The 130,760-nt window shown below is 40.8% G+C and overlaps 5 protein-coding genes and 4 long non-coding RNA genes across 9 annotated transcripts; 4 read left to right on the top strand and 5 right to left on the bottom strand.

Moving 5' to 3' along the window:
- Positions 1 to 23,733: 23,733 nt before the first annotated feature.
- Positions 23,734 to 37,357, bottom strand: macir (macrophage immunometabolism regulator). Its single transcript, XM_051938394.1, has 2 exons — positions 37,204 to 37,357; positions 23,734 to 26,698 (listed from the first exon to the last, which is right to left on the bottom strand). The coding sequence occupies exon 2, from the start codon at positions 26,689 to 26,691 to the stop codon at positions 26,038 to 26,040; it is 654 nt and encodes a 217-aa protein (XP_051794354.1). The 5' UTR covers positions 26,692 to 26,698; positions 37,204 to 37,357; the 3' UTR covers positions 23,734 to 26,037.
- Positions 37,358 to 38,546: 1,189 nt separating this feature from the next.
- LOC110946501 (uncharacterized) lies at positions 38,547 to 41,051 on the bottom strand. Its single transcript, XM_051938387.1, has 3 exons — positions 40,158 to 41,051; positions 39,870 to 39,984; positions 38,547 to 39,735 (listed from the first exon to the last, which is right to left on the bottom strand). Exons 1-3 carry the CDS (start codon positions 40,482 to 40,484, stop codon positions 38,651 to 38,653), a joined length of 1,527 nt encoding a protein of 508 aa, XP_051794347.1. The 5' UTR covers positions 40,485 to 41,051; the 3' UTR covers positions 38,547 to 38,650.
- Positions 40,577 to 46,027, bottom strand: LOC127530953 (uncharacterized). Its single transcript, XM_051938960.1, has 7 exons — positions 45,801 to 46,027; positions 43,427 to 44,275; positions 42,930 to 43,355; positions 42,787 to 42,846; positions 42,625 to 42,717; positions 41,351 to 42,431; positions 40,577 to 41,195 (listed from the first exon to the last, which is right to left on the bottom strand). The coding sequence occupies exons 6-7, from the start codon at positions 42,337 to 42,339 to the stop codon at positions 40,577 to 40,579; spliced, it is 1,608 nt and encodes a 535-aa protein (XP_051794920.1). The 5' UTR covers positions 42,340 to 42,431; positions 42,625 to 42,717; positions 42,787 to 42,846; positions 42,930 to 43,355; positions 43,427 to 44,275; positions 45,801 to 46,027.
- A 7,972-nt stretch (positions 46,028 to 53,999) lies between these two features.
- LOC127530815 (uncharacterized) lies at positions 54,000 to 59,988 on the top strand. The gene is made up of 3 exons (XR_007937485.1): positions 54,000 to 54,582; positions 59,483 to 59,545; positions 59,649 to 59,988. It is a non-coding gene; the product is annotated as an uncharacterized LOC127530815 (long non-coding RNA).
- LOC127530819 (uncharacterized) lies at positions 55,490 to 58,126 on the top strand. The gene is made up of 3 exons (XR_007937489.1): positions 55,490 to 55,714; positions 57,544 to 57,652; positions 57,813 to 58,126. It is a non-coding gene; the product is annotated as an uncharacterized LOC127530819 (long non-coding RNA).
- On the bottom strand, positions 59,984 to 61,454 carry LOC127530820 (uncharacterized). Its single transcript, XR_007937490.1, has 2 exons — positions 60,490 to 61,454; positions 59,984 to 60,406 (listed from the first exon to the last, which is right to left on the bottom strand). It is a non-coding gene; the product is annotated as an uncharacterized LOC127530820 (long non-coding RNA).
- Positions 61,455 to 74,472: 13,018 nt separating this feature from the next.
- On the top strand, positions 74,473 to 78,626 carry reep5 (receptor accessory protein 5). Its single transcript, XM_022221010.2, has 5 exons — positions 74,473 to 74,706; positions 74,937 to 75,030; positions 76,772 to 76,910; positions 77,458 to 77,626; positions 78,312 to 78,626. The coding sequence occupies exons 1-5, from the start codon at positions 74,589 to 74,591 to the stop codon at positions 78,359 to 78,361; spliced, it is 570 nt and encodes a 189-aa protein (XP_022076702.1). The 5' UTR covers positions 74,473 to 74,588; the 3' UTR covers positions 78,362 to 78,626.
- A 7,510-nt stretch (positions 78,627 to 86,136) lies between these two features.
- chd1 (chromodomain helicase DNA binding protein 1) lies at positions 86,137 to 130,349 on the bottom strand. Its single transcript, XM_051938364.1, has 36 exons — positions 129,981 to 130,349; positions 127,994 to 128,109; positions 127,560 to 127,767; positions 126,542 to 126,658; positions 125,629 to 125,825; positions 123,816 to 124,090; positions 118,084 to 118,309; positions 114,482 to 114,582; positions 114,212 to 114,390; positions 113,904 to 114,028; positions 113,294 to 113,510; positions 112,500 to 112,589; positions 112,177 to 112,367; positions 110,733 to 110,921; positions 108,740 to 108,902; positions 106,212 to 106,364; positions 105,799 to 105,870; positions 105,554 to 105,703; positions 101,868 to 102,016; positions 101,629 to 101,725; positions 99,468 to 99,563; positions 99,196 to 99,372; positions 96,667 to 96,827; positions 96,543 to 96,584; positions 96,336 to 96,469; positions 92,619 to 92,757; positions 91,171 to 91,321; positions 90,596 to 90,718; positions 90,322 to 90,465; positions 89,907 to 90,212; positions 89,666 to 89,785; positions 89,251 to 89,429; positions 88,755 to 88,854; positions 88,625 to 88,676; positions 88,285 to 88,537; positions 86,137 to 87,700 (listed from the first exon to the last, which is right to left on the bottom strand). Exons 2-36 carry the CDS (start codon positions 128,044 to 128,046, stop codon positions 87,418 to 87,420), a joined length of 5,412 nt encoding a protein of 1,803 aa, XP_051794324.1. The 5' UTR covers positions 128,047 to 128,109; positions 129,981 to 130,349; the 3' UTR covers positions 86,137 to 87,417.
- Positions 119,382 to 127,952, top strand: LOC127530818 (uncharacterized). Its single transcript, XR_007937488.1, has 2 exons — positions 119,382 to 119,694; positions 127,625 to 127,952. It is a non-coding gene; the product is annotated as an uncharacterized LOC127530818 (long non-coding RNA).
- Positions 130,350 to 130,760: the final 411 nt, after the last annotated feature.

Below are 130,760 nucleotides of genomic sequence, written 5' to 3'. Positions count from 1 at the left end.
CAGTAAATGACAACGTAGAATGGTCTTGGCCCTGCCATTGTCAGTCTGTCAAAAGACAGCTGCACAAAAATGTCAAGGCAAAAAATTGTATTACTTCAAGCGTTTTGCAAGTAATATGAGCAATCATCTCCTGTCATGGGCTTAGTTTACAGCTTGAACTAGCAGGATTTTTTTCATTCTTGGTAAATAGATAATGTGAAAATATTTGTAATTTATGCTTCCCTCTTTCTGACAACCACATCAGGTTCTGACAGTGACTGACCAGGTGTACTGAACATCTACTTTATTTATTTTTTATTATTGTTTTTAATGTTAGCACATCTTCTGGATTCAACCAAGTGTCACACCACTGAAGCCTATGAGGATGGACTCTACTAGAGTCTGCATAATTACCCATACATGTGTATTTAGTTCAGTGCATTTCACTCCTATCAATGATGGTGGACTCCATCCAGTGTGGCCATTCCGAACTGGGTGATGTGGTTAGATGCCACTCCAAACAAACTGGTTTATTTGAAGTATACTGAATCCATTCCCTCTGCATCAGTACTATCATTGTGTCAATGCAGTGCATGCAATGACGACTGTTGAAAGACGGATACTTAAACTGATACACAAGAACTACCATTTATTTATTATTTTTATGAGTCAGCTAGGAATTTCACAGAGAGGCTGTTGTGTACAAAGGTATGATATGTGAAATCAGTCAAGGGTGTTAATGAGGCTTTTAATGGGCTGATCCTGACTGTATATTTACAGGCATTTTGAAAACATTGAGTGAATGCATCTGTATAAGTAACATACATCAGGTTATATATATATTTAAAAAAAAAATACCCAGTAGACTGTCTTTAGTCCTGCTAATTCTAAATCTGATTCAGAATATCAAAATAGTCTATACTGTAGATGAGTGAATGTCTGACTGTGAAAAATATCTGACACAAAATCATTAAGGGCATTTAAAATAACATGTTTTTTTCTTTTTTTAACTTTCAGAAAGTGCCTCACCATGCATTTTTCAAAAGCAGTGCAAAAGTCGTAGTGTCTGCTACAAACATGATATTGTTGAAAAAGGTCAATCGGACTCTCTACGGAAGGAAAATGATGACTTAGGATCTGAAGATGAAGAAAAATACAACAATGCCCCACCCAAGGAGAAACGATTTAAACAAGACTTTCATGTGAAGTCATTTCAAAATCAAAAGAATATCTATACCAAAACAACAGAGGACAACGAGAAAGGAGTCAAAATAGTAACGTCAGTGTCTGTCAGTGATACGGAGGATTCATCACCAAAGATCATGTTTCATCACACACATGAACCCCTATCTGAAAATCCAAACTGCTCATCAACACCAGTTGCTAATACTCTGAAAATTAACTGCACTGGATCACACGTGAAACTTGAAATCCAAGAAATTCTACAACTTAATATGTCTCATGTGAAGACCACCTTTGTTTTCATGAATGAAAATGGGAGTAGCGCTGAGATGGTTTTTAAGAGCAAATGTGAGAGTACATGGATGCCAAACAATGAATCACCTGAGCAGCCATCCCAAAATGTGACCAATCACAAAGGAAATCAAAACACAAATTATAGATTTACCTTTGACAGCATTAGTGAGAAAACACATGCTTATAGTGAGACAAAATCTGTCAACTCATCAAACAATACAAACTGCTGTCAATGCTGCAGTAACCACAAACAACAAATATCAGAAGATTTCATGTTTGCAAATCATCCATCAAGTCCACCACCACAGTTAAATAACAAAACTCAAGGGAATGGGGAAAATGTTTGCAAAAGTTTCAGTAGTGGTCAGTTCTGGGACATTCCTCCACCCCCTGAGTTTGAAGACATTAAATATATCACTGTAGAGGACCTGACACGTGACTTGGCTTTCTGCAGGATTGGCAACTGTAGTCCTGCTGATAAAAAGCAAAGGGCATTTCACTCGACCCACACTGAAGAATCCAGACGCACATTTTTTGCGAATGCACATAAAAGAGCAGATCTGGTAACTTCTTTCGATCGCTTATCAGAATTGGACAACTATGAACCTTTGTTCATGAGACCCTCCCTGTCTACCAACAGATCCAGCCTTACCAAAGACTTCATTAACTGCCAGAAGAGAAAATCTGTGCTTAGAAACAACAGTATTGCCACTGTTGAACACAGAAAATGTTTGCTACCAAAGAAAAGACGACAAACATTTCCTGGAATGTCACAGGGTCCAGGATTCATGCAAGAAGATCTTCTGCTTCCCCACAATGATTCTTTGTCCTCTTTGATCATGTGTTCATTTCCCCTCAAAACTGAGAGGTTAAGAAGGATTCACCAAGATCATGAGAGATTTTCTGCATTTGGAATAGGAAATCATATTTCTTCGCAAACCACGAACAGTTGTGAAACTGTCTCAGAAATCCCAGGCCATCATGATGGAAAACAACCAGTGCTTAGTCCATTTTATGTGACCAGCTCTGAGGATAATCCGGATGATATGCTCATTGTCAACGAACAATGCCAAGAGCAACAGTACTTACACTTAAAACAGAGAATTTGTAAAGGCATAGAAAGTCTAGATCCTGATGGTTGTGAATATACAGTGGCTCAAAGTGAAGTAGTAGACAGCGGATTTGACCAAGAAATAGGAGAAGCAGAAAATCACAGCATAGAGTCCCTTAAGGAGGAGCAAAGTCAACGAGCCCTTGCTATTCAAGTCATCCCTCCATCCTGCAGTGGCTCAGAGGAACAAATGATCCAGAATCATTCAGATAGATCAGTTCAGAACAGCAAGGTTGAAATTACAAGCCAAAAACACTCAGGCTTCTGTATGTCCCACCTGAAGGACTTCACTGTACATTCATTAAACACAAATGAGGACTGTGATTTCAGAAGTGAAAAAATAGGATGTACTTGCCTTTCTCTGCCACGGATGATTGAGGAGACAAATGATCTGCTACTGGACACTGGAACAGTTAGTACAGAGGATTCAAACAGATCTGCAGTCACCCCATCATGTCCTGATAAAGGCTCAACAGACACAGGATTTCAGGCAAAGGAGCTGCTCAGTAAAATTGAAAGCACAGATAAACAGACTGCTCCCACATGTAAGTTATAATTATGTTTGTGAAATGTTTTCAAGTCAATATTGTAATATAATTTTCAAATCAATATTTATAGAAATCTCTTTCATTTTGACTTTTCCTGACTATTTCCAGCTTTCTTAGAGGCCAAGGAGCATCTGAAACCTCATACAGACCTAGAAAGCAGTAGCTCTGATCACTGGGCCAAGAGACGAAAGCTCTTCAAGGAGAGCAGGCAGTGGAGCTCTGCTGGAGGAAGCTCCATTACCAGCGATATCACCGAGGAATCAGGTGACTTCAGAGCCGAAACTCACCACTCATTATCATATCATGTGACTGTCAGGGTAATATGTTACAAAGTCAGGTACAAGTGAGTATCCATCCATCCTCTATACAACACATTATCCTCACTAGGGTCGCGAGAAGCCAAATTAAGTTTATAAAGCGACAAGACGGGGAAAATAACAAGTGCGTGTGCCCTCTGTATTAAAAACAAAAAATAAAGTACCAGGTCAGCTGACTCAGGCGAAGGCAGGGGACACCCTGGACAAGTCGCCAGCCTGTCACAGGGCTACATATAGAGACAAACAAGTGCACTCACATTCACAACTACGGGCAATTTAGAGTGATCAATTAACCATATTTTTGGACTGTGGAAGGAAGCCAGAATACCCGGAGAAAACCCACGCATGCACAGGGAGAAAATGCAAAGTCCATGCAGAAAGATCCCAGGAAAGCTGGGACGCAAACCAGGGATCTTCTCACTGCAAGGCGGAAGTACTAACCACTACCCCACTGTGCAGTGGTGTAGTGAATTTAAAACAACATAGTGACTATGTTGTTTTAAATTCATTATTTTTCCTACAGTGCTGTAACCCATTTAGTTTTTATTGTTGTATGAGCATTATATTGTCTGAAGAAAACTGTGCTGAAACACTTGCAGACAAGCTTTAACTTTGTCACATAGGATTATGAATAGAGGTGAACGTGTCTCAACTCCTGTTAAACAGGGTAAGCTCTGTTATGGACTAGCTGTGCAGCAATAACACAAAGTGTTAGTGTCAGAGACTGTCAGACTGTGGAATTCAGCAAATGCTGTTAATGTTGATAATGTAAATGGCACTGGTGTTTATTTTCTAAGAAAAGCCAAAGAAAATGAATGAGAATAGAATGACATCACTGTGTAAAGACACATTTACATTATAATTTTTAAGGAGAAGAGGAATGTGAAGTGACTTCCATAATGCTCATCTCAGCGTACTCATATGATGTGATAAAAATTGAGAATATTAATTTTTAACAAATGCACAGTTGTGAACAGGTTCGGTGGCAATGTTAATCTGTTTTTCCTTGACAGCTCAGTAACTATTACTGTCAAATCCTGTACCCACAGGAAATCAGCAATTTATCAAAATCATTATGTGTCATTATCTGCCTTATATGTGCTTTAACGTACTATGTATGTGTATACTGTATATCTTCTAGTATCAGAGGACACTCACTCTGTGGAGCTGACAGTTCAAGCCAATGAAGACAGGGGCTTTTATGCAGAGACATTCCACTCTTCAGCATGGATTTACCAAGGAGATGATGTAGGATCAGGGGCCATTCATTCCAGCCAGACAACCAGAACTCAAGTGGTCTCAAGTAAGCAAGAGACTTTGTGATTTTGTGTGTCACATGTGTCAACTTTATTCAGCTTGGCCATGGAGATTTAGTGCTGGATGTTTTTCTTTTTTTTTCTCTGATACTGATTCTAATCTGAGTTGAGGTTCTTCAAGAAGTGGTTTGAAGTCCATACAAGGACATTATTTAATTAATGTTTAATATTGTACATAAACTAAGTAAATGAATGCATATGCATCTCCCTGCACTAAATTAAAGTTCTTCTCTCCCAGTTCAAGAGAGGACTGTCAAGATCAGGAAGGGGACAGGAGAGTATCCTTGGGGTTTTCGGATACAATACTCCAAACCTATTGTTGTTACAGAGGTTGACACAAGTAAGTGATTTCCTAATTCGCAGTGCTGACTTGACAGAGTGTTAGGGTCTCTGAACTGAATAAATTTCAGGTTTAATTTTTTTTAATTGTTGGAATTCAGGTTTTTTATAATTACCAAGGCTGGCACTACCCCATATGCTTTTGTTAAAATCTTCTAAACTCCTCTGAAAAATTAGATAAATTGTTTACCTAACATGAAACTTAGTTTTTCATCTTCAGATTTACTTTTTACTGTGACATGCAACTAGCCTAGCTGCACTAGACCCAGCTCTTAAGACACAAGGGTCTAGGAACGCTAAAAGGTTGTCTTTCAAATCACTCTGCAGCAATTGGGTAGGTATACAACCAATCAGCACAATGAATAGGCTGACGTAGTTCCTAGAGTGCCGGATTGTGGCTAAGTCCCATTAGCTTCCCAACCAGTGGAGCCAACTGGTATATTAAGGATTTGCCATATCCCGTCGGCATAAGTCCAAATACGTCTTTCTTCTCAATGAAACACTTCAGTGCCGTCCTTTGTTTATCTTTCAAGTTGAATTTTAGCTTCAAATCTTTAAGGGCTGTGGCCAAAGCCGAGTCGAAAGATAACTGTTTATTGTGCGCTGGTTGTTTCTGTCAGAATCGTCGCGCCTCTGTCGTCACTTAGTTACGCCCGCCTTCTGACTCTACACTTCATGGTGATTCGTCCGGCAATTTTTAGGAGCATTCAACCTCGAGCCTTATGGAGGGTAACTAGACCCACCCTGGCAGAGAATTAAATTCGTTGCCGTGGGTTGTCTAGCGCGGCTAGGTTAACATGCAACATCTTTAGGAGCACATTTGGCACTGCAGTTATTGTAACTTAGTTTTTACTTAGTTTTGCTTATGTCTATCTAATTACTTTGCTCTCCGTGCATGACATTAACACAAATGCAGCTGGATGCAGATGGTGTGCTACCTGCAAACAAAAAGGTGTATATGAAAAAATGTATTAATGTATACGATATGGAGTATTCAGGATCTGTAAATTGACACTTTAATCCATGTTTATACCAGTTAAGCAGTTCAAGGTTGGGACAGACTAACAAATGCTGGCCGATATCCTGACACCAGTGGTCAATTTAAGGCTTCCATTTCACCTGAGCTCAAAGTCTTGAAGTAGAAAATCTGATCAAACATACAGATAGAATGTAAACTCTGCAAACAGAGAAGTCATGTTGCTAGTTAGAGGTTGCCAACCACTGCTTTTCACTGAGGATTGTGTTAGTTTGTCTTTTTTGTTGTTGTCCTTTGGTGTAGTCAGTGCAGGTCTATGTGTTTGCTCTATAAAGTAAAGGTTTCATTTCGGTTTCAGATGGAGCTGCTGAGGAAGCAGGGTTGATGGTAGGAGACTATGTCCTTGCTGTCAATGGAATTGATGTTACCAGCATTCCTCATTCTGAAGCTGCTGATTTGGCCAGGAAAGGTAAACTTGATGGGTGTATTGATGATAACAATACTGCACACTTGTGGCCTTGTTCCGCAAAGTATTTTTTATGTAGAGTAGACGTGTGAAATAGATCTTAATCGTAACATTCTTTATATTGTAGGTCCAGATGTCCTAACATTGACCATTGGGTCAGATATTGCTTGTGGTCCTAACACCCCAAGGCCAGCATGTCGTGGTTACCTTCACAAGCGTACCCAATCTGGCCTGATTAAAGGCTGGAGAAAGAGGTGGTTTGTGCTCACACATGACTGCTACCTTTATTACTACAGACACAAACGGGTGAGCAGGAGGAGATCATGTATTCTAGTTGCTGAAATTATCAGCCTACTCCGGAACTAAAAAGGTCTCTTTTTGACATTACTTCATGTTCATTAAAGGATGAAGGCAAGAGGCAAGCTTTATCAGCAATAAAGTTAGAAGGAGCTGAGGTGGGACTGGATATTTCCTTGGGAAAACCATCTGTGTTTAAGTGCCGTCCTCAGTCTGGTAATCGAGTGTACTTCCTCTGCGCCACTTCCAACCAGGAAATGAAAAGGTATGGCACAGATCAGAACTGTTTAAACCAAATACAGTTTAAATATGTTTTCATGTTATGTTTTTTTGTCTTTTAAATTCTAAAAAAAAAATCTCTCAAACTTAAAAAAAAAACTTTATTTCCACCTGATGTACAGTTGTTTTTGATGCCATCTTTGGAAAGACATGATCATCATGGTGGTTATGTTAAGAGCAAGTAACTAAATAAAGGAAGCTTTTATTGGTTTAGTAGTCATGGGTGGCTTGGTTAGCATTAGTTGTGCTCCACTTCTCCCACACAATCCTTACAGCTGTGCTCTTTTCAAACAGTAGTGACTACTTTTAAAGCTCTCATTGGCCATTTTTTGTTTATTGAAGCTACACACACACACACACACAAATAATATTCTGGCAACAACTGGTGGTAGGTAGCTCAAGTGGTGTGGTTGACATGTTTTTGGTTTGAAACCAGATACCGTCTCTTACGACTGTTGCTTTGGGGTTTTTTTTGTTGTTGTTGTTTTTATGTTACTTGATGCAAATAAGTGTGACAAATGAAAACATTTATAACAATAGTTCTAATAAACAGAGCAGGTTACAGTAGGCTATGTGTTTGAGTGTGCTCAAACACCATTGCTATTACAGTCTTGGATTGCTGCTTAATGTTGCAACTGAAATGGCAGTGTATTTGCAACACCCTCCTTTCGTCCACTAATAAATAACTTCAGCATGAGTGGTCACTTATGCTGAAAACCGCCATCACCCCAACATTGCATTCATATAGAAATTTCTGTTGCTCATAGCCATGTAGCCTTCTGTACTATTGAATTTTATCAATAGTGTGTCACAGAACTGATCAGAGACTCAAGCGCAAATCAAGAGAGAGACACGGCAGACCGACATAAAAAAACAATGGATTTATTTACAATAATATTTCCAAAAATTTACACAGGATGTATAGGAATACAGGGGAACTGATGCAACAGGGTGAACTCAAAGATGACTACTGGACAGGATGAATAACTATACAAGCATATGACAAACACTACAAAAACATTAAAAATGGCTTGGATACCCAGATAGCTCAGCTGGCTGAGCAGGTGACCCATAAAACAGGGGCTATAGTTCCCCGATACAGCGGTCATGGGTTCAAGTCCAGCCCATGGCCATTTACCGCATTCTTCTACTGTATTATCTGTCTCTCTCTCCACTAATAAAGGCCAAAAATATAACTTTAAAAAAACAGACTGAGCTTAACAAACTCAATCAGGTAGACAAGCACTCTGAACGTACTCTGACCCAGAGAGAGGGTGAGACAAACTTAACTGACTGCCGGATGAGGGAATGCAGGTGGATGAGGTGTGTGGCGTGGCAGGAATGGTGTCTCGGCCGGTGCAGGGGTCAGGCAGTATTTTTTCAAAGGTATCCAGAGATGACAAGGTTATCTGTAGAAGGTGAACTGAGGGAAGGAAATGAAGGTAATGGAGAGGCTGCCACTGAGCAGAGCTAGAGGTGGAGGCCATGACACAGTGGTATGATTCAAGTGTATTTATGGGGTGCACATAATGTTTATACTTCTGATATCTTTATGACTTCAGGTGGCTGGATGCAATGGAGAAAGCTATTCATCCCATTACACAGGTAACTTGTAAATCTGAATAAATTAAATAGGCCTTGTAAAACAACTTCATGTAGTTGTAACTGTAATATATGTGGAATAGTATGATGTGTCAAGTTGTTCATCACACTTGCTTATTCCTGTCATATTTAGTTCTTAGGTCAACACTAATGTTCTTAATGAATTCCCATGTTTCAGAACCACGTTTGGGTGGACGTCACCAGACACAATTCTAATCTACCCCCGCTTGCTGTGAAAAACCCAGACTGCCTAGGATTACTTCATAAAATGAATAAAAGCAAGGAGACATGGGTACAGCACTACTGCATTCTGAAAGATGGGTGCCTCTACCTGTACAGCGGTATCCGTGCAACACATGCACATGGTATGAGTCTGTCATGTTTTAAATGTTGACATGCAACATGGCACTCACAACTGGTGCTAAAGATTGTTGAGGGGGCTACTGTTTTGGGGCTGTCAATTAATTGAATGTTATCATAAGAATGTATTTGCAGGGCACAGACAGTGAATTTGAGTTATATGATATAGGTATTGTATTATAGGTATAACAATAGTAGTTTTGGATGGATAAAACACATGTTTTAATCAATTTTAATGGCTGTACCAACCTAAAAGTGAAGTTGTATTTAAAATCTCCTGTGATGGAGCCCCTGGTTACCAAAATTAAGTTAAAATAAAATTATCTGCATACATTGTCACAGGGAAAATAATGAACTGCCAACATATAGTTCACTTATAGTTAACATGTTTAGCAAGTTAACTATAAATCATGTGACAATCCAAGGTTTTCTACTCAATAAAATTGCAAGTATTTACTCAGAGTAAATGAGCTTAGGAAGAAGGAATCGGCATAAAAAATATGATACTTCAAAAAACAATTTAATTAATTTAATTAATTAATAAATTATTTTATTAATTTTATGTTAATTGTTTATTTTGCTTAATTTGGGTGATACTATAAAAAAAAACCTTTTCTATAAAATAAGTCAGGAATTGGTTCTTTAAGTTGCATTAGTTGATTTTTAGTTTATTTGAATGGCCACTTGAAGTATGTGATGAAGAATTTGGTCAAGATGAGAAAACAAGATCTTAGAAGAGGATTTCATGTGAATTGAGTTAAAGTATTTTTTTCCCCATTCCACAGATAATGATGGGTTTGGTGAAATAAACGAGTTATATATTGATATGTATACGTTATCATCTGTGTCTTCAGGTGGGATCTACCTTCAGGGTTACATAGTACGAGAGCAGCCCTATGGATCCAAGAAATCCATCCTTGAGCTGAAACCTCCATCTGATGAGTTCAAGACTTTCTATCTGTGTGCTGAAAATCCTAATGAGAACAAACGGTGAGGAGCTGACTCTTTGGTGCAAGGCTTCATGGCATTTGGGGATACTGTGCATTTCAAGACAACAGCCAGTCAGTGGTTCACAAGCATACTCTGTACATTTTGCTGAGGTTGATCTTTGAATAATCTTTTTAACATTTTGTTTTTTTTTACCATCATCATGAAATCCTCCAGAACATGCTATTTTGCTTTCAGGCAGAGTACATCATTATATAGCCTGATGTAACTGCATCAGTGCACTGGTACAGTGAGCTGTGGTTAAATATCCATCCATTATCTATACATGCTTAATCATCATTAGGACTGGAGTCTATAGCAGCTGACTCAGGGCAAAGGCAGGAGACACCCTGGTCAGGTCACCAGTCTATTACAGAGCTACACACTGAAACAAACAATTGCATTTATACCTACAGACAATTTTGAATCACCAATTAACCTTAGCATGTTTTTGGATTGTTGGAGGAAGCTGGAGAATCTGCAGAAAACCCACACATGAGAGAAAGATCCCATGTCCAGGCCTGGAATGCAAACTGGAGATCTTCTAGCTGCAAAGCGACATTGCTAACCACTGATCTATTGTGCAATTTGCCACCTGTCATATTTAGCTTACATTTGTGGTTAAATGTGTCTTTGCCAATGAAGGATACAACTTATTTGACCTGAACTGTTGCGGTCCATTTAAGTTTCAGAGACACTTGATTTTCTGCTCATCACATCTGCCTGAGTTGGAGAAAATTCAGTTTTAAAAATCTGGTTTGATTGTTTGCCGTGGCAGATGAGCGGACCGTGTGTTTCACAACAGAAGTGGAGGAGAACCGGGATCCTGGACTGATGAGAGCCGTGTATTGTGCCCTGTACCTGGAGTGTGTGTGTGTACATGAACTGTGAGCCTCTGGCCGGGTCTTTTGTTCTTCCCCTTCCTTTGTATGGATTCCTGTGTCGATCTGCAAGAAACCTTCTTCTACTGGGGATTCTTCCTGTCTCTGTAAAGGTAGAACGGGACCTCAGTGATTGTGGCGAGCCAACCCAAAAAAACACTGAGATTTAGAAAGAGACTGTGATTCATTTAAGGGAAAAAAAGACTGATTTATTGAGGACTGTGGTTGATATCTCATGTCTGAAGAGCTGAAAAATTGTGTTTTTTAATTTTTCTACAACTCTTTTTTTTAAAATTCAATACAACACAATTAAAACCTTATCTTTGATGTGTGTGAGGTTCTTTACTTGGTCACTCACTACATTTTGATAACACTCCCTTTCTCCTGTAGCGACCTAAAACTTCTGACTACTGGTCCACAAGGCAATTGATGCATTGATGGAATAAATATCTGTATCTCCCAGTCTTTTACCGTTAACAGTTAGAGCTGAGGCAGATTACAGAAACTTGGCGAGCCAGCCAGGAGAAAGTGGAGTGTTATTGAGTGACATGAGTAAAGAGTAAAATGGATATAGTGAAAGATGAAAAGATAAATGTTCGTAACTCAGTTATTGTTTATGGGTTAACTCAAACTGTAATTGATGAGGAGCTTGAGAGCCACTTAAAACGCTATGGCTCCATTAACAGAGTGCCAGTTATTGATGATCCAGAATCAGAGTATCATCTCTGCTCCATTGTGGAATTTGCAAATAGCTCTGCAATACAAACATTTAGACCCCTACTGCCTAAAGACTATCTCAGCTCAGCAGATGCAAACGTCACCTTTAAAGTGCGCTCCTTAGATAGTGTTTACACTAGCACTGCTAGTAGCAGCGCCACCAAGGGGTATCTTGAAGAACTGCAAGCCATTGCAAATAAGTGTGGAAAGTCATTTAAAAGTGTACTCCAAGCAGAACTGATGAAGATAAGTACAGGAAAGGGCGTTAATCTCCCTGCTGACACTGCACCAGTCGAAGACTCTCAAATAAACACCTCTGATGCAACTGGTCAAGAGATTGTGAATATTCAAGTGTCACCACAGGTCATGCAGCAGCCTTCTCTCCTGCTTGGCTCTGTCTCACAGACTATCGGAGAGTCAGAGCTCTCAGATAGTCAGGAGCTTACCAACTGTGTTCCCACCGTCTCCTTCACCTAGGCGTGGTCACTGTGGTTTGAGAGGTGATGTCCAAGCAGCATCAACACCAGCTTTGCAAAGGCTTGAGGCTGCTGCTCAGAGCCCACAGGTAACGTCCTTACCTACCAGTGTGAATGGTCAGTCGCAGCCTGTTGTGTTGACAGCCACTCCATCACCAAGCATGGCTGCTAACATGAACGCTCGACATCCAGCGTCCCTGTCCATCAAAACCAGTAGTAATGATGACAGTGCTACAATCACACGTTCACTACTTACCATGAATGATGTTAATCCTCCTGCTGTACAACGAGTCGTTGTTGAACATGTCATGCGAGCTAATGAAGCTATGTCTCCCATGCACTCTTCATTCCGCCTCAGACCCTTCTCTGGCAAGTCTCCCCGTCCAAACAGCGAACTTGATTATGATACCTGGAGAGCAAATGTTGATTTGTTCTTAACAGATCGATCCATGTCTGACCTGCACAGAACCCGCAAGATCTTAGACAGCCTATTGCCTCCAGCTACTGACGTCATCAACATGTCAGCCCTCAAGCCTTGCCATCAATGTACCTTCAGCTGCTTGATTCAGTCTATGGCTCTGTGGAGGACGGAGATGAGCTGTTGGCCAAGTTCATGGGGACACTGCAGAACAATGATGAGAAGCCATCTGATTATCTGAACCGCTTGCAAGTTGCTCTGAGTGCCGCAGTCAGACGTGGTGGCATCGCAGAGCGTGAACGAAACCACTACCTCCTGAAGCAGTTCTGTCGAGGCTGCTGGAATGATGGATTGATCGCTGATCTCCAGCTGGAGCGGAAAACAAATGCACCGCCCTCCTTTGCTGAACTAGTGCTCCTCGTCAGGACAGAAGAAGACAAACAGGCAGGTAAACACAATCGCATGAAAAAACACCTTGGGCTGCACAAACCAAGTCCTGCTGTCCCAAAGTTCAGAGCTGCAGCACAGCAGTTAGCAGCATGCAGTTGTGCCACACCTGAGAGAGACGCGACTGATGTTGAAGTCTTAAAGAAACAGCTTGATGATATACAGTACAAGCGCAGGTTGCTGCCTTGCAGACTACGACTCCACGTAAAACCAAAGTCAACTGTCCTGACACGACTGAAATCAGCACATTGAAAAGACAGGTTGCTGACGTTCAAGCACAAGTAGCTGATATGAAGAAAGCAGCTCATGGAACTAAAAGTGAGCACCAAGAAGCAACAGAGATTAAAGCATTGAAACATAAGCTTGCTCTTCTCCAAGCACAGGTGACTCCAGCCCAAGTCCAGAGCCAACAGATGTTATCGCCTGCATTCTCAAGAGACTCCTCCATCACAGCTCGACACCAGTCACCTAACAAGAGAGTGAACACACAGTCCAGCTCAGGGTCGACAGCAAACAGTAGGCCCCGTCCATTCTACTGCTTCCACTGCGGTGAAGACGCTCACCTGGCGGTCAACTGTGAGAGTGAACCCAATCCTCTTCTGGTCGATGAAAAGAGACAGCTGCTGAAAGAGAGACAAAGACAATGGGATCGGCAAAATGGCAGCACTGGCATGCAGCAGTTAAACTACTAGAAGCCCCTGTTGCAGGGCAAACAGGGACTGAAAGATCAACCAAGCGCCCTAGAAGGACAAGGCGAGTGGCTAGCAAGTGTGGTAATACTAACACCTCCTCTACCATACTACCGCCTAAGCTGATTGGAACAAAATGCACTGCTGAAGTCATCACTGAAGGCCATAAAGCTAACTGTCTGCTAGATACGGGGTCTCAGGTGACAACCATCCCACTGTCATTTTTCCAGACCCACCTGCCCCATCATTCCTTGAAATCCTTGGATGAACTTTTGGACGTAGAGCTGCAAGTAGAGGGAGCCAATGGAGAGGCTGTGCCTTACCTTGGGTACGTAGAACTCAACCTAATGTTTCCAGAGGAAGTTTTGGGCAAAGAGACTGAAGTCCCTACATTGGTGCTGGTTGTCCCTGATGTGAGCAGTGTGCCTCAAATCCTCATTGGCACCAACTCATTAGACGTCCTCTACTCCAGCTATGTTGAAGAGCACGATCGCCACCCTCAGTCATCCCTTCCTGGCTACAGAGTGGTTTTGAAAATCCTTGAAGTACAGAAAAAGCAGCCAGGTACTGGAGCTCTGGGGCTGATCAAAGCATGGAACAACACCCGCCAAGTGGTGCCAGCGGGCAGCACCATCGCTGTGGAAGGGCAGGTTCACATGAGTGATGCTCACAAGGATAAGTGGGTTGTCGTGGAGGCTGCATCTGTGTCGTCTCTTCCTAGCGGACTGCTGGTGGCTAGCTCCCTGTGCACCTTACCTGTCAAGCGCCCTTGCTCAATGTCAATCCTGCTGAGGAATGAGACCCAACACGACATCACCATCCCGGCGCCGAGTACTTTTCAGCGACTGATGGAGAGATGTGTGGGCGATCTCAACCGCAAAGAGGCGCTAGTTTTCATCAACGATGTCATAGTCTTCTCTGATACTCTGGAGCAACATGAGTCAAGATTACTGCAGATCCTCAACCGACTTAAAGAGTACGGTTTGAAGTTGTCATTTGAAAAATGTGTTTTTCCAAACCTCGGTTAAGTACCTTGGCCATATTGTGTACGAGCATGGAGTCGAGACAGACCCACATAAGATTGAGGCCTTAAAGACCTGGCCAGTACCAGAGAACCTCAAACAGCTGCGCTCCTTCCTGGGTTTCTCGGGGTACTACCGACAGTTTGTGAGGAACTACTCAAAGATCATCAAACCTCTAAATGACCTCACAGCTGGGTACCCACCTCTCAGGAAACACAGTCAAGGAAAAGGGAAAACTCACCTGTACTTCCATCCAAAAGAGTCCTTTGGGAAGAGGTGGACCCCAGAATGTCAGAGAGCATTTGAAGAGATCATTGACAAGCTCACCACCGCACCTGTCTTGGGATTTGCTAACCCCAGCCTCCCGTACCTCCTTCACACTGACGCAAGCACGACAGGGCTTGGTGCGGCTTTGTACCAAGAACAAGACGGACAGATGAGGGCTATAGCTTTTGCGAGCAGAGGACTGACGAAGAGTGAAGCGAAATACCCTGCTCATAAGTTGGAGTTCCTCGCACTAAAGTGGGCGGTCACAGCTATGTTTAGTGATTACTTGTACGGTACCAACTTCACTGTTGTTACTGACAGTAACCCCTTAACTTACATCCTGACTTCTGCAAAGTTGGATGCCACGAGCTACAGGTGGTTGTCAGCACTATCGATATACAACTTCAAGCTCCAGTATAGAGCGGGAACCCAGAATCAGGATCCAGACGGACTTTCTCGTCGACCACATGGAGAGCTCCAGGATGATGCTGTGTCCAGAAAAGAGCGTGAGAGAATTAAACAGTTCACTCTATATTATCTGAAGGAGCAGGAGACTCCAAATGTTGTTCTTCCAGATGCGGTGAAAGCCATATGTGAGAAGCATGACGTTGAGTGGTCTCACAAAAACTCCACGTCCATCAGTCACACTTGTTGAGTCCCTCGCCGTCAATTCCGATGCTCTGCCCAGTGGTTTCCAGCAGGAAGATAATCATGGACTCCCTGTCATTGGTCATTGGACTGAAGAGGAGATGGGAGCAAAGCAGCGAGCCGATCCTGATCTCAGAGTGGTCATTGAGCACAAAGAGTCTGGAGACATGCCCTCACCTGCCCTGAGACACGAACTTCCAGATCTTGTTTTGTGCCTCCGAGAATGGAAACGTCTAGTGCTGAAAGGTGGAGTGTTGTACAGAGCACGACAAGAAAATGGACGAGTCACACACCAGCTGGTTCTACCAACCGAACTCAGAGCCACAGCATTGAAAGGCCTACATGATGATCTAGGTCATCTAGGCATAGAGCGGACCCTCGACCTCGTGAGGTCACGCTTCTATTGGCCTAAAATGTCCGCCTGTGTAGAGCAGAAGATCAAGATGTGTGAACGTGCGCCGGAAGACTCCGGCCGAAAGGGCAGTCCCTCTGTGTAATATCAAGGCCAACAGGCCCTTGGAGCTGGTCTGCATGGACTTCCTGTCGGTGGAGCCCGACCGGAGCAACACGAAGGATATATTGGTGCTGACGGACCATTTCACTAAATACGCAGTAGCGATACCAACACGGAACCAAAAAGCCTCGACGGTGGCTAAGTGCTTGTGGGAAAACTTCCTTGTGCATTATGGGTTTCCAGAAAAGCTTCTGAGTGACCAGGGCCCAGATTTCAAATCTCGTACCATAAAAGAACTGTGCTCCATTGCTGGCATCCAGAAGGTCAGGACTACCCCTTATCACCCCAGAGGGAATTCAGTGGAGCGATTCAATAGGACCCTCCTCCAGATGTTGGGCACTCTAGAAAACAAGGACAAATCTCACTGGAAAGAATTTGTCAAGCCTCTGGTGCATGCGTGTAACTGCACGCAGAATGACGTGACCGGATTCAGCCCCTATGAACTCATGTTCGGCAGACAACCACGGCTTCCAGTTGATTTGGCATTCGGTCTACCCTCCAGCTGTGAACCCAAGTCACACTCCCAGTACGTGCATGACTTAAAGGGCCGCCTAAAGGAAAGCTACCGAGTTGCCATAGAGAACGCCTCAAAGACAGCTGAGTGCAACAAGCAACGGTTTGACAGGAGAGTCGTTGAGTCCACTCTAGAGACAGGAGATCGTGTCCTTGTGAGGAGCGTTTGGCTAAGAGGGAAACACAAGTTGGTCGACAAATGGGAACCAGACGTGCACGTGGTGGTCAAGCGAGCTGGCGACCTACCTGTGTATACCGTCAAGCCTGAGGGAAAGGATGGACCGCTTCGCACCTTACACCGTGACCTTTTGCTGCCGTGTGGATTTTTACCTGTTGCTGAGCCTGAGCAACCTCCGAAGCAGACTATCAGACTATCTAGAACAAGGAGACAGTCGAGAATGGAAGTCACAGCCGAGTCTGAGGTGGGAGATGACAATTCAGAGTCAGAAGACATCGACTACCACTACTACTTACCCGGAGAGACACTGAACACTGACTTCATCGAGACACGGCTTTTGACCCGGCCAGAGATGACACCTGCAAGGGAGAGACACTTTGGAGAGACAAAACAACCAATCCAGACTTCAGTTGGTAGACTTCCTGCTCCTGTCGACCTGGAAGGAATAAAAGAGACATTGAGCATGGAGAAACAGGACAGAGGGACGGGATGTGCACCTGCAAGAGGAACCGTACAGTGGATAGCTGTGGAGATCATTTCATCTAAACCAGAGGAGCCTCCAGCTCCCGGGGATGCAAATGAGCCAAGCTCTGACAGATCAAACTGTTCTGGATTGAAAGGAAGCTCAGCAGTTGTGGATCCGGAAGCTGAGGTCATCTCAGGGCACAGGGAAATTAATGACCCCAAAGTGAGGAGAGCTCTATTTGGGAAATCTCAGGATACTCCCCCTGATGTTTCAAGGGAAGAGGATGAGACCTTACCTGTCCAGCCGAGCATGTTGGAGACTGCCCCAGAACCAAACATCATGGATGAAAGTCTTCCTGTTTTCTCAGGCCTGTCATTCAGTGACAGCAGCAAGGCTGAAGGATGCTCTGTCCACAAACCATATGAGGACGTGTCAGTGGACAGAACCAATGAAGAAACAGCAGTTGGGATGCCTGGGAGAAGAACTTCTCCAGTCATCATGGGAGAGGGTGAGAGTGACAGTGTTCCCAGACGTTCTCAGAGGCACAGAGAACAGCCTGAACGACTGCAGCATGCTCAATTGGGAAATCCCTTGGTGTCTATAGTCCAGTCACTCTTCCAAGGCCTCAACCTTGCCTTTGCCGATGCCCTACAGAACCATGGCTATGCAGATACTCCCCAAAGAACCCCAAGGCCACTTCATAGTAATATGGGTGTAATGGGACATACACACCTTTAGGAGGGGAGGGTGTAACCCAGGTTACCAGGCCTTGTTGACAGTCCAGTTCGCCAGTTAATTAATTAGACCAATAACTTAATAAATTCATATTTTCCCCATGTGACAGATAAGTTACAGTCTTGCATAAAATGAATAAATAGGATTTATGGTTAAAAATCATAAATATGTTAATAAATAGATTAAAAAAGATGAACACACACAAGTTCATTTATTTGTTTAAAAAAAAGAGTATTTTATTTCATTTTAAGTGTGGCGAACGTGCCTTTCTCAAAGTGTAAAAGATTCAGGTGACATGAGGAGTTCGTGTGATAGTGTAACCAATCAGACGCCACAAGGCCGTATGTGCTTGGGTGCTTCCGTTTTTTTCTCTCTCTCTGCCGGATCGTCTCTGAGGCAGCGGTGTGCTAGCTTCCTGCTGCAGATTACGCCGATTTTTGTCTGAGAGAGCCAGATATTCCAAGTCTAAGTCACTTTTATTGTTAGAGCAGAGAGTGGAGCCTTTCCTGTTTGCCGTGGCAGATGAGCGGACCGTGTGTTTCACAACAGAAGCGGAGGAGAACCGGGATCCTGGACTGATGAGAGCCGTGTATTGTGCCCTGTACCTGGAGAGTGTGTGTGTACATGAACTGTGAGCCTCTGGCCGGGTCTTTTGTTCTTCCCCTTCCTTTGTATGGATTCCTGTGTCGATCTGCCACAAATCTTCTTCTACTGGGGATTCTTCCTGTCTCTGTAAAGGTAGAACAGGACCTCAGTGGTTGTGGCGAGCCAACCCAAAAAAACACTGAGATTTAGACAGAGACTGTGATTCATTTAAGGGAAAAAAAGACTGATTTATTGAGGACTGTGGTTGATATCTCATGTCTGAAGAGCTGAAAAATTGTGTTTTTTAATTTTTCTACAACTCTTTTTTTTTATTCAATACAACACACTTAAAACCTTATCTTTGATGTGTGTGAGGTTCTTTACTTGGTCACTCACTGCATTTTGATAACACTCCCTTTCTCCTGTAGCGACCTAAAACTTCTGACTACTGGTCCACAAGGCAATTGATGCATTGATGGAATAAATATCTGTATCTCCCAGTCTTTTACCGTTAACAGTTAGAGCTGAGGCAGGTTACATTTATCAATAGGCGCTCCCTCAAGTCCTTCTGATAATTTTCTGCTAGCCTACATACTACAGTATTATATATTTTTTTAAAAAGACAGTAATAATCGTACTAGTAAAATAAAATTCCTGAAATTATGACTTTTTAGTTTTGGTGTGCCACCCCAAGATTTTAAGTGGCCCCACCTGGCCACCCCTATGAAAAAATTCTGCAGACGCCACTGAAAGCAGCAGGGAGACAGTAGCAGTAAAGATAGAGACACTTTCCCCAACTCCTTCATTCACACAACCTTGTTTTCTCTCTTTGACAACACATTTTCTCTCTCATACACATACATTCATTCACACACTCTCACTCTCTGTGTCTCTGTCTCTCTCTCGATTTCTGTCTCTCTCTACACATTGCTGTGATTGATATTATTGATATTATTATTTTATTATTACAATATTGTGTTATTATTTTATTATTATTATTGTTCAGTTACAGTTATAGATAAAATGGGACTTATTGACTCACTCACACAAATACTCTGTCACGCTGCTTCTCTATTTAAAAAAATAAATATTTCGCATTTTGGCATACAACGGGATGGAATCTGAATCATATTTCTCACATTTTAAAAGGTTCTTGTTACAAGTAAGGATTTGAAGGGCCCCCCTAGCTAAATTCGCCTTGGGCCCCCAAATTGCTAAATCCCCCACTGTTTATATTGTAGATTCTCAATGAAGGCATCAAAACTATGAATGAACACATATGGAATTATGTAGTACAAAAAACTGTGAAATAAATGAAAACATGTTTTATATTTTAGATTGTTCAAAATAGCCACCCTTTGCTTTGATTACTGTTTTGCATACCCTCAACATTCTCTCAATGAGCTTCATGAAAGACCTACATTTTTAAGTGTTATGATGGTCTGTCTTTCTTCTATTGTTAATTGTCATTTCCTTGTCATTTTTATATCAACACACTACTTTCTGGTAAGATACTGTTGAAATAATGCTGTCAAGAGTGTGGTGCAACGGTGTGTTCCAACAATACTTTTATGCAGAGAGATGGGATTGTAAGTACTCAAGAAAAGTTGGACACATGTAGGATTTGGTAGAACCACTTTTCCAGGCGTGATCAACCTCCATTGCTGTAGAACAGCTTTAAGTTGGTAACTCATTTCTTGTTCCCCGAAAAAGGCCTTTTTGTATAATTCTGAAATGTAAATTATTGTTCAGTTTTGGGGAACCTTACCTTTTTTTAACCTCTGGCAGTTCACCACGTACCTTGTACTATTTCAAGCTATTCATTGGACTTGAATTACCTGAATTTCAGTTTTTAAAAAATGGAAAAATTGGGGCATTCTAAAATTTATGACTACCATTCAAGTTTGGGATCAGTTAGAAATGTCCTTATTTTTGATAGAAAAACAATTATTTTTCAATGAAGATAACATTAAATTGATCAGAAATATAGTCTAGACATTGTTAATGTGGTAAATGACTATTCTGGCTGGAAACAGCTGATTTTTAATGGAAAATCTACATCAGGGTACAGATGTACCAGCAACCATCACTCGTGAAAAAATGACCTTGTGCTAAGTACAGGCTGTGCTCAGCGCAAGGTCATTTTTTATTCAAGATTTCATCCGTCGGAAATGATATGTCAACTGAACAGCCTTGGTGGAGTATTGTGCTCTCTGAGTGCTTTTCTAGTTTGAGATCTTTCTTTTTTGATAAAACTGTAGTAGTAAAGTATGTTTATATTTTTAAAGGTATGATGTAAAAGAAAATCTTGATTTGATATCTGCACAGAAAGTTAAAAATGATATTATAATTTTTTTCAACAGTGTTCCTTAGTGGGAAGAGGTACTATGCAGCAAGTAAAAATCAACTCCACCAGTTTAAGACACTAAGAACAGATAGATCATGCTGATGTTTCTCATGTTCTTTACAGATGGATCACAGCTATCAAAGCTTCAATAAAGAAGTGGTTGCCTTTACACCAGGCCCTTCAGGATTACATGAATCGACCACGAGAAGAGACCAGAATGTGAGGCAGTGTTCTCTGTAAAGACTACCAGCAGTGGGACTCACCCTGTGGACCACTGGATGAACCTCCAATTGAGTCCCGAGTCATACTTGACCACATTGTGGGAACACTTTATGTGTTGCCCTATTAGTCTCAAAGATCATCCAGCATCATGAAGTGCTTCAGTTCAGACTCTGTCTTTCTCAGTGAGTTCCCGAGGCTTCACAATTTTGAACAGGAGTGAGGAATATCGAAGTGAATTCATGTTTATACCCAAATTTGAGCCAGCACACTGAAATTCTCTGAGAAGTCAGAAATTAATGAAGCATAACATACAACCACTAAAACAATTTCTTTTGTTTCAGGAATGCAAGCAAATAACTGTAATTTGCCATCTCAATCAAAAAAAAATGTTTCTGCTTTTTTGTAAAACAGTAAAATTAATATGAAATTTGAAATTCAGAATTTGATATCATTTTGATTGAAGAGCTTGTGCATACTGGTCGATTAATTATTACAAAAACAAAAAAAATACTTCGGTTATCAGCAATACTGTTCATTTATGGCAGCAGTGGTAAACACCTTACACTGTGTGGCGGTCTAATAAATTTGTTAAGCACTATATACACACGTGGACAAAATTGTTGGTACCCCTCAGTTAAAGAAGGAAAAACCCACAATTCTCACTGAAATCACTTGAAACTCACAAAAGTAACAATAAATAAAAATTTATTGAAAATTAAATAATCAAAAACAGCCATTACTTTTGAATTGTTGATTAACATAATTATTTAAAAAAACAAACTAATAAAACAGGCCTGGACAAAAATGATGGTACCTCTATAAAAGATTGAAAACTATTTGACCAGAGTGACATGATTAACTCAGGTGTGTCATTTAATTGACATCACAGGTGTTTCCAAACTCATAATCAGTCAGTCTGCCTATTTAAAGGGAGACAAGTAGTCACCCTGCTGTTTGGTGAAAAGGTGTGTACCACACTGAACATGGACAACAGAAAGCGAAGGAGAGAATTGTCCCAGGACATCCGAAAAAAAATGATAGACAAACATCTTAAAGGTAAAGGCTATAAGACCATCTCTAAACAGCTTGAAGTTCCTGTGACAACAGTGGCTCATATTATTCAGAAGTTCAAGACCCACGGGACAGTAGCCAACCTCCCTGGACGTGGCCGCAAGAGGAAAATTGATGACAAATTGAAGAGACGGATCGTTTGAATTGTATCCAAAGAGCCCAGAGCAACCTCCAAAGAAATTAAAGGTGAACTCCAAGGCCAAGGTACATCAGTGTCAGATCGCACCATTCGTCGTTGTTTGAGCCAAAGTGGACTTCATGGGAGACGACCAAGGAGGACACCACTGCTGAAAAAAACTCATAAAAAAGCGAGACTGGAATTTGCAAAAATGCATGTTGACAAGCCACAAAGCTTCTGGGAGAATGTCCTTTGGACAGATGAGACCAAACTGGAGCTTTTTGGTAAGGCACATCAACTCTATGTTCATAGACTCAAAAACCAAGCATACGAAGAAAAGAACACTGTCCCTACGGTGAAACATGGAGGAGGCTCAGTAATGTTTTGGGGCTGCTTTGCTGCATCTGGCACAGGGTGTCTTGAAAGTGTGCAAGGTACGATGAAATCTGAAGACTATCAAGGCATTCTGGAGAGAAATGTGCTGCCTAGTGTCAGAAAGCTTGGTCTCAGTCGCAGGTCATGGGTCTTCCAACAGGACAACGATCCAAAACACACAGCCAAAAACACCCAAGAATGGCTGAGAGAAAAGCGTTGGACTATTCTAAAGTGGCCTTCTATGAGCCCAGATCTGAATCCCATTGAACATATGTGGAAGGAGCTGAAACATGCCATTTGGAGAAGACACCCATCAAACCTGAGACAACTGGAGCTGTTTGCTCATGAGGAGTGGGCCAAAATACCTGTTGACAGCTGCAGAACGCTCATTGACAAATACAGAAATCGTTTAATTGCAGTGATTGCCTCAAAAGGTTGTGCAACAAAATATTAAGTTATGGGTACCATCATTTTTGTCCAGCCCTATTTCATTAGTTTGTTTTTTTAAATAATTATGTTAATCAACAATTCAAAAGTGATGGCTGATTTTGATTATTTAATTTTCAATAAATTTTTATTTATTGTTACTTTTGTGAGTTTCAAGTGATTTCAGTGAGAATTGTGGGTTTTTCCTTCTTTAACTGAGGGGTACCAACAATTTTGTCCACGTGTGTATATATATATAGGGATATATATATATATATATATATATATATATATATATATATATATATATATATATGTGTATGTATGTGTGTGTGTGTGTGTGTGTGATATACATAACTATTTCTGTTTTGTTTTTGTCAGAGGTACATCATTTCACAACATCATAGTGATGCATGTGTTGATCCATGACCTATGTATTTTTCTGATCTTTTGTTTTTTAAATACATTTGGGAATCTAATCTTAGAAATGTATTAGATTTTTGCCTTTATACAATGTTGTAATTATGACATTCATTTAAGTATAAATAATTTTATCTCAAGGTCATGCTTTTCACATTGATTTTAATATATACAAACAAAGTGTACTGAGTTATAGACCAACTATAACATTTTTTACATTATATATTCAAAACACAGAGACATACCTATGTGTGGGTTTTATAATTTAAACATTTCTAACTCTGGTAACTAACTCCTGGTAAAAGAAACAGTGGTTTTGCTAACCATTTTCCACCTATAGATGTGACCTGAGAAGACTGAGGTGAATGGGCTCACAGACTTCACCAGTTTTACAGATTGTTTCATTGTCAGTAATAAAACAATTTGATAGATCCCACTGTCACATAAATTTTAAACACAGAGACTTGTTACAGGTTGATTATATAAACAGAATTTTCTACGGCTTTAGTGCAACAGTCAACACAAGGTTCTGAGACAAAGATCACAATTTTCTTTCAATGCAGCACAAGAAAAAGACAGAAAAAAACTTAAGAGACAACAGACTTTTTCAGAGCCCTGTAAAGTGTTCACATGGCTTAATTATGTACAATATTGCAGTGTTTCCTGTGGATGCCTAATTGGTGTTATTATGGTGATGATATCAAGGTGCACTGATATTTCTAGACATAGTCTGTAGTAGATGTCCAACAGTGCGATCAGATTTGGAAAACATGTTTTCTGCAGTAGAAGAATTGGAAACATATCCATTACCCGCTACAGGGGAAACAGACACACTCATTAAAAAGACACATCTCAGCATACTGTTGTGCACGCATAATCAATGCACAACGCTGATGCTGCACCAGTATGGTTTTTCAAGGTCAACATAGACCAACCAAATTTCCCAACAAAACCCAATAAATAGATGGAAAAAGATTGAAGTGATACACCACTTAATGTGGACTCTCTCGTGTGGTGAGTTGAGTGCATAGGAACACAACCACTCGCCATTTCTAGTGGGGCTGGGCCCGAATATCTGACTATTCAGTCGTTACAGTGGTATCTGAATATTAATTTTGAGATCTGAATACTCGGATCACCCTCATCCCTGTCAGACCATCAGAATATTCGGCTTGTCCCTTCGTTTTGTTTCATTTCTTCCCCACCACCCTCCCGTCCTCTTGTTGGATGAGCCACTGAATATTCAGATAAACGTTATTAATTGGGCCGGCATATCCAGAGCCCAGAAATTGCTATTCGGACCACCCCTAATTTTTAAAAAGATACTGCAAGTGCTAGTGCAGCACAGTATACTAATACTAGAGTAGCACTGCGATTAACTTGCCAAAGACATCGTTCCACAGCAAGTGTATTCAACAGATGCACAAAGGGAAAAATTATATAGGCAGATATCACTTTAAGATCAGGATTTTGGTATGACATTAGCATGGGTGGATTCTGGAGTTTCCACCAATGCTCTTCTTCCAACCTGTAAACTGGTGACTACAGTTAATTATGTGAATTTAATTCAATTAAAGTTGTCATTCTCTGAGCATGCAAAAGCTACATCTTAAAGAATCACATTTTTAAACTTGTTAGCGTCTGTATCGTGTTTTTATAAGTTACAAGACATTATGAGTGAATTAAGCAGTCGCTGCTATTACTTTCCCTTCCAATTACAATCACTGTGGGCATGGCTAAGAAAGGGATGTGGCTTTGGTGGTCACTAAAAATAGTGATGAGTGAAACATCAGGAATGAAAACTGTCATTAAACTAAGCAATACACCAAAAATTCCCATAGATGCTAAGAAAAACAACTTTACATTTACTGTCAACAAACAGCTTTTGAATGGAGTAGCACCTCTTACCTTATAGTAAATAAGAGGTTTAAAAGCATTCTATTAATAACTGACATAAATTAAACAATATATATAAATAAATTTAGAACATAAGTAAGCATTATCTTGTTATTTTGTCAGTTATATACAGTCCCATTGTCTTTGAAAAAAATAATCACTAAACAACACCACTAACAACTCCCCACAGTAAAACTATTACTGGACTGATACCAATGGTACATTTTAAAGCTGATACAGTATGTGATATGTGCTTCTGTCAGCTGGAAGCCGATATATAACAGTGCGTATCTGACCTGAGTAAACATACAACACTGTGAATAAGTATGTTCACCAGTTATTGCTAAGTTTATATAATTCACATTTTTAACCTCAACAACCTCACATTATGCTTACAGTACAAGGTAAACCCTTAAAGTAAGAATAGAACAGGATTATAAGATGGTCCTCTTAAAGGACTCTTCTAATCCGAGTCATAAGAAAGCAAGATGGAAATAGCACCTAAATTCCCAAGATGGTGGAAGCTGACTAAAAAATTCCTTCCACTGTGCTTTTATGTCTTGTTTCTTGTAAACACGCGCTCCCCTCGTAGGGTGAGGTGTTGTAGTTGGTACTGTAACACTTCAGTGTCTGATGACTCTTTGATACTTATTTTGTCCAGGTTAAGGTAGTCAAGAGATTTTGACTGGGCCCCTTTTCCTTTAAGCAGACAAAGGGGTAGTGGGGCATGCATACCCCGCCTAGGTTCAGCTTGGGCCAGAGACCTGAGGAAGGTGTCACTTGAACTTGGCATACGTTTTCGTCTCCGCCTATTGGCAGCAGGAATGTCATAGGGTTGGTAGTAAAGACCTCTGGCTTTGAAGATTCGTGAAGACCGGTGGATTCCTAAGTCCACAGACTTAGGGACGGTGTTCTGAATCGAAGTGGACATGGCCTCCGATGCAGAGCTCTTCCCTGGAGTTCCTTCTGACCACTTGTGAGCCAGTTTTAGCAGCTCCTCACCAGTGGTGAAACCCACCAAATAGTTTGAGTCCATGTGTAGGATCTGGTATCCTGCCACAGTGCCTCTGATGGGGGAACATGGGGTGCTTGAACAGCGAGGTCGCTCTACTTCTGGTTTCAGTGTGGTTTTAATTTCAGCTGCAGGAAGAATGGAGACCTGTGCCCTGGGAACTCCGCTGATATCCATTTCCATCCTTACTGACATGTTCTGACTGATGAAAGGTGAAGAAAAAAACATAATCAGAGTCAGACTTGAATCTGAAAGCAGAACACTTAGACTAAACACAAACACGCAGGGGCCATGTGCACTAAACATCCTAAGATCCATGCCTTTGATTGCAATGGAGTCAGTTGTAGAGATAGATAGATAGATAGATAGATAGATAGATAGATAGATAGATAGATAGATAGATAGATAGATAGATAGATAGATAGATAGATACTTTATTTATCCCCATAGGGAAATTGTTGTATCCGACAGCTCATATAAAACACCTAACAAAACACATAAAAACATCGTCACATGTAAAAACATAAAAACATAAAAAGGGCAACTGAGTTGAAAGTGGGGGAGCTATAAGGAGTTATGTATTCTGATGGCTGAGGGGATGAAGGATCGCCTGAAGCGCTCCGTCCTGCAGCGCATTGAAAGCAGACGGTCGCTGCGGCTGCTCTTTTGTCCAGAGACGGTACTGTACAAAGGATGGGTGGGATTTGTCAGGATGCTCTGCATCTTGCCCCTCATGCATCTCTCAACTACTGTCCCCACATCGTCCAGACCTCTCCCGACCACTAAACCAGCTCTCTTAATAAGCTTGTCCAGCCGCCTCCTGTCCTTGTCCATCTGGTTGCCACCCCAGCAGACAGCAGCGTACTCTCCACCACTGATTTGTAGAACATGTGCAGCATGTCACTGCACACATTGAATGAGCGCAGCCTGCACAGGAAGTGAAGCCGACTCTGTCCCTTCTTGTAGATGGCAGTTGTGTTGAAGGACCAGTCCAGCTTTTCATCCAGGTGGACACCCAGGTACCTATAACTAGACACCACCTCAGTGTCAGCACCATCTATGTTAACAGGCAGGGGGCGAGATTTGGATTTACGGGGGTCAATGATCATCTCCTTTGTCTTGACGGTGTTAAGGAGGAGGTGGTTTTCTACACTCTACTGACTGAAAGCCCTCACCAGCTCCCTGTATTCCCCTTCGCCATCCTTCCTGATACATGCCTGCCGTGTCATCAGAGTACTGTGGATTGCAACCAGAGCCCTGCTTTATAATTATAAAAACTTTGGAAAATGAAGTACATCAAATTTTGTCTTTGCTGTGTATCATTGACGTACATACAACAATGACTGAATCAGTTCAATACTAAAGAAATCCTGAAAAAGTCTTTTCAGGCAGGATATGAAGTGTCTTTCAATTCAAGTACCAATACATGCATGCAATGAGTTACACTGTGTATTGAAAATTAAGCCTCACTTTTTAACCTCAGTTTAATCCATTTTCATTCTATCAAACAATTTATACAATGATCATGACAATACATTTACCACTGTCTTGCCCACAAAAGTACATCAGATTACCATTTAATATATGGAAAGACATGGAAATTTCCCCTGAGAAAAATCCTACTATAAAAGATGCATGTAGGTAATCACAGATTACCTGACAGGATGGCCACAGTTTGTCAGGCTGGGGGAACTGTGTTTCTGGGACATTAATGAGTAGTACTGGGGCTCCACAAGGAACAGTCCTGGCTCCATTCCTGTTCACTCTGTATACATCTGACTTTAAATACAGCACTGAGTCCTACCACATTCAGAAATACTCTGATCACACTGCTATCGTGGCATGTATCAGAAATGGACATGAAGCTGAATACAGAGATCTGATAAGTACCTTCAGTGATTGGAGTCACAAAAACTACCTGCTACTCAACGCCTCAAAGACAAAGGAAATGATCATAGATTTCCACAGATCCAAACCCCCTCTTCAGCCAGTGAACACTTGTGGCGTGGACATCGAGATGGTGACATCATATAAATATTTAGGTGTCCACCTTGATAATAAGTTGGATTGGTCTACAAACGTAGACTTCATCTACAAAAAGGGCCAGAGCTGACTTTATTGCCTAAGAAGACTTCGATCACTAGACATCTGCATTAAGATGCTGCAGATTTTTTATCAGTCTGTGGTAGCAGGTGTCCTGTTTCATGCTGCAGTCTGCTGAGGAGGCAGTATAAAAAACAAGGATGCAAGGCGTCGGAACAAACTGATTAAAAAAGCTGGCTCTGTGGTTGAAATCACAATGAACACATTGGAGGATGAGGTGGAGAGACGGGCAATGAGCAAGATGGAGGCCATTCTTACAAACATGGATCATCCACTTCACATCTGCCTCAATGAACAACGTAACATCAGTGGACGGCTCCTATCCCTGCGCTGCAAGGCCGAAAGATTTAGAAAATCTTTCATACCATCAGCAGTCAGGCTATTCAATTCAAAATTAAACAGATAAGAACCCTGACAACTGAATTTCCCTTTGGGGATGAATAAAGTGATTCTATTCTATTCTATGTACTTGTTCATAGTTACATGATGCTAATCATCTAAAGACTTAATGCAGAGTTAATTCCCAAGAAATTACACAAAACTACATGACAAACCTTCTCCACCTAAGACAGTGAGTTAAGCAAGGTATGTTGAGTCAAACTCAGAGTTTTCAATTTATTCATTACTAAAACCACCGAATGAAGCGGTAAAGTTAAAAGTATTCCACTCTGTATACGTTGTGTTGCCATGGAATTTGACATGTAATAAACTACAATCCCCTGCACTGCACTGAGACACTGTGACCAAGTCGTGGTCCATCTAATTCCTACATACAGGCACAAATTGAAAGTCTGTTGTGAGAACATCAAAGCAGTGGACCAGTGAGACTGTGGAGGATCTTCAGGTGTGAAATTGCAGAGGACAGTGACAATTGCTAAAAAGTTGCAAGACTTTTTAGCAATTCAGCTTTCAGAACATGTTTCAACATTGTAACTGACAATATTTATTCCAAAATTAATTTTTTAACACTCCAACCCATTTACACAAGCTGACATACCATGGTGGGAAATTAGCAGTCGCCATATATTGGTTTAACATGAAGTGGTTGGTAGACTTAAGACACAAAATAAAAATTTACTATGGGATGAATCACATTTGAACATATCCGTCAGTGGCTTAAAAAGCAAATTTCACTTCCTGGCACACATGTATTCACACACATGCTTGTCACGTGAATTAACAAGAAAAGCATTCACAGCGCGCAGTACTCCACCAAGACTGTTCATTCCCTGACCTTGTGCTGAACACAGGTGTGTGTTACGCATGTGTACGGATACTGAATCACGTGACGTAAACATGTAGCGGGCGGCGGGAATTGATGGGACTCAAACACCCCCAAAATTTAATCAGTTGTTACTTGTATCATTTTCGATACCTCCACAGTAGCGGATTTAAAGTAGGATTGCAATCATGTGATCGTCAGCAGGCCGCTGAGGTCCGTTCATTTGTTGCCATGGTTACCATGCCGCTATCAGACGCCATGCCACTACCTCAATGAGAAATCCTTAACAAATCTGACAATCCAGACCTTAAGTTGCATCACTGCCAAAATCGAGTCACATGGTCCTTGTGTCATTTCTGACCTTCCCTGAAGATTTCATCCAAATCCATTTGGCCGTTTTAGAGTAATGTTGCTCACATGATTCATGTCCGCCGATCGTCACATAACTCTGCCGTGTTCCTTTGCGGAGAAATTAATCTAACTTGCCTTTATTCTTTCAGTGCTCCAACAGATGTGGATGCAACAGTTTCCATCACGGTGATTTATCTGGTCTGGGGTCCGCTACTTTCAGCCATTCTAATAAGTTTCGTGGTAGAAAAGTGTTTATCAATCGATTTTTTTTTTGTCTTCCACCACTGCATTCTGTGTCTCAGTTCACCTTGAAGCACTTTGCTAATCAGCTGTCTCCAGGGTTCCCAGATATCTTCACACTTAGAATTGGACAATGAGCCTCAGTATTAAACAAGTCTGAAGGTGAAACTTTTAAAGGTTCAATAAGGTCCAACGTTAATGGTTCTGCTATCCATACTTGAGCAAGTAAGAAGAACATTATGTTGTACAGTCTATCTCACCATAACACATGTGTCTGTGACGCATTTTCACTCTCCAAATCTGAAACAGGGTTTTTGGATCTGCTGTGTGAAGGGTGGAGCAGCTCTCTGTCACTCACTTGCAGTACACTGATGATGGAGGAAAGAAGTAAATAATAATATTCAAATGTATTTTTACATTTCACTACAGTTAATGAAGAAAATGTTTGTTGCCACAATAGTAACATGTTGTTTGCATGTTAGAGGTGAAACATGATCAATCTGTTGAAACATTCAAAATGTTCAGTACATGCAGATGGAGATGGAGAAATTTTGACTGCCGAGCTCATACTTCATTCCTCACAAACCGGGTATGTTATGTCTACAACTACCTGTTCACAGAGTTAACCAAATTATATGAATATGGGTTAATAACTAAAAGTATTTACAAGCCGCTTGTATTAGCTGCAGATGTGTTCAAAAAATCAGTTTGACATTTAGAGCATCATCTGAACTGTCATTCGTGTTTCATAGCACAGAACAGCAGGATTTAGTCATTTGCCGGCTGCAGACAAACTCGGTTTCACTATATTTTCATCCTTTGTCTAACTGAATGTTGGTGTTAGATTTCAGCTCTGCTTTCAATGCAATCATCTCGGGATGATACACACGTGGACAAAATTGTTGGTACCCCTCAGTTAAAGAAGAAAAAACCCACAATTCTCACTGAAATCACTTGAAACTCACAAAAGTAACAATAAATAAAAATTTATTGAAAATTAAATAATCAAAAACAGCCATTACTTTTGAATTGTTGATTAACATAATTATTTAAAAAAAACAAACTAATGAAACAGGCCTGGACAAAAATGATGGTACCTCTATAAAAGATTGAAAACTATTTGACCAGAGTGACATGATTAACTCAGGTGTGTCATTTAATTGACATCACAGGTGTTTCCAAACTCATAATCAGTCAGTCTGCCTATTTAAAAGGAGACAAGTAGTCACCCTGCTGTTTGGTGAAAAGGTGTGTACCACACTGAACATGGACAACAGAAAGCGAAAGAGAGAATTGTCCCAGGACATCCGAAAAAAAAATTATAGACAAACATCTTAAAGGTAAAGGCTATAAGACCATCTCTAAACAGCTTGAAGTTCCTGTGACAACAGTGGCTCATATTATTCAGAAGTTCAAGACCCACGGGACAGTAGCCAACCTCCCTGGATGTGGCCGCAAGAGGAAAATTGATGACAAATTGAAGAGATGGATCGTTCGAATTGTATCCAAAGAGCCCAGAGCAACCTCCAAAGAAATTACAGGTGAACTCCAAGGCCAAGGTACATCAGTGTCAGATCGCACCATTCGTCGTTGTTTGTGCCAAAGTGGACTTCATGGGAGACGACCAAGGAGGACACCACTGCTGAAAAAAACTCATAAAAAAGCCAGACTGGAATTTGCAAAAATGCATGTTCACAAGCCACAAAGCTTCTGGGAGAATGTCCTTTGGACAGATGAGACCAAACTGGAGCTTTTTGGTAAGGCACATCAACTCTATGTTCATAGACTCAAAAACCAAGCATACGAAGAAAAGAACACTGTCCCTACGGTGAAACATGGAGGAGGCTCAGTAATGTTTTGGGGCTGCTTTGCTGCATCTGGCACAGGGTGTCTTGAAAGTGTGCAAGGTACGATGAAATCTGAAGACTATCAAGGCATTCTGGAGAGAAATGTGCTGCCTAGTGTCAGAAAGCTTGGTCTCAGTCGCAGGTCATGGGTCTTCCAACAGGACAACGATCCAAAACACACAGCCAAAAACACCCAAGAATGGCTGAGAGAAAAGCGTTGGACTATTCTAAAGTGGCCTTCTATGAGCCCAGATCTGAATCCCATTGAACATATGTGGAAGGAGCTGAAACATGCCATTTGGAGAAGACACCCATCAAACCTGAGACAACTGGAGCTGTTTGCTCATGAGGAGTGGGCCAAAATACCTGTTGACAGCTGCAGAACGCTCACTGACAAATACAGAAATCGTTTAATTGCAGTGATTGCCTCAAAAGGTTGTGCAACAAAATATTAAGTTATGGGTACCATCATTTTTGTCCAGCCCTATTTCATTAGTTTGTTTTTTTAAATAATTATGTTAATCAACAATTCAAAAGTGATGGCTGTTTTTGATTATTTAATTTTCAATAAATTTTTATTGATTGTTACTTTTGTGAGTTTCAAGTGATTTCAGTGAGAATTGTGGGTTTTTCCTTCTTTAACTGAGGGGTACCAACAATTTTGTCCACGTGTGTATATTAGCACTTTCGTTGCAGCAAGAAGATCCCGGTGGCCTGGGATCTTTCTGCATGGAGTTTGCATGTTCTCCCTGTGCATGTGCGGGTTTTCTCCGGGCACTTCGGCTCCTCCCACAGTCCAAAAATATGCTGAGGTTAATTGATTACTCTAAATTGACCGTAGGTGTGAATGTGAGTGTGATTGTCTGTCTGTATATGTAGCCCTGCGACAGACTGGCGACCTGTCCAGGGTGTCCCCTGCCTTCGCCCGAGTCAGCTGGGATAGGCTCCAGCACCCCCCGCGACCCTAGTGAGGATAAAGCGGTGTATAGAGAATGGATGGATGAAAAGATAGATGTGGACCAAAATGAAATAGTAGTATCTGGCAATTGCTACCACAACTCAAAGAAACATGACAAATATGTCTGACTCTTTAAAGTAGCACCTCAAAATCTGTATTATGGGTGCACAGCCAGACATGAATATCATTCAAAGCAAAACAGTTTTTTTGGGATGCCTTTGCCAATCAGTAAAAAGTAATTATTGACTTTTTAAGTCTTTAAACATAATTTGTTAAATAATTCTTTATTTTCAATGCAGATGCACTCTTCTACAAACTTGCTTCAATCATTGTAGAGCCATTGATTTTTTGTAAATAATTATTCAAGTCATCTGATGAAAATACCTGTATACCCGTAACACCCGAGCAGACACAATAATTGCATATATTTACACTTACATTACAAGTAGGCAGAGAATGAATCTCTATAACTACAAAATACACAGCCATGAGAGATCATTTAAATGCATGAACAATGAAGTTACCCTAAAAAATGTTGTGTCTTTGCTCCTGTGCTGTGTGACACACAGCTCAGTCCAGTGACGGGAATGTTTTTCCCGGGTTCCAGGACAAGAGGGAGATTTGCACGGAAAGACAGAAATTTGTAATTAAATATTGCTGAAAAACTAAATACTGCAATCTCAGGTTTGTTTGTTTTCCCCCAATACTCTGCATCCCTAATTTGGAGCGTAACTGATTAAAAACCAAACTTGATTTTTTTTACACTTACAGAGATTCATTCTCTGCCTACTTGTAATATGTGTCACTTCAAATTAATTAATAAGTGAATCATTTAATTAATGCAGTTAAGAACATAATGAAAGTTAGAGGGGTCAATAGGGGCCAATAGCAAGTTAATGCGGCCATGGAGGGAGGAAAGCTTGAGATTCAAAGCTATACTCATCGCAAAGTAAATCAAATAATAAAACAATCAATCGCTTTTGTGAAGATAACTGTGCTATATATAGAAGCTGTGGATTGAAGCACGTGTTCTGTTATGTAATAACAGTATCATATCAGCGCTCGATTTAGAGGGTCGCCAGGTCGCCATTTGCGACTAAAAGGTAGTGTCTACAGATACGGACCCGTACCCCGAGCCTGTGGCCTACGGATACGGCACTTTCCCTTCTCATAAATATTAATGAGCCGGCTGATGAACGCGCTTCGTGATTGGCTGGTAATCCGACGGACATGAATATTAATAAGCCGGCTACGCTGATGAAGGCGCTTCCGTGATTCGAGGTGAATCTGCTTGCAGAGCCTGTCATGTCAGTCATCTTTGTGTATTAACAGTGTACTAAAGTCCATTCATTCCATATCAAGTTCCAATAAAATTACAAGAAATATTTTACAATCAGTGTGCTGGGGTCATCGTTGTCTGTGGAAAAGTCCGACATCACTATCTGACTTTTTCACGGACAGCAATTAAAAATAACAAAACTTTTTATTCACGTGACCCTGTTCTAATAAAGCACAAACAGCAAACAAAACAAATGGCGGAACTAACAGCCAGCAAACTACAAATATTTTTTTTACCTTCAAAAGTAGCGACAGACTATAACATATTAACAACTTAAACAAAACCCTGAAGTATTTTCTGCGTCTGTCAACACAGACACTGCACGTCAGTCACTTTAATGTTAGCGGACTCTGTTGAATGGCTAATTTACATCACCACAAACAAATCTCACAATATCACAGTAAATCGAGTTTGTGTTTTTTTTAAATTCATGCCGAATTAAAGAGCTGCTCCTCACCATTCCCGAGTGTTTGTTTTATATTCGACATCCTTAATTTTATCTTGTAAATTAGCGTCCGAAATTAAATGGGAACATTTGCAATGGAGTTCGTCAGCCGCTTCCACCACTGAACGCGGTAAACTAATTAATAGGAACTGGACTTCAAACAATTTAGACACGGCGTCTAAAAGCGTAAAAACTACATTGTCTAAAGTGTGAGAGGAGACGGTGTATTTTTGGTTAAATTATACAATGTTCGCCGTCAAAGTCATTCATATAAACTGCCTGTAATGTGCAGCAATAACCGGCGCCAGCTCTTCAGTGACCTTAACGGGTCCGTACCTCTAGTACAGATGCTACGGGTACGGGTCCGTACCTCTAGCATCAACCCGACTAAAAACCGATTTTGGCGACCAAAAATGACAAAAAAAACACGCTGGTTAGGGTCCCAAATATTTTGATTTGGGCTACTGACCTCCAAATCCAAGTTTCAGGGATGTTTCCGCGGATCCGCGGATTTCCGCCGATTTGATTTCAAATTTGAACACTTTATTGTCGCTAATGTTAACGTCGTTAACATCTCGCGGGAGTCCGTGAGACTCCGTCGGATCCAGAACCAGCCCAGAATGAGGTGGCGGCATCCGGAGGACAGCACCAACTGAGTCTGAGCACCGCGAACGGAAAGCACCAAGCCACCGGAGCTGTCATTTTTAACTCGGCGGGTCCGCCGGCTGCTCTCCCCGGTCACAGATTGCTCAGACTCCCCGGCTGGCTAGCTATCCCCCGCTAGCTACTTGGCAAACACTTGCCGCTCCTCGCCGCTCATCTGCCCGGGACAAACCGCACCTGTTCCGGCTGTCAACGTCCCAGTCGCCCGCTAGGAGCTCCGGACAATGCGCTGCTCATTCGTGGGCGACTTTTCACGGCCGTGGGGGGTTTTAAGGCACACTTTGCCCAACAACCAGTGATAGCTCGCCGGCTCCAGCTAACAAGTTGACGTGGAGGAGGAACTGGAGGGAATTACTGTTTTTCTTTATTTTCATTGTAAATATTTAATGTTAGTTGACAGAAGCACTTTGGGCTCAAAGCCTACGATAAGATAAGATAGGTTTTATTTGTCACATGCACAGTTATACATAGTATAATGGCTAATGGTTTCAGTATTTGTTTTCAGGCAAAGTGACAAATTTTTTATTGCTTTGATCTTAAATATGCAAATTTGCTGTTTTCTCATTGTCATGTAAGGTTGTTAATGTAAAAATTAGCTCACAGAAGCACTGTCTGCTTTAAGCCTTATAGTTAGGTTTTTTTAAACAAAATATCCAATGTTTGTTGGTTTCACAGATATGGATTTGTTTTTGTTTATTTGAGTTGAGTTTATTTGAAATATAAATATGTTGTTCCAAAGATTTTGCTAGACAGAAGAAGCACTTGGCACTCTTTGAAGCTGGAAAAATGAATTGTTTCTTTTTTTTAACTTTTGAAGTAAACAATAGATTTGCATATTTATACATTCTTAATTTGTTTAATTATAGAAAAGGAGATTTTAAGGGTTTGTGTGTACCAATTACACCTTATCTGAAGCAAATCATATCAAACACTGAGGAGATAAATTCAAATTCACTAGCTGGTAACATTTACGTGCATTTAATTGTCTACTTGACTCAGCAGTAGTGCTTAGGTGTACCCTCGTAGTGGTGCATAGTAATAGCACATCAAATGGCTGTGAACATAATTTACATCAATTCTTGTATTCCGATGTTGCCGACGCTGCTATTTGGTTTGGTAAATTAAGTGCGCCCCCTCAAGAGAAAAATTCACCAGCCCATAATACTAGCAGCACTGGGAGCGGCTAGAAGTAGCTGCAGTAGGGCCGGCCAGTATCTCCATCCTGAGCCGGAAAAGCAACATGGCTGTTGGAGCAAACGGCAGGCCGGTTTATTCTGTCTCCTGCTGAATGGGACCAAGTACAACACCCCGCTGCCAGGAGCAAAAGCAACATAGCCAATACAACACATTATTGTAATCTTTCTATCTTCCATTTCAAACGCGACGTAACAATTATTTTTTAAACACGAAGTCATCATGAACACAGCCTTTTATATGGATAGGAGAAGCTTGGTAGTCGATGCGAAATCTTAGACAAAATTTCCTGGTTTGCCAACCATGACAAAACTGACTTAAAATAAAACGTATTTAAATACAAACCTGTTTGACTGCAGACAATCCAAATTCCACCTTCCCGTCCGTCTGAATGTCCACTGCCTTCCACTATCTCATATCTGTCTTCTTCTTCTTCTGTTTCTTCTTCTTCCTCCTCCTCCTCCCCCTCCTTCTACTACTGCTCCCATAGACATAATAAAGGGTAGACGCCGCTCGGGGTGCTGCGCAGCGAGAAATACGGCTGCCATCTTGGTCCGGTCACCCGCTCCACTCAGCGCTGTTTGACAGCGCATTTAATCCATCTTAACTCTGAATATTAAACTGATTTTCACGCCTTTTTTATTTTTATTTTTTTGCTGCAAATGTCATACATGTAGCTATGATACAGGACAAATGGTTCGGCGTATTTTAATATTCATAGCGGGAATAATAGATAATAATAATAATAGGTAATAGAATATTCTGATATTAAGCTCGACTGTAGACAGGTATTTTGCAAACACTGTAAACACACACATTAATATATGTTAGAGAAGCAGATAATGGCAGTAAAGTCAATTATTTTAATAATTTGAAGAGACAATATATGATTATGCTATATATACATATATAAACAAAATACTGACTAATGAACACATATTTCTATATAAAACTATATATATATATATATATATATATATATATAAGCATTTTCTGATATATCTTTTTAAATATATATGTATGAATTATATTGATAGTCTATATATGATTTATATAATAATTTTCTCTGATATATTGATTATATTAATACTCCACATATGATTTATATATATTCTGTTTTCTGATATATTGATTATATGGAGGGCTGCTCAGTAGCGTAGTGGTTAGCACTTTCGCCTTGCACCCGAAGGCCAGCCATGTATACCTGTAGAGGGTGATCAGCCGTGCGTGGGATCGAGTCCTGCCAGGGGCAGCCTTGATTTACAGTTAAATTATATTTGAGCTATATTTTTAAAGTTGTAACTGAAAAGTTTGCATCATTACTGTTTTTTTTAACTGTGTAACCATTTTTAAGTGTTGTTACATTTTTTAGCAGTTCAGAGTTGTGACCCAATTTTAAATGGAAAATTTATTGAATTATTATTTTTCTAAAATAATAAGACATTTTTATAAGGCTCAAATAACTTGTTTTTAAAATGTACTACAGAACATATGTATATATATATATATGTGTGTGTGTGTGTGTGTGTGTGTGTGTGTGTGTGTGTGTGTGTATGTATATATATATATAAAGGCCACTGTAAAGAATAAAGGCATGTGAGATTCATTTCAATTGAATATTTATTAATAAAAGAGATAAAACAATTTTCTTTACAAATAATGACAAAAACAAAATGAGTAAAATGCACTGTACAAAACATAAACATAAAAATATACTGATAGAGGAAAAACAAAACTAGAACTAATATAAAGTAACTCCAGTTATTTACAGTTTTATGTACAAATGAAAAGTCTACTTCTGCTTTTCCTTCTCATTCACCCATCTGTCCCTCTCAACCTCATAGAAGGCAGACCTCTGGAACTCCCTCCATGTCAGCTCTTTGGTCATACCCTGGCTCCTGTACACAGAAAACACTTTGGAGGGACAGTATATATATTTTCCAGGCACCCCAGGAAACCCGGTGTGAATGTGAGGACTGCCTGGGCCCTGCTTCAAGGGAATGTGGCAGAACCTGCAGCAGCGTCCAGTGGGAGTTTTTGCCTCTACTTTCTTCTTTTCTCTCTCACTTTTCACCCTCTTCCATTCATCTCCTCTGTCCCTAGCACCTTCCAACTCCCTCTCAAAGAAGGGGGAAGCAGAAAACTCTTCAAAGGTCATCCTTGGGTTGGTCAGGCCTTCACTGGAGTACTTTTGATGCACTTTTGTAGAACAATAAAAGTACTTCACTGTGGCACTCTGATAAAAAAAGTGGATGGTTGATCCATCTCCAAGATAACGGGACTTTGGTTGCCCACAGGCCAAGCAGGTCCTCGTTCTCTTCTTCTCCTTGGTCTCCTGTTGTGGTGGCTGTAGAGGCTGTTGTTGTTGCTTCTGCTGCTTTAGTGCTTCCTGCACTATTTGCTCAACAGCTGCCCATGTCAGTGTTTCATGGCCTGACTGTACTGTTGGAGGGCTGAGGACTGGAGGAGGAAGAGTAGTCACAGGCACACTGGTGGTCTTGCTGCCTGTGGTTAGAGTGTGCCAGAGCTGCTGTGTGGAGGTCACCTGCTCTGAGCTGGTGTTAAAGGCAGAGTGGGTGTTTTTCAACTTGGCCAGATGTTTCACATATCGAGAGATATGTTGCCATGTTGTCGGGTGGACAAGGCTGTTTGGGTCAGTGCAAGTACTCTGAACCATGAATGCATATTCTGCATCCACCCTCCTCAGCATGTCCTTGGTGCCACGGCGCTTCACTAGCAGACCATCAATAGCAACTCTCATAGGCTGTGTCCACCGAGGATGATCCAGAACATGAATCAGACCACCAGCTTTAACAGGTCCTGTTCGAGTGGCCCGGGGAGAAGCAGTAATGGGGAGAGGGTCAACCGCTGGAAGATCTGTGATTGCAAGTAAAAGAAAAATATTATATGTATCAGTGTTGGGGTATCATAAAGAATAATGCAATATGTTTTTAAAGATAATTGTTTTGTCTTTTTATTATCAATGCACTTGGCCATACTAGCCTTATTACCTGACTCTGTCTTGTGAGGTGACACTGGTCTCATGAGGGTGAAGGGCTGGGGGACAGAGACCAGCTGAGCTCCAAGAACTGGAACAGGTTTCTCCAGGATCTCACCACTCATCTCCTTGAAACACAGCATAAAACATATACAATATGGTTAGGAGTTATTATCACTTTTAACAGAAAAAAGTAACACTTTACAGGTGCTTGACGGTGCAATTTTGGCTGCCAAAACATACAGTTTTATGGTCCAAAAGCAGTTTGAACAAAGGGGTGACGTGATGCTATTTTAGTTACCTGACAGGACACATCCATGTCAGCTTCAGGTTGATGTTCTTCAGCCTGAATCAATGGCTGTGGCACTGCCTCACCAACTCCAACTTCACTTTTATCCCAGTTGAAAACAAGGGGGCGACATCCAGGCTCCACATACCGCAGTCCAAATCTCTCCCCTGTGTCCCGCTGAGATGTTGTCAGAGCTGGGTACTTCTGCTGTCCAGTGACCCGTAGGCAGGAGCTGTTCAGATCAGCAATAAGCTGAGGATCAAAAACAGAGGGCAGGTTCACTCCCGGCTGTTTAAGGTCCACCAGCCTCTGGTAGTTCCAGCGAACCACTCCTGTCATGGCCTGTGCCTGGAAGAGCTCATTGGAGACCCGAGTACCAGTCACCCACTGTGCTTGGTGAGAGTGAAAACCCTCCTGCTGAGAGGTCCCTCTCACTGGGATCCACACAGGCACAGCAGCATGACATGGTTGAGCTGCACAGTGCCTCCATACCTGTACAGAACCCCCTCTCCCACCTCAGGGTCACTCAGGCAGCCTCTCAGAATGTGGACCCGCTGAATTCTCCACACCTTCAGCATAGAGGGCTTAAACAAAAGCTCATTGTTGGCATCTACTGAGAGATAAAAATGATGCAGGACATCCTCCACTCTCTGCAGCAGCTCCTGGGGCTGTGGCACTTTTGTCCTGCAGTGCTCATGAATGTGCTGTTTGGTGGGATTTGGTGGTGTGATCCCACAGAAGGTGTAAGCCTCTTTCAGCTTCTTGAGGTCATCTTGGTCCACAACCACAAAGGCAGCCGAGAGGTACTGGCAGAATCGACTGAAGGCAGAATGGTGCTCTGACACACACTCCCTAGTGAAGCAACGCATGCAGTGAAACAAGTCCAACTTAGCGTTTATGTCTTTGTTGAACTTGAGTCTGGCTGCGGAGATGTTGACCAGTTCACCAGAGGTTGCTTCTGCTACAATAGCAGCTGTGGTCTTCCAGCTGTCCCACAGAAGATGCTCCTGTTCTGCTGGATTTGGAACCCTGAAGGCTGCACAGCAGTCCCTGTAAAATCAAAAATATTTTTTCCTTGCTTCAGCTTTTGTTACAGTGAAATTAACTTTAATATATTATTAATTGTGTTTAAAAATAATTTTGATTTGTATTTGCAACAATAAAACTCTAATGAAATGTTATAATGTGTTCAGTGTGATAAATACCTGTCCACCCACTGGAAGGCTGCCTTCTCCAGTCCAGCAGCAGTGTAGCGTCGAGCCAGCCCTTCATACAGGGGACCAAGAGAATTCTCAGACTCGGACTGCAGCATGACCCAGCTGAGAATGGTCCAATGCTCACTCATCACAGCATAAGATGACATTGTGCCAGATGAAAGTACCACCTTCCTCGCTACTTTCCGAGTGTGGTCTGACCTCAGCAGCTTCCCAAATGTGCCCTGCAGGAGCAGATTTAGGAGCTGCTCCTGCCGCTGGTACTCCTGGACCAGGCAGTCCACCAAATAGTGGGAAGAAATGGACACTCCAGCCCAGCCGTCAGCATCGTCATATCCCCTGAATGGAGCAGGCTCTTCTCTCTGCCTTAGATGACCTGTGATGGTTCTCTGCCTGTAGACTCCAGCCTCAGCATCCCAAATGTTCTGCACACTGAGAAGATAAGCCAGATATGCCCGCTCATACTTGAGATGCAGTCCCTCTATCAACTGCTTGGTCATGTCCTCAGGTGACCTCCCACTTCTCCACAGCTCGTCCATCACCGACTTGCAAATGGCCTTCTTGTGGGTCATGAAAGCTGGCACAATCATGCTGCATCGCTTTGGCAGTTTCTCCAGCCACTGGGGCTTGTCAGCATGCCAGTACTTTTTACAGACTTTGCAGGTAAGTCTGGAAGCAAAAATATAGTACTGACCGCTGATGCCAACGATGACTCTTGGTCGTCCCACTCCTGAAGAAACTACCTGAGGATTAGTGCAGCCGGAAAGACAGGGCAGGATGTAATTATTCCTCAGCCTCTCCATAATTTGATTTTCTGGCTTCCAAATAAAAAATGGGTGAAGCTGAAAATGTTTGGGAGATGGGAGGTCTGAGACTGTGTCTATGAGCTCAGGTTGAGGAGGATGACGCCACAAAGGAAAGGGAACATGTCCTGGGGTAGAACCGGGCCACAGTCCTAGTGTTTGGAGCTCTGTCCTCATCCAGATCTTTTGTTGGTGAGAGCACCTCCACTGGACAATGTCATGGTCCACTAAAGCCTGGGCACGATGAACTGTGTGTGGGACATTAGAGGCTGCAAGGAGAATGAAAAAATATTGTTTATATTATTGTGTATAATAAGTCTTGCATTTTATCACTTATAATTTGAATAAAGCATTTGCCACTTATGGTATATTACCACAACAACTATATGTATTATATAAATAGATTTATTCATTGCATCTAAAATCATACAAAACGATGACAATAAATTCCATTGGCCTTACATGATGTTGAAGCAGGTGGCTGTTCCCCAATGCCCAGCTGTGTTGCAATGGCCAGTAGTTGAGGAGGAACTGGAAGAGGAGGCTTCAATGCAACTGAGAAAGACAAAAAGTGCATATAAACTCCATCATATAAAATTACTTAACACACATTAAGGGACTGACCTGTGCTGCTGTCAGCTGCCGTGGAAACAGGTTGAGCTGGATCAACATTCTGACCTGCTACTAAGAGAAGACGATTAATTGAATGAATGAGAAAAGTGCATAATAATAAAGAAAGAAAAACAAAAAAAAAAACTGTTACTGACCCGTGCTTGTATCAACTGTCCTCTGAACCGTGCTAACAGGAGGAACTGGAGCAGCAGTCTGTTTCCCTGATTCTAAGAAAACCAGATTGGTGTTAAACTATTAATATTGTTTTAATGTGCTAATTTAATGGCAAAATGTCTGCTCCAAAGATAAACATCATTATAAATGAAGACATGCCACTAATGCATACATCTAAGATGCAGGAACAAAACATGCAATAACACTTACCATTTTTGTTGACATTTTATGTCCTTAATATATAAGAGAAGAACAATAGAACACATGCATCAAAACACGCCAGTACATGGCCAAACAAAATCACTGAACGGCAGGATTCAGAACAGAATCCATTGGTGAGCGACGTGGTGAACCTGTGACTGAGGACACAGGCTGTGGACTGTGACTGCTGACTGTCTCTGATAGTCCTGAGAACAGAAAGAAGTTTTAAATAAAAGCATATGACAAGGCCTTCACAAGACTTACTCTCTCCTCTTACCCATGTATTTGGATGGAGAGAGCTTCAACATGTCCTGCTCTAGCTCTTCATCCTCTTCCATCACGACAGATAAAGAGTCAGAGAAGACAATCGGTATTACACACCCGAAGGCTAACTAAATATGCTTGAACAGAGTTGTACATTACTCAGAGAGTCAGCCACTGCACTTGGGGTCTCTGGAGGTGGGGACTGCTGTTGACTCTGCTGTTTCAGGAGGTACTGCTGCAGGTTGTACATTTTACTATTTTTTACACACTTGGCCCTCAAGATAAAGTCAGCATATCCATCACTCCTGCGCTCCCAGATCTTCTGCCAGGTGTCCTTGGCTCTGACCCCAAAGCCCACAACATTGTCCCCTTCAGACAGCACCGGTTCTGCTGGCTTCCTGGACTTTAAATATTCCTGAAGGTCCCTGATGTCTTTAAAGGAGCCAGCATAATCCAAGAAGGACAGGAGGCTGTCCTTACTGTGACCCTCAGGATTAAAAGTCCCCTCACTCTCCTCCTGCTCTACTTTGTTGAGCAGGTAGATTGTGTAGCCAACATCATTTTCAAGGAGCCAGCGGAAGGTTTGTCCTTTATATTTTCCAAACTGAAGGATATATTCTCCCATTACCTCCAGTTTGTCTGTTCTGTCGCCTCCTCGGCTTATAACTGTTGCCAAGGCTTTGGCCCTCACAGCCTCTTGGCTCTGTGCAGGGAAGGTGGGGGATGGTCTCCTCTTTAGCTCCATTGCCGCCACTGAAGGGTCCTGTCTTAGATGGCCAGAGGGACCCCTCCTGAAGGAGACTGTCACTCTCCCGGGATAGAAGCTGAAGCCTCTCCTCATATTTTACTATACAGAATCACACTGAAAATTATACCAAAATATCAGTGTCATTAGAGCAACTAAAAAAAATCTTTACGTATGAAAAAACAAAAACATTTAAAATACACTGTGGATGCTATAAATATATAATAACAAGCCATGTAATATTTATTAAAATATCTTAACAGTAAAATCAAACAGGAGTATTCTTTTCACAGAAACAGAAGACAGAGCTGTTACCAAATCAAAAATAACTCAACTTGAATCTGTCACTGTTTTCTCTTTGGATCTTATTGTAAAACAATGTGCATGCAAGGGGCCCTTTGCATTTTTACTTTAAGTTAGCAGCTGTAGATTTCTGTTTAACTTTATTTCTTTCCACCATTAACTCAGGCTGCTAGGCAGTGTTTGTCTCCGTAATGGCGACACCTTGTTTGGCACAGTAGCTTTACCCGATTCATGATTAAACTTAATGATGAGTCAATTACAACGTCATTAAGATTGTCAGTTTAGCTAAGATTCTTTTATAACTTCATATTTAACATGTACCTTAATTGATGCAAACAACCGTTGAAACAAAAGTGATGAAGAGTGTTGCTGTCGATGTCCTGGGACGCTCTCTCTGTGATGAATGAAACTGTAAAGAACAGCTTTTCTTAACTTTACACAAGGTAGAGAGTGAGAGTGGCGACATGACGGGTCCAAAAAATTTTGGTCACGTGATCTATCGGAGCCATTTTGTTTCCTATTCATGAACGCCGGTTATGCCTGTTAACGTTGTTTACAACGCAGAGAGTAATTCTAGGACTTTTTTGGCTTCATAAATACCTGAAAAATGACGGGCTGTTGTGTCTTTGGGTGCACAAATCGATCGGAGAAGGGATTACACATGTTTAGATTTCCCAGGAGTAGTGAAAGAATGAAACTGTGGGAAAATAAAGTCCAGAGAGTGGGATGGAAACCGACTTCATCATGATTTTTGTGCCAGGTTAGTCCCATGTATGTACTTTCATGTTACGATGTATGGGTGAATGACAGATAGAAAAGTTTGAAGTGATTTTAGGCAGTTGTGGTTATTTTGACTTTGACCATTTTCATGCATGGAGATGCATGAAATACGGGGTAACCCGTTAAACTTCAGCGGCCCATCTGAGCTTCGACAACAGCCTCCCTGTTCATTCACATGATTTCCAATTCAACAGACAGCTGACAGTTTTCTGTTTCCTATTTTCTGTTTTCCGTCCAACCTGCAGTCACTTATCAGCCTCATATGACCCGAACAGGCTCCGTGTTGTTCACCTGTTTCTGGGCTGTTAGCCGCCGTTAGCATGAGGATGCTGTTAGCCATATGCTTACAGCTGCAGCACCGTACAGGCGGACGGGAAAACGTATTTTACTAAATTGACCGAAGCTGCAAGCTCGATGATAGAAACATTATACACCCATGGAAAGCTTAGATTCTCATGAATCCGCCGGTATAAACCACTTTCAGATGTGATTATCACAGCGGGTAATATAAACACATTTGTCCAACAAACAGCAAATAAACGTAAACAGCACAACTCACCTTTGAAGGCTCAAAACTAGTCACAGATGAAAATATTCCACAAAACGGCCATAATCCAACCTTGGACATCCAGACAAAACAAGCCAGTAAATTATTTTGTCCAAAACATGTCTTGAAATCAGTAAACAATCCATAGTTTTCGTGAATGTGCACCTCGCGCTGCGCGTCCCATATTGAGTGAATGGAAACAAAATGGCTTCAAATCCCCAGTTGTCGCCACTCTCATTATAGAGGCACTCTAACACAAGGGAAGAAACAGCGCCCCCAATTTTACGCTGGTGGCCGCAAAGTGTATTGCACCCGTACTGTAAGAACTTACCATTGGAAATAAATGGGGAAAGTTAAGAAAGTAAGCTTAAATTAAAGCTGCAAGCAGCGATGGACGGGTCCTCGCATCCACGCTGGTCGGTGAATCCACGCACGTCCACCAGGTGGCGCTGTGACTGAGAGTGTATGTCGGCCTCTGAATCGCATCTGGACCAGAGTCCAATCATACATGTAAAATTTCAGCCAGACTGTAGCATGTTCAGAGCAGTTATAGAGCATTTCCTGTCTATCCACCAGGTGGCGCTGTAACTCAGAGTGTATTTCACACAGTGGATGTGATGAGGGTTGGACTCTGATCACTCATGAAAAGTTTCAGGCTGATTTGATCATGTAGAGGCCAGTTATACAGCATTTATTGTCCCTCCAACAGGTGGCGCTGCAACTGAGAGTGTCTGTTGGCCTGTCGATGTGATCAGGATTGGATTGTGATCACACATGGAAAGTTTGAGGCAGATTGGTGCATGCAGAGGAGAGTTATACAGCAGTTGTTGTTTCATGGCAAAGCATCAAAACTCTAATGGTCGCCATGGCCACGCCATTTGGCTTCTGGTTAAACTTTTGATAACTTTTCCAAACCAAGTCCTGCTGTGTGGACTGACAAAATTTCAGGTCTCCTGGAATTATCCCCGAGGAGGTATTAACTCTCAAAAATGAGAAAAATCATCAAAAATCTCACAATTAATCCAAGATGGCCGACTTCCTGTTGGGTGTAGGACATGGCTCCAAGAGGCTTTTTTGTGCGTCCTGATGTGCTCTATAAGCCTCCCAAATTTCATGGATGTAGGTGAAACATGCTGGGGGGGCTGTTTGTTAAAAATACTGTAGGGGGCGCTATAGCATGTGCAGTGCCGAGATGCATACAGTGTTGTTCCTTGGGTCAATGGTGATGTGTGTGGTAATTTTTGTGAGCATTGGAGTATTCCTAACCTGTCAGAAAGGGCTTTGTTTTTCATGGCGATATTTGGTTGCTACGGCAACAGCGTTGCATGAAATGTCACACCCTTCACAGTGTGTGATTGTCAAGAGGTGAAGACTCGACTGACCAATTTCCAGCATGATATCACCAAGTTTGGGGCCATTGTACCTGAAAATATAAGGCCTTAAACTTACTATTACCAACAGGTGGCGCTATGACTTTTTCAAAATTTATGAGTGTGGATGTGTTCAGACTGGACCTGGTATCCAGCATGTGAAGTCTGAGGCAGATAGGATGTTGTTCAGCTGAGATATGAATCGTTAAATTTTCATGGCGAAACATCGAAATTGGTTTGGCCGCCACAGACACGCCCTTTGATGACAAGTCACCATTTTCACTGGGATGCATCATCAATGTGTTTAGGCTGTTGCTACTGCATTTGAAGTGAATATGATCAACCGGGTAACAATAGGGCATGAAAGTGTAAAAGATGTCTATTTCCTGAAACCACAAGGTGGCGCTATGACTGTCAATGAATATCCCTATGTGGATGACATCAGGACAGGACTGTCATCATACATGTAAAGTTTCAGGCAGATTGGAGCATGTTGAGAAGAATTAGACACCAATTCCTGTTTCATGGCGAAGGATCAGTTGTTTGAGGCTCCGCCATGGCCACACCTTTTGGCTTCTGGTTGAGTTTTTGATAACTTTTCATCAGAAAGGTCTGGTGAATGTACTGGCCAAATTTCAGTTCTCTCAGACTTATCCACTAGGAGCTATAAATTTTGACAAATGTACAGCAAATTCAAGATGGCCGACTTCCTGTTGGGTTTAGGGTGTGGCTGTGATTGACTTTTTGGTGTGTCCTGATGTGGTGCATATGCCCACCAAATATTGTAGCTGTAAATAAAACATTGTGGAAGTTGGCCTAATGACCACTTTTTCAATTTTGCAGGTGGCGCTATAGAGCCATTTTTCCACACATATGCGCAACTCCCATAAAATATCAAATTTTTCGCCAGTCCTGATGTGCACGCCAAATTTCACGCGTTTTGGTTCATGATAAGGCCGCCAAAAAGGCAAGTCATTTCCCGAGGAGCGATTAAGTTTGAAAAATTTACAGCAAATTGAAGATGGCCGACTTCCTGTTGGGTTTAGGGCGTGGCTGTAATTGACTTTTTGGTGTGTCCAGATGTTCTGCATATGCCCACCAAATATTGTAGCTGTACATGAAACATTGTGGCAGTTGGCCTAATGACTACTTTTTCAAGTTTGCAGGTGGCGCTATAGAGCCATTTTGCCACGCACATGCGCAACTCCCATAAAATATCAAATTTTTCGCCAGTCCTGATGTGCATGCCAAATTTCACGCGTTTTGGAGTATGATAAGGCCGCCAAAAAGCCAATTTACTTTACGGGAGAAAAAAAAAAAAAAAAAAATAATAATAATAATAATAAACCCCAGGGTTTCAAAAGGGTCCTTGGCACCGCTGGTGCCTTGGACAGTCGGTGCCCTGGCACCGCCTGTCCTTCGCACCCTCGGTGCTCGGACCCTAATAATAAACCCTAGGGTTTCAATAGGGTCCTTGGCACCGCTGGTGCCTTGGACAGTCGGTGCCCTGGCACCGCCTGTCCTTCGCACCCTCGGTGCTCGGACCCTAATAATAAACCCTAGGGTTTCAATAGGGTCCTTGGCACCGCTGGTGCCTTGGACAGTCGGTGCCCTGGCACCGCCTGTCCTTCGCACCCTCGGTGCTCGGACCCTAATAATAATAATAATAATAAACCCTAGGGTTTCAATAGGGTCCTTGGCACCGCTGGTGCCTTGGACAGTCGGTGCCCTGGCACCGCCTGTCCTTCGCACCCTCGGTGCTCGGACCCTAATTATAATAATAATAATAATAAACCCTAGGGTTTCAATAGGGTCCTTGGCACCGCTGGTGCCTTGGACAGTCGGTGCCCTGGCACCGCCTGTCCTTCGCACCCTCGGTGCTCGGACCCTAACTATACGCGACCCGGTCTGGTTCGAATCCCGGGGTGGGCCTGGGATCTTTCTGCATGGAGTTTGCATGTTCTCCCTGAGCATGCGTGGGTTTTCTCCGGGCACTCCGGCTTCCTCCCACAGTCCAAAAATATGCTGAGGTTAACTGAGTACTCTTAATTGCCCGTAGGTGTGAATGCGAGTGTGATTGTTCGTCTGTATATGTAGCCCTGCTACAGACTGGCGACCTGTCCAGGGTGTCCCCTGCCTTCGCCGGAGTCAGCTGGGATAGGCTCCAGCACCCCCCCCCCCCCCCCCCCCCCCCCCGCGACCCTAGTGAGGATAAAGCGGTGTATAGAGGATGGATGGATGATTATATTGATACTCCATACATGATTTATATATGTAGTATGATTTTCTCTGCTATATAACTTATATATGTATATATATATATATATATATATATATATATATATATGTGAATGATGTTGATACTCCATCTATGATTTATATATATTCATTTTCTCTGATATATAACTTCTATCTATTGTTTTATATAGAAATATGTGTTCATTAGTCAGTATTTTGTTTAATATATTGTCTCTTCAAATTATTAAAATTGACTTTACTGCCATTATCTGCTTCTCTAACATATATTAGTGTGTGTGTGTGTTTACAGTGTTTGCAAAATACCTGTCTCCAGTCGAGCTTAATATCAGAATATTCTATTACCTAGTAGAACTCATAAAATAAATTGTGGGTGCCCCAAGGGTCAATTTTAGGTCCAATTCTTTTTAATGTATATATGCTTCCCCTTGGAGACGTCATCAGGAGACACGGCATCAGCTTCCACAGTTACGCAGATGATACACAGCTGTACATCGCCGTGTCTCCTGAAGACACAGGGCCAATTGATGCTCTTTTTAAGTGTATTTTAGATATTAATTCATGGATGGCAGAGAATTTCCTACAGCTCAACCAGGACAAAACAGAGGTCTTAGTCATTGGTCCTGAAGGCAAGAGAGAGAAACTTTTACCAAAACTACAAGATTTTAAACCAACACAATGTGTAAAGAACCTGGGCGTCATTTTTGACTCTGAGCTGAATTTTATTCCACATATTAAAAATGTAACAAAAATAGGTTTATATCATCTTAAGAATATAGCCAGAGTCCGCCCATTTCTCTCTCAAGCTAACACGGAGGTGCTGATGCATGCTTTTATCTCCTGTCGTTTAGACTATTGTAATGCCCTGCTCTCTGGTCTCCCCAAAAAGACCATCTCTAGTCTGCAGTTATTACAGAACTCAGCCGCACGTGTGCTGACGAAGACCAGAGGGCGGGCTCACATTACACCGATTTTAAAATCGCTGCATTGGCTCCCCGTGTGCTTCAGGATCGATTTTAAGGTTCTTTTATTAGTTTTTAAATGTCTTAATGGTCTTGGGCCCTCTTATTTATCTGACCTGCTTTTATCATATCAACCCTCGCGGGTCCTGAGGTCCTCCGGCACTGGACTTTTAATTATTCCTAGAGTCAATACAAAAACCCACGGGGAGGCTGCTTTCAGCCATTATGGCCCTCGACTATGGAATAGCCTGCCGGACAGCATCAGGACTGCAGAGACTGTTGATGTTTTTAAAAGGAGGCTCAAGACTCACCTTTTTGGTTTGGCTTTTAACTAATTTCTTTTAAACTTTTAATTCTTCTATTGTGTTATTTTTACTTCTTATATTCTTATAGCTCTTCTGCATTTTATCAGTATTATATCTTAAAACCTTATTATTATTATTGTTTATTATTTACTATTTATTTTTTATTACTATTTATTATTTATTTATTTGTCTATTTTATCTCTACATTTTTAACTTTCTTAAAGCTTTTAATTTTTATGCATTATACCTTCTTTTTTTTTTTACGTTAGTCTTTTAGATTTTAGCTTCAGTGTTTCCTCATGGGAGGCCTCCACACTGGGATGTATGCCCGGTCTGCCCGCGGGGGGCGTTGCCCTGGAGGCCTCCTGGGCCCGCGGGGCTGGGGCGGCTCTGCATTCAGTGCGGGGTATGCCCCTGCCCATCGGCGTCTGGGTGGTCTCTGTGGCGGCGCTCTCTGTGGGCTGTGACGCATATCGGTGTGGAGGGCTCCCATAGGTGTTTCCCCACATGGTTCCTCAGTGCCCTGCCGTGTCTCAGCACCGTGTTATGTGTATGTGTGTGTGTGTGTGTTTTGTGAGTGTGTGTGTGAGCGCATGTGTATATACATTGTATGTTGTGTATGTGTATATATATATATATTTATATATATATATATATATATGTGTGTATATGTATGTATGTATATATATATATATATATATATATGTGTGTGTGTGTGTGTGTGTGTATATATGTATATATATTGTTGGTTACACTATGTTTTTTATTCTCTCTGTTGTTTTATTCTTTTATTTTGTGAAGCCCTTTGTGTTGCATTTTAAATGGATGAAAGGTGCTATATAAATAAAGTTTGATTTGATTTGATTTGAGTATTATTGTTATTATTATCTATTATTTCCGCTATGAATAGTAAAATACGCCGAACCATTTGTCCTGTATCAAAGCTACATGTATGACGTTTACAGCAAAAAAATAAAAATAGAAAATGCGTGAAAATCAGTTTATTATTCAGAGTTAAGATGAATTAAATGCGCTGTCAAACAGCGCTGAGTGGAGCGGGTGACCGGACCAAGATGGCGGCCCCACCGCTCGTCAGCCCCAATAGGCAGTAGCAATCGATGCGGCGTCTACTCTTTGGCTCAGTCCCAAACCGCCCCCTACACACTCCCCGGCTGAATCCCAAACCGCACCCTACACACTATCCCTACACACTACCCCTCCGTTTGCGCGTTCCCGTGGAGGGTCCTCCATATTAAGGGCCGTCCCAAACTGCATAGTGCGGAGGGATAGTGGACTGTTCAGCCCTTAAATAGCGAGTCTGCATCGATGCTCACTCTGGACAACTTTTTCAGGAAGTGCAACGTCGAAATGGAGGAGGAAACAAACATATTGATGTGAGTTCCACATGCGTCCATTATTTCTCCCACGCCTTTATCACACTGACAGAACATCACAAAAAGAGTGGTGTAAAAAGATAAATCAAAAGAAATAAATCTTCTTCTCTGCTGACGTTTGATTTAATTGTGCACCCCCTGACACCTTAAAATTTGAACACAACTGACAGAATTCATTTATTCATTTGTTGGATTTGAAATGCCAGATAATAGGATTGGAAAACATGTGAGTGAAAAAAAAGTGGGATGCTTTCGTCTTCTGGAAGCAGCAGCGATCCTTGTTAGCTGCAACCTGTGCCACAGCGCTACAGCCATGCACAGTAGGCGTCTTTCTGTTACCATGGCAATGACGTCTTCCGTTTTCCGGTGAGGCGACAGGGCATCCCATTCCTGACGATCGTATTTATACCCTTCCCCTTCAGTAATAGGTGCCCTCCACAGCTGCGAGTGTGACTTCTTTTGGAGTGACACTCGGTAGTGGAGGGGGAGTGTGTAGGGGGCGGTTTGGGATTCAGCCTCCCTCCACTACCGAGTGTCACTCCAAAAGAAGTCACACTCGCAGCTGTGGAGGGCACTTTAATTGAAGGGGGAGGGTATAAATACGATCGTCAGGAATGGGACGCCCTGTCGCCTCACCGGAAAACAGAAGACGTCATCGCCATGGTAACACAAAGACGCCTACTGTGCATGGCTGTAGCGCTGTGGCACAGGTTGCAACTAACAAGGATAGTTGCTGCTTCCAGAAGACGAAAGCGTCCCACTTTTGTTTTTACTCACATGTTTTCCAATCCTATTATCTGGCATTTCAAATCCAACAAATGAATGAATAAATGAATTCTGTCAGTTGTGTTCAAATTTTAAGGTGTCAGGGGGAGCACAATTAAATCAAAAGTCAGCAGAGAAGAAGATTTGTTTCTTTTGTTTTATCTTTTTACACCACTCTTTTTGTGATGTTCTATCAGTGTGAAAAAGGCGTGGGAGAAATAATGGACGCATGTGGAACTTACAGTGCCTTGTGAAAGTATTCGGCCCCCTTGAACTTTTCAACCTTTCGCCACATTTCAGGCTTCAAACATAAAGATATAAAATTTTTATTTTTTGTCAAGAATCAACAACAAGTGGGACACAATTGTGAAGTGGAACAAAATTTATTGGATATTTTAAACTTTTTGAACAAATAAAAACCTGAAAAGTGGGGCGTGCAATATTATTCGGCCCCCTTGCATTAATACTTTGTAGCGCCACCTTTTGCTGCAATTACAGCTGCAAGTCGCTTGGGGTATGTCTCTATCAGTTTTGCACATGGAGAGACTGAAATTCTTGCCCATTCTTCCTTGCAAAACAGCTCGAGCTCAGTGAGGTTGGATGGAGAGCGTTTGTGAACAGCAGTCTTCAGGGGCCTATTTCACGAAGCAGGTTTTACAAACTCTGAGTTTCTTCTACAACTCTGAGTTGATCTACTCTGAGATAGAAAACTCTGAGTTTTCGGTTTCACAACAGCTGATATGAGTTGGGTTAATCAACTCGGAGTAGTTTGACCCGGGCTGAATCCCAAACCGCCCCCTACACACTATCCCTACACACTACCCCTCCGTTTGCGCGTTCCCGTGGAGGGTCCTCCATATTAAGGGCCGTCCCAAACCGCGTAGTGCGGAGGGAGAGTGGACTGTTCAGCCCTTAAATAGCGAGTCTGCATCGATGCTCACTCCGGACAACTTTTTCAGGAAGTGCAATGTCGAAATGGAGGAGGAAACAAACATATTGATGTGAGTTCCACATGCGTTCTTTATTTCTCCCACGCTTTTTTCACACTGACAGAACATCACAAAGAGTGGTGTAAAAAGATAAATCAAAAGAAGCAAATCTTCTTCTCTGCTGACGTTTGATTTAATTGTGCCCCCCCTGACACCTTAAAATTTGAACACAGCTGACAGAATTGATTTATTCATTTGTTGGATTTGAAATGCCAGATAATAGGATTGGAAAAAATGTGAGTGAAAAAAAGTGGGACGCTTTCGTCTTCTGGAAGCAGCAGCGATCCTTGTTAGTTGCAACCTGTGCCACAGCGCTACAGCCATGCACAGTAGGCGTCTTTCTGTTACCATGGCAATGACGTCTTCCGTTTTCCGGTGAGGCGACAGGGTGTCCCATTCCTGACGATCGCATTTATACCCTCCCCCTTCAATAATAGGTGCCCGCCACAGCTGCGAGTGTGACTTCTTTTGGAGTGACACTCGGTAGTGGAGGGGGAGTGTGTAGGGCGCGGTTTGGGATTCAGCCCCGGAGTTACGCGCGTGCACCGCAAGTCTGAAAAGACAGCATCAATGGAACCCCGATTCGACGAGTCACCATGGAAACGGGGAAGCGAAAGGCTGCGTTTTTGAACTGGAAGTTTTTAACGCGCTCATATGGCGAGTTTGAACACGTTTTTAGAAAGAAGTGCAACACCGCTGCAGCTGCAAAAGAGAGAGAGACGGCGTAGAGAACACTGCTGCCCGTATCAATGCGTAAGTTTAAATGTAGTCCTTTGTAATCATAATAATATTACAGGGAATAACTGTCTGAATGGCAGCCTTGTAAGTTATTTAATTTAGGTGAAATCCCGACGGGGCAGCAGCTTAAGATGAAATATAAAAACACTGTTCAAACAGGTCAGACCTCGGCATTATTTCATGGAGGTACTTCCTGTTGATCATGTTTTACATTGTAAAGTAGCCTAAATATTAAATGGCTGTTTGACTGTGCAGTTGTTTTATCCACACATAGCCTAAATGTCTGCATCCATATCATGTCCTGCTAAATAATTGAGCCTATTTAAACTAACATAGACTTCTGCTCAGCCAACAGAAAGAAAGCAGATGCCTGTAAAACGGTGGTATAAAATGTCATGGATGCATATATGTATATATATATATATATATATATATATATATATATATATACACATATGGCATGCCGTTTTGGAAATTATATATATAATGAAACTTGATATATATATAATGAAACTTGATATATATATATAATGAAAGTCGATATATATATATACAATGAAAGTTGATATATATATATAATGAAACTTGATATATATATAATGAAAGTCGATATATATATAATGAAACTTGATATATATATATATATAATGAAAGTCGATATATATATAATGAAACTTGATATATATATATAATGAAACTTGATATATATATAATGAAAGTTGATATATATATATCGACTTTCATTATATATATATATATATATATATATATATATATCAACTTTCATTATATATATATCAACTTTCATTATATATATATATATATATATATATCGACTTTCATTATATATATATCAACTTTCATTATATATATATCAACTTTCATTATATATATATATATATATATATATATATATATATATCGACTTTCATTATATATATATCAACTTTCATTATATATATATCAAATCTTTTTTTCCTACCGAGCCCCGGAAGGGACATGTCCGTATGGCGAAGCGACAATGAAGGACACTCACCCGGACGAGAATTTTATTGAGTTTTATTTTGAAATCGGCCTGAAATACACAGACATTCAAGCAATGCGATGCGCTAAGAGTCTGCCATGCAGACCAGCGATCCTGATAATGGTAAGTTTTATTTCTCCAACATCCTGCTGTTATCCTACTATGAATACGCTAGCTACAACAGTCCCACATCAGTATTATGAACGTTCCGCCAGCTAACGCGGTCCAGACACCGGATCACTGATTAGAGGTTGGCGTTGAACTATGGGAGACGCCAGTGTGTCGTCATTTGCTATGGTCACGTGGTACAAGACTGCTACTGGTTGGCAAGAACCGGCAGTAACATAACGGCTTGCTACGAGAACGGTATCGGGTTTGAAACAAATACGTAAAGTTATCGCTTTTCATGAATGAAATTGCTCATGTATTTACCACAGTGGTAATAGCGTGTGTAGTTGTTGGTTGTACGAAGCGTTTTGAGAAGGGATCAGGCTTGAAATTTCACCGAATACCGATGTCAGGAGAGAGAAGATGGCGGTGGCTTCAGCCATCAACAGGAAAAATTGTACCCCAGTAAGCAGCAGAGATCGTGTTTGTGGCTCCCACTTTTCTTCAGGTAAACTATTCAACAGTTTAGCATGTTTAGTATGTCTAACTTTGAGCGTATTTACCAAAAGATATTGATTTAGTGTCGCATCCTTCGGGTGAAGCGATCTCTACACTTTTGGTTTGGTTCAGTGTTGTCATGTGTTACCGATCGCTTTTTAGGCGATGAAAGTATACTAAAGTCGAATGAAGCATATTCAATAACATCTCCTTAAGCCAGCAGCCTCCTATTTGTAACCATATTTGTTTCTGTATGCGTCTAGCGATCGTTTTTTAGAATTGTCCTATTTTCGATCACCAATGCTGTGCGTCTGTTACTGTTACATAGAAGCCATACTGGAGACAAAAAATACAGCAACTTCTTGACGTTTCTTTGACATCTTGTTGAAGATTAACAGAAGATATATTATTTTTAATTCATAACTATATATTTTTGGGTGGGTGAACTGCCCAACGGTGTCAATCAATTAAAAATAAATGTCGGTGAAGGAAATGTCCGGCCAGAATGAAGGATCGTCAACCCGCCCAGTCTTCAAATTGTAGGGATCTGACAAGGTTTTACTGTTTCCCTGATGTCTCAGCTTACTCACGTATATTTGTCGGGCCTCAGGTGATAAGGATTGAGCATAATCGGACAATTTCACGAAAGGATAGTTCGCATTGCTATCATCAGCCATTGTTCCTCTGGTTCCTCTTGCCAACCAGCGCCGTAATCACGTGACTTCGTGACGTCACTATTTGTAAACACTGGCGTCTCCCATTGTTTGCCAGCCAGTTAGCCGCTGGTAAGCTAACAAGCTATGAAACAACTCCTTATAAAACCGGAGGAAAGCAGCAGCAATATTTCAGTCCAAGACCTGTATTCAGAACCTCCCACGCTGTTACACAATGACCCATTAATCATATTACTGAACTATATGGTTATCATTGAAATTTTCCTTGAAGAACCAGTGAACTCTTTGCGAACACATTTTAATTTATGTGTTGATTATGTTTCGTATCAGTAATATAAGTCTAAAAAACTGATTCAAATGATCAAGTTAACACAATGAAGTAAAGAGTACTGGTAATCTGCAGCTATTTTCATAATTTCAAGGTAAAATTCTGATGTGTGATTTTCTAGCTTTGCAGATGTGGAAATCCAATGCACTGATTTCTTATACACAGATGCTTTTGGTGTTTTTTGTTGTAAAATAAAACAAGGCATTTATCACTGTTGGAAATTATTACAGGTATTATTTGTAACACTTTCTAACATTGTATGGACAAAGCAATAAATCAGTTAATGGATAAAATCATTTGTATTACAGATGCTATCAACAGCATGTCTTGTTCATTTTATTTAGTTGTCGGCCTTGGATGATGAGGTCCAGTTACCAGGAGCACTAGTCTGCAGCTTACTGGTTCTGTCCTGCAGCTCCTCCATGCTGTCCTCCTCTCTACAGACCAAATCAAGTAAGATCTGTTTAGACTATGCAGACATCAACATGATCAGTATGTTATCTTTTGACCCATCCTAAAATCACAAAATAGAACATTTACTTTAAGTTAACTGTGTTTATGAAAATAGAAAATAATTACTGACAACTAGTACTTTTTGGATGCTTTTATGCAGGAAAAGGGAACCAGGAAGCTGCTGTGGATCCTCTGCAGTATCTGGAGAGGTCAGAGGAACGGTTCTTGGAACAGATCGGAAGACACCAAGACGTGACCTCTGCCATGCTCCAGAACATCCAGAAGATGAATGAAAACCTTGGTTGCACTGATGGGACGCATGGTGTCGGTGCTGGAGCAACTGTCCCAGAATTAAACTGCATTGTTGACTATTGGCTTTTCTAGAAAATAAATCTTTTTTAGTACTTCACCTGTTTTGTATTTTACCCATGCACTTTGGGTGAATAAACAGAAATTTGTGATGAGAGATGCAAATTTTGTCTATAATCTACAGAGACTTTATTCAGTGTTCAGTGCACACTTTTGTTACACACATTTTGACAGATAAGCAGTTGTGCTTTTCAAGCAGATTTTAGTCAGAAACATCAGTAGCATATGTTGTTGTTTTTTTACTGTTACACCAATCTAGGTAGATAAACTCCACTACTGCAGCAGATATATTATTGAAATGTGCTTCTATTATGTGTCTACATACACTGCTCACAAATAGTTATTCAACTTTTGGGTGAAATTGATGGAAAATATAAAAAGTGCATGCTGTAGTGATATAAAAGTAGGGTATTTAACTAGAAACATGAAATAGTGATTTCCTCATCTCAAAAAATTTGATTGAATCAAAAGCTAACAACAGTGGAGGGTATGTCACAATAAAAATGTCTCAGTTTGGACAGAACAGCAGCCTTCAGCTGAAATCCAGTACAATTGTGTCCCACCAGTGGCGTGATCATGGATGTGTCCAGGCAGCAGCTGCCCTCTGCCTCGTAATTAGCCTTAAGACCAGCTATAAAGATAAACATAGATATTATCATTATCATCAACATATGGTGCATGTGTTTAACCTTTAAGCTATGTAGGGATGCAAATGTAGTCGAAGCTAAGTAGCTAAGCTAATGCTAACACGTTCAGTGTTCAGAATCAAAACATCTCTAAAAATTACCTGTTTTCTCAAACGTAGTCACCGTTCCCTGTGACAACCATGAAGACAGATAGATAATCACAGAAGAGCTCATCTGAAGAGCAAATGTCCAATAAGGTTCCTGTTTTTGTTTGCCATGTCCTTCCAGGGCTCAGTAGGAAAAAGTCTGAATATATGGAATGAAACTTTGAATAGATGGAATGAAAATCTGAACATTCTATATTCCGACTTTCATTCCATATATATATATCTCAACTTTCATTATATATATATATCGACTTTCATTATATATATATCAAGTTTCATTATATATATATCGACTTTCATTATATATATATCAAGTTTCATTATATATATATATCAATTTCATTATATATATATCAAGTTTCATTATATATATATCGACTTTCATTATATATATATCAACTTTCATTATATATATATCAGGTTTCATTATATATATATCGACTTTCATTATATATTTATATATATATATCGACTTTCATTATATATATATCAAGTTTCATTATATATATATCGACTTTCATTATATATATAATTTCCTAAACGGCATGCCATATATATATATATATATACACACATATATATATACACCTTGTAATTGTAAGTAGGCAACACTCCAAAGATTTATCCAAATGGTAGTTTAAGTTTACTGAAACATGTCACTGATCTAGGATGAAGAGGATGAAACTGTGTCTGCTGCCTTTACAGAGGGGGATCCAGACAGGCATATAGAGGTATGTTACTGATATTTCTCTTCTCATTCAGATTTTGGGTGGAATATAGAGTGTGACATTTAGCCTACACTGAAGTGTTGCACATTCTCATCCTTTTTAACAGAGCATGGCTGGACAGCAGCAGGATGGTCCCTCATCTTCCACTGCACAGACTGACACAGTGAGATGGATGTTCAGGAAACACCAGAGGTTCATTCTGTGGAATTCATGTGCAACTGTATAACTGAATGTCCTCTATGTATTCCCAGTTATCAGTAAAACGGATTTACAAACTGCATTTGCTGAGAAAAATCCAAAAAACAGATTAGGAGGGCAGATCTGGAAATTGAAAGACTGGAGCACAAGTTAGAGGTGGTGATGGTCACAGGTGAATTATGTTAACTACTGGAACATGAACTGAACTATCTGTTTTATTTGTAGGAAATAAAGAAGAGCAAATGAAATGTGTATCATGTCTTTATTTGCTGTGGTGGTGATGATGGTGACTTAAACTCTAAAGTGATTATTGCATACGGTGTCTCTGACTGCTCTGCTGTCCTGGATAGCTGCAGGTGGATGGGCTCATCATCTGGGTCTTCAGTTTGTAGGGCAGGGTGTTGCTCTCCTCTAATAGTGGTAATATTATGAAGAACAACACATGCGACAGTAATATCACAGGTCCTCTCAGGGGTCACCCTGAGGAGACGTAGGCTCTGGAAACGGGCTTTCAGCAGGCCTATGGTCATCTCCACCCGGGCTCTGGTCCTGCAGTGAGCCCGGTTGAAGTTCTGTTGGGGGCCTGGTTCAGGGTCAGGGTATGAGGTCATCAGCCTGGGTTGGCATGGTAACCCCTGTCACCCAGCAGAAGGCCATCAAACTCTCCTGTAATGTATAGTGGATACATCAGAGTATAACAAAGGAGGGAGACAAGAGAATTATATTGTGAAAATCTTTAGGCTGCTGACCACGCTGCAGTCTGTTGCTCAGGTTAGACTCTCCATAAATCCTGGAGTCATGAACAGACCCAGACCACTTGGCCTCCACATTAGAATGATGTGTGCAGCATCACATATGATCTGGACAGTGCAGAGAATGACAGATGTTGAACTATGATGCAGTCTTTAACATTTAGAAACAGTAGTCAGTCTACCTGTAGCCTACCTGCACATTTATGCTGTGAATGGACTTCCTATTCATGATGCGAGGGAACTGTGATGGGGAAGTATGTGCATCTATGCAGCCAATCACACAGAAAACTTTTCTGACTGTCCTGCATACAATTGTCTTACTGTAGTACTCTGCATCTCCGACATCATATAAAAACTTTCATTTGAAAAGAACCGCAGCGCAACACACAATATCTGCTGGATGTGAGAGCATGACTGCGGCTGGTAATGTAAATGTAAGGATGGATTAGGTTGTTTATGTAGATTATGGACTTGAAACGATTATGAAACGGTACCGCTCAAACCGATAATTGTCCGGAAATGCGAGAACATTTATGCTCGGTCTGATAACAATCTACCGACGAATATTTAATTATCTGTGCAGTAATGCTGCTCCTTTATCCACTGGATCGTTAATAAAAGCTGTTCTACGCCAAAACTCGCCCGCTTACTGACTGAATGAATGAGGAAATGAAACATCGTGTGTGGCTGAAAGAGGGCGGAGACGGAGAGAAACTCGAGGTTTTCTCAGATAAACCTGCTGGCGAGCAGGTTAGAGTCATAGAGTCTGTTACTGCGGTAACTGACCGAGAGTTGAAGTTATCCCTCTTTGTGAAACAGGCTCGAGTTACTCCGCATTCCCTGGTTAGAGGTACCTCGCTTCCTGAAACGGAAAACTCTGAGTTTCCCTCATTTCAGGGTTAACAAACTCAGAGTTTTCACTAAACCTCCTTCCTGAAATAGGTCCCAGCTCTGCCCACAGATTCTCGATTGGATTCAGGTCTGGACTTTGACTTGGCCATTCTAACACCTGGATACGTTTATTTGTGAAACATTCCATTGTAGATTTGGCTTTATGTTTTGGATCATTGTCCTGTTGGAAGATAAATCTCCGTCCCAGTCTCAGGTCTTTTGCAGACTCCAACAGGTTTCCTTCCAGAATGGTCCTGTATTTGGCTCCATTCATCTTCCCATCAATTTTAACCATCTTCCCTGTCCCTGCTGAAGAAAAGCAGGCCCAAACCATGAGGCTGCCACCACCATGTTTGACAGTGGGGATGGTGTGTTCAGGGTGATGAGCTGTGTTGCTTTTACGCCAAACATATCGTTTTGCATTGTGGCCAAAAAGTTGGATTTTGGTTTCATCTGACCAGAGTACCTTCTTCCACATGTTTGGTGTGTCTCCCAGGTGGCTTGTGGCAAACTTCAAAACGAGACTTTTTATGGATATCTTTGAGAAATGGCTTTCTTCTTGCCACTCTTCCATAAAGGCCAGATTTGTGCAGTGTACGACTGATTGTTGTCCTATGGACAGACTCTCCCACCTCAGCTGTAGATCTCTGCAGTTCATCCAGAGTGATCATGGGCCTCTTGGCTGCATCTTCTCCTTGTTTGAGGTGAAAGTTTAGAGGGACGGCCGGGTCTTGGTAGATTTGCAGTGGTCTGATACTCCTTCCATTTCAATATGATTGCTTGCACAGTGCTCCTTCAGATGTTTAAAGCTTGGGAAATCTTTTTGTATCCAAATCAGGCTTTAAACTTCTCCACAACAGTATCTCGAACCTGCCTGGTGTGTTCCTTGGTCTTCATGATGCTCTCTGCACTTTAAACAGAACCCTGCGACTATCACAGAGCAGGTGCATTTATACGGAGACTTGATTACACACAGGTGGATTTTATTTATCATCATCAGTCATTTAGGACAACATTGGATCATTCAGAGATCCTCACTGAACTTCTGGAGTGAGTTTGCAGCACTGAAAGTAAAGGGGCCGAATAATATTGCACACCCCACTTTTCAGTTTTTTATTTGTTAAAAAAGTATAAAATATCCAATAAATTTCGTTCCACTTCACGATTGTGTCCCAATTGTTGTTGATTCTTGACAAAAAATTAAAATTTTATATCTTTATGTTTGAAGCCTGAAATGTGGTGAAAGGTTGAAAAGTTCAAGGGGACCGAATACTTTCACAAGGCACTGTATATCGAGATGTTGTTTCCTCCTCCATTTCGACATTGCACTTCCTGAAAAAGTTGTCGAGAGTGAGCATCGATGCAGACTCGCTATTTAAGGGCTGAACAGTCCACTCCCCCTCCGTACTACACAGTTTGGGATGGCCCTTAATATGGAGGACCCTCCGCGGGAACGCGCAAACGGAGGGGTAGTGTGTAGGGAAAGTGTGTAGGGGGACTGAGCCTTTATATATGTCTATGAATGCTCCTCTTCTTCTTCTTCTTCTTCATATCCGTGCTCATAGTGTTTCAGGTGCATTACTGCCACCTACTTTACTGGACAGTTTATTTCAAGGCTTTATATTTTCCTTTAACAAGGCTTTATGTATGTTTTCCTTCCTCAATGCAAAATAAGTTGTTAAGATTAAAAATATCTCCATCCATCCATTCTCTATACACCGCTTTATCCTCACTAGGGTCGCGGGGGGTGCTGGAGCCTATACCAGCTGACTCGGGCGAAGGCAGGGGAAACCCTAGACAGGTCGCCAGTCTGTCGCAGGGCATTAAAAATATCTAGCCCACATTTCTTTGGTTCTGTATTTATGCTTTTATACATCTGAAAGTGACATATAACATGTTCTATGCTTTCTTCATCTGAGCCACACTGACACATTCAATTGGCAGTTTTCCTATTAACCACATTGTTCAATTTAAACCTGTATGTCCTAACATTAACCTTCTTATTATTGCTTGTTCTCTGGAGTTCTCTCCTTTTTGCTCTATTTGATAGACATGACATCCTTTTTTCCTTGATTCTTTCCTGTTTCGGGACATACTTGCTTGTACGTTTGCCTTCTCATTCTCCTCAGTGCCATCCACATAAGCCAAATAATTGTTTCTATATATAGTAGTCTGAATCTTACTTGTACTTTTATATATTCATATACTTGAATCCATCACATGTCTGAGATGTCTGAATATGACAGCATATTTTTTGGATCGTTTCTGTCTAGCTCCCTGATAATTTTCTTGTCCAAACAGTTATTCTCTTGTTCCGCAGTGTTGGACATCCACCTGCCTGCTGTTCACTCGTCAGTATCTCTCGTCTAGCTGAACCCCCCCTTGGATCTCCCCTCACACATTCCTTGACGAATGCAGCACCTGTCACCACTCCTGCCACACACCACCTCTGGCCGCCTTGCCCTGCTTCGTTCCCTTCCAGTCTGTCGACAGTTAAGTTCCCAGTTCAGTCTCCAAACCAGTCTAGTTTATTGTTGTATAGTTAATTATTAGGTTTGTAGTCTGCCGTGTTGGTGTATAGTAGTTTCCGAGTGTTCTTACTGAGTATTTTTCTGCTTAGTGTTCTGATGGTTGCTTTTGGCCCTCGTGAGTTTAGTTCTCAGTATTTTGTAGTTGTAAGTATCTCCTAGTGTGTTCCGGTTATTTCGTGTCGTTTTGGCATTGTGTTTCTCCGTAATCTGTAGTATTGTTCTGTCTAACTTTCCTGGCTTTGTTATACTCTGTTCAGGTTAGTTTCTTAGAATGATCCATTCCTTGACTGCAGTCTCCTATTTCTGTTTGGCCCCTCATATCCCACAGGTTACTGTCTAGTTTCCTGACAGTTTTGCTTCTCAGTCTGCGTCATCCGTAAAATGTCTATTTCTCTAAGAAAACTATTTTATTTAAATTCCTGTCTGTTGTGTCTCTGTTGCCTGCAAGTGAGTTTCAGTATCGGCACCATAACAAAAGTAGGTATTTCCCTATTAAGATACCATCCCAGATGTTGCTATTCTCATTTGCTGTATTGTAAAGGTGCCCCATCAACATACTATCTCTGTAAAACTCCTATGGCACTAGGCTGGCACCTTATAGTACAAGAGTTTGACAACAATAATTTTCAAAATACAGTGGTGGAAGAAAGTTTTTGGACAGCATTGAAATTTTACACAATGTCAAATACTATCAAAAATACTTGTGGAAAAATCTTTTTTGTGTTTCAAACTGGCTGTATTAGACAACACAAAAAACACAAATTATTATTTTTTGCTTATTGTTTACAAGAAAAGCTAGAAAAGCTAACAAAACTAAATTCTTGACAATTTCAATATGTCAGTTCTCAACATTGAATCAAAATCAACAAATAACATGTTTTGCATGATACTGTAGCTAGGATACAGACTCAACATCCTGAGGCACTTGTAATAATATCAGGAGATTTCAATCATGTCAGCCTCTCCTCTCATCTGACTGGATTTACACAGTTTGTTAACTGCCCTACCAGAGAGAATAAAACCCCAAACCTGCTGTATGCCAATGTCAAAGAAGCTTACAGAGCTACTGCCTTACCACCACTGGGCAGGTCAGATCATAACTTGGTTTATCTGCAGACCTGTTACAAACCTTGTGTGCTGAGACAGCCTGCAAATAAAGTCAAAATCAGAAGATGGACTCCTCAAGCTAGTGAAGCTCTAAGGGACTGCTTTGAATCAACAGACTGGAATGTGCTTCTGGAAACAGATGAGGACAGTATGAACATTGACAGACAGGTTGATTGTTTTACTGAATACATCAGCTTCTGTAGAGACACAGTCACACCTGCAAAGACTGTTCGCTGTTTCCCCAATAACAAACCATGGATCACAAGTAACATAAAGGCAGTCCTCAACCAGAAAAAACAAGCTTTTAAAGATGGTGACAAAGAACGGCTCAAAGAAGTGCAACATGAGTTGAAGAGGAGACTGAAGGTGGCAAAGCTAGAATACAAAAAGAAGATAGAGAAGAATTTTCAACACAGTAACATCTGTGATGTGTGGAGAGGAATCAATACCATCTCTGGACACAACAATAAAAAGAAAAGGGGGCCAATAGTGAGTGATGTAGAAAGAGCTGACGAACTCAACTTGTTCTTCAACAGATTTGACACTAGACACACCTACTTCCACTGCTACTCCTCCTTCTTCTCCTCAACATATGGAAATCCCCACTATAGCTCCTCCTTCTTCTCCTCTGTCTCCTCGGCTGAATCCCAAACCGCCCCCTACACACTATCCCTACACACTACCCCTCCGTTTGCACGTTCCTGTGGAGGGTCCTCCATATTAAGGGCCGTCCCAAACCGCGTAGTGCGGAGGGAGAGTGGACTGTTCAGCCCTTAAATAGCGAGTCTGCATTGATGCTCACTCCGGACAACTTTTTCAGGAAGTGCAACGTCGAAATGGAGGAGGAAACAAACATATCGATGTAAGTTCCACATGCGTTCTTTATTTCTCCCACGCCTTTTTCACACACAAAGAGTGGTGTAAAAAGATAAAACAAAAGAAACAAATCTTCTCTGCTGACGTTTGATTTAATTGTGCACCCCCTGACACCTTAAAATTTGAACACAACTGACAGAATTCATTTATTCATTTGTTGGATCTGAAATGCCAGATAATAGGATTGGAAAAAATGTGAGTGAAAAAGTGGGATGCTTTCGTCTTCTGGAAGCAGCAGCGATCCTTGTTAGTTGCAACCTGTGCCACAGCGCTACAGCCATGCACAGTAGGCGTCTTTCTGTTACCATGGCGATGACGTCTTCCGTTTTCCGGTGAGGCAACAGGGCATCCCATTCCTGCCGATCGTATTTATACCCTCCCCCTTCAATAATAGGTGCCCTCCACAGCTGTGAGTGTGACTTCTTTTGGAGTGACACTCGGTAGTGGAGGGGGAGTGTGTAGGGGGCGGTTTGGGATTCAGCCCTACACATGTCTCCACAGCTGCAGCCACTTCCGTTCCAGCACCTGTATCCGTCTCTGTCACAGAGACAGGGGTGATGTTGGAGCTTCAGAGACTTTGCTCTGGGAAGGCAGCTGGCCCAGATGGTGTATGTCCAAGACTGCTTAAAGACTGCTGCACATCTGTGTCAACCTCTCCACAGGATCTTCAACCTGAGTCTACAGCTGGGGCAGGTGCCTGCTCTATGGAAAACATCCTGTATTGTACCGGTACCAAAAATCAAATGTCCGGCTGAACTAAATGACTACAGACCCATTGCTCTGACCTCACACATCATGAAAACTCTGGAGCGGCTGGTTTTACATCTACTGAGGCTGAGGTCAAAGACAAACTCGATTCCTTGCGGTTTGCATACAAAGAACACATTGGAGTGGATGATGCCATCCTCTTCATGCTTCACCGTGCCCTGTCTCATCTGGAGAAACCTGGAGTTTATGTGAGAATCATGTTCTTTGATTTTTCAAACGCATTCAACTCCATCCAACCCACCATCATCAAAGACAAGCTCACGGAGATGGAAGTGGATCCTTCCTGTGTTTCATGGATCACAGATTACCTGACAGGATGGCCACAGTTTGTCAGGCTGGGGGAACTGTGTTTCTGGGACATTAATGAGTAGTACTGGGGCTCCACAAGGAACAGTCCTGGCTCCATTCCTGTTCACTCTGTATACATCTGACTTTAAATACAGCACTGAGTCCTGTCACATTCACAAATACTCTGATGACACTGCTATCATGGCATGTATCAGAAATGGACATGAAGCTGAATACAAAGATCTGATAAGTGCCTTCAGTGACTGGAGTCACAAATACTGCCTGCTACTCAACGCCTCAAAGACAAAGGAAATGATCATAGATTTCCGCAGATCCAAAACCCCTCTTCACCCAGTGAACACTTGTGGCCTGGGATCTTTCTGCATGGAGTTTGCATGTTCTCCCTGTGCATGCATGGGTTTTCTCCGGGTACTCCTCCCACAGTCCAAAAATATGCTGTGGTTATTTGGTTATTCTAAAAATTGATTGTTTGTCTGTGTATGTAGCCCTGCGACAGACTGGCGACCTGTCCCCTGCCTTCACCCAAGTCAGCTGAGATAGGCTCCAGCCCACCCCCGCGACTCTAGTGAGAACAAAGCGGTGTATAGAGAATGAATGTATGGATGGATGGATGGATGGTCTAAAAATGCAGACTTCATCTACAAAAAGGGCCAGAGCCGACTTTATTGCCTAAGAAGACTTCGATCAATAGACATCTTCAGTAAGATGCTGCAGATGTTTTATCAGTCTGTGGTAGCAAGTGTCCTGTTTTATGCTGCAGTCTGCTGGGGAGGCAGTATAAAGAACAAATGGATGCAAGGCGTCTGAACAAACTGATTAAAAAAGCTGGCTCTGTAGTTGGAATCGGATTGAACACATTGGAGGATGAGGTGGAGAGACGGACACTTAGAAAGATGGAGGCCATTCTGACAAACATGGATCATCCACTTCACATTTGCCTCAGTGAACAACAAAACATCAGTGGACGGCTCCTATCCCTGCGCTGCAGGACTGAAAGATTCAGGAAATCTTTCTTGCCATCAGCAATCAGACTGTTTAATTCAAAAGCAAAAAGATAAGACCAAACAATTGAATTTCCCTTCGGGGATAAATAAAGTCTTTCTATTCTATTCTAAAAAAAAAAATGAAGAATGTGTTTGTTAGTGGTGTGCAATACCGCAAGATTTGGTATCGATCCGATACCAAGTGAATACAGGGCCAGTATCGCCGATATCAATACCGTTACCAATACTCCAGACTAACTTTTGCAGTAGTAGATTTTTTAGATTTCTTTTTGCACAGTTACTTTAGTAATGTCAAGTTCGATCTTTTAATTCCGTCCCCCGCCCTCTCATCTTGCGACTCACATGGAAATCAGTCTACAATCTGATCTGTCAAACACTTTCCAGCTAAAGCAAAATCACTGACTCCCATCACTCTTTCCTTAATAGATTCTGTTTCTCCTTTCCATGATTTAATATAGCCACATTATCCAGCTCCATCTCATATTGCTCACCTCTATCTGGGATCCGAAATTCCCACAATTCCACACCCTCGACAGTAAAATCATTAATCATGGTCATCTTTCGCTGACAACTGTCCTCCTATCCTAAGTCATCAATACATTCCAACGTCCTACTTCCCAATCTCTATCCAGCACTGTAGAATGAATGTCCTCAGCAGCTATTTCATTGTAAAGGCCTGATTGGCACAGTCTCCTCTGAACGGTTGATGTAGAGATGTGTCTGCCACTAGAACTCTATGTGACATTTATCTGAGCTCTAATCTGAGATGCTGTTAACTTGCCATTTCTGAAGCTGGTGACTCAGATGAACTTATCCTCAGCAGCAGAGGTGACTCGTGGTGGTCCTTTCCTGGGGCAGTCCTCATGTGAGCCAGTTTGGTCATAGTGCTTGATGGTTTTTGCGACTGCACTGGGGGATAGTTTTCACAATTTCAAGTTCTTAACGTAATGATGGATTGTCATTTCTCTTTATTTACTGACTGGTTCTTGCCATAATATGGATTCTTACAGTTGTCAAACAGGGCTGTCAACTGCGTATCAACCTGACTTCTGCACAACACAACTGATGGTCCCAACCCCATTAAGCAGGCAAGAAATTCCACAAAGTAACCTTGACAAGGCACATCTGTGAAGTGAAAACCTTTTTAGGTGATTACCTCATGAAGCTCAATTGAGCGAATGCCAAAGGTTAGCAAAGCAGTAATCAAAGCAAGGGGTGGCTATTTTGAAGAATCGAATACAGTATATGACGTTGTGACTCATTTCACACTTCTTTGTTTACTACATAATCCCATATGCGTTCATTCATAGTTTTGATGCCTTCAGTGAGAATCGACAATGTAAATAGTCATGAAAATAAAGAAAAAACATTAAATGAGAAAATGTGTCGTGTACACTGGTCGTGTATATACAATGGGTATAAAAAGTCTACACACCCCTGTTCAAATGCCAGGTTTTTGTGATGTAAAAAAATGACACCAAGATATATAATTTCACAACTTTTTCCACCTTTAATGCGAGCTATAACCTGTACAACACAATTGAAAAACAAATTGAAACCTTTAAGGAGGGAAAAAATGAAAAACTTAAAATAGCCTGGCTGCATAAATATACACACCTTTAGACTAATACTTTGTCACAGCACCTTCGGCTTTTATTACAGCACTCAGTCTTTTTGGGTAGAGTCTATCAGCATGGCACAACTTGATGTGGCAATATTTGCCCACTCTTCTTTGCAAAACTGCTCCAAATCTGACAGATTGCGAGGGCACCTCCTGTGCACAGACCTCTTCAGATCACCCCACAGATGTTAGATCGGATTCAGGTCTGGGCTCTGGCTGAGCCAGCCCAAAATCTCAATCTAATTCTGGTGAAGTCATTTTTTGTTGATTTGGATGTGTGCTTTGGGTCATTGTCCTGCTGAAAGATGAAGTTCCTCTTCATCTTCAGCTATCAAACAGAAGCCCGAAGGTTTTGTGCCAACACTGACTGGTATTTGGAACTGTTCATAATTCCCTCCACCATGACTAAGACCCCAATCCTAGCTGAAGAAAAACAGGCCCAAAGCATAATGCTGCCACCACCATGCTTCACCGGTGTTCTTTTGGTGATGAGTAGTGTTACTTTTGTTCCAAATATACCTTTTGGAATCATGGTCATGAAGTTCAGTCTTGGATTCATCGGACCATAAAACATTTTCCCACATGCGTTTGGGAGATTTCAGATGTGTTTTTGCAAAATGAAGCTGGGCGTGGATGTTTTTCGTCATAAGATAAGGCTTCCGTCATGCCACCCTACCCTGTAGCCCAGACATATTAAGAAGACAGGAGATTGTTGTCACATGTAATACACAGCCAGTACTTTCCAGAAATTCCTGCAGCTCCTTCAATGTTGTTGTTGACCTCTTGGCAGCCTCCCTGACCAGTTTTCTTCTTGTCTTATCAATTTTGGACGAATGTCCTGTTCTTGGTAATGTCACTGTTGTGCCATATTTTCTCAACTTGATGATGACTGTCTTCACTGTGTTCCATGGTACATTGAATTCCTTGGAAATTCTTTTGTACCCTTCACCTGACTGATATCTTTGAACAATGAGATCCTTCTGATGCTTTGGAAGCTCTCTGCGGACCATGGCTTGTGCTGAAGATGTGGCTACAAAAATGTCAGGACAAGCCTACTAGAACAGCTAAACTTTATTTGGGGTTAATCAGAGGCACTTTAAATGGTGACAGGTGTGTGCTGACACCAATTTAACATGAGTTTGAATGTAGCTAGTAAATGTGGACACAGTCACATTACCAGTTATAAGAGGGTGTGCACGCTTGTGCAATCTCATTATCTCAGTTGTTTATTTTTACCTCACCTCCCTGAGATGTTTCAGTTTGTTTTTAAATTGTGTTATACAGGTTATAGGTCACATTAAAGATGGAAAAAGTTGTGAAATTATTTATCTTAATGTAATTTTTTTCACATCACAAAAACCTGGCATTTCAACAGAAGTGTGTAGACCTTTTATATCCACTGTACACATTCAAGTCTGGTGTTTACTGTTGCTGCTGGTGTCTGTGGGTTTTTTCTGCATTTAGGATATGTTTTGGTTCTCTCTGGTGTTAGAATTCCTGCCTAATATTGTGGACAATATGAAATGGATGCAAAACCCCCACATGAAAGCTGTATGGCTCCAATCCAACACAGCAAATCATGTCAAAGATGAAACACAGTGACAAAATTAGGAACTACATAAATTAGGAAAAAAACATTTAGTAAAGCCTCTACATATAAATTATTAAATGGATAGAATTAGACAACCCCAAAAGTACTCTTTCATTATTATCGTTTTCCTAAGAAATGTCAGAGACACAGGTGTTTGTAAATCAGCTGCTGGATACATACTGCAAGATGTCTGAAATAACTGCATGTTATGCCAGCAGTTGTAATGCCATCAAAACAAGGAAGGGTGTGGCTGCAAGATGTTAGCTTTTGCCCTTACCTTAAACTCTCAGGTACTATCACTCTAGGGTACGCAGTAAGTTTTGCAGTAGATATGGCACTATTCAAATTGACTTTCAATGAGCTTAAGAACCCGCAACCTAAAGCTTGTTGATGGGTAGAGCACTTGGTCCTCATAAACAGTCTGTAAGAATGGAAGGTCTGTAAGTCTAAAGCCAGGGGAAAATTCGCCCTTCTTCATAATGTTGTGCATAGCTGCATCAAGCTAGCCACAGTTACTGTTGCTGAGTTCATGTTTACATCCATTTACCTTCACAGTAAATACACATGTGACAGACTACCGACACGTTATTTTAAATTCCAGAATGGAAAAACAACTTCTCTGGTGTGAAACTACTGAAGCCATAACAGTTATACAGAAGAAAAAAAATCAGCAACACACAAAAAATGCTCATTGTTCTTCTTCTCCGTGCCATATCTAGTACTACACCACACATTTGGGAGTTTAGGCTTGCAAAAACAAACATCCTCTCTAGGCATCTAAACAGAGTTTTGCATGTCGAGGATCTGGTTAGCCATGTTCACAATTTTCCTACAGCTTTTAAATGACTATCTGCAGTTTTTGAAAATTAATAAATTATTATGTTTAAAATGACCTAAATTTGCCAGATAGTTTAAGGGTCATTCTAGGATTGGAGGACATTTGGGCTTCAAAATTATATTTCTGAAAAATAAGCCTTCCCTTTTCTGCAACACATTCATCAATAATAGGTAATAAACTACCAAAGGCTTAATTAGCTCAGCTTACACATCAATAGTACCATTTTTAGTCCATATTTTATTTGTTGTTTGCAAACCTTACTCTAATCACAGTAACAGGGTTGCTAATCCCTGCTAAATAGCTTTTTTTCTCAAGAGTAAAAGCTAGATATTTAGATAGCTGTTACTGCTGACCAAGAGGACAAACTTACTGATGGAAAACAGTAAATAAAAAAAGTCAAAAGAATTTGTCTTTATCCTGATAATATGAGGTAGAGTAAAACATTCAATCAAGGCTGACAATGGTATGAAAATATGAAAAACAGAAGAAAGGACAGAGCTTCGTTCTACCCATTCTTTTGGAAAACTGTTCAATGATATCAGTTCCAGTGTATCACCTGATTCACTATTTTCTTCTTCTTCTACCAGCTAAAAAGGTTATGCTAAAATGCTGTGGGACACTGCACAATTATTATTTAAAATATTATGTTGATTAAAAAAATGCTTCCACAATTACAAGCAACATAGATGAAATATATAATACCAAAAAAGGGAGATTTAAATTTTGTTTGAACTATTTCAATTAGGTCATCAGAGGGGTGGGACAAGTGAAAAATGACATTTTGGGCGGAACCTCAGACTTATTTGGTATTTGAAAAATATTTGCAAACATTCTTTTCTCCTAGATTTTTTTAGATTTGGTCTCAGGACAAGCACATTTACACAACAACTGCATGTTTTAGTGTTTTGTACATTGATTATTACTCTGCCAAAGAATATGCCGTAGTTAGGCTATGTTATGATCGGCGTCCATTTGTCTGTTACTCAAAAGCGGATAAACGGATTTAGATGAAATTTTCAGGGAAGATCAGAATTGACACAAGGACCAAGTGTTTGTATTTTGGTAGTGATGTGGCTTACAGTCTGGATCCAAGGATTTGTTAAAGATTTCTGTGTAACTGTGAAATAGCAGCATGGCATCACTGTAGCTAAGACAAATGAACACTACATCAGCTGCCTGCTGACAATTACATGATTGTAATCCTACTACAAACACCGACTGAACAGCCTTGGTGGAGTACTGCCCTCTCTGAGTGCTTTTCTTGTTTCGAAATTTCATGGGTGAGACGTAAAATGTCCTCCAATTCTGGAATGATCTTTACAGTAATTTGAAGCTGGGCTCTATAAACAAAATGAGTACTTGTACATGCTTCTGTTAGGCAATATTATTAGAAAGCATTGTATTAATTTCCAGTGTTATGCTGATGACACTCAGTTGTGTTTATCTATGAAGCCAGATGAAACTAATCAGCTAGCTAGACTGCAAGACTATCTTAAGGATATAAAGACCTGGATGACCTGTAATTTCCTACTACTGAATTCAGACAAGATTGAAGTCATTGTATTTGGCCCCAAACATCTTAGAAACTCGCTTTCAAAGCATACAGTTACTCTGAGGCTTCCTCTTCGACGTCCCTTAGTTCTGCCCCTATTTATGCTGCTTTAGGTCTAGGCTGCTGAGGGACCTGTCTTGATGCACTGAGCCCTTCTCTATCTACCTTTATATTGAATATATATGTTGCTATTGCATTACACTAACTCTGTTTCTCCCTGTGTTCTTTCTCAGAGTGTCCCTGGTCCCAGAGCTGGATGCTTCTGATCTGTGGTTGCTGTCCACCAATCGTGTCCACTGTGGGATGCTGCTGCTGACCTTCCTTCAGCCCACTGCCTCCAGCTACCCATTTCTACCAATCTACTCTGCATCACCCTCACTATACTTGATATGCCCTTCTACATATTTTTGAGTTTCCTACCAGCTATATATGTAGTATATTTATTTCCAGAGCCATTCATCATAACAGTAAACTATGAATCAGTTTCAATGTTAGCTTCTACTTTTGTATGGATCATCTGTCTTATCATGCATGTATCAAATTGTGTGTTTTATGTTCCCTGCCCCCCGCCACCACCACCTCTCTCTACCTCTACCTCTCTTCCATAATATAAAGAGCCGGGTTCTGCTCAAGGTCTTTTTCCCTGTCAAAAGGGTGTTTTTCTTGCCACTGTCGCCTTGGGGCTTGCTCTGGGGGTCAGGTATATGGGTTCTGTAAAGCGTCTTGAGACAATTTGACTGTAATTGGCGCTATATAAATAAAATTGAATTGAAAAATTGAACTGAATTGTCTACATTTTTATTGTGAATGAGATATGTGACCATCCTCCACTGTATAGAGCTAACTAAGCCCAATGCTTTTATTTTGAAGCCTGCGGTCGGAGTCAGCAATACTCTGCTGGGTGACTTGACTGCTGAAAGGACAGCGGCTGTTGGGCTGCAGGGTGGCGCAGTTTGATTCACAGCGATTTCCTAATTCAGCAACATCGCTAAAGAAGGAAGTGAAGCCATGGCGCTGGGGCTCAAAGAAAGATTCGAAAAGTTTCTCCATGAGAAGAATCTAATGACCGATGTTCTAGCAAAAGTCGAGGCAAAAACTGGAGTAAGCAGAACATACATCGCTCTCGGTGAGTGTTGACAGGGTCATGGGTGGATCAGCATCAGAGGAACATTCAGAGAGGACGGCCTCACAGGCAGCTGCATATGCTTCAAATCTGAATGCTAAAAAACAAACGAATGTTGCTCTAGTAACGAATCAATTGTAGTTGAAGCCATTTATTGTAACAGCAGTCTTATAAAACATCAGTTTTGTATGTCTGTGGGAAAAAGCGTGACGAAGGTATGTGATTTGTTCCAGCTGTCATCGGTGCCATTGCAGTTTACTTGGTGATCGGTTATGGAGCCTCCCTGCTGTGTAACCTCATCGGCTTCCTGTATCCAGCATACATATCGTAAGTTAGTGGAAGACTTCTGTGAGGGAGGAGCTTGTCTGGTACCGCCATTCAACACACACACAGACACACACATAACCACAGAACACACAACCACACACACACAGAGCGAGAGAGAGAGCGAGAGAGAGACGCACAGAAAGAGAGAGAAACACAGACACACGCACTCGCGCACGCACGCAGGCGCGCGCGCGCACACACACACACACACACAGGAAAGAGTCTAATGATGACTATTACTATTCCCATTTAACTCTTAATTAAGAAGGAAGGAAAGTATTTTCAGTTTGAAAACAAGAAAAGCACTCAGAGCACAATACTTCACCGAGGCTGCTAGGTCGTATCATTTCCAACAGTCCCAATAAGTCCGCAACAGTGTAATTGTAGTAGGATTGCAATCATGTGATCGTCAGCAGGCAGCTGATGTAGTGTTCACCTGTTGTCATACTTACAGTGACGTCGTGGCGCTGTCTCACAATGATGCAGAAATCCTTAGCAAATCTGTGGATCCAGACTATAAACCGCATTACTGCCTTAATCTAATCACTTGGTCCTTGTGTCATTTATGTCATACCATACCATTGTATTCTAGAGAGAAGCCTATCAAATGCAAATGGTTGACACAATTAGCAGTCCAAGCAATTAAAACATGAATATCTCATATGGTATTAAAGATAATACTCTCATGAAAGGTCCAAGCTGTCGGGTCCTGACTGCAAAAAAAAGTCATTGCCCAAAACTACTGCTGTTAAGGCAGTAAGACCCTCATGTGAGAAATGAGTGGACCTTCCCTGTGACATATTTGTGGTATTTTTTTGTAGATTACAGCATCCGATTACAAAACAAGTCTTGAAAGACTTGCACAGACAACATTTTAATAGGCATGCTTTTTAAAGTCATAAAAGCGTTATCAGGGTGTTACTGTCTTATAATAGCACAGTGACTGGTGCTACATTAGTTAGTGTGGGGTCACATGTATTTTGCTGATGTTCTCCTCTGTCACTCTGACTTCAGCTATAGGCGTGAAAAAATGACTAAGTCTCACAGCATAAAAGATGATGCACAGCACAGTATCTTCAGTATTTTCTTGTGGTGTTATCACTGCTAAGAATGCTCCTGGACTGGCTACTTCACAGTGCCAGACAGGTTCTATTTAGTGATGTTTCAATTCAGCAAGCCTGGCAGTAATCATATGTAGTAGGGCTGCAGCTAACAAAGCCTCGAGTAATTGTCTCAGCATGATACGTCAATAAAAGCGGAAGTGAGAGCGCAATGCAACATAAACCACCGAGCGCGGAACATGGACGGACATCGGCACTGCATTGTGCATATATTATGTATGCACGATGCAGCCCGGACGTCCGCGATCTATCGTAAGTGCGGATGTCAGCGTTTACTATACAGCTGTATCTAAACTGCATGGAGTTTGCATGTTCTCTCTGTGCATGCGTGGGTTTTCTCCGGGCACTCCGGCTTCCTCCCACAGTCCAAAAATATGCTGAGGTTAATTGACTATTCTAAATTGCCCGTAGGTATGAATGCGAGAGATGCGAGAGTGACTGTTTTTCTGTATATTTAGCCCTGCGACAGACTGGTGACCTGTCCAGGGTGTCCCCTGCCTTCGCCCGAGTCAGCTGGGATAGGCTCCAGCACCCCCGCGACCCTGATGGAACCTTTAAAAAAGAAGCACACATTGGCCCAGATGACATTTTGACCTAATGGTGTTACTCTTGATTTCCAGGATTAAGGCTATTGAGAGTGCCACCAAAGAGGATGATACTAAATGGCTGACCTACTGGGTGGTATATGGAGTCTTCAGTGTGGCAGAGTTTTTTGCAGATATCTTCCTGTCCTGGTTCCCATTCTACTATATTGGAAAGGTACTGCACTTGTTAGTGTTTCACTTGTTGTGCAAGCAAATGAGGGGTGGTGGCTCAACAAGCGGCATATGCAATTTTGCCTTGAATGTGACTTCATGTTTTAATACAGACAGTATTAAAACATGATTTTGATGTGGTAAACATCTACAATGTGCAGTCTCTGTAGGCTTGTGTTAACCAGCTGCTAACACAGGCACGCTATATTACTGAACTGAAGAACAGAAAAAAGATTTATATGCACTTTATATCCTTATAAATTTTTGTCAATAATTTGCGCTAACAAATGAATAGAACTTAGTATTAAATATAAATTAATGACATTTTAAGACATATTTTAGAAATGTCAAAGATAACACAATGTTGCTTTAAAGGATAAACAGGAAGTATATCCAGCTGAAAATTTAGAAAGCTTACAACAAAAGATAGCTGGCAATGGCAGCATTAAAATGGCACTTTTAGGATAGTTTTACCAGGACAGTTGGTAATGTAACTGTGATGTCTGTGCCCTTTTCTGATTTGATGAGAAAACTCTTGTCTTCCTACCCAGTGTGCGTTCTTGGTGTGGTGCATGGCTCCAACTCCTTCTAATGGATCAATCCAGATTTACACTCGCCTCATTCGACCATTTTTCCTCAAGAATGAAGCCAGAATTGACGATGTGATGAAGAACATCAAGGACAAGGCATCAGATGCTGCTGACAAGTTCAAAGATGAGGGTGAGTAAATCAGTAGTGTTAACTACCAACAGAGCTGGACTTATCTCTCTCTTCCTCTCTGATCTCAATGGAAACGTGAATCGCTCTCAGTCTTTCCCCTAGAACCAGTTTGCCTCGGAGACCCTACCAGGGGCCTCTGCAAGATGGCACCCAGCATCACAGGGACACACAAAAAATTATTGAGGAGTAATTTTATAGCATCTTAAAACCAGTTAAAATTTGTACATTTTCACCTTAACTGCAATGAGAACAAGCCATTTATTTGAAATATTTGATATTTAAATGCATGCTTTTTTTTTTTAACATGTCTCTTTATTTTCTGATGTGCTCTGGTTATTATTGAAGCAAACTCAACACTTCCTTCCAGGTTTACCTGTTGTATGTTGAAGTAATTCCTCAATGCTAAATTCATCAGTATAACACAGTTGTGCCATAATCGCCACTCTACAGAAAGCATTTTTCATCACTCTGCTTTTATTCACTTAATTAATTCCAGTCACATTTACTTTAGATTTTTATTTGTTTTGTTTCAAATTAGGCTTGTATCAAAGAAACTCAGCATTTATTGTGCAGATCTAAAATGCCTGAAAGAAGTGCTGAGTTTTCTTGACATTAGCTTTGCCCTAAAGAATACAGTCGCACTCCAGATAAGTAACATGGCATCTTGTTTGTAATTTGTCCACAGCCAAGAGAGCTACAGCAAACATCATGTTTGAGGAGAAGAAGAGCTCTTAAGGATGAAGCCTGTCAACATTGTCAGCTCTAGATCTGAAACTGCTACAGAAAAAATGTTGCCTTGAAAATGTTCTTTTTTTTGTCCTGTCCAGTACTTTTACCCTCATCCCAGCTGTACAAGATGTTACACAGGCATCACATACATCAATTAAAACCATTTCACATTTCAATCTACTTATTTAACTTTGCCTTCTGGGGGGCTTTCAAATAATTGTATGTTTAGCTTGATGTGCTTTGTGAAACAAATAAAAACAAATTTATGGAAGTTGTTCCTTAATTTTCATTTTTCCCTGTTGTGTGTAAAAACATAATAGAGAGGGGTGGGTGGAGGTGGTGGTGGGATCAATCAATCAATCAGTCAATCAATCAATTTATATGTAAAGGGTACAGGATGTAAAGCAGAAATTTAACAGCCAATCAGAGTGTTCGACACGAGAAGAGTCGATTGATAGTTTTCTAGCTTTTTAAGAAAAGATCATGAAAGAGCAGATTTGGTTTGCAATCAATCAAACTTTATTTATAGAGCACTTTTCATACAAAGAATGTAACGCAAAGTGCTGTACAACATTTAAAAACATTAAAAACAAAAAGACCCATCCCACCCTCCCTCCATATAGGCACACAACTGTACAAGCACACACACACACACACACACACACACACACACACACACACACACACACACACACACACACACACACACACACACACACACACACACACACATGGGATGGGTGGAGTGGAGAAGGTCGGGGCTAATGGGTGGCCATGGCTGATGCACCCTGAACAGGTCGTCAATTCATTGCAGGGCCAAGAGACAACCATGTATGCTCTACATCAATCCTACCACTAATTTAAAATCACAAACTAATCTGCCAGTAGTCTGTCTGCAGAGCTAGAGGCTGCACTCTCAGGTCCTCTACTGATAGGACCGCACTTCTAGGGCTGCATGCTTAGAGCTTTTTTTTTTCTCGACAGCACCACCTACTACAATGGATGATCACTAAAGTGCACAACTTGGGGTTTTAAAGGATGATGTCACTCAAAATATACCTATAATTTTAAAGGTTTAATCTCCACAAAATACTACTTATTACAATAATAATAACTTGGTTGCAAAACGTTGCATTTGGACAAATTCAGTACTTAGCATACTTACGTCATTATCAGGTAAATAATAATGGAATCATCTGTTGTGGCCTCTTTGGTCTCTAAATCTCAGCCAGGATGGTTTGAAAGGTTGGAAAGAGGCAAAACATAAGGATAACTTTGGAGGCAGATATATTTATATAAAGCAATAATAAGTCAATAAAAGCAACAGTCCTTCTCCACACACACATACATACACACAAAAGTAAAGTAGTCATGTGACTCCCACCGATGAATCTCTGATCTCACTTCCTCTGAGAAAGATACACAGTGATAGACATTCATCATCATCATCATTGACGGTCACTCATGGTCGAGTATGACTGTCCTCCCTCTTGGTCCTTGTGGGTCTTCAGGTGAGCATAAAGGCCGATTCTGGACCCAATTATTCTGCTGCAATGTGGACAGGGGAATGTAGTAATGGTGTGTTTGGGGCCTGTTTGGGTGCTCTCTCCTTCCTGAGTGTGTGTCTTGTGCAGCATGATGGAGGTCAGCGTTGTACTGTGCGGCACCCTCACAGACAATGTTTCTCCAGGTCGCCCTGTCGGTTGCCATATCTTCCTAAGCTTTCAGGTCTATGTGGCACTTCTTTAGGTCTGTTTTTATATTGTCCTTGAATCTCTTCTTCTGGCCTCCCGGAGCCTGCTTCCCTTCAGCTAGCTGGGAGTACAGGACTTGTTTTGGGAGGCGAGTGTCAGGCATTCGGACAACATGGCCAATCCATCTGAGCTGGTTTTGGGCAATGGTGGCAGTGATGGTGGGGATGTTAGCCTCCTTCAGGACACTGATGTTGGTGCATCTGTCCTCCCAACTAATCCTGAGAATTTTTCAGAGGCATCTCTGATGGTGTATCTCAAGTGCCTTCAGGTGCCTGCTGAAGGCACCTGAAGGTGCCTTCAGCAGGCACCTATTTTCATCCACGTAAACCGTGAGGTGCTTTTAAAAAACGCTGTGAATCCGATCGTCCTCTCTACTGGAAACGTAAAATGATAAAAGAAAAATGTATACAAGGGACGAAACAATCTTTATAGTGTCATCTTCATGTTGATGACGAAAGGGATACAAACAAATGAAATACAAGGCCTCCAAAAGGCCTGTGCTCGATTGCACAGCTTCATATATATATATACACAAGATTCAAGAGTCTAAAATGTGTACTGAGGTATCTAGTGGTCCAGTGATTTTCCCTCCAGGCTGTCCAGGTTGTCCAGGCTTCTGATCCATTCAGGAGAGTAGGGAGCACCACTGCTTTATAGACCAGGATTTTGGTATTCGCTTGGAAATCGCGGTTCTCAAAGACTCTCCTCCTTAGTCTTAAGAAAGCCCCACTGGCACTGCTGAGGCAGTGGTGTATTTCATCATCGATGACAGCCTTTGATGAGAGGGGGCTGCCAAGGTATGGGAAGTGGTCCACATTTTCCAGTCGGATGTTATCGATGGAGATGTTTGGAGATATGGCAGGTGTGCTGCAGTTTGGTGGTGGTTGGTGGAATATTTGTGTCTTTTTTATATTGACGGCCAGACCAAGCTGTTTGTATGCTTTGGCAAAAGCAGACAGGATGCACTGAAGGTCCTCTTCTGAGAGGGCTACGAGAGCATTGTCGTCTGCATACTGCAGCTCCATGACGGATATGGTGGTGGTTTGACCTTTAGCTCTAAATCGGTTGATGTTGAAAAGTTGGCCGTCGGTTCTGTACATGATTTTGACTCCCTGGGGCAGACGTTGGTTTGTAATATGGAGGATAGCTGCAATGTAGATGGAGAATAGTGCTGGAGCGATGACACATCCCTGTTTGACTCCCGTGTCAACTCTAAAGGGTTCTGTTTCGTCTCCACTGCCACTGAGTACCGTGGCAGACATATTGTCATGCAGCAGTCTCAGCACCCGGATGTATTTTTCTGGGCAGCCAATCTTTGCCAGAACCAGCCAAAGGGCCTGACGATTTACTGAGTTGAAGGCTTTGATGAGGTCTATGAAGGCCATGTATAATGGTAGATTTTGTTCCCGGCATTTTTCTTGCAGTTGGCGAGCAATGAAAATCATGTCTGTGGTGCCTCTGCTTGGGCGAAATCTACTCTGGGACTCAGGAAGAATGCTCTCTGACAGGGGGGTGAGTCTATGGGTCAAGAACCGAGCAAGGGCTTTCCCTACAGTGGACAGAAGAGAAATGCCATGGTAATTCCCGCAGTCAGCCTTGTCCCCCTTTTTAGAAACAGGGTATGGATGTGCTTCAGAAGATCAGGACCGCCTTTCTTCAGGACTTCTGCTGGGATGCCGTCAGGTCCAGCAGCCTTTTTGTTTCACATCTTCCTGATGGTGTCCTGTATTTCATCCAGGCTAGGTGGTTCTCCCATGCTTTTCTCTATGGGCTGTTGAGGGAGTTAGTCAAGGGCCTCCATCTCAGGAGTGGTGTCTCTGTTTAAGAGGTCCTTATAGTGCTCTTTCCACCTGTTTGCAATTGCCTCCTTGTCCTTCAGAAGCACAAACCCATCTTTAGAGCGAAGGGTGGTTAGGCAGCGGTGGCTGGGGCCATATACAACTCTTGTGGCATCAAAGAATCCTCTCGTGTCTCCAGAGTCGGCAAGCTGCTGGATCTCCAAAGCCTTCTTTGTCCACCACTGATTCTTCAGTTTCCTAACTTGTGTTTGTACGGCTGCCTTTACTTTGGCATGGGCTGCTCTTTTAACCTAGCAATAAATGTTGTTTTGCCAGGCAATAAAAGTTTGCCGCTTGGTGTCGATGAGCTGTTGGATCTCGCTGTCATTCTCGTCAAACCAGTCTGATGTCTCCGCTTTTTGTGACCAAGGATGCTTTTGCAGGAGTCCACGTGGAAAGTGTGCTCCAATGTTTTTCGGTACCCTCTGGGTACTGTTTGGGCAAGGCTGCCCTCAGAGTATCCTGCAGCTATTGTTGGTAGATAATATCATCCAATAGTGTGATGTTAAGCTTTGGCCGGCTCTGTCCTTTCTGCGACCTTCTTTTCTGCATTAAGCTGATAGACATGATGGAGCGAATGAGGCGGTGGTCAGTAAAGCAGTCATCTGCACTGGTCATTGCTCTGGTGTTAAGGACATCACGGCGGTCCTTGGAGCGGACTAAGATGTAATCAATGAGATGCCATAGCTTGGAGCGGGGATGCATCCATGATGTTTTGAACTTGGTTTTCTGATGAAAAAGTGTGTTGGTGATGACCAGGTTGTGCTCTGAGTACTTAGTTAGCAGTAATAAGCCAATGGAGTTTGTGTTTCCAACCCCTTCTCTCCCCAGCGTGCCGCTCCATAGGTGGTGGTTTCGTCCCACTCTGGCATTGAAGTCTCCAAGCAGGATTAGCTTGTCCTCCTTTGGGACTTCAGATTGTATTTTGTCCAGGTCAGCATAGAAGGCCTCCTTTACTTCATCCTGTGCATCAAGCGTTGGAGGCACTAATAACGGTGGCCACCTGACTGCTGGTAAGTCTCAGACGAATGGTCATTAGGCGCTCGTTGATGCTCACAGGGAGTTCGTGGAGGTGGCTGATGAGGCATTTCTTAATAGCAAAACCCACACCATGGATTTGTGGCTCATTTGCGGGCTTTCCCTTCCAAAAGAAAGTATACCCGCCTTTTTCTTCCTTCCGCTGCCCTTCATCAGCCAGTCGGGTCTCGGACAGTGCTGCGATGTCAATCCGGAACTTCCTTAGCTCTCTGGAGACATTAACGTGTGGGTAAACATAGCATTGATATATCTGATAAACTGTACAAAATCTATTTCATTTTTTAACTCTTTTGTTGCTCTGTTACTCAACAAAGTTGAGCAACAGAATGGCCTGTGGCAGTGCTGGCAGCATGTGGTGCCTTGTGCAAGCATAGGTAAACCTAAATTAGACCTAATCCTAGGAGTAGACCAAGGACATGCTGAATTACAATTATGACAACTATGAATTATGACATTACAAAACAATGTCATAATTAAAAGACTATGAAAACATGTACCGTGGAGGAAAATCTAGTTTTACTGTTGAACCTCCTCCACAGCAGACATTTGGACTGATTACAAGTGGAATATGTGATGAATGAGGTCCATAAAGGTTTCTATGACAGAAAACCAGCAGCACAACAGCAGCAGCTCTACTAATAGGAATCCAGCATTAATACACCTCTGCAATCTCTACTGTGACACATTCAAATGCCTGCAACATTGTTAACATCATTAAAAGTGTATAACAATAAATATAAAACATTCACACTGGAGGTTATTGCTGCTTAGCCTAGTGACAGACAGAGATCATTTTATGCTTCTATCCTCTGATGAAGTATTAATATGCTGGCTGTAATTAATTATCATCATCTGGAGCTGGACTACCAAGATCGCGCTGACTCAATGAAACAAATCAGCAAACAAGCTAAGAGTTCATTTTACAGCAGCTGCCATTAGGTAAAACGTAATAGTTTGCAAGTTTAATGATGAGTTCAGAATTTGTTTCTCACTTTAGAAGGTTAACAACAGGTTTGTTGAGCAAATGAAGTCATCAGAAATGTTTATAATAAACAAAACGATTCACAATCAGTACTCACTGTGTTGTCCATCATGATGAGAAATGTTGTTACTACCTGTGGCAAGCCACGGTTCTAGAAGTGTGGTCCTATTGGTGCAGTCCTGAGAGAGCAGCTCTGCAGATACACCCTACTCAGCCTGTTAGGTTGTCTTTGAACAGTGGCAGGAACCACCAGAAGAAAATCTCTGCTGGAAACCATGCAATCGCCACACAGAAAGACCCCAGCTGACCAGCAGATTCCAATGCAAAACATTATTGCTATTAGGCAACAGCACCAACCACTACACCACTGTAGGTGATGAAGATTATATTAATGCGATCTGTTAGAAACGAGGCCTTATCAAAGACAACTGAAGATGGATGGAGGAAGTGACAAGATGTTAGATGAAAAAAAAAAACTCTTGCCTTTTCAAAAAAATGTAGACCCCTACCTGGTTTTATTCAAAACAACAAACCAAGTGAAATAGAAAAGACAAAGAGTAAAACGTAAGGGGAAAAAAAAGGAAAAAAAGCCACAAGCAAGCAACTATCTTCTCAAAACTACAATAAATACTTTTTCACAACAATGTAATGGCATAAGAGACAGGGATACTTTCAGAAAACCCTTAGGAAACACTTCCTAAAGGACCTTTCAATATTCCTCAAGTACAACCTTTAGAGAATGTTCATTGAAAGTTTCATTAAATAACTTTCAGTTAACCTTAACTTATTGTTCTCTGAGGATTCTCTTAAGGTTAAAAAATCTTAAAAGAATATTTCTAGAACAGTTCCTGAAGGGTTCACTTTTTGTAACCTTTAAGATTAGTTTGATAGACAAAGGTTGAATACTTTCATATTCCATATGAGCTGAACAGGCCCACAGTATTTCATAGTCCCTGTCTGTTGTCACCTATCCTGCCACTGGACTGATTTTGTTATTAAAATATTTGAAAGAATATATGCAAACTTCTAGGCAGGCAGTGAGGATTCTTAAATAGCATCTGTAGAGATGTAAATCTCCAGCAGCCTAAACATGTGACATATTAGGATTGAAAGATATGGGATATGACTACCAGTGCTTTCAGTCTATTTCTGTAGTTTTAGAGGGACACATCAGTTCTGCAATTTATAACTAATTGATTTGATGTCGATTTACATAAGAATTTCTTCAAAATGGAAGTTAAACCACAAAGACAGATTACAGCTGTTAGGAGAATGAAGACTGTGTACAAATGAACTCAAATATCTGATGACGTCATTGAATCAGATCTGTGTTTCTGTGACCTCCCAAACGGACTGAAAGCTGCTGGAAACTGTCCAACTGAAAACAGAATTTTGGTTTCACCCCCTGCTGCTGCAAACAACTGCTTGAACTATCCTGTTGATTCAGGATTTAGAACAGTGCAACTGGCCTCTGATTCATGTGATTTCATCTTAGATTTTTCTGGCAGAGCTCGGTGACTGTACTAAACATGTTGTTTTTAATACAATTATCAAATGTGAACAGTCACAATGAAGAACTTCTGAATACTGTATCTTTTTTTGAAGCTACTGAGTTGGCTGCTGTAGAAGATATTTGACTTTGTGGTAACCAAGTCTCCATAAAAGGACACACAGTTTAGTTTCTTGTGCCACACTGATGGCTCCATATGCATTCTCCACTGTAATGACTGATTAAGTAAAGTGTGACTTTGGGGGCGGTGGACTTTTAAAATAAGGACAGATCTTGTAAGTTAAGAACAGGCTGTTGCAGGACAAATGTGTTGTGCAGCTCAATATGAACTGATTCAGCCAGTGTTTCGAAAATCAAATTTGACTACAAACCTGACCTAAGATAAAAGCACATTTACACACATATGTACAACAGCTGGATCACTGCAGTATGTCTGCAGTGCCATTTCAGGTGGTCCTGTAAAGGTCAGAACTGAAGTCAGATGTGTAGTATCCTGTTTCCTTCAAATAACTGCCTTGACAGATTGCTTGACAAATATAAATCTGAAAGATATGCTGTACCTGTGTTATAAAATGTACTGCCTTTGACAGATGAAAAATGTCTATTTTCTAGCAGAACAAAAATGTAGTACTTTGCTGAAAAGAGCTAGTACCAGTGAGTACAGTGATTGATTTTAATGGCTTCATAAACAACTATATAAAACAGTTCATAAAAATTCATGCACTTTCAGTGTAAATTCATTTGGAAATATAGAGGAAATTTATGTACAAGACTGTGAACCATAACAGTGACTTCATTCAGTTGGTAGTTCACAAGTATACTTGGCTGCATAGAAACATTGACATTATTATTGCCTAGACAGAAAATAAAATGAAACTTAAAAGGAAAAAAAAGTAATGTAAAAAGTCTAATTTATTTAAGTCTATTTTCCAGACTGTTACTGACAAAAGTCAGTTCCTGCCAACTTACAGATTTTAATACACTGAGACGAAAGAACTAAGCACTAGTGAATTAAACTGAGCATTGTCGAAGAACTTTCCCTTTATCAGAAGTTACATTCTGAAAGCATTATCATGAAAGAACTATTATACAGAAACCCACTTGTAAAACAACAAAAAAAGCCTGAGTTCATGGGAAAGAAGTCATAATAAATTCAAAAAGCCTGAGGAAAAAGACCACCGATTTACTATTTTACAAAAAATTTACAACAGTATTATTTAAAGAAAAAACATGATAGAAGTTACTATTAAAAAAAAACTTTTCTTTTTTTAACAGCTATGTTATTAAATAATTCACACTTGGTGGAAAAAACAAGCCCCAAAAAAAAAACTGACTAACTGCTGAGGAAATGATGTGTTAAATGAGGTAATTCAGGTGGTGAGCCTGAGCCCAGACTGGCATCAACCAGACACCTTTATATCACCTTGCAATGTGATTCATGTGACAACTGACTTCTCATTGAGTTAACACTTAAATAAGGTAGATAATCACATTAAGCATGACAGAGAGACAGAGATTGACAGACAACACAGAGAACAGTCAAATACAGAATCCAGTGTCAAAGGTTGGTGGGAGTATGAGGCAGCACTCAGGGTCAATTGTGTCCATTTCCAGAGCTTTTAAAAAAAAGTTTATAAAAATAACAAAACAGTTGTGCTGCATGCTGCTGGACCTACAGAATGATGCAGCTTTATACACTGTATAAAAATAAGCTTTGATTTTTTTTTTTATATATCTGCTGCCTGGTTTGAGCCACTTCCTGGTGTTCATCTCCCAGGTTCCCGAGATGAGTTGCTGCTGAAGCGAGGAGATGACAGCCATGCTGAACTGACTGATACACAGTGCTTCAAATAGCTTCAGGTTGGAGACCACAGTCCATGTAAGGCATTTGCTGTGTTACTGAGTCTATGGCTGCTACTAGCAGACCCAGGCAGCTTATGTTATGTCTTGCGGCTGCTCCAGATCTGCTCTGGTGTGCTCCTGTGGTCTGATGAGTAGTCGAAAGGTGAACGATGACCCATGGGAGAGCGGGAGTCGTAGGGTGACCGCTGGTCTCTAGGAGAGCGCGGCCCGCTAGCTGAGGCTCGCTGCTCTATCTGCCAGTCTGAGTGGTAGCGGTGTGAAGAGCGATGGTCTGAATGAGAATGATCCTTTAAATCCAGTCGATGGTCTCTGCTGGTGCGGTATTCCTCCAGCTTCCTGTGCTTATTGTCATTGTAGTATCTGCACATATACATCAGCATTAGCATGACGAATATCAAGACTGACAAATCATCACACAAGCCAAACTAACAATACTTGTATCCTACTTCTACTAGCAAGGATTGTGCATTTATAAAAAAGCCTCACATATTCCTCTGTACAACATAATGCCACTGTTCTCAAAAAATGCATCACGGGTCCATTTTCAGCTAAACAGTTTCAGGAGTTCTGGAACCAGAGGAACCTCAGAAATTTAGGCAGGTACTCATCCAATGAGAAAGTTCCTACAGTGTAAGCACTGTACATAGGCCCCACACTCTACTAAGCATGTTAACTTACTTGCTGGAACTATTTAACTTGTGGATAACAGTCACAGACAAGAATGAGATATTAAGACCTGGATGAATGAATTGTTGACTTGGGTCTGCAAGTCATTTCATGATGAAAAGAAAAACATTACCTTTAAACAGCTTTATCCTTTATTCAGTGGTCTGAATATGACTGAATGCCACATTGCCTAGGCTGATCTTAGAGGGTAGATAATTACACTAACCATATTTATTTTGTTTGTAGAAAAAGTACTGCTTTGAGTTGTAGTCTCTCACCTTTCTTGTCTGTCTCTGTCCCTGCTATCTGGTCTGTAGTGGTCTCTGTCTCGGTGGTCTTTGCCGTTGCTGAAGGAAGAGTACTGTCTTTTCCTGGACTCTCCTCCCGTGGTCTTCCTGTGGGACTCTGAGCTGTGTCTCTCCTTGGCACTGCTGCTTTCATGGTATCGACCTGAAGGCTGATGTCTGTCTGAGCTGTAGCTGTCCCTACTACTCTCGTCCTGGTGAGAGTTATCTTTCAACCTTTCAATATCTAAGAACAAAACCCACAGATTTATCAGTCAAGAGAAAATTAAAATCTTAATTTTTGTGTCTCATAACAGTGGGAAACTGGCCATACCTGCATGTTTATAGCCATGGGTGTTTATACTTCTAGTGTTCTGCTCCATTGCCTGAAGAAACAGAATATCTTTAGCAACATGGATTTCTAGTATCAGTTCATTAAACATTACTGTAAGGTCTTCACATACCTGTGCATTCTCTTGCCTTTTCTTAATTGCATGCTTATACAGTTTATGTAGTTTTCTTGCATCAAATTCAGTGAATTTGGAAACAAATATCCATAGGTTTCTGTTGAAAAACAGAAAAAAACATTATCAGCTTAACAAATGAAACATATTAACTATTTGTGGCACTCATTTATGTGAACAAACATAGAATTCATGGAGGGATTCTATGAAACTGTGCATTGGTATCATTGTATTTGAACAATATCCTGTCTCCTGCCCTTGCGTTACAGCTGGCACTTTACTCCGCTGTCAAATATGACTGATTGAAAGGAAACTAACATTTTGATATGTGGCATGTTGGAACAGTACGTTGTGTGAACCACTTCTTTACTTGAATAACTCAGCCCACACTCCACATTTACAGAGACACTTGTTGGTCAGCTGAACTTTGTTTGGAACTAGGGTAATATATTTGTTTAATCCAAGACTGTCATTAGAGTACATTGTATATACTGACTTTCTCCACTGTTTGATCTGGTCAGGATTTGAATACTCCTTCAGACACTCCGTTATGTGGTCTCCGATCTTTATGAGGCACTGTCGTGTGTGTTCCAGCTGCTCACGCTCTGACAGCCCTTTCTCTGGTCTGTCCAGCTGTTTCAGGGCTGCTTTCACTGGCCGCATCCTCTCTTTACACTGCAACATTAGGGAAATGCAAATATCAGCAAGTTATATACAGGATCCTTGTTGGCTCATTTTTTTTCTTTGTCATCAAAACGTTTTAAAAAAGCTAACACTTTATTCCACTGGCCAATGACAAATTACATGTTAAGATATAAAATTGCTGTAAAACACAAAAATGCTTTACCATTAGCTGAGCATTTACCAAAAAATCATTTCAGTCTAAAGATGCAAGTATCAGCTGAACATACCACACTGAATGTCCTCTGGTCCAGTTCTTCAGATTCCTCAGATAGTGGTACATTCTCTCCACTAGCTGGCACATCAGATGATTTCTTTGTCCGTTCTCGTACCTCAGTCTTTACTTCACTCTGATGAAAAGGATTTGAGAATTAATCCCTGACCAAATTATCTTTTTATGTAATGTAATTTACATGGCGCATTTATATCAATTCATCAATTCACTGAAGACATACAGAATCATTATTTAACCTTTTCCAAGTTTTCCTCTTGTTTATGTACTGCCTCCAGAGGCTTAGTTTCTTTTTTCTCTTTTGGCTCCTTTATTTCTTTAATGTCACAGCTTTCTTCCCTCTTCTCCTTTTTTCCTTCTTTTTTGATCTCTTTTTCTTTGATATCCTTCTCCCCAGATGAAGAAACCTCTTGCTCAGGCTCTTCATCGCCACCATCGTCGTCATCATCATTATCATCATCATCATCATCATCGTCATCTTCCTCCTCCATCACCACCCTATCTCCTCGGCCCCGTCTGCTTGGTGCCTTCACTGAGGCCATCTCCTGAAAGAGTAAAGAAAAAATGTGAAGTATATAACCACCAAACTGAAAACAGAAAATGTTCATTTTAGGCAACAGCAAGCAACACAGCTCCAGTAGGAGCAAAATGTACCTTGTCTTCCTCAATTTCATCCTCATCATCTGACCTCTTGTCTGATGGGAGATCTGAGGAGGGGCTCTTTAATACCTCATCTGTCTTCACTGGCTTCAGATTTTTAATTTTTTTACTTCTTGGTTTTCTCTTCCGTGAGTTGGCCTACACAGATACAAAAAGGCATGGTCGAGTCTGGCAGGCACACATTTTAATTCACCTATATCAGTTATGTCTACAAACATTCTTTTAGTGATGTAGAGGAAGCTTGATACACAGTGACAGTCAAACTTACTGTCCCTGCTTGTTTCTGTGCTTCTTTTTTGGCCAGGTCCTTGCTCAGTAACTTGATGAGGTAGTCTGCTCTAGTCTGTAGCTGTTTGGCCTGTGGCTTCTTGTCAGGGTCGTCTGGTAGGAGCTGATCAACATGAGAGACAGTATTGTGTGATTTTAGGAAAACATGACATTTAAGTATCAATATGTAAGAATTAAATGGCGACACAACAGTAATAAATCAGTGTTCCGAGTTTAATAATGTCATTTCAGCCAAAAATTATGCGTGAATTCTATAATTTAATGGAATATCATATATATTCCTCCCAAAGTCATGTTATAAAGGACTCTAAAATACAGGAATTAAGCAACTGAAGAAACGATATAACGCATGCAATAAAGTAACAGAAGATTAGATGAAATTAAATAAAAAAAATAAGCTAGATAAATTAATTTTAAAAAGAAAATAATAATATATGACTTGATTGAATTGAAGAGACATTAAAACATAAAAATATGTAAATAAATAGATAAATCAATAAACAAAATTAGTTCTAAGGAGAGAAATTGATAAACATACGCAGAATCTGGACTAACCTTGTGTGTGAGATTGAGGTCCGGGTCCATCTTAATCATCTCCCAGCTGCCATAACCATATTCATAAATACCTATGAGAAGGCTTGAGTCGTCCTCCTTCCCCCACTCTATGTCAAAGTGTGCTGCCTTTGAATGGCATGGAATCATATACCTAATCAAACACACACAAGTAAAACAAATTTATTTTTATCTGTTTGGTCACGTTATACTTGGCGACAGGACTAGCAGATGTAGAAAAAAATATGAGAATGTGTGATTAATAGGCTTGGGTTATTGTATATGACACTATTCATAAATTAAATATACGAATGAGAAAACAATGTCACACATGTATGCCACTCCAGGCCTTGCTTTGTGGTATTGTCAAATACCAATTACCTGTCCAAACTTTCCTGGGATTTAACACCTGTAAATATACTATGTTGCACGAATATAACAATCCAAATGATGGATTTTGCATAAGTTTTCTGGCATGATGAAACCATTCAGACAATTCCTTCAGATTCTACACTGAATGCTTATATACAGAGAGATTTATGGTCAAGGGCAATTTTTTGATTATGCCAGAAGAAAGAGCAAATCAGGGATGGGAACAGCAAGTTCTGATTCCAGCGGAAAGTTGTTGACGGGGGGGGGGGCGGCCGCGGCCGCGCAGCAACTTCCAATCGCTGGGCCGTTTACAGCTTGTTAATGTCGTTAACAAGCTATCGTTAACGTCATTACCATCTTGCGGGAGTATCAGCGACAAAGTGTTCAAACTTCAAATGAAATCCGCGGATCCTTGAGATGAAATCCGCGGATAATTCCCCATCCCTGGCAAATGTTCTTTCTCAGCTCAGCTACTTGCCTGTTTCTCCAGTTGTCTGTATCATGACTGTCTAATGGCACAAGGTGTGCACTACTGTATATTACATCAATAGACCATTATCTCTGTTAGTGCCATAGACAGTAGTATATATTACATATGTTCTGGATGGCACTAAGATGCTTCTGGAATTTATTTTGTTCTCTCTCGCAGTACCTTTCTGCAGGTTGGCTCTGGAACTGCATGTTATCTATCTACGGTTACAGGCCTCGCCAACCTGCTAAGTGTAAATTGTTATATTGTTTGTTGTTTCGTTCATCATTTCTCTCTCTGCTCTTCCTTCACCTCAAACAGTCGACTCCCTGAGTGGTTCTGATGAATTTTTGTTCTTATTAAAAGTGAGCGTTTCTTCTCGGTTGTTAACAGCTGTTCAATAGTTAATTGTTGAGTTTCTCTCTATAATATTGGAAGACACTAATAGGTAATGTGCCCTGAGCTGAACTGAATAGAGTTGAATACAATGATAGATCAGAATTCTGCGATGCCACCATGCCTAGTCAAAACTTCATACAAATAACACATCAACAAAAAAAGCATAAAGTCCACTCTTTGAAAATATTTGACTAGAGATCAGGAGTCTTACTTCTTTCTCTCTTCAGGGTCAGCTGGAATAGCCTTGTGGAGTGGCGCTAGCTCTTCCTCGTGGGAGATAACAAGCTTGGCATTCACCTGGACTCCAGATATCCTGAATGTAGGGCCTTTCACTTTTCCTCTTCTGCCTCCTTATGATCAAACAAATGAATAAAGAAAAAGTAGTTGCATGATTTAATAGCCATTTAATTTTGTATGAAACAGGAGTTTAAGAAAATGAATTCACATCTGAGCGACATGATGCTGGACTGTTAGTACACTTTGAGATTTTTTTTGCCTAAATGAAAAGTGCATTACAAATAAAATATACTGAACAACAAAACATCGGTGGTGGATGGCTCCCATCCCATCTGTAGGACAGAAAAATTCAGAAAATCTTCCTTACCATCAACAATTAGATTATTAAATTCTAAAGCAAACAGATGAGATACTAAACAATTGCATTTCCCTTTGAGGATTAATAATGTTATTGTATTGTATTGAATCCAACTGAGATGCTGTGGAAAGACCTTAAAAGGGCAGTTCATGATCAAAAACCATCTAATGTGGCTGAATTAGCACTATTTTGGTGAAAAGTGGGTCAAATTAAATTGGCCATGTAAAAGACTGATCACAAGCTATCACAAACTATGAACTACAGTTTTTGCTCTTAAGGGTGTCCCAACAAGTTATGAGGTTTAGAGGGTCAATAACTGTTTCACTGGGACAATATACGTTTTAAATAAATCTTTAATAAATCATTTAAAAACTGCATTTTGTGTTTTGTGGGTAATTTCTCTCTAATATTCAATAAATATAAGTATCACGGTAATGATCTGGAACATTCAAGTGTGAGCAATATGCAAAAAATAAAAGACATCAGGAAGGAGGCATATACTTTTTCACAGCCCTGTAGATACAGTGCCTATCATAAGTATTCACCCCCTTTGATGTTTTACCCTTTTATTGCTTTCATAAATCAATCATGGTCAATAAAATTTAGCTTTTTAACAAAAACATTGATTGGAAAAAACTCTTTAATGTCAAAGTGAAAACAGATTTCTATAAAGTAATGTTGATGAAAGAAAATTATATAAATGAAAATAATTGTTTGCATAATTATTCACCCCCTTCAAGTCAGTATTTAGTAGATGCACCTTTGGCTGCAATCACAGCAGTGAGTCTGTGTGGATAGGTCTCAATCAGTCTTGCACATCTGCCCACTGCAATTTTGCTCCATTCTTCTTTGCAAAACTGCTCAAGCTCTGTCAGGTTGCGCAGGTATCGGGCATGAACAGCCTTTTTCAAGTCCAGCCACAAATTCTCTATAGGATTGAGGTCTGGGCTTTGACTCGGCCACTCCAGAACATTTACCTGGTTCTTTTTTAACCATTCCTGTGTCGCTTTTGCAGTATGTTTTGGATCATTGTCTTGCTGGAAAATAAATCTTCTCCCAAGACGTAGTTCTCTTGCAGACTGAAAAAGATTGTCCCCCAGGATTTCAGTGTATTTTGCAGCATTCATTCTGCCCTCTATCTTTACAAGCCTTCCAGGTCCAGTTGCTGAGAAACATCCCCACAGCATGATGTTGCCACCACCATGCTTCACAGTGGGGATGGTGTGTTTTTGGTGATGTGCAGTGTTTGGTTTCCGCCAAACATGACGTCTTGTCTGATGGCCAAAAAGCTCAATTTTGGTCTCATCAGACCAAAGAATCTTCTTCCACTTGACCATGGAGTCTTCCACGTGCTTTTTGGCAAACTCTCGTCGAGATCTAATATGACTTTTCTTCAACAGTGGCTTTCTCACTGCCACTCTCCCATAAAGCTTTGACCGGTGAAGAACCCGGGCAGCGGTTGCTACATGCACAGTCTCTCCCATCTCAGCAGCTGAAGCTTGTAACTCCTTCAGAGTAGTTGTAGGGGTCTTGGTGGCTTCTCTCACTTGTCTCCTACTTGCACGGTCACTCAATTTACGAGGGCGGCCTGATCTAGTCAGATTCACACAAGTGCCATATTCCTTCCATTTCTTGATAATTGATTTCACTGAACTCCGGGGGATGTTCAGTGCCTTGGAAATGTTCTGGTAACCATCCCCTGAATTGTACTTCTCAATAACCCTTTCCCCGAGTTGCTTAGAGTGTTCTTCTGTCTTTATGGTGTAATGGTAGCCAGGAATACTGATCAACAACTCTTTGGACCCTTCAGACACAGGTGTTTTACAACTCAATCACTTGAAACACACCCACACCACTCAGGTGATCTTCATTTCACTAATTGTGAGACTATTGGCAACAATCTGATGGACCTCTATTGAATTAGACCATTAAATTAAAAAGGGGGTGAATAATTATGCAAACAATTATTTTTATTTATATAATTTTCTTTCATTAACATTACTTTATAGAAATCTGTTTTCACTTTGACATTAAAGAGTTTTCTCCAATAATTTTTTTTTGTTAAAAAAGCTAAATTTTATTGACCATGATTGATTTATGAAAGCAATAAAAGGGTAAAACATCAAAGGGGGTGAATACTTATGATAGGCACTGCACAAAACAAAAAACAAGTAAAGAAAGTAGACTGCTTTTTCAACACAGTATCAAATGAGGCTGACCCCATTTTCACAATATTCTATTGACAGTCTTTCAGAGTGCATTTAATGTTATTCATAGAAGTGAAAAGAAAGCACCTCGTAGAGCTACAAGGTAGGAGGACAATAGTATTTTGAATATTTGAAATCTGCAGCTGGATCCCGATTGACATCTTAACATACACCATCCATCCATAAAACTAAAACAACTCACATTGATCATCTTGTTACAAGGCAATTTTCTTCTGGGAAACAGAGGGTCTTTCACTCCATGACAGCAGCAGTTTCCACCCAACAGGACAATGTGAATTGACTGTGATCTTAAAAATTGCTCAGTAGTGGCTCAGCAAAGAGTTCAAGGCCATACCTCTAAACTCCCCAGATTTCAATTCACTCAAAAAAAAATTCATGGAAAACAACAGAACAAGTTCAGATCAAGGACAACCAATCCAACATCCCAGAGGAACAAAAGCCTTCAATCTCAACATCCCAGTGTCAGACACCACAACCCCCCCTAAGATGTCTTGTGTCCATATCTTGATGGATCAGAGTTGCTTTGGCAGTACAATGGGGACCTATACAGTATTAGGCATTGGTTTATTGTTGTTCCTGTCTGATGTATGGTGTGTGTGCCTTTGCAGACTCAGGGTTTCCACGTCAGTTTGTACATAGGCTGAATGTCAAGATGCTCTAGTGAACTGGAAATAAAGCCTCATAATTCATCCATCCATTATCTATACACCGCTTATTCCCCATTTGGATCACTGGGAGCCTATCTCAGCTGACTTGGAGCAAGGCAGGGGACATCCTGGACAGGTTACCAGTCTATCACAGGACTACACTACTGACAAACAATCACACTCACATTCACTCCTATGGACAATTTAGAGTTACTAATTAACCTCAGCATGTGGAGAAAACCCACATCATGCAAACTCCATGCAAAAAAGATCCTGGAAAGGCCGGGACGTAAACCAGGGATCTTCTCGCTGCAAGGCAAAAGTGCTAACCACCAATCCACTGTACAGACCCTCATCATTCAGTGATTCAGAAATTAGATCTAGTGGTACACTAGCATTCTAACAACTGTATTTCTATTTTTTTCTTATCTTTAAAACATGAAGATCTGTTTTGTTACCTGAAGTCTTCTCAGGTCCACAGGGATTTTCTCGTAGTGTTCTGACACATCCGTTGTGAACTGTCTCTGCCAAGCGCTTTAGGTCATGTTCAGATTTATCCACAAGTTCAGCATCGCGAGCAATAGCGTCCAATCTGAGAGAAGGCACGACATTTTGCAACTTGTTGTTGTTTAAAGAAAACGGTGATTTATTCTAATGTAGCTTACCTTTCAAGGGGTCCCCCAAATTTTTTGTAACTCTTGACAAACCTGTCAGAAGTTCACAAATATGTTAAAATGAGTTTGTGTTGAAAAATAGCTATACAAACAAAATTCCTGAAGATATATTCACCTCCGGATTTCAGCATCGCTAAAACCCTTGATATTCTCTCGTGGAATGGTCCGAGGTCGCCCTCGTTTCTTTGGCCTCTTTCGGTCTGAGGGGGAGTCACTGTCAGACCCAGAGTATCTCCTGTTCCTGCTCTGCCGGCCCTCGTTAGCGTTAAAGCTGATCTGTTAACACAAACCAAGAGAAATGACCTGAATCTTTCTGAAAAACCCAAAATGCATAATGCCACTTAAGTGAACATGTCTTCTAAACTAAAAACCTAAATCACAAGTCAGAAGCAGCCTTGCCATTGCTTTGTCAGTGTCTATACAGAACAGGGTCCCTAATCTTTCACTGAAATTATTTTCCAGGACTTCTTCAGGACATTTTCAGTCGGTACAGACACACGTTATCACGTCATACATCAATACATTCTTGTCCCCCTCATTCTTTGGAAGTGTTCTTTACTACAGTTGTAACTCGCATTTACCCAGATTGTTTCTTCTATATTACTTAGACAGTTGATGTGCAGTCTATGGCTATAATTTATCTATGAAAAATACTTATGACAAATGTATCAAAGAATAATGCAAACACACTGACAGATTACAGGGTAGCACTTCACTAGCATGGCAAACTGGAGTTACAGTGTTCAACTGGGTAATTCCCAACTCAACTTTCTCTTCTCTCTTACTTTCTCTGGTGCAATTCATTTAAAAATATTTGTATATTTTCAATAAATCACTGAAAAACATTTTTTTGTTTCACTTCAGTTTACTGCATCTTTAACATACAGTCTATAACTAAGAGGTGTAGTGAGCAATGTCACCGTGATGTCACCATCAAATGGAGGTGAAAAGTCCGCTACAGAGACTTTATGTATCTGTGTTGACCGGCATCTTCGACTGAAAGTTTGATTCCAGACATGAAGCGCTCAGCTGCACCTCAACTGTTGTGGGAAGATGAAGTTTATGCGGACACCACCACGCACCTAGTCAGGGGAATGAATTGATGTTTAAGTAAAAGTGCAGGTGTCGTAACATCCACATCCCCCCGGGCTGCTATGCCCATGCTAGCTATTCAAACGAAGATGTCAGTGCTACATTCTTCTCATTGTAAGGGTTGCCCTCTTCCCTGTGGTCTCTGTGCAGATCTCACTCTGTTGACAACCACTTTTATTGGAAATTAACGAGATTAGGCCAACATGAGAAGTCTTTAATCACTCTAATTTCTTCTCTCCATCCATCTGTGCACATAATAGGACAACAGAATGCCTAATGATGTTTTCATTCTCTTATTTTGTCAGACAATAAAGCAAGTGTAACATACTGAGTGAAACGTGGCCCATTAAGATTACCTGGTAAGCTCCCGCTGTGCTGAAATCAGAGATGTGTTGCATCTCGCAGCGTACAGCCAACTCAGTAACGACACACCCATTAGAACGCTGCTCTGCCTGTCACTCAACGGAGGACAGAGAGGAGCCTGTGGCCGCCCACAGGGGAGAAAACCCTCGCACTCGTGGACCAACACTAGCCACGCTTTTCAACTTTTCAGGGCGGCATAGATCAGTGGGTAGAGTGCTTGTCTCGCAACCGGAGGGTTGCGGTTCGATCCCCCAGCCCGTCGTGCTCATGTCGAGGTGTCCCTAATTGCTCCTGATGGGGCGTGGTTAGCGCCATCAGCTCCCACCATCAGTGTGTGAATGTGTGTGCTCCAGGGGCGCTGTACCGCGGCTGACCCTGCGCTCTGACCCCCCCAGATGCGAAAATCAGAATTTCCCCTCGTGGGATTAATAAGGGACATAAATGAAAAAAATTACAGTCACTAGTTTTGTCTCTAGGCGATAAGTCAGGGTCTGAAAAGTCACAAAATGTAGCGACAAAGTCAATTGGAAGAACTGGGTTGCAGAACTGCTCAAAGCAGAAAAGCAAATTTGATTGGCTGGTAGCGTCACGTGGGGCACTGCACCAGCTAGAAGCAAAGAAGCGCTGTTATATATAAATTATGTGTCTTAATGTTGCCCAGAAGATAAGGTGACAACAGACATGCATGTGCCGAACTTTTAACCCATTTGCATTGACAGGGGGAGGATAAATATTTTTCCAGGATAAGTTAACCATTTCCAGAACGTTTGACCTTTTTTCTCATTTCGTTAGCCTAATAGCATAATTGCCGAAGTCATTTTTTGGCCTTCATGACTTAGGCAACTATGCTATTAGGCTAACGATTTTCCATATGTTTTCCATGACTGGAAAATTGGTCAATCATTTTCCAGAACGCGTGGGAACCCTGCAGAAGGTAATGAAGCACTGTTTTCAGCTATAGGTAATCCATGTTTTACAAACCCTGAGAGCCTATTATACAATCACTGTAGTTACACATGTCAAAAACAAATCTGAGCTTGTGCTTATAATTGTGTTTATACTCCTACAGCACAAGTAAAATACAAGCCATTATGGTGCCTGCAAAGACTGGATATGTCAATAAAAGCATGCCTAAAAAACCTTCTATGCAAACATATTGGGATTACATTAGGAACTTTTGCTTGTGTACCTGTTTGGCACAATTTCTCATGCGTGGGAGCATGTAGATTTCTTCCAGCTCCTTCTGTCTCTCCTCCTCCTCCATCCTCCTCCTCTGTTCCTCAGGAATGATGTCATCCCAACTACGCTGACTTCGTTCAGAGTCAATGTCTATTTCCTCATCCTCCATCATGGAAAAGTTGGCCACCTATATAGACATAAGGTCAACAAAGGTCTGAATAACAGAGGATGCCAATTTTAGGTCTTCAAAAAAAATTTAAAAACAAGAAGATTTCTTTCAACCTTGAACTGAGACAGCAGTTCTTCTCCAACTGTAGAGGGTCCAGGGTCATTCTCCCTGGTCTCAGCTCTTTTGAGGATTTCATCAATGTCCATTTCCTATTGAGCAGAACAAGTCATTATGAGGTACTCGAGATTAATTCAAAACAAAGACTGATTATGCACATTATATTAAAAAAAGTTTGAGATTTCAGATGTTTAGATTCTTATCCATCACAATCATCAGGGAAGCATCTAATTAGCCCCAATTTATTCTAAAGCATGATAACCACAAATAAGCAGCTGGAAATAAAAAAATAATTCTTCACTGACAAGGCACAAAGCACAACATGCTATGGCTTACAAAGAGACAGAATGCACCGAGACATTCTAAATCAACAGACGAACTGTGTCAACTTCTATAGTGATATGACCTGTACAGTACCAGTTCAAAGTTTGGACATACCTTCTCATTCAATGTTTTTTATTTATTTTAACTATTTTCTGTTGTGTAGATTTTATACTGTAGACATCAAAACTATGAAACAACACATATGGAATTATGCTGTAAACTAAAAGTATTAAACCAGAACATGTTTCATATTTTCGATTCTTTAAAGTAGCCCCCTTTTGCTTTGATGACAGCTTTGCACACTCTTAGCATTCTATAAATCAGCTTCATGAGGTAGTCTCCTGAAATGGTTTTGAATTACCAGGTGTGCCTTGCTAAGAATCATTTTGTGGAATTTCTTGCCTTTCTTAATGGGGTTGTGACCATTGGTTGTGTTGTGCAGAGGTAGGGTTAGTACACAGTGGACAGCCCAATTTGACTACTGTAGTAATCCATAGTGTGGCAGAAAAGAAAAGTTTAAATCTGCACTTTGGTCTGATGAGTCCAAATTTGAGATTCTTGGTTCCAACCACTGTGTCTTTGTGAGACCAGAGAAGGAGATTGGATGGTCTCTGCATGCATGGTTTCCACTGTGAAGGATGGAGGAGGAGGTGTGATGGTGTGGAGGTGCTTTGCTGGTGACAGTGTTGGGGATTTATTTAAAATTGAAGGCACACTGAAGCAGCATGGCTACCACAGCATCCTGCAACGATGCCATCCCATCCGGTTTGTGTTTCGTTGGACCATCAAATGGCCCTTACAGGCTGTGTAAGGGCTATTTGGCCAAGAAGGAGAGTGATGGAGTGCTGCATCAGATCACTTGGCCTCCACAGTCACCTGACATAAACCCATTCCAGATGGTTTGAGATGAGATGGACTGCAGAGTGAAGAAAAAGCAGCCAACAAGCATCACCACTTCTGGGAACTCCTTCAAGATTGTTCGAAAACCATTTCAGGTGACTACCTCATGAAGCTGACAGGGAATACCAGGAGTGTGCAAAGCTATCCTCAAAGCAAAAGGGGGCTACTCTGAGGAAAGTTAATGTAAGCTTACTTTCATCATAAGTTTAAAACCTCGGTTCTCAACAATGGAGTATGGTCGTACGATCTGCTGCTATAAAAACACCAATAGACTTGGTTATTGCTTTATCCCGTTCTTAATTGCTAGGCAGGGTTTGATGAAATGATGTTGGGAGCATTGTTTGTACAGTTTGCTGTTAGGTTGCTGTTTTTACTTGCGGCGGGGATAGTTATGCTTGGATGGTGCTTTTTCAAATGTGTGTCTAAGTTTGACATTTTGTGGGATGCATAGTTTAGGACTGCTTCAGTGTCAACTTACGGTTTTAGTCTTGTCCACTTGTTTTTCCCTTTCTCGTACTTCACTGGGAAACCAAAGTGATCCCAAACGGGTGATTTTAATGACGCCGGAGTGTCTTCTCGTTTTTGCTAGCATTAGCCATGAAGCGCCAGCAGGAGAATACCGTTACATCCTGTGGTTCACTAGAAACTCCTACTTGTTTTTAGTTCCGCAATACTGCGCGACTGTGAGCAGGAGAAGGCCCACCGCAACTGTGGGCACTATGAAGTTTTAGGTTTCGCAATTAAAACAATTCTGTACATTGGCCATTCTTAATAATCCTAAAATTTTCGTACCGTGGTACACCTCTGTACCGAACCGAAAGAGCCTGTACCGAACAGTTTGGTACGAATACGTGTACCGCTACACCCCTCATGTTCAAACATTCGACTGTCAAGTGTGTATATAACTGTACATACAATTGTGTATGTACATACCTGAGGCTCCTGCTCTTCACCTTCTGGTTCTTTGAAAAGCTCCTCAGCACCAAATTTCAGGATGGCAGACAGCTCTTCCTTATTGAAAGGTGCTGAACTGCAATAACAAACACAATTAAATGAAATCTAGTCATTTCAGTTTTTGAGTGTAAACAATCACAGAACATTTAGTTCAAGAGGAACATAAGAAAAAGGAGAAGAGCTGTTTGAGCAATAGAAATGTGGTATATGTTGCTTGCCTGGAGGGAGCAGCACCAGTATGGAGGACAGTTTTCCCTGTGGTGTCCATCCTCTGAATGACAAGGTGGTCAAGCACCATTTTCTTCTTTGCCCTCTCAATGATGTCCTCTTCTACTGAACCTTTTGTCACCAGACGGTAGATATTCACCTGCCAGTTCCAAAATCGAGCAGTGAGATACAAAACATACTCAGGGCTTAAAGTGAGAAAAAATCCTGAGCCTGAACTTCTAAGATCCAATTTATAGTGTCAATAAACGTATTTAAATGTGTTTTAAAACGCACTAAAACACAATATATATGAGATTCTATTAATTCAGAGCAAATATGAGGTCATCTGGTGGAAATAATGCCCATTATGATCCCACTATTTTATTGTTGCTCAAATGTAAAACCTTACTCGGCCAAAACTTAAGGCATTTTAGAAAGTGCCCCAAGTCAGATTTTTTTTGTGTTGATGTTTCAATACCACATCACTATAATTGCAAAGATTTATTTTAGTGTAAAGGGGAAAAATCATGAAAACCAAGTACATGTATTATTAATAACTTTTAATAATTTTTATCTCTTCAGTAGATTTAACAAGAACTCAAAACAACACCAACCACAACAAAACTGCTACAAAACTATGCTGCTTTCCTTCATACGGCACAATTTTTACTTACAACATTATCTCAAGTGTCAGTCTCAAGAGAATATTAAGTGCTTGGAGAATACTGTTTGAAAAAGTCATTTCTTTTTTCGTTTTTGCTTTGTTTGTGAATTTTCTGAACATTTTCTTTTTAACATGTTCAAAATGTTGTTTGTTGAAATAAACTGCAAAACACAGACAACAGAATTAACTTGTTTAATATTCTCTGGAACACTACAAGAGAATAAACTGTCATATGTCACTTGCTATACCAACTTTGTATTTAATCAGGTAATAAAAGTACTAGTATTAACTCTTTAATGCAATTTTAGTTATTGCCTCACAATATAAATAAGTTGATCATGACGCTGACTCTCTCAAACTCTGTAACTAGCAAAGAAATTCGGGCCTTCCTGATCTGGTTTATCTGGGTCCTGGCGGCAATGGACTGCTCATGCTGAAGAACTTCTACTCTGGCCTTTTCCTCTGGAGTCAGCCCATTTCTCACAAAGATCTGATTAAGAAGCCCTCTGTAGCACATAACCACACATACGCAAGTTAGTAACTGCTCATTTGATAAACCTCAATAATCTGTGTGATTAGTTTAAATCATTTGATTTTCAACTTGAACTGACACACATTTTGTTTGTTTTTGATAAGGGAAAAAATGTATTCACTGTATAATTTGTTCAGTTGGCTTTCAATTTAAATGTTTCTATTTTTTTATCTATATTTTGGGAAGAAAAAACGGTGAAAGCAGCCTAAGAACATTCTTATTTAACTATCTATCCATTATTCATTTCACGCAACCCATACGTTCATTCTGTTCTTACTAACAATATTTGTTTGAGATTGGAGAGTTTTTGTTTGTGGCTAGACATCATTCGGATGCAAAAGGTCCGAAAATCTGCTGAGAGCTATTTAACTCATTATTACAAACATCCTATATGTCCTCAAATAAAAAAGGTTAATATCACCTAAGCTACATTCAGTTTGTGCATATTTAACTAAACAGATGTTCTGAGGAAAATAATGGGACAAATCCGTATGGCTTGATGTTTGATTTTTTTTCCTTTCAAAATAAAAGCCAACAAACTAAATAGCTGTTTCCTTTTGTCGTTGTAAAACACATGGAAAATGTTTAAAGATTAAGAATTCAAACAAAATCAACAACTTCTGTTTTTGTTACTTTTTAAAATTCAATACATAAGCCCGTTTGTTTTTATTTTGTGGCGAAACCATGGGGATTGTGGGACATGCACGCGCATCGCCACTGACGCACTTACGCCAATGGGGCGAGTCAACGCACCACGGCTCAGGGATTGCGGCAGCGGCAGCGGCTGCTCTCTTTGTTAATCAGCAGAGACACATCCTCTCTCCTCTGTCACACAAAGTCTGAGCAAACTTTAGTATCTGCGTCTTTGGGCTAAACACAAGCTCCAACGCTATTGACCAGTGATCAGCTGCTCGATACTTCACCGCACCACTCACAGATTGGAGCTCCGTGCGCTCTGGAGAGACCAGGCAGCCACAGGGCTGGGACACATGTGGAATGGGTATACAGTCCAAGCAGAAATAAAATAAATAATATGCAATATATATCAATGTGTTTCCAGTAATTCCCTTTAAATATAATTACAAAAAACACCAACAAATTTTGCAAATTTGGATTTTGTTTGTGGGATACTGTTATTTCTTATCAGTGGCTCAGCAGCACTGACGATGCCGAACCAAGAGGGCGCAGCATATCGTGCGCCCAGCAGTCGATGCGCACTCGCAGTTAGAAAACTGTAATTGTATAAAAGTTCTATCAGAAAGCCGCATGCCTGGACAGAAGGTGTATATTTTTTAATGTAGGATTTGGAGTTTGATTGATTAAAGCGGAGCAACTGAATGCACAATGACGCACATGCTTGGAGCCTTCTGGACGGAGATGGATGAAATTTTTTCAATGGTACATTTCCATGCGCCGGAAATCCGGCGCGACGCCGGAAAACTTTAAGCCCTGCATACTGTATATATCAACAGACAGCATCTGTACTGTTCCGTGGATTTGGATAAATTAAATAATTTCTTTTTACTGGGAATGATCCGAGAAAACGAGGAAGCTCTTCTATTGCCACATAGCCATGTAATACTGCAGTAATGTGATAATTAAAATGGTGGTACAATATAGAAGTATTCAGTTACTTGATTATTTTTTTCTGCTACTTTACACTTTATACTACATTTTAGTGGGAAATGTACTTTTTACTCCATTTATACCTGACCACTTGCTTGTCCTTGAGATTAAAAATTGTAATACAAAACATGTCATGATCTTATGCATATAAGGCTCTATAATGAAACTGTGCAAGTTGCTGAAATTTGTACCAGCTGCAACAAAAATTTAACTCACCTTACAACTATAACTCTATACTTTTACTCAAGTCAATTTTAAGTGGAAGTCTCTAACATGTAACAGAGTATTTCTAAATTGCAGAATTTTTGTTCCTTCCATATCTAGATAACTGCCTAATGTGGAGTTCACTGCTGTCCTCACCACATCATTGTCCGTAATCTTGCCTACACATTAAGCTCTATCAGGAATGATGGAACATTTAATCTCCATCACTTTGTGTTAATGCCAAACTAATGTTTTCTCACTGCTGTTTTACAAAATGCTTTAGTGTTTCTAAGGCATAAGTGCATTGGTTAGCACTGTCACTTCACAGTTCGAAGGTTCTGGGTTCGAATCTTGGAAGGATCTTTCTGTGTAGTTGTGAATATGAGTGTACTTGGCTGTCTGTCTCTGTGGCCCTTTGATGAACTGCCGACCTGTCCAGGTGTGCCTTGCCTTCCCCCTAAGTCAGCTGGGATAAACTCCCAATCCACCACTTTACCTTACAGAGGATAAAGCAGTGGATAGGTGTGTGGGTGTGTGGGTGGGTGGATGGATGGATGCTTCACTGGCCATCAATTCTAAGGTTTTTATGGCTTCTGATATTGATCACAGCCTGCAAAAAACAACAAACACATACAAGTGGAAATGGATCGAGATTTGTGATTTCTGCTGACCTGTCTTTTCTGTCCGATCCTGTGGGCTCTGGCCTGGGCCTGGAGGTCATTTTGAGGGTTCCAGTCTGAGTCAAAGATGACTACTGTATCAGCTGATGCCAGGTTGATGCCCAAACCACCAGCACGTGTTGATAACAAGAAGCAGAAATCCTGTGTGCACAAGTTGAAGTTCACTTTGAGTAAAAGTTATAGTTTATTATTCATTATACTTATTGACTGTGTCCAGAGCATTGAGTTTGCTATACCTCTGAGCCCTCAGCATTGAAATGATCCAGCGCCTGTTTCCTCATCTCCCCTTTAATGGAACCGTCTAATCTCTATATAAAATTACAACATCGTAAATTGAAACATTTATAATGGAACAAAATTCTCCAGTTGCTTTTGAGAAACAAAACTGTGTGTGTAGGTACTAGGGCTGCCCCGAATAGTGGTTTCTGGTCTCTGGATATTCGGGCCCTATTAATGACGAACATCCGAATATTCATTCCGCCTGGGTCCAAATTTTGCCTTCGTTTTGTCTTCAGTTAAACTGCGCGAATATTCGGATACCAAAATTAATATCCGGATACCACCGTAGCGAATGAATATTTGGATATTCGGGTCCAGCCCTAGTAGGTACAGTATGTATTTTTGTCATGTGAGAGTAGTGTGAAGCTACCTGAAAGTAGAACTGCCGGCTTCTTAGGTATTCAGCCAGGATATCCAGCATCCGCACCATCTGAGAGAAAATGAGAACTCTGTGGCCTCGCTCCTTCAAACGCACCAGCAGCTTATCCAACAAAACCAGCTTTCCACTGCACCGGACCAGTTGCTGTCAGAGGAAAAGAGGAGCTTACATTTTTTGGCAAATTCTCATCAAAAAATATAATGAAATCCACGTTGTATGTCCACAACTGTGTTCATCTGATATACTGATGAAAATAACTCTACCCCCGGAAAAATAAATAAATAAAAAAATCACCACAAGTAATGTAAGTTATTGCTCATTTAACCCTTGCCCAAACACCTGAAGTTAGTTGGATAATCACCGATTTGATATAATTAACCCTCCATTGAGGGTTGAGTATTGTTGGTTTTATGATGAATATGATTCCACTCCTGAATATTCATTCAGGCTTTTGAACAAGTCTCGATTGCTGTTCTTTGATGGGCAGTTAAGGTTACTACATCAACAAAAATCTGACTTTGCATTCATGCATGAGTAATCATAATCTAATGAAATACACTTTATTATAGCATAACAGTCATAGGATATATATAATGTTTACTTTTATTACTGAAACACATACACGGCAACAGGAAATTCTGATTTCAGCTGAAAACTATTGACTTGACGGGGGGGGCCTGAAGCTGAGAGATAAAAATAGAAGTCAGTTAGACTGATAAAAATGATCAAAAACATAATAATACTGCACTTGTTTAAGTCAGTAAATTTAATAAAAAGTTAACTTACATGTTCTTCAATCTTTTCTCACTATCTTCAGTTCAAAATATTTTACAAATCTATAAGAGTTCTATACTACTATGTACACTATCTCTTTGCAGCAAGCTGTGCAAGTCTCTGGACACTCTTCCTTTTCAACTCCTGCTGGTGGGTTTTTCTTGCAGCCATTTCCTTCTCTTTCAAGGTTTCTTTTGCCTTGGCACTTGAAGTAGCTGTTGATGCTGCTAGTGTAACTAGACCCTCCAGAAAAACGCGATTATGCGATCGCATGAATTCCCACATTAATCACCAAAATGCCGCTGATTATGCGGGGGTCAATTATTTCCCAAAAGGCCGCATAATCCCCGCAAAACAGCGCATAATTCCCGCAAGAATCTCACATTTCCACGAAAAAAAGAGAGAAATATGCGGGTCCCGCTTGATTTCACAATTTCCGCATAAAATGAGAAAACGATAACCAATATAAATGGAGTTGTGAGTGAGTTTTTATACGCCCGGCCTGACGTCATCAGTTCGTGCATTCACACACACACTAGAAGCACGAGCTGATGCGGAGCGCAATGCCAGTGTTGCCAACTTAGCGACTTTCTCGCTAAATCTAGCGACTTTCCAAAGCGTCCTAGCGACTTTTTTTTTGTCAAAAGCGACTAGCCATAAATCTAGCGACTTTTTCTGCCGTTTTGGAGACTGACAGGTAAACTCGGATCATTCTGCAGTTACTGTCCTCAACAAGCAGCAGGTGCTGCAGTGAGCTTCTCCCCCTCCCAGAGCACAGGCTGTCAGTCCAGTAAGCCCGCAGCAGTCCCAGTGTCTGATTAGAAGACACATCCTTCCGCGGACAGACGGCAGGTGAATCGCGCATATTTTTGCATATTTCACAACTATTCACTTGAGTTTCGTTAACATCGGCGACAATAAAGTACCTAACCCCCCCTAAAATTTTCTTAATGGATTTAGACGATTCACAGAAATGTTCAAATTTGAAATTAAATCTGCGGATCCGCGGAAAATTGCCATGTATGGAAACACAAATTGATTATACTTAAATTGTTAATACAGGACTTTCAGTGTAGTAGTATTATTACTTACACTTTAGTACTTGCTCCATTATTGTGCATCTCTGGCTATCAGTTAATAATTTCCAGTTAATATACGAATAAATATACAGTCATGACTAATAGTTTACATACACTTGTCAAGTGTAAGTGTAGGCAATCCCCCGGACCATGCCGACTGAAACAATCAACCAATAGACATGGCAAACTACATCTGGTGAGTCACACTAATATCGCGATTGGATCACCAGGTCATTGTAAATGTATTTTAGGTGTTTGTACACTGTTTGTATGAAACTAGGGCAAATAAAATTTCTTTACAAACCAATAAGCTAAACCATAATTTTAATTTCATAATGGTGACCTTGAAATCTAAATTTTTCAAAATGTTTTAACTTGGGACCAATTCTCAAGGCCTGACATTCATGACAAAGCAGCTAGAGTTGATGCAATGTCTGCTTTAAAATTACTTTTCCAACCTGTCTTCCTTAAAAATTTACATGCACAGCAATTTTTCAGTTTCAAACTTAATCTGATTTTGATTATTATGAGTTCAGCAAAGATTCAGATTGCTGCAAACATGTCGCTAAATTTATTTGGGTTTCTTAGGACTAAGATTTTGTAGATTTTGGCAGGTAAAACCTTAACATAAACTTTAAGGTTGCAACACAATAACAACATACACACCTGTAAAGCTTCAGCTTTGTTGAGAAACTCATTGTCCTCTGGGGGCTTAATAAGGTAACAGTGGTTACAACACTTCTTCAGCTCCATCATGATGTTGAGAAAGCCTGACGTGCTGCCTTTGGTACCTTTACTCAGAGCTTTGTAGTTCCTGGTCAGGATCCATCTGATCACAAAAAGACATGTGATTCTTACAATAATATTTACAAAATGTCTAGCAGCAATTATACTTACTAGAAATGTTATCTTCACAGCTAAGTGAATAAGCAAGAGGTGAATAAAGGTCATTTGTTTGAAATATTACAAGGCTCATATACACACTCGTGTGTTCCGCTTTTGTTGCCAAAACAGCCCTGACCTGTTGTGCAATGGACTCCACAAGACCCCTCAAGGTGTGCTGTGCTATCTGGCACTAAGATGTTAGCAGCAGATACTTTAAGTCCTGTAAAATGCGAGGTGGGGCCTCCATGGATCGTTTGTCTAGTACATCTGCTGGACTGGATTCAGATCTGGGGAATTTGGAGGCCAAGTCAACACCTCAAACCATACCTGAACCATTTTTGCTTTGTGGCATGGCGCATTATCCTGCTGAAAGAGGCACTGTCATCAAGAAATAACTTGGACCGTAGTCCAGTTCTGATGCTCAGGTACCCATTGTTAACGCTTTCAGTGGTGCACAGGGTGTAACACGGGCATCCTGACTGGTCTGAGGCTGTGCAGCCCCCTATGTAGCAAACTGCAATGCACTGTGTATTCTCACACCTTTCTATCAGAACCGGTATTAACTTCTTCAGCAATTTGAGCAACACAAGCTCATCTGTTGGATAGGACCACACAGGTCAGCCTTCGCTCCCCATGTGTATCATTGAGCCTTGGCTGCCCATGAGCCTGTTCACCACTGTACCTTCCTTGGACCACTCTTGATAGATACTGACCACAGCAGACCAGGAACACCTCACAAGATCTGCAGCTTTGAAGATGCTCTGATCCAGTTGTCTACCCATCACAATTTGACCCTTGTCAAACTCACTCATAATCCTTACACTTGCCTATTTTTCTTGCTTCTAACACATCAACTCTGAGGACAAAATGTTCACTTGCTGACTAATATATCCCAATCCACTAGCAGACTCCCCGATGAAGAGATAATCAGTGTTATTCACTTCACTTGTCAGTGGTCAGAATGTTATTCCTGATTGATGTATATGCATATCTATGCATAATGTACATGTACACACATTTACACATGTGTACGTGTACACACACACACCTTACTTTCTCAGTTGAAAAAAATTCCAAATATGTGATAGCAATTGTAGGCAAGTATGGCAGCTTTGAGTCTGGCTGTAAATATCAGTCATTTCCCATGGTTGATGTGATAGCTATCCAAAATACACATACTCAGGTTCCAAAGTATGTTTTGGAGAAAAATTTGGAGCAAAAACACTTTTCATTATTTCATCCGTTCTTGTTTGGACACAGACATGAAGTGGTACTGTCCACAAAAACGTAAGTACAGAGAAGAACATAGACAATGGAAAGTATAATATTCCCATGTTGAAAAGAAAATCTGCAACTTTGTTTCAATGGTGGTTGCATTGCTGAAGCAGAGGTAAACCAAAGTATGTATCCTACTGGTCTTCCTGGCTGATATTTCAATAGCCCCCTTCAGACAGACTCTCCTGAAATAAAGGCCAAAAAATTCCACCTTGAACAGTATGTGGAATGGAGCTTTTTCCCCAACATTAACACATCCACACCACAGGAATTGGCACTATTTTGCTGGTGCACTGAAGCTTCGGAACACAGCCTAATGTGCTTGCCAATTTGGATAAAAATGAACAGTGGCCACGTCTTGTAACAAACTCATTACATATCAAAATTTTGTCCACATTACAGCCTGGCAGTCAGTACACATCAAGGTAAGTTGATTTGAAGGGGCATAATGATGACAAATACTGCATTTTTCAAATTAAAGGTAGAGTTCAGCTCTTACTTGTAATATTGTTTTTGGATAGCACTCATCTCTACTCTGAGGATCTGCTCCACTTTAGCTGGAAGGGATTTCTCCACATCCTTCTTGACACGGCGCAATAGAAAAGGTTCCAGCTCTTTGTGTAAACTGGTGTAGCCCGAGTCTCTACCTTTTCCATGCTCCTCCTCAAAGAGCTCCCAAGAGTGAAACCTTGAGAAACAATACAAAAAACACATCAGCAATTCTGCAGTGATATAGCAAAAGCAAAACATAGAAAATGTGTGGAAGTTTAACCTTTCTTTTTTGTATAAAGTGCCCTAAATGTGCATTGGCATTCTAGTGTTTAATACAGTTAAGACCCAAATTATTCATACCCATGCCAAATTTTGACTTATAGGATTTTTTTTAAACAAAATGTTCCTTGTAGATGTGTAAATGTAGAAATGTCAAACTAAATCTGAACGGAAATAAAAGACAATAAGGCCTTGATTATATTCCCTTGCAGACAGTGTACACAGACAGCTGTGGATATCACAGATGCTCAATTCAGCATCTGTGGTGTTTGCAGCTGTCAGTTCTACTTACAGCACACGAATTACTAGTCTGTACACAATAGAACAGTGTCTACAAATTCTGTGAAGTCACACTACTGTCCTTGTAGCATAGTGGCAGCATATTTTTCTTTGACTCTTACTAAAAATGTCATGTCCATAATTTTTAATTCTTATACTGGGTTTGAATGCTTCTCCAAATGTTTTTGCCAAATGAGAGTTACATTCTTGTGTCCAAAGAACTTTATTTCTGTCTTATCTGACCGCACAATTGATGTCCAAAAGCTCGTTCCAGGTGAACTTCGCAGAAGTTAGGTGAACTTTTGTGTTCCCGTTTTTGGACAATTCAAGTCCTCCATGGTCAGTGTCCATGGAGACCTGCCCTGTGAATATCTAGTGGAGCTCCTGTCTTGAGATGTTGGTAGCAGAACTACTCAAGAATGGTCTTAGTGGTGATCCTTGGATTTTTCTTTATGTTGCTCAGGATGGTAGGCAAGCAGTGTGCATGTTAGCTCTGTCGTAACTGGTATGCGTGAACGGGTGAATGACAAACACATTGCAAGCACCACTAAGGTAGAGAAGCGAGCAGACCATTTGATTATGCTTTCCAATGTGGCCACTGGCACAGCTCTATGTGGACCCACAAAAGCCAGAATACAATTTTTGCTTTTTCAGCAATTGTACTCTCCAAGACCTGTAAAATCACCTTGATGTGAGTCAGAATCGGTGAAGTCTCTAACACCAAGATAAAAAGCATCATTTCTTCAATTCTGGTTCTGGTACTTTGAACCATCTATTGTGGTTACTTTTAACCACACCACAGAGCACTAAACACATTCAAAGTCACATGCAGCAAGTTGAGCACTTCAGTCACAAGGGTTATCTTTAAAAGCAGCAATTCAAATATGGCTTACTTCTCAGGCATAATGAAGTGCAGCAGGGACCAGAGCTCTTTCAGGGAGTTTTGCAATGGTGTTCCTGTGATCAGAAGCCTGTGATTGGACTTGAAGTCGATCATTGTCTTGTAGAGGAGGGAGTCATCATTTTTCAGACGGTGCGCCTCATCCACACCAATAAAGGCCCAGTTAACACTTCCCAAAAATGACTGGAGAAAAACACATTCTTTTACAAGTCTTACATCACACTACACAGCAACAGCACTGAACTGTACCATTAAATACGTGTTGACAAAAAGTGACAACAGGAAGATCCATGATGAAGTGAATTCGCTGCTAACCTTGTCTTTGAGAAGAATCTCATATGTCGTGAGAAGGATGTTAAATTTCAGTCTCTTGCTATGGACATGTATCCACTCATGTGTTCGGATCTATTAAAAGAAAGCACAGGAGGAAGTGAAAGCATACATCTCTATACATTTTAACTTTCAATTACTAGAAGGGGTAGGGAGTATTGCTTGTATCATTTTCCTTCTGATTCCAATTCTGTTTATCAATTCCAGTTAAAAATACTGTCAATTCCAATTCTTTAAGGGAAAGGTGGTTGGAGTTACTACTACAGTAAGATCATGCTTTAAAATTCATTCATCAGTATCAATGATGATGATGTAATAAATTGTACTACAGTATGACAGTCATAGGAGACATTTTTCAGCTTTGAGCATTGTTACTTTAAAACTATAGTACAACTCAATCACAAAACAGTGTTGTTTACCAGCAAATTAAGCAATTCAGCAATGGCTGAGTAGGTTAACAGAATGATGTTGGACAAACATTGTATTCAGACAGAAATGCATTAGGAAATAGGAGGTCACACAGGTATTCAGCTCACATGACTAATGGCAAGGCAGATAAAAAAGAAATGAAACTCTCTTATTGATTCCTTTGACCTCAGTAATTTAGAAATCTGTTCTAAGTTCAATCCACTTCCCGATGCCCAATCCTAATTTTACGAAAAAAGGCACATAAAATTGCAGCAGTATAGCTAAATTTTATGAAGTTTTTCCACAGACATGACCTGGTGCAAAGCCTTGACATCTAATGTGTATCTAAGAATATGTTTGAACCACCATACCATGTTTCTGCTGCTAATGTCTCCCAGGTAGACCACAACATTCATCTGAGGGGCCCATAGGTGGATTTCTCGCTGCCAAGATGTTAGCGTAGAGAGAGGCACCACTAGCAAGAAAGGCCCATACAGTTGGTGCTCATTAAACAGGTAGTTCAGGAAGGAGATAGTCTGGATGGTCTTCCCTAAACCCATCTCATCAGCAAGGATACAACTGTTGCCTCTATGAATTAGGACAGAGTGGAGGAGAGAAACAGAACATGTTAGATTGTATACACACCCCAAACTGACAGAACATTCAGGATTTAACAATGGGATATATGCCAGGTGTCCCTTAGGTTCCATTATTGCTGGACAAGGATTTGAGGAGTGGGAAACAATCTTTCCTCAAAGGAAGTAGTTGTCTTGTGGACATTATCATACAGTAGATGCCAGTTTGTTTTACAAAAGTAAAAGTTGGTGGATGTAGCTTCATCAATTCTTAAACTTTCAAACACTTAATCTGAAGCATACATATTAAGACCCTTATTACCAAAAAGCCAATTTAACTCCCCATCCCCACCCCCCACAGTTACAAAATGGAACTTCAAACTATTTCAGGATTGTTGAGTCATACTTGCACCAGGAGTGGGCCATCCAGTTCAAACTATCCAACTGGTAGTCTCTGAGCTCTAGTCCTTCACCTCCTATGTAAGCTGGCTGTTTCTTCATTGGTACAAATCTCGGTCTCTGTTTCAGCACCTAAAGGAAAGAACATCAGCTGCTGAGATCAGTGTTTAAGACAGCGTAAAAATCAGTTACGTTTATTTTGGATTTAAAAATTACACAAGTGATACTAACAAGCTAGAAAAAATGAATGAAAACTTCACTGCTATACCAAGGTGTATAGCACTAACAAAATACTACCACTGTAAGGAGAGTTACCTTGCAGTCTCGAGATGGAATGGTCTTGGACTGGTTTCTGCTCATGTAGTCATCAATGCATTTCTGGAACTTTTTAGCAATCAGAGCACCATCTTCCCAGCTACATTCTGAATATGGTAAACCCTGCCACTTGCACAGGTAGTCTGGGTAACCAGCCGCTGACTTCTGATTTGAATGTCCTGCTCAAAAAGATTCAGAAAGCCATTTAGTTACACAAATCAAGTGGTTACATTACATTCAGAGTAGATAGCTTTATACAGACAACAATACCTATGATTCGCTCTACAAGCTGGTACTGAGAGTGCAGGTCATCCATTAGTTCTTCTTGACAATTGAAATATTCTATATCCTCCGGTGAAGCTGCCTTTAACCTGATAGATGGGGGAAAATATCAGAAGTTAAAACAACCTGTATTCCATTCCTAAATGTTTAGAGGACGGCAAATTTGGGGCTTGAGTCAAACTATTAAAATTCTTAGGAGTACCAGTACAAAATTTAGTAGCATGAATTAAGTCAACATGCAGCACAGCACATCCATATTATTTCCATCATAACTATATTACTGATAAATGTTGGGTCTGCAAATGGTCCATTAACAGACTTAGCTGTTTGCTGATTTGTTGTCAAAAGAAATGTCACAAAACAAAGAAGTACTTAAAAACAATGTGTGAACAAGGGTGTCAGGAGGAGTTTGGACTCGTAAGACACGAGTCCCATGAAAACAACATTTTTACTTTTCCTCTCCATCTTCATTATCAGGGATTACTATATCAGTGTGCACCAATGACGTCGGACCATCGGTCAAATCCGATTTGCGTACCAAAAGTCCGGTAAAACTTACATTACCGGTCTCATGTCCGGTGTAATTTTTTTCCTGTAAATCACCCTAAAGTCGCCGACAATCACCAAGGGATAATACAACATCGGGGGACAGCAATTTTGTATGATGACGTTATGTCACATGAGCACGTCATGATTCCCAGCACGCACAGTGATTTCCGGTTACAAGTACACAGGGATGGGATCCACAAATTCTGATCCCCAAGTCGTTGACGGGGGGGGCGGGATGTGTGTGGCGGCGGCGGCGGCGGTGCGGCGGCGCAGCGACTTCCAATTGCTGGGCCGTTTACAATCGAACGACAGCTTGTTAACGTCGTTAGCAAGCTATCGTTAACGTCGTTACCATCTCGCGGGAGTATCAATAAAGTGTTCAAACTTGAAATGAAATTCGTGGGAATCCGTGGAAAATTCCCATCCCTGAGTACAAATTCAAGTTTCTGCAGCAGCATGTGAAAGTAGCGCCAAAACGAAGCTGAGAGCTGTTTTTCTGGTCAAATTGGACGTGTATGGTGAGTAATTCAATGGTAAAAGTGGATGGTGGTATGGTAGAATGGTGTGGGAGGGTGTAGTGACGGTGACAGTGCATGTAGATGGTAATTTACCAGTTGTACAATGAGAGAGGGTGGATTCTGAGCAAGATTTGGCTGTTGCTATGAGAGTATGGTAGGTTATTTCATGGATTAAGGTATTTAAGGGTTGATGGTGGGATGGTAGAATGGTGTGGAAGGGTGTAGTGACGGTGACAGTGCATGTAGATGGTAATTTACCAGGTGTATAATGAGAGAGGGTGGATGCTATGAGAGTATGGTAGATTATTTCACGGATTATGGTATGCAAATGTCATACATGAATCTATGATACAGGACAAATGGGTCGGGGTATTTTAATATTCGTAGAAGGAATAATAGATAATAATAATAATAGGTAATAGAATATTCTGATATTAAGCTCGATTGTAGACAGGTATTTTGCAAACACTGTAAACACACACACACACACACTAATATATGTTAGAGAAGCAGATAATGGCAGTAAAGTCAATTATTTTAATAATTTGAAGAGACAATATATGATTACACTATATATATATATATACAGTGCCTTGTGAAAGTATTCAGCCCCCTTGAACTTTTCAACCTTTCGCCACATTTCAGGCTTCAAACGTAAAGATATAAAATTTTAATTTTTTGTCAAGAATCAACAACAAGTGGGACACAATCGTGAAGTGGAACAAAATTTATTGGATATTTTAAACTTTTTTAACAAATATAAACCTGACAAGTGGGGCGTGCAATATTATTCGGCCCCTTGCATTAATACTTTGTAGCGCCACCTTTTGCTGCAATTACAGCTGCAAGTCGCTTGAGGTATGTCTCTATCAGTTTTGCACATCGAGAGACTGAAATTCTTGCCCATTCTTCCTTGCAAAACAGCTCGAGCTCAGTGAGGTTGGATGGAGAGCGTTTGTGAACAGCAGTATTCAGCTCTGCCCACAGATTCTCGATTGGATTCAGGTCTGGACTTTGACTTGGCCATTCTAACACCTGGATACGTTTATTTGTGAAACATTCCATTGTAGATTTGGCTTTATGTTTTAGATCATTGTCCTGTTGGAAGATAAATCTCCGTCCCAGTCTCAGGTCTTTTGCAGACTCCAACAGGTTTTCTTCCAGAATGCTCCTGTATTTGGCTCCATTCATCTTCCCATCAATTTTAACCATCTTCCCTGTCCCTGCTGAAGAAAAGCAGGCCCAAACCATGAGGCTGCCACCACCATGTTTGACAGTGGGGATGGTGTGTTCAGGGTGATGAGCTGTGTTGCTTTTACGCCAAACATATCGTTTTGCATTGTGGCCAAACAGTTCGATTTTGGTTTCATCTGACCAGAGCACCTTCTTCCACATGTTTGGTGTGTCTCCCAGGTGGCTTGTGGCAAACTTCAAACGAGACTTTTTATGGATATCTTTGAGAAATGGCTTTCTTCTTGCCACTCTTCCATAAAGGCCAGATTTGTGCAGTGTACGACTGATTGTTGTCCTATGGACAGACTCTCCCACCTCAGCTGTAGATCTCTGCAGTTCATCCAGAGTGATCATGGGCCTCTTGGCTGCATCTCTGATCAGTCTTCTCCTTGTTCGAGGTGAAAGTTTAGAGGGACGGCCGGGTCTTGGTAGATTTGCAGTGGTCTGATACTCCTTCCATTTCAATATGATTGCTTGCACAGTGCTCCTTCAGATATTTAAAGCTTGGGAAATCTTTTTGTATCCAAATCAGGCTTTAAACTTCTCCACAACAGTATCTCGGACCTGCCTGGTGTGTTCCTTGGTCTTCATGATGCTCTCTGCACTTTAAACAGAACCCTGAGACTATCACAGAGCAGGTGCATTTATACGGAGACTTGATTACACATAGGTGGATTCTATTTGTCATCATCAGTCATTTAGGACAACATTGGATCATTCAGAGATCCTCACTGAACTTCTGGAGTGAGTTTGCTGCACTGAAATTGGGGCCGAATAATATTGCACACCCCACTTTTCAGTTTTTTATTTGTTAAAAAAGTATAAAATATCCAATAAATTTCGTTCCACTTCACGATTGTGTCCCAATTATTGTTGATTCTTGACAAAAAATTAAAATTTCATATCTTTATGTTTGAAGCCTGAAATGTGGCGAAAGGTTGAAAAGTTCAAGGGGGCCGAATACTTTCACAAGGCACTGTATGTATATATATATATATATATATATATATATATATACCAGAAGTTCTGTAATTTTAATGTTTTTTTATGTGTGTGCATGAGTACAGAAATGGTTAATAGTAGGTATGTGTGTGGCATGACTTGGTTACTGAATTGATCGGTAACGATCCCTGAAATTTTTGTGTATTATGTGGATATCATTCCTTTTGTGCCGGTATTTTTTCCTGGTATGCTGTGGTCAGAAGACTGTAATGGGCAATGTGTAAAACTGTGATAAAGTTTAATATTGCAAGAAGTTCTCAGTTTGTTCAAAGAACAAAAAACACTCACCATTTCTTTTTCTCCTGTTCCTTCTTCTTGAAATTGTCCAATTTCTTCATGCCCTTGACATTCTGTAACTTGAGTGTCTCCTCAGTCTCCCAAGTGTTATGGATGTGGGCCCAGTTCTTCCACTTGATCAAATATTGGACCTCACCAGTCTCTTTGTTGTGACTGAAGTTGGCGTTGGGATCCCCATCTGCCTCTATAGCATATACAGTGGTTGCACTTCCTGTTGCTGTTAAAATAAAATGAAAGATTACAGTCCAACATATTTTGTGTTACATCTCTAGAAGTGAGCTATAACATCTGCTTGGTTTTGAAAGTAAATAGTGTAGAGTCACAGGATGTTCATGTTGTGTGCAACTCAACTAGTGTCACTTCAGACAACGGTGTTACTCTATTGTCGCAGATTTTGTCTCAGTTTACTTATTTGTTGATTCAGACCCAAAACTAAGTTCTGAAAAATATACTGACAGTCAATAGAAACTTTGAGGTAGAAATGTACACAGAATTCTACTTGTAGAGGGGTTGTAATTATTCATTGTGGATTTACTGATGATCTAGTGCCCTGGTAGTTGAGATAATGATGAGTTGTCATTTTGTCATGATTCACTGCACATGGGTTGGTCACTTTGCAAAAGTGAACCAAATATACACCAAGCAATACTCAGTGAGTATCTGCACAATTTGACAATGGGTTTTGAAGGCCTATATAAAGGCCCAAAAAAGGCCACCATTGTTAGTCCAGTGAACAGCATCATGCCGCGTCTATCACATGAACGTCTCCAGGCACTGGGTATGGTGGAGGCCGGTTTGAGCTACAGTGATGTAGCCAGGCGTATGGGCTGTTCCCAACCCACAATCAGAAGCCTGGTCCAAAGCATGCGCCGACGGATTGCTGCCTGCATCGAAGCAAATGGAGGCCATACTCGGTATTGACTGTTGTGACTTTGTGTTTGGCAGGTGCCTTTTTCTTTTGTGAAATTCTTTATTTTGAAATCATTCTTGAAACTTTAGATTTTTGTTTCTGTATGCCAATATGCTAAACAAATGATTCATATGAAGAAAATCCAGTTTCGGGCTTCAAAATAAAAATTATGTTGAAAAATATGGTCTCAAAGTTTTTAATGACTGACAGTGTATTTTGGCATCATTTTGAGAATTTCAGCTGTTTTCAGACCTGGGAATTTTTGGCAATTTTGAATGGTAAATATGGTAAAAATAAATTTAAAAAAAAAAAAAAAAAAAAAAATATATATATATATATATATATATATATATATATATATATCAGGGTTTCCTCTACATGTAATTGATTGTGGCGCACCGCCACGGCAAAATAAAAGCCGCCACACCTTCAGAATAATGTTTTTTTTAACCTTGTTTTTATGTTGTTTTATGTTTATATTAACGACGATTATTGTATTAAATGTGATTTCGGCACAAAACGTGGTGTTTTTCGTGAAATGTGAGGCTACGCTGCAAATACCCTACCCTTATTTTGAAAAACTAACACCGGAGTCACTGCCTGGCACCTGCCTGTCTAACTGCTGCGCGTGATATGCGAAGAGAGTAGAGACAACAGTCCGACGTGGAGGGAGAGAAAAGGGTGAAAGAAAGGTACCTAAACTAAGTTGTATTTGATAGTTATTTTCAAACCAGTGAAAACGAAATATAGATGGATTAGGCTACAGAAACAATCCTGAGTTGTGATAAATGTGTTATTCATTGTTTAATACAGGATACGCATTATCATTATTTCAGAGAGATTCTTATTTTTATTTTATTTTTGTACCATTGACACTTGTTAAAGAGAGATTAATCTAGGCCTAATAAAGCACGTCGAGTCTTTGCTTATACAGTAGAGAGATAATATTTTGTTGTAGATTATTTTTTAACTGTAAAATTAAATTTTCTGTTGATAGAGGAAACCCGTTACGTTTCAGATAGACGTTTTGAACAGCACGACATAACGTTAGCTTAGGTCATGCGGCATGACTGCATTTGCGGCATGACTGCATCAGTTTCAAATGTTAAAGTCTCACAGGAGACAGAAGGGCACAGTTGTATATAGTTTTGCTACAGCCTTTTACTTTTTGCCTCTGTTTACTGTTGTTGCCACAGCACTAGGATAAAGCAAAGGCACAAGCTCTGTGGCACTGGCAGATTGACGCCTCTTCTAGATGCTGCTTTAATTTGTCGTTGTGTTTGTTGTTACTGCAAGATAGTCTTTTCAGTTATTTTCAATTAATGTACTGGAAACCTGATAAATAATGTATTTAGAAAAACATTCAGTTTGAAATAGTCATAATTTCACATTTCAAAATTTGTCGTCTATATATATATATATATATATATATATATATATATATAAATAAAAATATAAAAACACACACACACACACTATATTGCCAGAAGTATTTGCTCACCTGCCTTGACTCACATATGAACATAAGTGACATCCCATTCCTAATCCATAGGGTTCAATATGACATCGGTCCACCCTTTGCAGCTGTAACAGCTTCAACTCTTCCGGGAAGGGTGTCCACAAAGTTTAGGAGTGTATTTATGGGAATTTTTGACAATTCTTCCACAAGCGCATTTGTGCGGTCACACACTGATGTTGGACGAGAAGGCCTGGCTCTCAGTCTCCGCTCTAATTCATCCTAAAGGTGTTCTATTGGGTTGAGGTCAGGACTCTGTGCAGGCCAGTCAAGTTCATCCACACCACACTCTGTCATCCATGTCTTTATGGACCTTGCTTTGTGCACTAGTGCACAGTCATGTTGGAAGAGGAAGGGGCCAGCTCCAAACTGTTCCCACAAAGTTGGGAGCATGGAATTGTTCAAAATGTCTTGGTATGCTGAAGCATTCAGAGTTACTTTCACTGGAACTAAGGGGCCAAGCCCAGCTCCTGAAAAAAACAAGCCCACACCATAATGCCCCCTCCACCAAACTTTACACTTGGCACAATGCAGTCTGACAAGTATGGTTCTCCTGGCAACCACCAAACCCAGACTCATCCATCAGATTGCCAGATGGAGAAGCATGATTCGTCACTCCAGAGAAGGCGGGTGATTCTCATTAAGTCAACCTAAGCTACACACGTGGACAAAATTGTTGGTACCCCTCAGTTAAAGAAGGAAAAACCCACAATTCTCACTGAAATCACTTGAAACTCACAAAAGTAACAATAAATAAAAATTTATTGAAAATTAAATAATCAAAAACAGCCATTACTTTTGAATTGTTGATTAACATAATTATTTAAAAAAACAAACTAATGAAACAGGCCTGGACAAAAATGATGGTACCTCTATAAAAGATTGAAAACTATTTGACCAGAGTGACATGATTAACTCAGGTGTGTCATTTAATTGACATCACAGGTGTTTCCAAACTCATAATCAGTCAGTCTGCCTATTTAAAGGGAGACAAGTAGTCACCCTGCTGTTTGGTGAAAAGGTGTGTACCACACTGAACATGGACAACAGAAAGCGAAGGAGAGAATTGTCCCAGGACATCCGAAAAAAAATTATAGACAAACATCTTAAAGGTAAAGGCTATAAGACCATCTCTAAACAGCTTGAAGTTCCTGTGACAACAGTGGCTCATATTATTCAGAAGTTCAAGACCTACGGGACAGTAGCCAACCTCCCTGGACGTGGCCGCAAGAGGAAAATTGATGACAAATTGAAGAGACGGATCGTTGGAATTGTATCCAAAGAGCCCAGAGCAACCTCCAAAGAAATTAAAGGTGAACTCCAAGGCCAAGGTACATCAGTGTCAGATCGCACCATTCGTCGTTGTTTGAGCCAAAGTGGACTTCATGGGAGACGACCAAGGAGGACACCACTGCTGAAAAAAACTCATAAAAAAGCCAGACTGGAATTTGCAAAAATGCATATTGACAAGCCACAAAGCTTCTGGGAGAATGTCCTTTGGACAGATGAGACCAAACTGGAGCTTTTTGGTAAGGCACATCAACTCTATGTTCATAGACTCAAAAACCAAGCATACGAAGAAAAGAACACTGTCCCTACGGTGAAACATGGAGGAGGCTCAGTAATGTTTTGGGGCTGCTTTGCTGCATCTGGCACAGGGTGTCTTGAAAGTGTGCAAGGTACGATGAAATCTGAAGACTATCAAGGCATTCTGGAGAGAAATGTGCTGCCTAGTGTCAGAAAGCTTGGTCTCAGTCGCAGGTCATGGGTCTTCCAACAGGACAACCATCCAAAACACACAGCCAAAAACACCCAAGAATGGCTGAGAGAAAAGCGTTGGACTATTCTAAAGTGGCCTTCTATGAGCCCAGATCTGAATCCCATTGAACATATGTGGAAGGAGCTGAAACATGCCATTTGGAGAAGACACCCATCAAACCTGAGACAACTGGAGCTGTTTGCTCATGAGGAGTGGGCCAAAATACCTGTTGACAGCTGCAGAACACTCATTGACAAATACAGAAATCGTTTAATTGCAGTGATTGCCTCAAAAGGTTGTGCAACAAAATATTAAGTTATGGGTACCATCATTTTTGTCCAGCCCTATTTCATTAGTTAGTTTTTTTTAAATAATTATGTTAATGAACAATTCAAAAGTGATGGCTGATTTTGATTATTTAATTTTCAATAAATTTTTATTTATTGTTACTTTTGTGAGTTTCAAGTGATTTCAGTGAGAATTGTGGGTTTTTCCTTCTTTAACTGAGGGGTACCAACAATTTTGTCACACAATTAAGTTCAGAGTCCAGTGGCGGCGTGCTTTACGCCACTGCATCCGATGCTTTGCATTGCACTTGGTGATGTATGGCTTGGATGCAGTTGCTCGTCCATGGAAAATAATTCCATGAAGCTCTCTGCACACTGTTCTTGAGCTTATCTGAAGGCCACATGAAGTTTGAAGGTCTGTAGCGATTGATTCTGCAGAAGGTTGCCGACCTCTTGGCACTGTACGCCTCAGCATCCGCTGACCCCGCTCCATCAGTTTACATAGCCTACCACTTGGTGGCTGAGTTGCTGTCATTCCCACACGCTTCCACTTTCTTATAATACAGCTGACAGCTGAGTGTGGAATATTTTGGTGCGAACAAATGTCATTTACACAGGTGGCATCCTATCACAGTTCCACGCTGGAATTCACTGAGCTCCTGAGAGCGACCTATTCTTTCACAAATGTTTGTAAAAGCAGTCGGCATGCCTAGGTGCTTGATTTTATACACCTGATTCTGATTATTTGGATGGGTGAGCAAATACTTTTGGCAATATAGTGTATATACATATCAACACTGTGTGTACATATCTCTCTCTCTCTTTATACATATATATATATATATATATGAGTAGGCATAACATTATGGCCAGCTGCCTAATATTGTGTTGGTCTCCTTAATGGTGCTAAAACTCCTCTGACCAAGTGGGGCGTGTGTGTAAATAACCATTTATAAATGGCCTCTATGATAAAATGTTTCATATAATTTAGTTATGATTAAGAACAATGAAATTTCTAAAAAATTTTAATAATCTGACAGTGCAATTAAATCTTTCCTGAATTCTGTCTGAATTTACGCTTTATGCTATGTCATGACCTCCTCTAAATAACTTTTCAAGTCGCTCACTGTACTGCCACCTCTCAAAATTTGAGGATAATCTTGAAATATATGAAACTGGCTTAATGTATTGTAACAGCATCAATTTAATCACAGCGGATAACAATATCAATCATGATACGGTTTTCCTTACCTCTTTTTCTTCCTATCCTGCAGTCCATCACTCTCTCTAGTGTTTCAAACTCATCTTCCTCGGGTTGTGGCACATCTTCCCCCAGAACCTCTACCAGATCATCTGAGTCTGTTTTCAGCTCTTCATCCTCCTTATAGCTAATGTTGACTGTGGCCTGCCGCCGTGGCCCTGCAGATGCCACCTTCTTGTAATTTTCATCTTCCTCATCAGAAGAAGAACATTTCTGGGCTTTCTTCCTCTGGGTGCTGCTTTTCTTTCCATTTCGAAAACTCATACTGTGATATGACAACATGTGAGAGTTAATACATGAACCAAGTTAAAGTAAAGCCACTGTGTGTATTTCTTCCCAAGTCTGGTTGAGCATTATAAATAATGAAAAAAGTTGAATTTCTGTAAGTGTACTGCAAACACCCACTATAAATGGTAATCTTTGGGTTGTCTTTTCATTCTGAGTGATTGACTATCATCTCTAGGTTACATGAGATTGTAACTCCTGAGTATTAATATCATGTTGCTGGTGTTTCTATGATCGTAATGGTTATTGCAGGGTATTTATACGAGTCCTTTTTTTTCTTTTTGTAATCTTTTTATATTCCCATAGCTAAGTCGCATCCTTAGCTATGGGAGTTAAACGCATGCATGTCTCTTGATACATTTGTCTTAATAAACCGTGAGTGTAGCATTAGTCCGAGTATTTCTCAATTACTCTGCCAAGTTGTTTGATTAGCAGGGAAAGAGCATAAATTGTACCGTACATTCACCTTAATTTAGCAAATGCTGCAAAACACTTTACAAGGATGGAATAGAAATCTGCTATCGTTACAGTAACGTAGCTAAACTATACGCAAAAATATAAAGCACAAACGATAACAGTCATAAAATGGCATATCTGTCTAACTTGAATTTGTGGTATGCGACATTCTGCATGGAGGCGAATGCTGTCATAACATTACATGAACTCTATATTTCTATTTTCTGACGGTATACACGACACATGAACATTCAATAATAATTGTGCTTATTGATGCACAGTAAAGCTGACTAAAGTAGTGGAAATAGCTGTACTAGCCCTTATAGCAACACTTTTCTGAATGCAGCAGTGTCCTGCAATTTCTTTCACACACCAGGAGAAACTAGTGCTAGTTTTGTACTAACACAAAACAGCAACGGTCCTGCACTGAAAATGTTACTTATTTAAACATATAAAATATGATTGTGAAAATGCTCTATAGGATTAAAAGTAAAAGTACTCAATGTAGAAAAATGTCTCCCGTGACTATTGTAAATATTCAGTATCATCAGATTAAAATTACTCATGAAATAATATAAAATCAGAATTTCAGTTTTGTAGTAATTTAAACCACCTGCCCCTAATACAATCACAATCAAGAATAGCTAAGAACTGGACAATAGGCAGAAATTGAATCAGAATCACTGAAATATAAATAATACCCGACCTTATAAACAAAATCTTAGATCGTATGATCGATACCTGACAGTTGAGTGAGCAACCACCACAAAACAGTAAAGACAATAATATGACCCTGCGTATCCAGGGCTAAGTTGTGCAGAAGTAATTTTATCAGATTTTGGTTATCAGATTGGAAAAAATCTTGAAAACTTTGTATCTGAATTAATTCTTGGAAAAAAGTGGTAAATCTTTTTGAAAAACATGAATAACAAAGGCGCAAAAGCAAGATGGATTGCCTAATCCTGGATAGCAAAACATGGCACATCAGAATTACTCAGATCTGGATTTAACTTTTAGAACAACCGGTTCCTGGCAACCACTTAAGGGTATCTGCTCACGTACTTGGTTGGAAGCTTCCTGGTTTTGCTTTTGTGACTGGGCTCATAGTCTGATGCAGTTTCATCACTGTTGTCCTCTGCTGATGAGTCAGATCCAGAACCACTTCCAGATCCAGATCCAGATCCAGTGTCAGAGGAGCCAGAATTTCTTCTCCTTTTAGAGCCACTTGATGAGTCAGATTCATCACTACTTGAAGAGTCCTAGAAAATATCACCAAAGGCACAATGTGCATGAATAATCAGGTAGTGACCATTTAGGCCATTTTATGCATTCCACATGTAATGTAAATTTCGTCATCTACCCAAGTCCCCAAAGGTGTGTGTGGAATGTTGGTCTGCAGTCAAAAATTTGTGACCACGCAGTCTGTCTACATTACAAACACACTGACTGTGCATGTGTCAGAAAAACATGTGGTGCTTAAAACAAATGTCTAGTATGAGGAGAGACTGTAAAAAGAGAATCAGCAGCCATCAACACCTTGATTAAGCATCGTTAACAGATACTGAATTTAAGTACCGTAGTAGTGATTTGCACATGTTTTCTGTTAACAGAGGCCAAACAAAGTACAAATTTCTTATTGCTCAAGAAATCCTGTGCAGTGTTCACAAACTGTGCCCAGTACATCTCATGAACATTCACTGACATGGTGCTGCAGTGTTAAATGAAAGTAACTGCTGCTTCCTCATGAGTTTCTGTGTGTGCAATATGAGGAGAAATATATAAATGACCATGGAGCAGATCAGCATGGCACTGTTGCAGTACGGACAGAGCCGCATCTGCAGTCTGCAAACACATATGTGGAAAGCATGAACTGGCTATTACATTTAAGTACAATACTGACATCTCTAATTAGTGTTGATTAACTGCTAGTCAGTTACCAGCAAAATAGTGTATTGGGGACCAGTTTGACACATACCTCATTAGACCCACTATTCGAGGAGCTTTGTCTCTGTTGCTGCTGCTGTTGAAGCTGCTGTTTCCTGAGCATAGCAGATCTTTGCACTGCTAGGATACTTGGGTTTGACTTCCAGAACTGCAAGTAATTAATGTACTCAAAGTTTAGCCAAAAATACGTGAAAATGTCAGTAAGCTTTTAAGACACAAGAGTCAACCACTATGTTAAACTTGCCTGGGGACCAGACAGCCTTTATATTGTGTATTACAAATACACATAAAGTCAGTCTGGAACTGCTCCATTGAACCAAATCTAGCCCAGAGGCGGGACTACTGATCACAGCTTGAATTGGAGAGAGCCAATCAGCGTAACATATGTGTGACGCAATCACTAAGCGACTTAACAATTGCCTTTCCGCCATGATGTTTTGTAGTTTTAACAGCTTCCTTCGCCGTACAGGGGTCCTGAGGAAAATCTAAGCTCTCCCTTTCAACAGCGGAGGGCAGCATTACGCATTCTATCGTACAGCCTGCCGGAATTAAAAATACATCCTTTTTAAAAAGAAAAGCTTTAAGAGCTGCTTCTTGTTGAGGTTTTAAGGACAAATTCAGCCCGTGCAAAACAGAGGAAAGCGCACGAGAGAAACCTCGCTCTGTTGCAGTCGCATCGTTAACTCCCGCCTCTGGTGCTCTGATTGGTTCGGTCTGATCTGCTCGGAGCTTGAAAACCTGTCAAAATGTGTCAATGGAGGAGGGCTAGACCGTATTCCCGTATATCCCTTATAACGGGAATACAGTCTAGCTAAGCTAGGCTAACGTTAAACACCATTAATGGCATGTGCCTGTGGCATAGATGCAAAGACGTAGTAAAATGCTGAGTTTCATGCACAATTCAGTAGTTTGACACCGATTATATGAAATCAGCTTACACATAATGTTTAAACACTTTAATGTCAAGATAATTCCATATCATTTCCTCCACACATCTAATTGAGGTAGAAATACCATCCCATACGTTCTTTTAAATTATATTTCTTTACCTCAGCTCCATCAATGTGTGACTTATTTGGTGGTTCAATCTTATCCTTGGATTTCTCTGTTTCAGAATCTGACTGGCTGCCAGAGTCTGAGCCACTGCCTGAGTCACTGCTCCCTGATTGGCTACTGCTGCTGGAGGAGCTGGAACTGGAGTCTGAACCGGACCCTGATGCTGAACCCGATCCAGAACCGGATTCATCATCAGAATTACTGTCACATGTAAAGACAAAAATCAGAGAATGGACATTGTTGCATTATTAATTAATACGTGAATAATTCTCAAATCATAAAGTTTTACCAAGTCTAAAGGTTTAGATAAGTTGAATATGCTGTTACTAATATCAATATACTGTCAGCTGTATCATTCAAGATGTTATAAACGATTATCAACAAAACCATTCTCATGTACTTTGTAAAATAGAGAAGCTGATTTTACCTTGATTCTCCACTGCTGTTGCTTACACTTTCATCCTCACTGCGTCCAGCCATGTTGAAGTCCAAAATATAGACTTCCCCCAATCAACCTGTAGTATAATGTTCCACGTGATTCACCTGTAAGACAAGATGCACATTAATAACATTAGAAATACTGTCAGAGAAATGCAAAGACTGTACTTCAATTGAAGCAGACCAATTTTATTCATATTTGCAAATTTCCCCCCTGCGGGATCAACAAAATTTTTATCTATCTATCTATCCATCTATCATGCCTTCCCCAGGGCTGCACAGTGGGTCGGTGGTTATGTCGCCTTACAGCTACAAGATCCCCTTTGTGTTCCAGCCTGGACCTGGGATCTTTCTGCATGGAGATGCATGTTCTCCCTGTGCATGCGTGGGTTTTCTCCAGGTATTCTGGCTTCCTCCCACAGTCCAAAAAATATGCAGAGATTAATTAGTAATTCTAAATTCTATGGGAATGTGAGTGTACTTGTTTGTCTCAATGTGCAGGCCTGCGATATACTGGCAACCTGTCCCGGGTGTCTTCGCTTTAAGTCTAGCCCTCCGTGACCCTTATGAGGATTAAGCAGTGTATATATAATAGATAGAGGGATGGGTGCTTTCCCAACAGTATACATCAGGAGGGCCTGATGAAGTGCTTGTTAAAATTCAGTTCGACATGTCAAAATAACACAATACAGGTACTCGTGATTGTAAAATAAAATGCGCTTGCAGGTCGGTACACTATCCCTGCCCAACTAAAATACCGGCATCAAAGTTAAATTAATGGAATGTGAACACACGTTAAAAAAATAAGCCCTTAGCTCTGAAAAAGTTAATCTCTCTGTACCACTTCAACACTTGGATGAACCCATGAAGTTAAAACCAGAACAAACAGACCTGTGTGGAAAACTGTAACTACATGCAACTTGGCTGAACGATATCTGTGCCCTCACCGCAGAGGCCTATCAGGCCTTTAAAGCACCAGCTTGTTTCCACTCTCACAAAAGCTCCGTGGGCTTTCGAAATAAATACAAAACAACAACAAAAACGTCTAAAAATCCATTGTCTTATGTCACCTGTGTGTCATCAATTTAGAGTATCATTTTGTCATTTAATCTTAGTCTGGCTACAGTTTAGCTTCTTGGAGTTCGCTAACTAGCGAATACCGGCTAATGACGCCAATATTTGCTATTGGCGGGGTACGTTAGCAGAATTGTCTTCAGACACTACTAACGCGCCAGACAGCATTTTATCTCCCAAATTAAACTTACAGCTATATCATGTAGCACTCTGTGTTCCTATTGTACCACTACCAGCTTGATTAAATCTATCCACCTGAAAGCGACAAGTATGTATGAGCAATTACGGGTTGCTAGCTCTTGTGCGTTATGCTCGTATTATGGTTTGTGAGTTACAAGACCATGATACTTGTTTAACAATTAAAGCAGAAGTTGGAGTTGTAAGTCCACAATCTGTGCTGCAACCAAGTGGGATCGATGTCAAATGCAGTGCGATTATTTTCGATTTTATCTTAACGTGGGTGCAGTAAACATGAAGAGAGGTATCGCAGCCCTACGTTTACTGGGGTTGTCAAGGAAAGTAGCGTTAGCTAGCGTTGTAAAGCACGAGGCTAGCACGGAAGCTAACAAAATGATAAAACTTTGCGCCAATATGCAACCACTGGAATGTTCAATTTCCGGTTACAAACGATACTCTGTATTCAACCGTCAATTAAATTCAACTATGCAAGTGTCTGCAGAAGCAGCAGAGCAAGAAAGGGGGTTTAACTTATTTAGTATTCCTTTTTAAACCCACAAACCCAAATTGGCTAACCTAACTTCACCCTCTTCCATCTTGTTTTCATTCGTCGCTCACTTCTCGCGGCTTTTACCACATCAACATGCAATGTTAGCTAACTTTCTTGCTGAACTGAGGAATAAGTAACTCTACGCTGTGGCTTACTTGGTGTTATTTTGTCTTACCTGGGAAACACAAACAAAACAGTCGTCAAAATCTGCGTTTCCACTTCAGAGGTCCTTTCTTCTTTTATTTAGCTGGCGAGCAAGCAGCTGCGGATAGCTTAAGCTATCGTCCGCTTGCTAGCTAGCTATCTCCCGGTTAGGGAGAGCAGCCGAGAACGACTCCGTTCGATAGAACTGGCGGAATGTTGGTTTTTCCTCTCCGTCCAAAAACAAGTATGTCCCCTCAGTTGTTTTAGATGAATGCAAAGTCTAGTGCCCTTCGGTCAGCAGGGATTGTAGAAAGCTGGCATCTCAAACCAGAGTCTTGCGACAACCGGCCTCCGCCATGACGCCGTAGGGTTCATTTCACTAGGAAACCCCGGACAGTGACGTAACGACTGTTCTCCTTACTACACTGCAACATCAATAAACATCTGGCACCAGTTTTCGTATGTTTGAAATAATCATACGTCCTTTTAAAATACATTGCTAATTTCACCCTCAACAACATGGCTATAAAGGGTCTTATAAGGACGGAGATATTCAAAAACCCACTATCATAGTATTTCTAGAATCCTTCCTATAGCTATCCAGCCGTACACCTGCCCTGTGTGATCTGCACTAACTTACAGTCTAATCTTTGTAGTATGTATTGGTGCACCGCTGTAGGTCTCTTAGGGTTACATCCTGCGACGGTTCCTATGTGGTACAGCCTATAGGAATGTTTCCTACATAGAGAAAATGCCTCACAGATAATCTTACTTTCCAAAAACCAAACACAAATAGTATACATGAGACGTT

Source organism: Acanthochromis polyacanthus, chromosome 18 (assembly GCF_021347895.1).
Source record: "Acanthochromis polyacanthus isolate Apoly-LR-REF ecotype Palm Island chromosome 18, KAUST_Apoly_ChrSc, whole genome shotgun sequence".
Taxonomy (NCBI): domain Eukaryota; kingdom Metazoa; phylum Chordata; class Actinopteri; family Pomacentridae; genus Acanthochromis; species Acanthochromis polyacanthus.
Note: the sequence above shows the minus strand (reverse complement) of the source record. Positions and strands in the feature narration are given on the sequence as shown.

What these genes read in the sequence shown, in the direction of transcription:
- chd1 (XM_051938364.1), bottom strand. Translation starts at nt 128,046, where the DNA reads ATGGCTGGACGCAGTGAGGATGAAAGTGTAAGCAACAGCAGTGGAGAA. An exon ending in TGGACCTGAGAAGACTTCAG is followed by an intron (nt 92,758 to 96,335) that starts GTAACAAAACAG and finishes TTTGATCATAAG; the next exon opens with GAGGCAGAAGAGGAAAAGTG. An exon ending in AAGAGGAAAACTTGGAAAAG is followed by an intron (nt 89,786 to 89,906) that starts GTTAAATAATGA and finishes CCTTTTCATCAG; the next exon opens with AGTGAAGTAAAGACTGAGGT.
- LOC110946501 (XM_051938387.1), bottom strand. Translation starts at nt 40,484, where the DNA reads ATGACAGGAGTGGTTCGCTGGAACTACCAGAGGCTGGTGGACCTTAAA. An exon ending in ACATGGATGTGTCCTGTCAG is followed by an intron (nt 39,985 to 40,157) that starts GTAACTAAAATA and finishes CTGTGTTTCAAG; the next exon opens with GAGATGAGTGGTGAGATCCT. An exon ending in ACCTCACAAGACAGAGTCAG is followed by an intron (nt 39,736 to 39,869) that starts GTAATAAGGCTA and finishes TTGCAATCACAG; the next exon opens with ATCTTCCAGCGGTTGACCCT.
- LOC127530953 (XM_051938960.1), bottom strand. Translation starts at nt 42,339, where the DNA reads ATGAGGACAGAGCTCCAAACACTAGGACTGTGGCCCGGTTCTACCCCA. An exon ending in GCCTTCCAGTGGGTGGACAG is followed by an intron (nt 41,196 to 41,350) that starts GTATTTATCACA and finishes TTGATTTTACAG; the next exon opens with GGACTGCTGTGCAGCCTTCA.
- macir (XM_051938394.1), bottom strand. Translation starts at nt 26,691, where the DNA reads ATGTCAGTAAGGATGGAAATGGATATCAGCGGAGTTCCCAGGGCACAG.
- reep5 (XM_022221010.2), top strand. Translation starts at nt 74,589, where the DNA reads ATGGCGCTGGGGCTCAAAGAAAGATTCGAAAAGTTTCTCCATGAGAAG. An exon ending in CAGAACATACATCGCTCTCG is followed by an intron (nt 74,707 to 74,936) that starts GTGAGTGTTGAC and finishes GATTTGTTCCAG; the next exon opens with CTGTCATCGGTGCCATTGCA. An exon ending in CTGTATCCAGCATACATATC is followed by an intron (nt 75,031 to 76,771) that starts GTAAGTTAGTGG and finishes CTTGATTTCCAG; the next exon opens with GATTAAGGCTATTGAGAGTG.